Raw genomic sequence first — 144,179 nt, forward strand, 5'->3', positions numbered from 1 at the left:
AGAAATGTTTTTATATTTTAAATATAATATAACCAAAGTATTGGACAAATAAAAACTTTGACTTGTTAAAGGTGCTATAAGAAAAAGGGGATCACCAAAGTCATCAGGATTTATCTTCTGGGGACCATGACAAACCATCCAATAATAGAGACATTGCCATCCCTACAGATATGCCTCATTCACACATATCGTTCAATATTGCTTGGTAAGTTATAGCATCAAGTACAGTTTAAAGGTAAAGATTCTTTAGAGACATCCTCATCCTGAAGTACAGCATTGTACCCAACAACAGCTAAGAATAAACAGCTGTGGTTAACACACCAACAACTAGGGCTGTGCGATTATGGCAAAAATCATAATCACGATTATTTTGGTCAATAATTGATATCACGATTATTAAATACGATTATTCATTGACTTTGAAAACATCCATTTATTGAACTTTAAAACAAATACAAATAATAATTTGAACAGTACTTTTTAACTGTTGATTACCCTGAACGTATAATTCAACTGAAAAACCAATACAAAAATGATTAAATAAATGATAAATATATATTTACATTTAAATAAATAATATCAAAAATAATAAATACCAATAAACAAGATCAACAAATATTTTGGAGCGCACTTCCACAAGCTACTAAACATATAAATATGATAAATAAAAATAAATTAGACAAAAATGAATTAGATCAAATATGTTGCAGTGCACTGTCACAACCTAGCAAAGCAAAATAATTGTTTTTTTCGATTATGTTGTTTTCGTAATTGTGGCAGGCCAAAATCGTAATTGCGATTAAAATACAATTAATTGCACAGCCCTACCAACAACATTCTAACAACTACTAAAAGGAAGTCAGTAGCCTACTAGGTGTGGGATGCCTCATGCCGGGCTGCTGAGCCATCATGCCCCCCGCTGAGGGGGCAGCAGCGGGGGTCTGGCCTGGGCGGGAAATACTGCGCTGGTATCTCGGCAACTGAGCCCGCAACTCCTCCTACCAGACACACAGAGCAAAAGAGAACAAGTTATTAGAGACTGAGGCCCCACTCACACGGGAACGTTTGCGTTTATGCACAGTATGCGTATTCAAAAAAGTCTTCCGTTCACATGCATTCGTTTCATTTAACGTGTCTGTTCAAACGAGGCCGCTGGAAACGCTGTAGTACATATGCCGGGACTGTAAGTGGCGCTGTAACTTCCGCCAAAATACACCAAAAGCAGCGAAGAAGAGCAGCCCAAGCAGCCCCGCCGCAATGTTGCCATGGCTACCCTTCTGTTTAAGCCCCGCGGTGTATTTAGCAACATGTAGTTCATGTAATTCTCCATGTCTACTTGTTGCTGATGGTTGTGGTAGAGGAGCTGTAGATTTTGCACTAATATCTGTAGCATGGTCAGTAGCAGTAGCACTAGCAGTAGCTACTGACAGGTGTGTGTGGCGATTGCTGGTATTCAGCGGGATATAGTCATTTCCTCAGCATATGGATAAATGCTACGGGGAAGTGAACTGAAAGAAACCGAATCTGTGGATATTGCATCGACCGACCAAGAAGCACGTCTCCGTGGAGAGGACGGCTCAGAAAGAGAGATATTCTCTACAAACACCGGGTGAGATCGCACCTTTGTCAATATAATGGATCAATGCATGAAATCTGACTCTGTTTATTTTGTTTAAGGAGTATATTGGGCGTTAACAATTCTGGTTTGCCTTTTATAATATTATTTCATTCAAGAACCCCTTGTGCGTTTAATTAACACAGCTATTTTTGATAGTTGCTACAGCAGTGAGCAGGAGAGGCGGGGCTATCGCTATTTTTTCAGGAAATATTCGTATAGAGGTGATTACACGGACTCGGTTGACCCCCCAGAGCGTTTCGTTTGCAAATCTATCCACCTTGGGACCCGTTATCGTTTGTGGGGTCAGTTTCTATCGGCCTCATGTAAATAATAGGGCTATACGCACGCGAAACTATGCAGATACAAGCAGTTTTCTCCTCGTGTAAACGGAGCCTGAATCTCTGAAGATCAGCCAGGAGAAATAAACAAGGAAAGACTTTGGCTGTGTGAAAGACTTTCTCCTCACAATGTCTACTTACTTTGGAAAAATAAACGTATCAATGTCAAGCCTCAAATAAATGAACCGTCCCTTAAAGAATGACTGTAGGTGTGTTGATGTGTTAAAATAACAAAATGCCAACAAAAACATTTGTCAAAACCAGGTAAGAGAGAGCGTTGAAGGTGGAGCACTCACCAGTGAGACGTCCTCATCAGGGTGGATCAACTTACTGGTTGCAGTGGAGGTGGTGAGGGTGGCAGGCTTACTGGTCACAGTGGAGGGGGGTTTGGAGAGCGTGCTGCTGCCGGGGCTGAGCGCGGCTACAGGGGTCTGAGAGTAGGCCGGGAAGGTGGGCTTCGAGGGATCAGAGGAGGAGGAGGAGGAGGAGGAGGAGGAGGAGGAGGAGGAGGAGGAGGGAGGGTGGGGAGACCCTGACTGCTGAGGGAGGAGAGAAGAAAACAGAGAAGCTGGAAAGCATTTCATTTTCATAAAAATATAAACTGTAGTCATACTTTGTGGTTACTCCCATTAATGAGTGTCTATGTAGTGTATAGACCTGCTCTTTATGAAAAGGGTCATGAAATAACTTCTGTTGTGATTTTTCACTACTTTAATTCGGCCCGGTTTAAACTTTGGTTCAGCAAGAAGGGAAGAAAAGACAGTCAAGGTGGTTTTTGCACTTTTCATTTTTCTAATACGAGCATAATTGACACAAAATATTGATTTCAAATTGTTTTAGATTAATAAAATGTTGATATAATTGCATCCATAGCAATGTTATGTTATTAAGAAGCAGAATGCAGTAGTTGACCAATCAGAAAGTATTTAAGATGTATGCCTGTCATATATTGCCATAAAGTGGCCGAGAAGAACATTTTGATTTTGACAACTGGACATTACAAAGATTGTGTTTTGAGAGATTTAAGTGGGTAAATCAAACCTAAACTAATTTAAGTCTCCAGAAGAACACAGATTATCAGGCTTTGATTGTGCAAATGTGTATGTTCACTTCATAATGGCATGTAAACGCAAGTTTATAATTCGGGTCTAAGTAATCTCTATAAAACTGATGTAATAAAAATGGAGAGTAACCCTTTAAAGTATGACTAAATTCAATCTATTTTGTAGCCTGCAAGAAAACAAATCCAAAAGAGCCCGCTGTGCCCTAAAGCAGTTCAGAATAAAGAAGCTTCATTTACAAATCTGCATTACTCTCGATTGTCTCATGTTGTTACGGTGCTTAATCAAACCTTTCAGATGTATTCTATATATGCAGATTTGTAGCAAAACAAAACGCAAACAATGGCATTTTGCTAGACATTACACAAAGTATTTTCTAGCCCCATAATTGGTTAGAATGTATCATTTCTTACAATAACAGCTCAGGCAAATAAAACAGAATGAATTCCCAGGTATACCACAGCAGGCAAACTATTCAAAGTGATGTGCATGCCAGGTGTAAAGCTGCAGGGTGTCACAGTGGAGCAGGCAGACAGCAGCATACTTGTGACAGAGCTTTAGGGGAGGCAGACTGAGAATCTGCACTTGTACTTGCAACGCGACTGACCATCTGCAGCACAGGAGAGAGTCGAGATAACACACAGACACTCAAATCCAGCAACAGACACTTTTCTTTTACGCTGCTATGGACAGTCTTGCACTAATGTACATTCTCAAAGATATTGAAGTGACTGTTATTTTTGGATATATTGATTGTTGTGCTTTTATTTAGGTCTTAATGTGTGCATATATATAAATGTGTCTTTGATTGTGTGTATATAGGTATATATATGCATACATATTTTTATATATATTTGTTTTTGTATTTCGGGATTGTGGGAAACGATCTCTCTGTCTGTACACACAAACTGAAAGATTGACAATAAAGTTGACTTTGAGATGAGAAACATACAGATCATTTCTACATCCAGTAGAAGGATTGCTGTAAAAGTCTCCTTTATAGCAGCATGTTGGGCACAGAGAGCTACTCAAACATCCCTTATTCAAAAGGATAAGTGTAGCCCTATCAGACAACTGAGGGTGATGAGAAGTAATAAATGGTGTCATGAAGGTCTTACCTGTCCAGCAATGGGGAAAAGAGGCTTTGAGAGACCAGGCTGGGCGGGGGGGGCAGCAGGAACAGCAGGTCGATTCAGGACGTTATCAGCAGGGGGAACCTGAGACATGTGTGTGTGATGCCAGGGCGGTGGCCCACGGGAGGCATGCCTGATAACAGCAAGACACATTCATAACATGAGGGAACAAGTGAAGCCTCACTGCAGCAGTGTCACATTATATATTTACAAACTCCCATTGGAAAAATTGACATTTCAAATTAATAATTGACATCAAGGGCCTGACAAAGCTTTCTTCTAAGTGATGATAGATAACATGATAACAGAAGACATTTTTACAATTTTTTCAAAATAAATAACGGTCCTAAAAGAAGATGATTAGTTTATTAACCATCCTAATAGTTGAGGCTCTAAATAGAATATTTAGTATTAAATGATGATTTGCTTTGTTATAGTATCTTTATATGCTGATATTTGTTTTCTTTTTATGCTACTTTATTTATTATAGTTGTAAAACATGTTTATATTAAAGTGTTATCTTCTTTATTTCACATTTGACTTATTCAACATTTTAAAACATTGGAAAATACGTATTGTACATAAAAGTGATGATAAAAACATGCTATAAAAAAATATGAGATGCTAATCCTTAATGTATGTCATGTAAGAAAAAAAGGTTAACTGTGACTCTTGACCCTTTGATGATTCTCCCCTGGCACATGAAAACACACCAGAGACAGAACCTACAACATAAAAATAAAGAAATGGTATTTCTAGATTGTATGTGCATGATTGCATCAACAACTGGAGGATGGTAAGGCATAGAAATGGCAGGGTACTTCAAACATTGCTTCTGATGGTTTCTGATACATTTTAAGAATGGCGTTTATCTTTTTGGAGAATGAGTTCTTATTTTATTTTATTTATTTGGGTCTACAACAGATGATACAAATGTTTATGTCAGTAAATGTGTACTAACAGAGGCGGGGGTTTTTGTGAAAAAAACGGGGACAGAGCTGGCTGCTGTCAGACGATCAGCTGTGCGCAGTGGCGGTTCTAGATCAATTTGACTTGGGGGGCCAGGCTGGGGCCAGTTATTTTCTGAGGGGGGCACAATAAATGCAGGTCGAAAAAGACAAAGACAGTATGAAGTAATGCGCATAAGAAAACAATGCAATACAGTTATTGGTATTTGTTTCAGTACACATATTTATTTCAGATACTTATAGTTACAGTTTTTACGCTCTATGGGTCCGACTAGAATGACAAATAGCGTTACTTCCGCCTATTCCGTCAGCCATGAAATCGTTAAATCATAAAGCTTTTTTCTTTTTCTTTTTTTTCAGGCGTGCCACAGGGGGGTCAAAAGGTCAGTGTTAGGGGGGCACTGCCCCCCCCCCCCCCTAGAACCGCCCCTGGCTGTGCGGCGTCATCACAAACGGACGTCGCTTCACGTGATGCTCCGGAGGAAAGGACGTCCCATTACTCTTAAAACTCATTTCCCTGCTTCTTCTCCCTTCTCGTGGTTTCCTTGCGTCTCTCGATGCTTCCCTGGTGGGAGGGACTAAGACGCAAGGAAAAGATGCAAGTGAGGGACGCAAGGATTGAATTTTAGGTTGCAGTCGAATAGTCCAAAAATCAGCTCCTAACGTCTATCCCTATCGTCTATCCCTTGACCTCTGTGTGAAACGTCACGGGGTTAAGGAATAGTGGATAGGAGAATTCAAAAGGATTTAGGAGAAGAGACTGCGGTGCTTTGAGAATCCGACTGCACTTTCACTATCCGACATATATATGATGCGCCACTGCGCCAGCGGACGTCATGAATGTGCGTCTGCTGCTGTGGGGAAACTACAGTTTTCTATACAGCGGACTACATGATGTATAATAAGAACGACGGACTACTGTAAACTCATCTAGAGACTCTGCACCGTGCTCTGATGCTGTTGTTTTATGCTTTATGAACGTGGACAACAGAGAAACATATTCTTCGTGACCAAAGTTGGAATTGAAATAAAAAAGGAAAGTGAAACTTATGTCGCCCTCTCCCTCCGGTCCACATTAATACAAATGATCCCAATACGTATTATTGTATGAAAATATCTTAAAATAAATACAAATGTATTTATTATAAACGTTAGTCCTTAACATCTATCACTGTGTATATAACCATTCAAACGTCTTTTAAAAGTTGAACAAACCCCACACAGCTCAGTAAAGACTGTGAAATGTTGACTTTATTTGATCATTTCAGTAAAAACTAACGTTCATATTTCTCTTTTTGATTATAATACTGATGAACGTTCAAAACAAAGCACTTTGGCAAATTACCACATACGTTTTAAAAAGCTTAATAAGCACCTTGACTTTCATGATATCATTTCTCGGTCATAATCGGTTGTTTCCGTGAACGGCCGACTGTTGTGTGACGGCAAATGCTGAGGCCGCAAGACATTGTGGTGCAGCATTTTCTCCTTTTCTTTCATAAAGGAAGGTCCAGTGGTTCCTAAGCTAAAGGAGGTTATAAAGGAAGTTTGAAACCTCCTTTCCTATCATCTAGAGAATTCGAACGGCTCTTATCATGGCTGCCACTGAGGTACTTCCGGGTCATTTCACTCCGTTAGGAAGGTTCCTAAGCAAAACGGACTATTCGACTGCAGCCCAAGAGAAGTGAGATGCAGCCTCTGCACATACGGGTTCTTCTGCTCTGACAGCCAGGCATGACGTCTGTGACGTTTCGCTCTCTCAAAAGTTGGGCCATTTTGCCTTCATGCGCCAATGAGCAGCTCTCATAGGAAAGAACGAGACTCCGCCTCCGACGCTGTATCCAGTTCTTATTATACATCCATGCTCTTCCCTCACACTGAAGTGAGCACTGCTGAGGGTGAGTTGTGCTAGTAATTGTGTTGCAGTTTATTGCAATTTTGTGTGGTAAACCGGCTATTTAAGTTGATGAAAGTGATGTATGTTGTTTAGTGTCAATTTGGGTACATTATTAACCAGTTTTTCTTTAAGTTTCCACCATAAGAAATAGCATTTTGGGTAGGGTGACCAGGTGTCCAGCTTTTGTGTGATTATTTAAAAATAAGAGCTGGGAGGGAAAAAACATTTTTGACGGTTATACAATATTCATAATTAAGTAAATGTAACACCCTTTTCACCCCGGTTACACTTTTCATTTGCCCTGTACGATGGGCGCTGTAAGTGATGAAAGTGGGGGGTGTTGGCTTATCAGGCGTCCGCAGCTCACAGCCAAAGTGGGCGTGGGAGCGAGCGAGAGAGAGAGATAAATGCAATTTATGTAAACAACTTATTTCCAATGCACACCTTTATAATTATTGGGATAAACAGGTTTGAAATCATTTCAATGTATACTATAGGACAGTAAACCAAAAATATCGTTTAAAATGGGAGGGATAAAAAAATATGCATAAATAAATGTTAACTAGGTAGAATAAGATATGAATGAACAACAAAAATAAAATAAATTGTTATTGGCTGTGGTAGGTTATTGGTTATGTTCACATATTCATTTGGTTATTAAAATGTAAACCGATCTTTTTCATATGGGTGTTTAGAGTTGTACCCCCTAGATCTAATCAATAGTAATTGTGTGCTCAAAGTGCACCAGATTGAAGCATTTTACTTTACATTTTCAAACATTTCATACCCCCGGACCCCCCTAGAGGATGCGACGTCCACACCCCAATTAAAACATGTTCATACAATACTGAATACATTTGAAGCCTTTTTTATCTATATCACCTATGTCAATAAGTTTCTGTTTTTGTAGTGTATTGGTCTTTTGTAGAGATTTTTCATTTATTCTTTATATATTCTATTGTGTATTCCTTGGATACTTTTATATTTAGCTACTGTACGATTTTCTGGCAGGGGGGGGGGGGGCGCCAGCTAAAATCTCGCCTAGGGCAGCAAATTGGTTAGAACCGGCCCTGATGAAAAAACTGCAGCCTGGGGGCGGCTTGGATGATCAATAACATGGTAAAGATGTTGTATTGTTTTGTATCTGCTGGCTCTCAAGAACAAACCAAATACATATCCGTAGCCCGAGCTATCCATGCTTGGGCAATATTTACCATTGAGGATTTCTTTATTAGATTCAATAAAATCTCTGATTTATGCTTTTAGGAAAAGCCATTTAAATAAGTCCCTTTATACAGTATTAGGACGATATTAGACGAATAAATATACAGTACAGTATATGATGATTCAAATGCAGATATTTTGATATTGTTCCTCTGTTTTCATACCTTGTCAAAGCTTGTGTAAATACGTACATATAAAAATTTGTATATTATATTGTAGTTTTGGGTGAATTGAAGGAAACTTGGAGAAAAATAGACTAATCTAACAAATATTTAATATTTTGCAACTGGCTTTAATGACTGATTTAGGATTTTCTTTAAAAAAAATTACAGCAAACCATTATTATTACATCACCAATTATTTGGCTGGTTGGTTTGTCCTTGCTTAGATTCTTGGTAAATGAATTCCTATAGCCAACATTTATCATAATTTGCAAGCACATCTCTGTGTTTTAAGTAATAAGATTATGAAAACACTGTTGCTGGAATCATACAAATTAAACCCTGAAAATAAACCTACTTAAATTATACAGCAACTACTACTGCAGTTCTAAAAATGTAAAAAGTAATGATAAAACATATTTTAAGGCAGTCAGAATTATATTTTTAAAATATTGTACCAAATTTAAATGACGGTGTGTGAATATAAAATAGGCCTACTCATCCTACAGAGAATAATTGCCTGAATCTGCTGCACTTCACAGCCCCAGTGTGGCTAAAACATCATACTTAAGTTCTAAATCTGCAATACCTTGTCTATTAAAATATACGCTGTCCTAATGGTCAAATAAGTAGAATGTCAGGTAGGTGTTAAGGGTAAATGTGTATGGCTGGTGAGCATGAAATAGTCATTTGCAACAACAAAATGGACACAAACCAACTGAATTAATATCTTAACGGTAATAATATGACAAAAATAAATGTCTTTGTTTAATTTTGTGCAAAAACAACCTGTGCAATGACATGTGACATTTCCTTCTGCTTACTTAAAAAAAGTAATATTATATAGACTTATGGAAAATAAAAGTAACTTTACACATTTAAAACGGACCAAAATGCATACTACATTTAATTACAATTGTTGGACACTAATGCTTCTTTGTCACCAACAGACTCACCAAAAGAATGTTACATGATCAACAATGAGTGCTCTAGTCTTGTGGTAAGAGTGTTCTTTTGTATAGCATGTGCATGTGCATGTCAATGATTCAATACACAAATTATGATATGACAATCTTAAACCTTCTTTCACTGTCTTTAGAAACCACCCAAAAATGGAAGGCAGTTCTTCAGAGATTGGTGAGTGTTAAATGTTGTATATTATTAGAGTTAAGCAAAATGGAGTCATTGATATTGGTAATGAGTATAGACGTCTTTCATCCAGTAAGTCTAGTGCAATATGAACCAGTGACTTTTCAAGGAGTAATAAGTCCAAGAGCTGTCAATTAATGTTCATTAAAAACATTTACCCCTGCTATTGGGTCATTCCAGAATTGGAGGAACATTCAGACAACAACATTTTAGAAAAACGTAACCCTTTCTTTTATAATTTTCTGTTATGGATTTAAGAAAAACAGGTAGTAAACTTTTTCTAATATGTTTTTTTAGTTTCTTTTCAGAAGCGCTCAATGGTGGGCTAGAACTGTAGAAATACATTTTTAGAAAGTGATATTAACCTTTTTATCATCCTTTAATTCAAACACAGTTGTGTTCATTTTGTTATAACAACATTGTTAGTTGTTGCAACCTCAATATGCTTAGGCTACCTGGTGTAGCAATACAAAAAAGGCAATTCATATTCTGGGAAAATACAGTAATAGATTTAAAACATGTAGATTATGCCAAATTATGCATAAACATTTAATTTAACGAAAGACAATAAATTGAACCGCAGCAAATGCAACCCTGTAACTGTAGTGCAACCATATTACTCCTATGATAGTAACAGGGTTGCAAATCAATGCTTGTTAGCGTTTACCTCAAGAATGAATTATAGCTGCAGAATTATATGCTACTTTCAAGGCAAGGACAAACTTAGATATTTAACTAAATAAAGATAACTTTGAAAATATTAAAGTGGACCTATCATGCTATATTTGAATAATATAGTGTAGGACCATACCTATATAAGGCATATTTATACTTTTTTTTTTTCAAAATACCAAACAGATCATGCATTTTAGCCATGCCTCATTTTGCTCAATTTGACCATTTCTAGCTCTGGGCAGATTCTGTGAGAACAGCACCATCTACTGGCCTGGCATATGTACTACAGCGTCTCCAGTGCTTTCGAACGGCAATGGCCGTGGCTATCTCCTCCTGATTGGTGGAGTTGGCCCAATAGCCGTAGCGCCACCGTCCTGACGTCAGGACAGTGTTCAAATCTGGATCAGTTTTTATCAGATCCGTTGCAGCCCCTTTTTTAGAGATTTGGGTATGGAGGAAAATAGAGAGGGTTGTGTTTTCTGACACTTGGTGAGTTCCCTGGAACACCGGGGACACATATTCATGTATAAAAGACGTACAAAAGTGCATTTTGCATGATAGGTCCCCTTTAAGTCTTATTCTGATAATATGAGTAACAGGGTTGCGTTGGGAAAACACTGCACTCACATGGGCAATATTTTAATACAACTTAAAAGATCAGAATCCTGAAGACGTGTCACGCTGTAAAAAAACGCTTATGTGCACGGCCCCTCAAGTAGCTACTCTGCCATGGAAATAAGCAGTTCTTCTTTTCAGTCTTTATTGGTACGCCAAACTGGCTGAATATGTGACCCGCTCTATCGAAATCAGTCGGAAGTCGCAACGGCTCATTTCAAAATAAACGTGGATTTGCGGAAAAAACTATTTTTTCGGGGTTCGGGTGTTTTGTTTGATTTTAAATAAACAAAGTCTTGGCTTTCAGAATATGAAACTTTTATTTCCAAAATCACACGATAAATACATTTGTGAAGCTTGTAAAGGGAAGATGACAGGCACCTCTCAATCGCAATCTGCTGTTCCGTAGCGCAGCTCCCCCTCCCTCCGGCTGAAATTATGAATGTAAGGTATAGTAATCATAGATAACACGGCAGGGTCCGTTACAGTTTGTTTTCATCTGATTTCAATTAAACAAAGTCTTGGCTTTCAGAATATTAAACTTGTTTCGGCAAATTTAGATGATAAATACAACTATGAAGCTTGTAACGGCATATTTACAAGCGGAGAACGGAGTAACTTAACGTCACAGCAAGCATAACAACAGCCGGTGTTTCTCGTGAGTGTTTTCCCCGGGAAACAAACACAATATACACAAATGCAAAAATACACAAACACACACACACACATACACTCTCACCAGGGGCGGACTGGGACTAAAATTCAGCCCTGGAAACTGACCCAGTCCGGCCACATGAAATGTCAAATGTTAGAAATCCGCTGTTTATTATTTAAAGTTTTACGTCCGATTCGCTCCTTTTTTCCTCTCTGTACACAGCTCCAGTTTGGGCATTGGCCTGTCATCAGATTTCATTTTGAGTTGCTGCTGTAGTAGCGGAAGTTTAGTAAAATTATTTTTTATGAAATAATCCAAATCTCCACCCTCCATAATTGCACTTGCTTCAGTTGCTTGCTACTTTTTAAGGGCGGTGATGACAGTTACAGTACGAACTGAAGTTGATGCGATTTGATTTGATTGTGAGGCATGACGTGAGCCTCATCTGATTGGTCAATCCCTCAATTTCTTTTCACCAAGGGAAGCCAATTTCGGCTAGCCTCCTCTCGCAACAGAGTGCAATCTACTGTTTCACCATAACATCTAGAGGGGCGCTGTTTCACTCTTTGTAAAATACTCAATGAGAATGGGGGAGAGATGGACCGGCAGAATATTTACCGAAACTAAACGAAGTGTTTTTATTTATTTATTAAAATTATAACTACAATCCAAAAAAACAGGGGAAGCCTGGCTTCCCTTGGCCTCCAGGAGAAAACGCCACTGAGTTCAAGGGATAATTCTCACCCACCTCTTGCCCTGCACTTGTATGTGCCAGTTGAGCTGGTTCTTCCACCAGCTCAACTCTGTCCCTCATCATGAACGCAGGAGGCTGGCTGTATATCTGAACTCGCGCCCTCATCATTCTCTTCATCATCTTGCACTTGTTCTAAGCTGCTGCTGATAGTGCTTGTAGCAGCGCTGCTGCCAAAAAGGTCTGTCAATTTGCGACATTTATATGCATCATTTATATGCATCACCTGCGAGTTTATCAGTGGATGTTTGCTGGAACTGTTTGTAAACAGCGTGTTACCTGACGGACACACACAGCGTGACTCCGGTCAGGTAGAGACCGGTCTCCAGTCAGCACCGCTGCAGACTCGCTGTTTGAGGGCTTGATAACCCACTCCCCCTCCACACCGCTCCACACTAGTTGGTTTGGAACAGCACTTAAATGTGGCGGACCCTCCGCGAGGGCCTTCGTGTGGCCGGTCTTTTTTCTTCTTCGTGTGTGATTATTTGACAAATAAGAACCACACAACTGCATTAGCGGCCGCTGTCGCCCTCTGTCGGCCGTAAGCGCAACTTAAATGATGACTTGAAACAAAAAAAAATGTAAAGGGCCGGCCGGCCGTCAACAGCCCTTGACGACCGGCCGTTCTGTGGTTCTCCAGATTCTACAGATGGCCAGTCCGCCCCTGACTCTCACACTCGCGAGCTTCCCCCAGACCAGTAATCCAAACGGAAATATTTTCCCTCCGGACTATTTTGATCATTTGCTCCGCTAATAATCAATCAGATCGATGGATTCCAGAGAAGAGGAAACTTTGAAGGCCTTTTTCTCAAAATGATGACTCGGTGACAGTCATTATATAATGTGACGTATTTTGCTTAATATTTGGAGTACAACAAAAATCTTGATATCATTAGAAAGCTAGGAATCTCCTCTTTCCAACAATGTATACAACTCAAAATGTGTCTTCGGGTCAATGCGACTGATTTCGATAGAGCAGGTCACATATATTAAACTTTTTTATGACACTAGAAATGTACAATTTCTTTTACAGGATGGCGTGATCTGTCCTGTGAAAAGTGGACAGAATCTCATGTGAACTCCTGGTTGAAATGCATTGGAATAAAAGAAAATTACATAATTAAAATGCAAGAGGAGGATGTAACAGGACCAGTTCTCACAACTCTACAGAGGGAGTTCCTCAGCACCACAATTGAAATGAAAAGTGGCCAAATTGAACTCCTACTGAACAAACGAGATGAACTTTTAAAATCTAAACCAAACAAACTAAAAAAAGGAAGTGATTTAGGTGAAAAGGAGAGGGACATTGTAAAAGGAAAACTATTCAACCCTGGCCAAGAACCAAACCCCCTTTCACAAAAACCTTGTGAAGGAGCAGAAGGGGACAGTAGCCCTACGGAGCTGGATGCTAACTTAACTTCTACAGAAGGATCGTTCTGTGCCTTTCGTAACTTTGACCAGCATGAAGAAAACTGCAGATATATCAAACACAATGTGCTACCTCCAGAAACAGGAATTGAAAACATGATTGATCCATGTCATGAATATAAGTCCCTGGAGATTGCACACAAACTAGACCCAGAAAGACTCAAATCAAAGGTAGCAAGTGAGGTGTTAAGATTTGCATGTGCGTGCATGAATATGCGAAGCAATGGGACCATTCATTTTGGGATTATGGATAAAATAAGAGGTAAACATCAGCATGGTGAAATCATTGGGGTTCCTGTCAGGAGTCAAGTGGATTTTGTTGATGCACTAGACTACATTGAAAGATGCTTTAGAGGGTCAAATCAACAATGCGACACCAGGAGTTGCATAAGGAACCCCCGGTTCATTGAGGTCCTTGACAAGGAAACTAGTGAGAAAACATGGGTCATTGAGTATGATGTTGTCCCAAAGGCAAGCATTGTGAAAGACAAGCTTTTCTCTGTTGGTCTCCCAAAATTCTCTGAGAAGGACAAAAAAATCAAACTTGAAGAGATAGTTCCTTATCAGAGAGTCGGAGCTAACACACCACGCATACCAGATGATGACCTTGTTCTTTTCATTCAAAGACTCAAGGAGAAAGACCAACAGAGAAAAGAGGCAGAATCTTCAAGCAATCAAACAACTGTTGAATGTGAAGAAGATCAAAAGAGGAAACTCTCCATCCTCTTAACATGTGGGAACATGCATATGGACAACTCCATGTTCTACATCATAGTGACCAACACATTTCACACCGAGCATCTCAGCCACATTAGCTTCTTGCTAAACATGAATATCTTCTGTGTGTTTGATTTTGACCCTGATTCCAAAGAATCTGGTCTTTGTGGTAGATACAAGGAGCAGAAGGCTGTAAACCTTCACTTTCTTGATGACTACGCAAATAATGATCGATTAAAACATTCTGACTTTGTTGATTCGTTGCAGCTTTTTGAGAGACCAAGCTGGATGTTTTGCAATGGAAGAAATAACTTTCCCGGAGGAGAGAAACCCTGTGATGAAAAGGTGTGGATCAAAACAAGAAAGAAGAAACTGATAAAGGCAGTATCTCTCATCTGCAATGACATCCTTCCCAGGCAGTCATTTGTAGTCCTCTTCCTGCTCATGTCTGATATTGAGCAACCACTTGTTGAGACTTTCCATCAATTCTTTGCAGAGATGAATGGAAAGGATAATTTTACAGTAATATCTGAGTCAAAGAAAAATTACGAAAAATGGACAAGTCTTGCGCAGGTGTCTTGTGACATGTCTTCACTCAAAGAAATCAGCATTGTTGAAATGCCACTGAGTCATGTGGACGCCACAGTTCAAAGCATTCAGCTCTCAAAGAATCAACCCACCAGGACATTACCTGTCTCTAACGGAGCACTTTGCTTCTTAAAGTCAGTTGAAGAGGCTATGTTAGATTCTTTGGAAATCATCAGTGTTGACCAGTGTGATGATACAAATGTGGATATCATGAGTGAGGAAGAAATCCGACAAATTGAGAGAAACTTCTATCATGGTGGAAAGATAAAGTGGATCAATTTCTGGCTGTCTGACAAACAAAAGTGTGGAAATATCATAAAGAGGGATGCCTATAATGAAACAAGCACAATACTGGACAGGATTAAACAGCGTCACAAGGCCGAACGTCCCATTGAGAGTGTGAACATATATCATCAACCTGGCAGTGGTGGAAGTACAGTGGCAAGACAGATCCTCTGGAGTTGGAGAAAGAAAGTGCGATGTGCAGTGGTTAAACAGAGTAAGGACATCACAACTGTGTGTGAACATGCTGTGAGACTGAGAGAACATGACGAGAGAGACAAAGACAACTGTTTGCCAGTGCTCTTGCTCTTGGAGGACCGCAATGCAGATTATATGCATGATCTCAGGCGGGAACTTGGACATGTCATTGCAACCCAAAAAATAAATCCTTCTGTGTTGTGCTTTATCCTCCTTATTTGCAACAGGTCAAACAGACCAAAAAAGATTTGCACAGAATCATCATCACAAACAGTGGCAGTCAGACATCAGCTTACAAAAGCAGAGAAGCCTTTGTTCTCAGAAAAACTTAAGCAGCTGGACTTTGAACCAAACTTCATCCTCACATTTGTGCTGTGGAACGAAGGGTTCAATAAAAGTTACATAAAAGATTGTGTGGAAAACATTTTACTTAAAGTTGATCATTCATCACTCACCACTCGCCTCATCAGATTTGTGGCTCTCTTGAACTACTATGTTGAAGACTCTTACCTATCTGTATCACACTGCGAGGCATCTCTTGGCAGAGCTACCCATGTTGAGAGAGATCAGTGCCATGCCTTTGTGGATCAGCTCAGTGATGAAGCTCGGATTATTTTCATCCACCTTAATGATGAATCATCAACACACATCTCATCAATAAGGATTATTCATCCAAAGTTGGCGGAGGAAATTCTGACTCAGCTGTCTGCAATTGTTCCTCAGAGTGATATTGCCATGGATCTCATCACTGACAAAGTACTTATCAATCATAGGTTTGCCAGAGACGAGTTGCTGAAGTTCATCAGAGATCTTTTCATCAAACGCAGTAAAAAGAGCAGAGGTGATTCTGTAGACACAACTTTTTCACCCCTTATTGAGCATATCAGCAACGAAGAGGGTGGTGTACAGAAAGCTGTTGATCTCATGAAAGCTGCTTACCTAGCTTTGGGTAAAGATCCATACGTTGCACAACAGCTTGCCCGGCTGCTTTACACAGAGTTCAGATTTGAAGAGGCCCTTAAATGGGCAGAGGAAGCTAAATCTCTTCTTCCACTTGATCCATTTGTCCTTGATACTTTAGGACAAGTTTACAAGAGGTGGTTTTACCACTTGGTTGACACTAGGACACCATCCCCTGAAAGTGACATTAAAATCATAAGCACTGCCCTCAAAGGAATCTCTGCCTTCCGGGCCTCCGAGAAATCCTTAACGAAAGAGGATGTCAACTGTTGTTCGTACTACGGGGAAGTAGATGTTGGCTGCAGGCTGCTAAAATTCCTGTCAGAAGTCAATGTTTTTTCAAACAATACTGGAAAATCAGAGTTGATGCAGTACTTGTTAACAGACTACATACCAGAAGATGTAAAAAGACCCTGGCAGGGGTTTCATCCTCAGTTGAAAGGATTACAAAAGAGCTTATGCAATGCACTTGAGTGCATTTCAGAAGACCTCAGCTACTTTCAACCCGACATTAGCGAAGAGGATGAAGAGCTTGATGCGAGGGATCCAGAACAAGTGTACAATCCAAAAAAATGGCTGAGAAGGAAGAGTGCTGTATATGCTGAATTATTTTGCATTATAGCAGATGAGAGTGACCAAGCAGCTGAACGTGACAGTACTGACATTGCCAGTCAAGCTGAAGGGCTTTCTCCATTCCAAAGACAGATTAGGACCTACAAGCTTGGTGGAGGAAACTTTACATCCATCCTCTCATTTCTTTTTGACAAGCACCCACAGAGGGCAGGAAAAAAACTTGAGACAATTATTGAAATGTACCCAGAAAACCTGACAAGTTATAGCTTGGAACCAACAGAACTTGCAAACTATATTGTTTGCCAGATAGCTCTTAACTGTACTCTACCTGGGTCCTCAAAGCTCCTGTCCCTTGACAGACTTCAAAATCTCAGCAAGAGATTTATTACCAAGGGGAAAAACATGTCAGGTCCAAGTGCCCTCTTCCTTCTCTCCCTTCTGTTTTGGCCTGAATCTGGCAATGAACTCAGTTCTGCTCATGCTCAGCTCCTTTTATCAGCCATTAATGCACTGCAGAGACTCTTTGAGCAAAAAAGCCTTAATACTCGTCGGAGGAAACTGTTGACCCACTTCTTTCTGGCAAAGCCAAAAGGTCTTAACAAGTTTGTACACAAAACGGCTATCGAAGCACTGGTCAAAGGCACTCCAAGTGAACGAAACCTGAAATGGCTTGGAGGAGAAGTATGGAAAAACGAGGAAGTTATGAAGCTACTGCAACGTGTTGAAGGATGGACAGAAAATGGAAGGTTGTTTGTGAAAGGTGGAACCAGAGACGGCAAAATCAGGGTCTATCCTCGACATTCTGCTTCCTTGCCAAATGGAAATGAACAAGTTACCTTTTTCTTGGGCTTTTCATTCGATGGAGTTGTTGCCTGTGACATCCAAGTAATGGAATAATGCTCACAATGTTAATCTGTAAATATCGGTCCGGTCTTGTGACACATTGTTCTCTATGGGGTATGATTCTCCAAAAAAAGAAGCTAGTTCTGAAAACAGCTGTCAAAGGAAAAATGAAAATATAAAAGATTTTCTTTTTCCAATACGGAATACAAGTGAAAGGTTGAGTCTCAAACCGATTTAATGGGAGTATTAAGTAGTATTTAGGGTATTTGTATATATTTTTTTCCTTTAGTAATTATTTTGAACATTATTATGTTTTGATTTTAATACTTTTTGTTTTTTTAATGATCTAAAAAGAGCAAATGATTGTCCCATAAAGTCTGCCTTGTGTCTCTGTACAATCAAAAGCAGACAATCCCACGAGGAGATGGTTTGCAAATGTGAGATTTTAAGATGAAGGCAATACAGTTGTACATAACATGTAAACATATTTCATACTCAGAATTTATCAAGCATTTTTGTTTTCTAATACATTTTTTTATTTTAGCACTTGCCCTTAATGTGTTGTCTTTCTGTTCATTATGTAATTTCATCTTGAAATGTAAAAGTGCTTTTTACTTTTTATGTCATGTTAAAGCATGAAAACACAGCCTTCTTATGTTCTCTGTATCTAATAATGGAAGGATACAGGTTAAAAAGCAAATAAGAGATCAATAGGATGTATGATATATCTGTTCTTGACATGCCGGAAGATGTGTAACAAAAACCAAACCATAGTCTTTACTAATTGTTCTGCAAGTTGCTGGACACTGAGATCCAACAAGTAAGCTGTAAGGGTATTTTTATATATATATTTTCATTTGTAATTATTTTTAACATTCTTATGTTTTGATTTTAATACTTTTTTGTTTTTTTAATGATCTAAAAAGAGCAAATGATTGTACCGTAAAGTCTGCCTTGTGTCTCTGTACAATAAAAAGCAGACAATCCCACGAGGAGATGGCTTGCAAATGTGAGATTTTAAGATCAGGGCAATACAGTTGTACATAACATGTAAACATATTTCATACTCAGAATTTATCAAGCATTTTTGTTTTCTAATACATTATTTTATTTTAGCACTTGCCCTTAATATATTGTCTTTCTGTTCATTATGTAATTTCATCTTGAAATGTAGAAGTGCTCTTTACTTTTTATGTCATGTTAAAACATGAAAAAACATCCTTATGTTCTCTGTATCTAATAATGGAAGGATACAGGTCAAAAAGCAAATAAGAGATCAATGGGATGTATGATGCATCTTTTCTTGACCTGCCTGAAGGTGTGTAACACGAACCAAACCATAGCCTTTACTCATTGTTCTGCAAGTTGCTGGACACTGAGATCCAACAAGTAAACTGTACACGCCCTTATGAATGAGAAGACTTCTTCAAGGCTGAAAAGGGGCTACAATATGAGAGTTATTTCACTTTTCACTGAAAATAAGGTTTTTGCTTTTGCATTGACAATTGATAGATTGTAAATACTATATGCACATACCTATAGGCAATGTTTCATATGCAATAATGCTTCCTGTGTCACGGCTAGTGTCTGATTGTCAAAATGTGACTTCAGACAGCGATTGAGCTCATCAGTTACTGCATGAATCAAGAAATAAAGTTGTTGTTCAAAAACATGATACTTCAGTCTTGATTTAAATTCTACTTCATCTATAGTTTTACAAACATTTCCTCGTTGAATCAATACTCTTATGATCAAAAGATGAAATGCTTTACTACGGAAATATACATTCCACTAATATGCACCTTTATATTATTGCAAAAGTGATCTCTATCTTAGTCAAAATTCACAAAAATGCCCTAAATGAACAAAGGTAATTTCCAGGAAGTTCCTTTCAAGGAGTCCCATTAAGTGTTTTCACATACATAAAATAATATTAATAATAATAAAGGGGAGACAATAGAAAGCCACATTATAGTTATGAAACTGTTTATTTAAAGAACAACAATTACTATTCAGACATTGGTGCAAATATAACAAATAATATTCAGTAGTGTTTTTTTAAAGAGCATCCTAAAACAAATATTGCTGGGAAAGCTTCAGTTTTTGAATTAAAGAAACACATCTGCTGCACTATTAATAACAATGTATTCAATATTTCCTTAAGACTTTTTCATTGAGTAATGTTCGTACCTGGATTAGTATAAGGTTGTTTGTCCAGACATGTTGGACTGGGGCAGTGGTTCTCAAACATTTTCTGTCATTCCCCACTTTGAACAGGTGGGCCTTTTCAAGCCCCACCTGTTCCTCATCGCTCCAACCTTTTTTAGGATGAGAGCTACTTAAAAAAAATAAAACAAGTCGTGAGCTACTTTTACTCCTCTTTTTTTTGTTTTTTGCTGTGTATATATTTAGCACATTTTAACATTATGATATGCTTACCTTTAACCTTCGTTTGCTATTTGGGTCTGTGGGACCCCTTTTCAGTGTTTACTAAAAGAAAATGTATGCAATTAAATTATTTTAACCTGTTTTATTTGGGGGTGGACCTCACCTCCCCTAGGGGGGTCCGGGGGCATGCACCCCCGGGAAGATGTTTTTTTAAATGTTGAAGTGAAATGCATCAATCTGGTGCACTTTGAGCACAGCATGAATTGATGGATACAGCTCTCAACACTCATATGAAAGGGAGCTGTATACTTTTCAATGATCCAAACATCTTTAGAATATGATCACAACCAATAACAAATCATTTAAACTGGTTTATTCTTATCTTATGTTACCTAGTTAGCATTCTTTCATTTTATTTATGCATATTTTACTAATCACTCCCCTTTTAAACTGTTCTTTTTTTTTTTTTACTGTCCTACAGTACACATTGGAATGATTTCTTACTTTATTTTTTACAACTAGGCTATATTAAATAGATAAACACATTGCTTTTCTTCCCGACTGCAACGCTGTTGTGTGTGTGTGTGAGAGATTTTTACACATGTCTGTAAATGATTTTGGTTTCAGATGTGTGTGTGAGAGCAGGCTCGGATTGGCCATCGGGAGATTCGGGACATTTCCCGGTGGCCCGCTGCCGTTGGTGGGCTGCTGCCGTTGGCATAGGCGTGGACTTTCACAGCGCCGCTGCGCTGGTACCGCATCCGCCGCTGCAAACACCCGCCGTTGCGAGGCTCCGGCGCTGTGAAAGTCCACCGCCGTTGCGAGTCTCCGGCTGTAACAGTCCACTACCGCCCGCAAGGACCCAGGTTCGATTCTGGCCTGAGGTCCAAAAAACTTTGAGAAACACTGGACTGGGGTGTCATTTATTTACTATTAGCATTTATTTACCATTTCTGTCTTCATGAATCACAACAATTTAAAATCCTAATAAATCTTAAAAACATCAATCATTAATTCCTAAAAAAGAAACTGTACCTCAAAAGTAGGATACATAAGAAAACAACAATGCACATTGAAAAATAGTCACAGTATAAAGAAACAGCAAAATGCTAATGAATAAATCTGTGGGAACAAAATACTGTATTGAAATTGTACAAAACTTCAAATCTACAATACAAGAGCAAACACAGTTCCCACCTGAGTGGGCAGATAACCACTTCATGTAAACAACACTATAAGCATATTAAACAGAGTGATGCATCCATACTTACCAGGGAAGACTCTGTATTGCTCATGTAGAGCATTTCATCCTTAATTGAAATGGTGGTTATACCCATCAAACCTTATATGGAAATGGTAATCATATTAATCCCAAACTAGAACAAAATACATATGTTTGACACTCAAGTATCAACTTGACAATACTGCCCCGAGTTGTTTCTCGAGATCATAGTGAATGTTTGGCTCTCATCATGTCAAACACTTTGGAATTGTTGTGGGCTCATCTTATGTTTTTCAATAAGATGAGGCATTAAGATCTCATATGTGTGTACAAAACTCAGGTCGATGGAAGTCAAAATGATAGCAGTGGTACTTACAGCTTTAACTAACCTGGTACTCGTAGGGTTCTCCTTCATGTAAGTAGTTAAATTCAAATTATCAAGTGAGGACAGCTGATGAAACAAACAGGATTAAGTGGAAAAGCCATTTTACAAGCATATTTGCATCCTAAACCTCCCAACAAACATTCATTTATATATGGCTGTATGTGATTAGACATTTGACCAAGCTAAAGTTCTTTAGCTTTTAAAAAAGAAAACTGTTTTAATTGAATAACTCCACACTTTCAGTATGAAGTTATTAAATGAAAACCAAGCTTCCTGGTGCTCCCACCAATCAAGAATGGAGAATACAGATTCAATGACACACACTGTACAATCTCAGCAGTATACAACAGTATTCACATAAACTGACATGCCTGAATAAAATGATGCCTCAACGCAAAAACACAAACAAGGGCCTTCACCAAACTTGCTGCAAGTTTGGGGACCTTGAGATCTAACAGCGTTTAAGCTGTGAGGGCCCCTGGCAATGAATGAGAAGACAGAAAATGGTGGGACTTGCCTCCGGCTGAAACAGGGCTACACTGAGACTCGGCCTCAGCCGGTCCCCCATGGCATCGCTACAGGGAGAAGAGAAATCTGGGTTTAAGCACCGCAGCGACCCGGAGCTTATGCAGCTGTAAAATGCACTCGGCACGTACAGACTACCAATCATTTATTTATTTTGAACGGTAAATACTCAATTCAAAAGTGAAACATTTACTAGCATTTTTCAAATAAAAGCAGAGATGTACATTTCTGTTGATTCACCTTAAAGACAACACTGACCATGTTTATAACTGGAGTACAAACCTGCTGTGACGTCTCATAACTGAAGGCCTCACTGTTAGCTCAGAACAGAAATGTATTTACAGACAACTTGCCTTGATAAAGGGTGGGTACTGCCCATGTAACTCCAGCGCCTTCACAACACTACGAACCATATCTACTACACTTCTACACACCTGAATGAAACATGAGAAGGAAAAGAAGCCACAGAACAGAGATGGTTTCAAACAACACTTCATAGTCTTGGTTAGGTACAATGTGAATATTTCCCAATGCGCTCTGTGATGCTGTTATAACTAGACCCTCCAGAAAAACGCGATTATGCGATCGCATAATTTACCGCATAATCAGCAAAATGGCGCAGAATTTTAAAAGGGGCGCATATTTATTAAAAGGTCGCATAATCCCCGCATTTTTCCACACAAAGTTGAGGGAAAAAAAAGTTAACGTGAAGTAGTGATGTCATCAGCTCGCGCAGGTAAACAACACCGTAGAGTGAATGTGTGGAACTCACACGAGAGAGAAAACAACAAGATCAGCGCCATATAGATTATTATATACTATTATACTATTATTATTATATACTATTATACGGCTCTGACCAAGATGAACAAATCGGATCCATCTCATTTGCCTACGAACATTTCTGCTAAAGACCGGGCAAAGCAGTACCCCGATGTCTTGAACGAAAGTGGGGGGAAACTATTCTGCACCCCGTGCAACTGTGTGTTGGAGCATAAGAGAAAATCGACGGTGACGACCCACTTTGATTCATTCAAACATTCGAAAATGCTTTCTGCTGCTGCGGACAAGAAAGTCAAACAACTCGCGTTCACCGAGGCATCAACCTCCAAAACCCTTTCGAGGGCTACAAAAACGAGGTGAGTAGCCTACAAGATTGAAGCTGGTCAGATAACGAACGAGTAAATGAAAACAGAATGAGGCGGAGAAGAGTGTGTGTGTGTGTGTGTGTGTGTGTGTGAGAGAGAGTGATTAAAATAGCCCATATATAAATACATAAATAACACTTTGTGATGTAGCTTGCTTCTAGTATGCTTGTTTATCATAGGAACTCTTTAAAAGGGCTCACTTTCATTCAGTAGTAGCCTAGTAACAGGGTGTGGGAGAAGAATCACCTTTTTTCCGCCTCCCGCATATTTCGCAACTTTTCGCATATTTAGCATATTTCGGCATATTTCGCAACTTCACTGCATAAAATCACATAAAAACCCCGCATGTTTAATCGCATAATCAAGGATTTTAGCCCGCATAATCAAGGATTTTAGCCCGCATAATCAAGGATTTTAGCCCGCGTTTTTCTGGAGGGTCTATATAACTCTTTTGTTTGTTGTGTATTCAGTGTCTCTTCCTCATAGCTCAGTAGTAGAATAAACTGTACGTGGTGGTAATATAATACCAATACTGATTTCTACTAGCAGTTGAGGACATTAGAAAAGGGTTGAGTGTCCAAACCTATTGAAGAGAGGATGGCAGGCTTCAGTAGCGGGCTCCAGGAGACATGACAGAGGGCCTCAGACCCATGGGCCGGAGAGGGGCTCCCTGGTACCCGGGGGGACCCACAGGAGGGGCCTGTCCGTATGGAGGCATCCCCCCTGGCATGTAGCCTGGCATCCCCTGGGGAGGACACCCGTACTGTCCTGGGGAAATTAATATAAAAAATCCTATGTGTTTTACCTTATGACAAGAGTCCATAATGCTGTAATTATGTCTGATTCAGGTCATACGGAACGACAAGAAATGTTTTTATATTTTAAATATAATATAACCAAAGTATTGGACAAATAAAAACTTTGACTTGTTAAAGCTGCTATAAGAAAAAGGGGATCACCAAAGTCATCAGGATGTATCTTCTGGGGACCATGACAAACCATCCAATAATAGAGACATTGCCATCCCTACAGATATGCCTCATATCACACATATCGTTCAATATTGCTGGTAAGTTATAGCATCAAGTACAGTTTAAAGGTAAAGATTCTTTAGAGACATCCTCATCCTGAAGTACAGCGTTGTACCCCACAACAGCTAAGAATAAACAGCTGTGGTTAACACACCAACAACATTCTAACAACTAATAAAGGGAAGTCAGTAGTCTACCAGGTATGGGATGCCTCATGCCCGGCTGCTGAGCCATCATGCCCCCCTCTGAGGGGGCAGCAGCGGGGGTCTGGCCTGGGCGGGAAATACTGCGCTGGTATCTCGGCAACTGAGCCCGCAACTCCTCCTACCAGACACACAGAGCAAAAGAGAACAAGTTATTAGAGACTGAATCTCTGAAGATCAGCCAGGAGAAATAAACAAGGAAAGACTTTGGCTGTGTGAAAGACTTTCTCCTCAAAATGTCTACTTACTTTGGAAAAATAAACGTATCAATGTCAAGCCTCAAATAAATGAACCGTCCCTTAAAGAATGACTGTAGGTGTGTTGATGTGTTAAAATAACAAAATGCTAACAAAAACATTTGTCAAAACCAGGTAAGAGAGAGCGTTGAAGGTGGAGCACTCACCAGTGAGACGTCCTCATCAGGGTGGATCAACTTACTGGTTGCACTGGAGGTGGTGAGGGTGGCAGGCTTACTGGTCACAGTGGAGGGGGGTTTGGAGAGCGTGCTGCTGCCGGGGCTGAGCGCGGCTACGGGGGTCTGAGAGTAGGCCGGGAAGGTGGGCTTCGAGGGATCAGAGGAGGAGGAGGAGGAGGAGGGAGGGTGGGGAGACCCTGACTGCTGAGGGAGGAGAGAAGAAAACAGAGAAGCTGGAAAGCATTTAATTTTCATAAAAATATAAACTGTAGTCATACTTTGTGGTTACTCCCATTAATGAGTGTCTATGTACTGTCTAGACCTGCTCTTTATGAAAAGGGTCATGAAATAACTCATGAAATTCGGCCTGGTTTAAACTTTGGTTCAGCAAGAAGGGAAGAAAAGACAGTCAAGGTGGTTTTTGCACTTTTCATTTTTCTAATACGAGCATAATTGACACAAAATATTGATTTCAAATTGTTTTAGATTAATAAAATGTTGATATAATTGCATCCATAGCAATGTTATGTTATTAAGAAGCAGAATGCAGTAGTTGACCAATCAGAAAGTATTTAAGATGTATGCCTGTCATATATTGCCATAAAGTGGCCGAGAAGAACATTTTGATTTTGACAACTGGACATTACAAAGATTGTGTTTTGAGAGATTTAAGTGGGTAAATCAAACTTCAACTAATTTAAGTCTCCAGAAGAACACAGATTATCAGGCTTTGATTGTGCAAATGTGTATTTTCACTTCATAATGGCATGTAAACGCAAGTTTATAATTCGGGTCTAAGTAATCTCTATAAAACTGATGTAATAAAAATGGGAGAGTAACCCTTTAAAGTATGACTAAGTTCAATCTATTTTGTAGCCTGCAAGAAAACAAATCCAAAAGAGCCCGCTGTGCCCTAAAGCAGTTCAGAATAAAGAAGCTTCATTTACAAATCTGCATTACTCTCGATTGTCTCATGTTGTTACGGTGCTTAATCAAACCTTTCAGATGTATTCTATATATGCAGATTTGTAGCAAAACAAAACGCAAACAATGGCATTTTGCTAGACATTACACAAAGTATTTTCTAGCCCCATAATTGGTTAGAATTTATCATTTCTTACAATAACAGCTCAGGCAAATAAAACAGAATGAATTCCCAGGTATACCACAGCAGGCAAACTATTCAAAGTGATGTGCATGCCAGGTGTAAAGCTGCAGGGTGTCACAGTGGAGCAGGCAGACAGCAGCATACTTGTGACAGAGCTTTAGGGGAGGCAGACTGAGAATCTGCACTTGTACTTGCAACGCGACTGACCATCTGCAGCACAGGAGAGAGTCGAGATAACACACAGACACTCAAATCCAGCAACAGACACTTTTTTTTTTACGCTGCTATGGACAGTCTTGCACTAATGTACATTCTCAAAGATATTGAAGTGACTGTTATTTTTGGATATAGTGATTGTTGTGCTTTTATTTAGGTCTTAATGTGTGCATATATATAAATGTGTCTTTGATTGTGTGTATATAGGTATATATTTGCATACATATTTTTATATATATTTGTTTTTGTATTCGGGATTGTGGGAAACGGTATATCGATCTCTTTGTCTGTACACACAAACTGAAAGATTGACAATAAAGTTGGCTTTGAGATAAGAAACATACAGATCATTTCTACATCCAGTAGAAGGATTGCTGTAAAAGTCTCCTTTATAGCAGCATGTTGGGAACAGAGAGCTACTCAAACATCCCTTATTCAAAAGGATAAGTGTAGCCCTATCAGACAACTGAGGGAGATGAGAAGTGATAAATGGTGTCATGAAGGTCTTACCTGTCCAGCAATGGGGAAAAGAGGCTTTGAGAGACCAGGCTGGGCGGGGGGGGCAGCAGGAACAGCAGGTCGATTCAGGACGTTATCAGCAGGGGGAACCTGAGACATGTGTGTGATGCCAGGGCGGTGGCCCACAGGAGGCATGCCTGATAACAGCAAGACACATTCATAACATGAGGGAACAAGTGAAGCCTCACTGCAGCAGTGTCACATTATATATTTACAAACTCCCATTGGAAAAATTGACATTTCAAATTAATAATTGACATCAAGGGCCTGACAAAGCTTTCTTCTAAGTGATGATAGATAACATGATAACAGAAGACATTTTTACAATTTTTTCAAAATAAATAACGGTCCTAAAAGAAGATGATTAGTTTATTAACCATCCTAATAGTTGAGGCTCTAAATAGAATATTTAGCATTCAATGATGATTTGCTTTGTTATAGTATCTTTATATGCTGATATTTGTTTTCTTTTTATGCTACTTTATTTATTATAGTTGTAAAACATGTTTATATTAAAGTGTTATCTTCTTTATTTCACATTTGACTTATTCAACATTTTAAAACATTGGAAAATACGTATTGTACATAAAAGTGATGATAAAAACATGCTATAAAAAAATATGAGATGCTAATCCTTAATGTATGTCATGTAAGAAAAAAAGGTTAACTGTGACTCTTGACCCTTTGATGATTCTCCCCTGGCACATGAAAACACACCAGAGACAGAACCTACAACATAAAAATAAAGAAATGGTATTTCTAGATTGTATGTGCATGATTGCATCAACAACTGGAGGATGGTAAGGCATAGAAATGGCAGGGTACTTCAAACGTTGCTTCTGATGGTTTGAAGATCATAAAATGTCCATCACACCTCCTGGTTTTGTTGATCTGAAAACACGCCCATGTCGGTTACAAAATAGGTCACTTTCCTGTTCCGCACACACAACTGAAGCAACAGGTGAAGGCCGTGTGTACGCTGATGACAGCTTATGAAACTATAATATTTGTAAGTGCAATTAGTCTGAAATGTCAATATAAGATGTAAGACCAATACCTTAATATTTGTATTATTATTATTTGATTCTAGGTTCTGTTAAATTGAAAATGTAATTAAATAATTATCGAGAAACCATACTTTCAGATTAAATTGTTTCGTTTTAGAGTTTTAGATTGAATGGTAGAGCCTCTACCTGTCTCTACCATATAGTAGTCGAAACAAAGAAACAAATATAGCCATCTAGCTGAACAATGGCAAATAAATAAGTGTATCTTGTCTTGTAGATGTAATTATAACTCTAGTTCTAACTAGGGCTGTCAAGTTAACGCGTTAATAACGCGTTAACGCAAAAAAAAATTAACGCCACTAATTATTTTTAACGCGATTAACGCATGTGTATTTTTTGTCCTCGGCCGCCGTAGTTTCAGAGCGCATCGAGTGTAAAATACCATCGACAAGCTGATGCTGACAGCCCCGCTCCTGCCGCCCGCTTGTGGCAGACCACACTTCCACGCTCACTGGCAGGCCCGGACTGGCCATCGGGAGGATCGGGAGGACCGGGAGGGAGTGTGTATGTGTGGCGCGACTCGCGCGAGCGAGGCACACCTTACGTGTTGTTGTTGTTAGCATCTGGTGCTAGCTAGCTGCGCTAACGGATATAAGGAGCTGTTTCAATGACATTTCGCCGACAACTGCGCAGAGCACTTGACTTTATGCAGGTAGCCAGACAGTGTGACATTGTACGAAAAGTCAGCACACTCAGCACGGATAGTACGCGCAACATTATTGCAGCGTCCAGGCAGCTCCCATTCGAGCATATATGCCTTGAGCTGCACATAGCTCAACGATCCATCACAGTGTCTCCACACACACACACACGCACACACACACACACACACACACACACACACACACACACACACACACACACACACACACACACACACACACACACACACACACACACACACACACAGTATTATTGTATGAGAGAGGTTCCAGGTTGAATTGAGGCGAATATTTGTAATGTTCAGAGGTTGTTGTGTTTAATATTCATGAGAATATTTGTCATTGTTCAAATGATAATAAACAAACATATAAAGCATATTTGTCCACTCATATGTTGATAAGAGTATTAAAAACTTGAAAGATATCCCTCTAAGGTACATTTAGAACAGATAAAAAATGTGCGATTAATTTGCGATTAATCGCGATTAACTATGGACAATCATGCGATTAATCGCGATTAAATATTTTAATCGACTGACAGCCCTAGTTCTAACATGTTAGGTTCTAGGCATTATGAAATAATAAATAATCTTAATATACATGTTTTATAGATTACAATGAGCATTTTCCCCACTTCTCTCATAATATAGTTCTCCAATGAATAAGGAAGAGACACACCCTGCAAAAGTGAGTCTGAGGCCCAATTCCAAACTACCCCCTACACCCTACCCCTACACACAGGGGTTAAATTGGGCCGGGGCTGTCCGGGGCTCAGCCCCGGCACATAGGACGTTGCTCTGAGGTCATCACCCTCGCTCATTTGTCATTTGTTCAAGCCATATGTTAAAACATCTCTCGTTCTTAATATAGACTTTATTTAGGGTCGATATGTGTTGACTTTACTTTAAAATAGCAGATCTCTGTGACAGGATATATGACCCGTCTTGTAACACGGAGCCCGTTTCCTACACCATCAGGGCCGGTTCTAACCAATTTGCTGCCCTAGGCGAGATTTTAGCTGGCAGAAAATCGTTCAGTAGAAAAGTTTAAGTATCCAAGGAATACACAATAGAATATATAAAGAATAAATGAAAAATCTCTACAAAAGACCAATACACTACAAAAACTTATTGACATTGGTAATACATTACATGGTCTTGTTAGACGCTTTTATCCAAAGCGACTTACATACTCAATACCGTGGGCAATCCCCACAGGAGCAATTTGGGGTGAAGTGTCTTGCCCAGAGACACAACGACATGCTGACTGCAGTGGGGTTTGAACCTGTGACCCCCTGATCCCAACACCAACGTGCAATCCACTGCACCACACGCCTCCATATTATACATCCTCCTAATATACATCAAAAAGGCTTCAAATGTATTCAGTATTGTATGAACAAGTTTTTATTGGGGTGTGGACATCACATCCTCTAGGGGAGTCCGGGGGTATGCCCCCCCGGGAAGAAATGTTTGAACATTTTAAAGTAAAATGCTTCAATCTGGTGCACTTTAAGGACACATTACTAGAGACTAGATCTAGGGGGTACAACTCTAAACACCGATATGAAAAAGATCGGTTTACATTTTAATAACCAAATATGTGAACACAGCCAATAACAAATACATGTAACTTATTTTATTTTTGTTGTTCATTCATATCTTAATTTATCTAGTTAACATTTATTTATGCATATTTTTTTATCTCTCAAGTTTTAAACGATATTTTTGGTTTACTGTCGTCCTATAGTATACATTGAAATGATTTCAAACCTGTTTATCCAAATAATTATAAAGGAGTGCCTTGGAAATATTTGTTTACATAAATTGCATTTATCTCTCTTGCTCGCTCCCACGCCCACTTTAGCTGTGAGCTGCGGACGCCTGATAAGCCAACACCCCCCACTTTCATCACTTACAGCGCCCATCGTACAGGGCAAATGAAAAGTGTAACCGGGGTGAAAAGGGTGTTACATTTACTTAATTATGAATGTTGTTACATCAAGGCCGAAAATCAAGCGCAAACAGTCAAAAATGTTTTTTTCCCTCCCAGAGCTGCCAGCGCAGCGCCCCCCCAGATCTGGCGCCCTAGGCAACCGCCTATATCGCCTATGCCAAAAACCGGCCCTGTACACCATGCTAAATGTATGTCTGCATAAAGCTGAGTTTTGATCGGTCATAATAACACACAGAATTTGGTGATGATTAATTAGTTTACAGTGAGATTTACTCCCATACTTTTGGCCATACTCATGCAGCCCTACAAATGAATTGAGATTTCCACACAAATGTTCTTTAGCAAGTGTGCAGAGCAGTGTTGATTTAAAAAAGCAATTTGAAGGTTGGATATTTGTAAATCTTTTTTTGTATATATAAATCATTTAAGATGTAAATGAATTCCAGTTTATTTGTAGTACTTTCTATTTTTATTGTGACATTTGGTGGCATCAATGTGTGCATTTGATACAGATAATGGAGCAGTTGCTTTAGTTGCTTTACCCCTCCGTTTGCGCGTTCGGTGCTGTTCCAAACCAACAAGTGTGGAGGGGGAGTGGGTTATCAAGCCCTCCAACAGCGAGTCTGCATTGCACCTAACTTCACCTGCTGCACTACCTGACCGGACTCAACGCTGGGTCTGTCCGTCATGAAACACGCTGTTTACAAATGTTTCATCTCAAAATAAGTAATCTCACTTCTCTTATTTTTCATTTCCTCGCTCCTCGTCCTCGGTATCACCGGAAGTTGATTTGTCTGCGCCATCTTGAGTAGCGTCCCATTGTCCTTATTTGTGCCGGAGGACCGAGGAGCGAGGAGCGAAGAGCGATAACTGAGGAGCGATAATCGAGGAACCACCAGACCATCCTCCGGTGAAATCCTCGGCCACTCGCCCCGCCCCCTTGCTGTGTATCGCTCACTGATTGGACGATGTGATATTTCTGAACAACAAAGTGGACAATCAAATGAATGTTAATCTAAGGTTTTGATAGAAAACATATCTCTTTTTCTTCTCTCAATTATTTTATTTCTTTCGTGCACTCAAATCAATATTAATCAAACTATTGTTCGCCCCCCCCCCCCCCCCCCCCCCCTAGAACCGCCCCTGGCTGTGCGGCGTCATCACAAACGGACGTCGCTTCACGTGATGCTCCGGAGGAAAGGACGTCCCATTGCTCTTAAAACTCATTTCCCTGCTTCTTCTCCCTTCTCGTGGTTTCCTTGCGTCTCTCGATGCTTCCCTGGTGGGAGGGACTAAGACGCAAGGAAAAGATGCAAGTGAGGGACGCAAGGATTGAATTTTAGGTTGCAGTCGAATAGTCCAAAAATCAGCTCCTAACGTCTATCCCTATCGTCTATCCCTTGACCTCTGTGTGAAACGTCACGGGGTTAAGGAATAGTGGATAGGAGAATTCAAAAGGATTTAGGAGAAGAGACTGCGGTGCTTTGAGAATCCGACTGCACTTTCACTATCCGACATATATATGATGCGCCACTGCGCCAGCGGACGTCATGAATGTGCGTCTGCTGCTGTGGGGAAACTACAGTTTTCTATACAGCGGACTACATGATGTATAATAAGAACGACGGACTACTGTAAACTCATCTAGAGACTCTGCACCGTGCTCTGATGCTGTTGTTTTATGCTTTATGAACGTGGACAACAGAGAAACATATTCTTCGTGACCAAAGTTGGAATTGAAATAAAAAAGGAAAGTGAAACTTATGTCGCCCTCTCCCTCCGGTCCACATTAATACAAATGATCCCAATACGTATTATTGTATGAAAATATCTTAAAATAAATACAAATGTATTTATTATAAACGTTAGTCCTTAACATCTATCACTGTGTATATAACCATTCAAACGTCTTTTAAAAGTTGAACAAACCCCACACAGCTCAGTAAAGACTGTGAAATGTTGACTTTATTTGATCATTTCAGTAAAAACTAACGTTCATATTTCTCTTTTTGATTATAATACTGATGAACGTTCAAAACAAAGCACTTTGGCAACTTACCACATACATTTTAAAATGCTTAATAAGCACCTTGACTTTCATGATATCATTTCTCGGTCATAATCGGTTGTTTCCGTGAACGGCCGACTGTTGTGTGACGGCAAATGCTGAGGCCGCAAGACATGGTGGTGCAGCATTTTCTCCTTTTCTTTCATAAAGGAAGGTCCAGTGGTTCCTAAGCTAAAGGAGGTTATAAAGGAAGTTTGAAACCTCCTTTCCTATCATCTAGAGAATTCGAACGGCTCTTATCATGGCTGCCACTGAGGTACTTCCGGGTCATTTCACTCCGTTAGGAAGGTTCCTAAGCAAAACGGACTATTCGACTGCAGCCCAAGAGAAGTGAGATGCAGCCTCTGCACATACGGGTTCTTCTGCTCTGACAGCCAGGCATGACGTCTGTGACGTTTCGCTCTCTCAAAAGTTGGGCCATTTTGCCTTCATGCGCCAATGAGCAGCTCTCATAGGAAAGAACGAGACTCCGCCTCCGACGCTGTATCCAGTTCTTATTATACATCCATGCTCTTCCCTCACACTGAAGTGAGCACTGCTGAGGGTGAGTTGTGCTAGTAATTGTGTTGCAGTTTATTGCAATTTTGTGTGGTAAACCGGCTATTTAAGTTGATGAAAGTGATGTATGTTGTTTAGTGTCAATTTGGGTACATTATTAACCAGTTTTTCTTTAAGTTTCCACCATAAGAAATAGCATTTTGGGTAGGGTGACCAGGTGTCCAGCTTTTGTGTGATTATTTAAAAATAAGAGCTGGGAGGGAAAAAAACATTTTTGACGGTTATACAATATTCATAATTAAGTAAATGTAACACCCTTTTCACCCCGGTTACACTTTTCATTTGCCCTGTACGATGGGCGCTGTAAGTGATGAAAGTGGGGGTTGTTGGCTTATCAGGCGTCCGCAGCTCACAGCCAAAGTGGGCGTGGGAGCGAGCGAGAGAGAGAGATAAATGCAATTTATGTAAACAACTTATTTCCAATGCACACCTTTATAATTATTGGGATAAACAGGTTTGAAATCATTTCAATGTATACTATAGGACAGTAAACCAAAAATATCGTTTAAAATGGGAGGGATAAAAAAATATGCATAAATAAATGTTAACTAGGTAGAATAAGATATGAATGAACAACAAAAATAAAATAAATTGTTATTGGCTGTGGTAGGTTATTGGTTATGTTCACATATTCATTTGGTTATTAAAATGTAAACCGATCTTTTTCATATGGGTGTTTAGAGTTGTACCCCCTAGATCTAATCAATAGTAATTGTGTGCTCAAAGTGCACCAGATTGAAGCATTTTACTTTACATTTTCAAACATTTCATACCCCCGGACCCCCCTAGAGGATGCGACGTCCACACCCCAATTAAAACATGTTCATACAATACTGAATACATTTGAAGCCTTTTTTATCTATATCACCTATGTCAATAAGTTTCTGTTTTTGTAGTGTATTGGTCTTTTGTAGAGATTTTTCATTTATTCTTTATATATTCTATTGTGTATTCCTTGGATACTTTTATATTTTTCTACTGTACGATTTTCTGGCAGGGGGGGGGGGGCGCCAGCTAAAATCTCGCCTAGGGCAGCAAATTGGTTAGAACCGGCCCTGATGAAAAAACTGCAGCCTGGTGGCGGCTTGGATGATCAATAACATGGTAAAGATGTTGTATTGTTTTGTATCTGCTGGCTCTCAAGAACAAACCAAATACATATCCGTAGCCCGAGCTATCCATGCTTGGGCAATATTTACCATTGAGGATTTCTTTATTAGATTCAATAAAATCTCTGATTTATGCTTTTAGGAAAAGCCATTTAAATAAGTCCCTTTATACAGTATTAGGACGATATTAGACGAATAAATATACAGTACAGTATATGATGATTCAAATGCAGATATATTGATATTGTTCCTCTGTTTTCATACCTTGTCAAAGCTTGTGTAAATACGTACATATAAAAATTTGTATATTATATTGTAGTTTTGGGTGAATTGAAGGAAACTTGGAGAAAAATAGACTAATCTAACAAATATTTAATATTTTGCAACTGGCTTTAATGACTGATTTAGGATTTTCTTTAAAAAAAATTACAGCAAACCATTATTATTACATCACCAATTATTTGGCTGGTTGGTTTGTCCTTGCTTAGATTCTTGGTAAATGAATTCCTATAGCCAACATTTATCATAATTTGCAAGCACATCTCTGTGTTTTAAGTAATAAGATTATGAAAACACTGTTGCTGGAATCATACAAATTAAACCCTGAAAATAAACCTACTTAAATTATACAGCAACTACTACTGCAGTTCTAAAAATGTAAAAAGTAATGATAAAACATATTTTAAGGCAGTCAGAATTATATTTTTAAAATATTGTACCAAATTTAAATGACGGTGTGTGAATGTAAAATAGGCCTACTCATCCTACAGAGAATAATTGCCTGAATCTGCTGCACTTCACAGCCCCAGTGTGGCTAAAACATCATACTTAAGTTCTAAATCTGCAATACCTTGTCTATTAAAATATACGCTGTCCTAATGGTCAAATAAGTAGAATGTCAGGTAGGTGTTAAGGGTAAATGTGTATGGCTGGTGAGCATGAAATAGTCATTTGCAACAACAAAATGGACACAAACCAACTGAATTAATATCTTAACGGTAATAATATGACAAAAATAAATGTCTTTGTTTAATTTTGTGCAAAAACAACCTGTGCAATGACATGTGACATTTCCTTCTGCTTACTTAAAAAAAGTAATATTATATAAGTGCATAAAAAACCCAACATAGAATTATGGAAAATAAAAGTAACTTTACACATATAAAACGGACCAAAATGCATACTACATTTAATTACAATTGTTGGACACTAATGCTTCTTTGTCACCAACAGACTCACCAAAAGAATGTTACATGATCAACAATGAGTGCTCTAGTCTTGTGGTAAGAGTGTTCTTTTGTATAGCATGTGCATGTGCATGTCAATGATTCAATACACAAATTATGATATGACAATCTTAAACCTTCTTTCACTGTCTTTAGAAACCACCCAAAAATGGAAGGCAGTTCTTCAGAGATTGGTGAGTGTTAAATGTTGTATATTATTAGAGTTAAGCAAAATGGAGTCATTGATATTGGTAATGAGTATAGACGTCTTTCATCCAGTAAGTCTAGTGCAATATGAACCAGTGACTTTTCAAGGAGTAATAAGTCCAAGAGCTGTCAATTAATGTTCATTAAAAACATTTACCCCTGCTATTGGGTCATTCCAGAATTGGAGGAACATTCAGACAACAACATTTTAGAAAAACGTAACCCTTTCTTTTATAATTTTCTGTTATGGATTTAAGAAAAACAGGTAGTAAACTTTTTCTAATATGTTTTTTTAGTTTCTTTTCAGAAGCGCTCAATGGTGGGCTAGAACTGTAGAAATACATTTTTAGAAAGTGATATTAACCTTTTTATCATCCTTTAATTCAAACACAGTTGTGTTCATTTTGTTATAACAACATTGTTAGTTGTTGCAACCTCAATATGCTTAGGCTACCTGGTGTAGCAATACAAAAAAGGCAATTCATATTCTGGGAAAATACAGTAATAGATTTAAAACATGTAGATTATGCCAAATTATGCATAAACATTTAATTTAACGAAAGACAATAAATTGAACCGCAGCAAATGCAACCCTGTAACTGTAGTGCAACCATATTACTCCTATGATAGTAACAGGGTTGCAAATCAATGCTTGTTAGCGTTTACCTCAAGAATGAATTATAGCTGCAGAATTATATGCTACTTTCAAGGCAAGGACAAACTTAGATATTTAACTAAATAAAGATAACTTTGAAAATATTAAAGTGGACCTATCATGCTATATTTGAATAATATAGTGTAGGACCATACCTATATAAGGCATATTTATACTTTTTCTTTTTCAAAATACCAAACAGATCATGCATTTTAGCCATGCCTCATTTTGCTCAATTTGACAATTTCTAGCTCTGGGCAGATTCTGTGAGAACAGCACCATCTACTGGCCTGGCATATGTACTACAGCGTCTCCAGCGCTTTCGAACGACAATGGCCGTGGCTGTCTCCTCCTGATTGGTGGAGTTGGCCCAATAGCCGTAGCGCCACCGTCCTGACGTCAGGACAGTGTTCAAATCTGGATCAGTTTTGATCAGATCCGTTGCAGCCCCTTTTTTAGAGATTTGGGTATGGAGGAAAATAGAGAGGGTTGTGTTTTCTGACACTTGGTGAGTTCCCTGGAACACCGGGGACACATATTCATGTATAAAAGACGTACAAAAGTGCATTTTGCATGATAGGTCCCCTTTAAGTCTTATTCTGATAATATGAGTAACAGGGTTGCGTTGGGAAAACACTGCACTCACATGGGCAATATTTTAATACAACTTAAAAGATCAGAATCCTGAAGACGTGTCACGCTGTAAAAAAACGCTTATGTGCACGGCCCCTCAAGTAGCTACTCTGCCATGGAAATAAGCAGTTCTTCTGTTCAGTCTTTATTGGTACGTCAAACTGGCTGAATATATTAAACTTTTTTATGACACTAGAAATGTACAATTTCTTTTACAGGATGGCGTGATCTGTCCTGTGAAAAGTGGACAGAATCTCATGTGAACTCCTGGTTGAAATGCATTGGAATAAAAGAAAATTACATAATTAAAATGCAAGAGGAGGAGGTAACAGGACCAGTTCTCACAACTCTACAGAGGGAGTTCCTCAGCACCACAATTGAAATGAAAAGTGGCCAAATTGAACTCCTACTGAACAAACGAGATGAACTTTTAAAATCTAAACCAAACAAACTAAAAAAAGGAAGTGATTTAGGTGAAAAGGAGAGGGACATTGTAAAAGGAAAACTATTCAACCCTGGCCAAGAACCAAACCCCCTTTCACAAAAACCTTGTGAAGGAGCAGAAGGGGACAGTAGCCCTACGGAGCTGGATGATAACTTAACTTCTACAGAAGGATCGTTCTGTGCCTTTCGTAACTTTGACCAGCATGAAGAAAACTGCAGATATATCAAACACAATGTCCTACCTCCAGAAACAGGAATTGAAAACATGATTGATCCATGTCATGAATATAAGTCCCTGGAGATTGCACACAAACTAGACCCAGAAAGACTCAAATCAAAGGTAGCAAGTGAGGTGTTAAGATTTGCATGTGCGTGCATGAATATGCGAAGCAATGGGACCATTCATTTTGGGATTATGGATAAAATAAGAGGTAAACATCGGCATGGTGAAATCATAGGGGTTCCTGTCAGTCGAGAGGATTTTGTCAATGCACTAGACTACATTGAAAGATGCTTTAAAGGGTCAGATCAACAATGCGACGCCAGGAGTTGCATAAGTGACCCCCGATTCATTGAGGTCCTTGACAAGGAAACTAGTGAGAAAACATGGGTCATTGAGTATGATGTTGTCCCAAAGGCAAGCATTGTGAAAGACAAGCTTTTCTCTGTTGGTCTCCCAAAATTCTCTGAGAAGGCCAAAAAAATCAAACTTGAAGAGAAAGTTCCTTATCAGAGAGTCGGAGCTAACACACCACGCATACTAGATGATGACCTTGTTCTTTTCATTCAAAGACTCAAGGAGAAAGACCAACAGAGAGAAGAGGCAGAATCTTCAAGCAATCAAACAACTGTTGAATGTGAAGAAGATCAAAAGAGGAAACTCTCCATCCTCTTAACATGTGGGAACATGCATATGGACGACTCCATGTTCTACATCATAGTGACCAACAAATTTCACACCGAGCATCTCAGCCACATGAGCTTCTTGCTAAACATGAATATCTTCTGTGTGTTTGATTTTGACCCTGATTCCAAAGAATCTGGTCTTTGTGGTAGATACAAGGAGCAGAAGGCTGTAAACCTTCACTTTCTTGATGACTACGCAAATAATGATCGATTAAAACATTCTGACTTTGTTGATTCGTTGCAGCTTTTTGAGAGACCAAGCTGGATGTTTTGCAATGGAAGAAATAACTTTCCCGGAGGAGAGAAACCCTGTGATGAAAAGGTGTGGATCAAAACAAGAAAGAAGAAACTGATAAAGGCAGTATCTCTCATCTGCAATGACATCCTTCCCAGGCAGTCATTTGTAGTCCTCTTCCTGCTCATGTCTGATATTGAGCAGCCACTTGTTGAGACTTTCCATCAATTCTTTGCAGAGATGGAGGGAAAGGATAATTTGACAGTAATATCTGAGTCAAAGAAAAACTATGAAAAATGGGCAAGTCTTGTGCAGGTGTCTTGTGACATGTCTTCACTCAAAGAAATCAGCATTGTTGAAATGCCACTGAGTCATGTGGACGCCACAGTTCAAAGCATTCAGCTCTCAAAGAATCAACCCACCAGGACATTACCTGTCTTTAACGGAGCACTTTGCTTCTTAAAGTCAGTTGAAGAGGCTATGTTAGATTCTTTGGAAATCATCAGTGTTGACCAATGTGATGATACAAATGTGGATATCATGAGTGAGGAAGAAATCCAACAAATTGAGAGAAACTTCTATCATGGTGGAAAGATAAAGTGGAAGAATTTCTGGCTGTCTGACAAACAAAAGTGTGGAAATATCATAAAGAGGGATGCCTACAGTGAAACAAGCACAATACTGGACAGGATTAAACAGCGTCACAAGGCCGAACGTCCCATTGAGAGTGTGAACATATATCATCAACCTGGCAGTGGTGGAAGTACAGTGGCAAGACAGATCCTCTGGAGTTGGAGAAAGAAAGTGCGATGTGCAGTGGTTAAACAGAGTAAGGACATCACAACTGTGTGTAAACATGCAGTGAAACTGAGAGAACATGACAAGGGAGACAAAGACAACTGTTTGCCAGTGCTCTTGCTCTGCGAGGACCGCAATGCAGATTACATAGATGATCTCAGGCGGGAACTTGGAAATGTCATTGCACCCCAAAAAAAAAATCCTTCTGTGTTGTGCTTTATCCTCCTTATTTGCAACAGGTCAAACCAACCAGAAAAAATGTGCAGAAAATCATCATCACAAACAGTGGCAGTCAGACATCAGTTTACAAATAGAGAGAAGCCTTTGTTCTCAGATAAACTTGAGCACCTCAAGCTGGAGTTTGAACCAAACTTCATCCTCACATTTGTGCTGTGGAACGAAGGGTTCAATAAAAGTTACATTGAAGATTTTGTGAAAAACCTTCTACTTAAAATTGATCATTCATCACTCACCACTCGCCTCATCAGATTTGTGGCTCTCTTGAACTACTATGTTGAAGACTCTTACCTATCTGTATCACACTGCGAGGCATCTCTTGGCATAGCTATCCATGTTGAGAGAGCTAAGTACCATGCCTTTGTGGATCAGCTCAGTGATGAAGCTCGGATTATTTTCATCCACCTTAATGATGAATCATCAACACACATCTCATCAATAAGGATTATTCATCGAAAGTTGGCGGAGGAACTTCTGACTCAGCTGTCTGCAAATGTTCCTCAGAGTGATATTGCCATGGATCTCATCACTGACAAAGTACTTATGAATCATACGATTGCCAGAGACGAGTTGCTGAAGTTCATCAGAGATCTTTTAATCAAACGCAGTAAAAAGAGCAGAGGTGATTCTGTAGACACAGCTTTGTCACCCCTTATTGAGCATATCAGCAACGAAGAGGGTGGTGTACAGAAAGCTGTTGATCTCATGAAAGCTGCTTACCTCGCTTTGGGTCAAGATGCATATGTTGCACATCAGCTTGCCCGGCTGCTTTACACAAAGTTCAGATTTGAAGAGGCCCTTGAATGGGCAGAGGAAGCAAAATCTCTTCTTCCACTTGATCCAGTTATCCTTGATACTTTAGGACAAGTTTACAAGAGGTGGTTTTACCACTTGGTTGACACTTGTAGGACACCATCCCCTGAAAGCGACATTAAAATCATAAGCACTGCCCTCAAAGGAATCTCTGCCTTCCGGGCCTCCGAGAAATCATTAACGAAAGAGGCTGTCAACCGTTGTTCGTACTACGGGGAAGTAGATGTTGGCTGCAGGCTGCTAAAATTCCTGTCAGAAGTCAATGTTTTTTCAAACAATACTGGAAAATCAGAGTTGATGCAGTACTTGTTAACAGACTACATACCAGAAGATGTAAAAAAAACCTGGCAGGGGTTTCATCCTCAGTTGAAAGGATTACAAAAGAGCTTATGCAATACACTTGAGTGCATTTCAGAAGACCTCAGCTACTTTCAATCCGACATTAGCGAAGAGGATGAAGAGCTTGATGCGAGGGATCCAGAACAAGTGCACAATCCAAAAAAATGGCTGAGAAGGAAGAGTGCTGTTTATGCTGAATTCTTTTCAGACATTGGCTGTCAAGCTGAAGGGCTTTCTCCATTACAAAGACAGATGAGGATCTACCAGCTTGGTGGAGGACATTTTACATCCATCCTCTCATTGCTTTTTGACAAGGACCCACAGAGGACAGGAAAAACACTTGAGACAATTATTGAAATGTACCCAGAAAACCTGACAAGTTATAGCTTGGAACCAACAGAACTTGCAAACTATATTGTTTGCCAGATAGCTCTTAAATGTACTCTACCTGGGTCCTCAAAGCTCCTGTCCCTTGACAAACTTCAAAATCTCAGCAAGAGATTTAATACCAAGGGGAAAAACATGTCAGGTCCAAGTGCCCTCTTCCTTCTCTCCCTTCTGTTTTGGCCTGAATCTGGCAATGAACTCAGTTCTGCTGATGCTCAGCTCCTTTTATCATCCATTAATGCACTGCAGAGACTCTTTGAGCAAAAAAGCCTTAATACTCGTCGGAGGAAACCGTTGACCCACTTCTTTCTGGCAAAGCCAAAAGGTCTTAACAAGTTTGTACACAAAACGGCTATCGAAGCACTGGTCAAAGGCACTCAAAGTGAACGAAACCGGAAATGGCTTGGAGGAGAAGTATGGAAAAACAAGGAAGTTATGAAACTACTGCAACGTGTTGAAGGATGGACAGAAAATGGAAGGTTGTTTGTGAAAGGTGGAACCAGAGACAGCAAAATCAGGGTCCATCCTCAACATTCTGCTTCCTTGCCAAAGGGAAATGAACAAGTTACCTTCTACTTGGGCTTTTCATTCGATGGAGTTGTTGCCAGTGACATCCAATAAATGGAATAATGCTCACAATGTTAATCTGTAAATATCGGTCCAGTCTTGTGACACATTGTTGTGTGGGGGAAATGTCTGAAGCAATTGGAAACAGGACTCAGAGAGACACAAGGAGAGCTGGAGCTTTGATGGCAAACACTGACGGTTTATTTGGAGCTTCGGCCGGAGAATTCACAAGACATGTCACGAGCCACAAGTTGACACAGGTTGAGATGCCAAACCAATTCTGAAGAACTCTTCTTTAGTTCGAGCTTTTAACTAGTTCGGAGTGTAATAATCAACATTCTTCAATAGATAGACTAAACAGCTGAGGACACTGAATCATTTTAGTTGTTGGTTATGGCTCGGGGTCATCTACACCCCGAGAAGGATGTGTTCCAGGTGTCCCACAACAATAACTATCTCTGACCGAGAGTTGCCCGGTCATAAACTGGCAACATCAACAATATGCTAGGGCAGCCCCTCCTTAAGGGAGATAGTGGCTATCCAAGGTTGGGCATCTGCGTCAGAGGGCGAAGGAGGACAATGCAGGGCAAATTATTCCCTGACACTCTGGGGTATGATTCTCAAGAAAAATAAGCTAGTTCTGAATACAGCTGTCAAAGGAAGAATGAAAATATAAAAGATTTTATTTTTCAAATTCGGAAAACAAGAGAAAGGTTGAGTCTTAAACCGATTTAAGTAGTATTTAGGGGATTTTTATATATTTTTTTTCCATTTCATTATTTTAAACATTATTATGTTTTGATTTTAATACTTTTTTGTTTTTTTAATGATCTAAAAAGAGCAAATGAATTGTACCATAAGGTCTGCCTTGTGTCTTTGTACAATAAAAAGCAGACAATCCCACGAGGAGATGGCTTGCAAATGTGAGATTTTAAGATTAAGGCAATACAGTTGTACATAACATGTAAACATATTTCATACTCAGAATTTATCAAGCATTTTTGTTTTCTAATACATTTTTTCATTTTAGCACTTGCCCTTAATGTATTGTCTTTCTGTTCATTATGTAATTTCATCTTGAAATGTAGAAGTGCTTTTTACTTTTTATGTCATGTTAAAACATGAAAACAAAGCCTTATGTTCTCTGTATCTAATAATGGAAGGATACAGGTTAAAAAGCAAATAAGAGATCAATGGGATGTATGATATATCTGTTCTTGACATGCCGGAAGATGTGTAACACGAACCAAACCATAGCCTTTACTCATTGTTCTGCAAGTTGCTGGACACTGAGATCCAACAAGAAAGCTGTACGGGTATTTCTATATATATTTTTTCCATTTCATTATTTTGAACATTTTTTGTTTTTTTAATGATCTAAAAAGAGCAAATTACTCGTACCACAAAGTCTGCCTTGTGTCTCTGTACAATAAAAAGCAGACAATCCCACGAGGAGATGGCTTGCAAATGTGAGATTTTAAGATCAGGGCAATACAGTTGTACATAACATGTAAACATATTTCATACTCAGAATTTATCAAGCATTTTTGTTTTCTAATACATTTTTTCATTTTAGCACTTGCCCTTAATGTATTGTCTTTCTGTTCATTATGTAATTTCATCTTGAAATGTAGAAGTGCTCTTTACTTTTTATGTCATGTTAAAACATGAAAAAACATCCTTATGTTCTCTGTATCTAATAATGGAAGGATACAGGTCAAAAAGCAAATAAGAGATCAATGGGATGTATGATACATCTTTTCTTGACCTGCCTGAAGGTGTGTAACACGAACCAAACCATAGCCTTTACTCATTGTTCTGCAAGTTGCTGGACACTGAGATCCAACAAGTAAGCTGTACACGCCCTTATGAATGAGAAGACTGAAAAGGGTTGAAAAAGGGCTACAATATGAGAGTTATTTAACTTTTCACTGAAAATAACGTTTTTGTTTTTGCATTGGCAATTGATAGATTGTTAATACTGTATGCATATACCTATAGGCAATGTTTCATATGCAATAATGCTTCCTGTGTCATGGCTAGGGTCTGATTGTCAAAATGTGACTTCAGACAATTATTGAGCTCATCAGTTACTGCATGAAACAAGAAATAAAGTTGTTGTTCAAAAACATGATACTTCAGTCTTGATTTAAATTCTACTTCATCTATAGTTTTACAAACATTTCCTCGTTGAATCAATACTCTGATGATCAAAAGATGAAATGCTTTACTACGGAAATATACATTCCACTAATATGCACCTTTATATTATTGCAAAAGTGATCTCTATCTTAGTCAAAATTCACAAAAATGCACTAAATGAACAAAGGTAATTTACAGGAAGTTCCTATCAAGGAGTCCCATTAAGTGTTTTCACATACATAAAATAATATTAATAATAATAAAGGGGAGACAATAGAAAGACACATTATAGTTATGAAACTGTTTATTTCAAGAACAACAATTACTATTCAGACATTGGTGCAAATATAACAAATAATATGCAGTAGTGTTTTTTAAAGAGCATCCTAAAACAAATATTGCTGGGGAAGCTTCAGTTTTTGACTTAAAGAAAAACATCTGCTGCACTACTATTAATAATGTATTCAATATTTCCTTGAGAGTTTTTCAGTGAGTAATGTTCAGTAGTACCTGGATTAGTATAAGGTTGTTTGTCCAGACATGTTGGACTGGGGTGTCATTTATTTACTATTAGCATTTATTTACCATTTCTGTCTTCATGAATCACAACAATTTAAAATCCTAATAAATCTTAAAAACATCAATCATTAATTCCTAAAAAAGAAACTGTACCTCAAAAGTAGGATACATAAGAAAACAACAATGCACATTGAAAAATAGTCACAGTATAAAGAAACAGCAAAATTCTAATGAATACATCTGTGGGAACAAAATACTGTATTGAAATTGTACAAAACTTCAAATCTACAATACAAGAGCAAACACAGTTCCCACCTGAGTGGGCAGATAGCCACTTCATGTAAACAACACTATAAGCATATTAAACAGAGTGATGCATCCATACTTACCAGGGAAGACTCTGTATTGCTCATGTAGAGCATTTCATTTCATTGTGAACTACCTCTCTGAAAGGTCCCAATGTGTTCATTTTGATGGGCTGTCTTCTGAGTGGTTAAACATTACTAATGGTGTTCCTCAAGGTTCTGTTTTAGGTCCACTTTTATTCTCCATCTATATCAATAGTTTAGGTGAAAATGTCAATGGAGCAACCTTACATTTTTATGCGGACGATACCGTTATGTACTGTGCATGTCCCTCCATTAAGGAGGCTGTTGTTGAATTGCAAGCTGCTTTTAACATTATTCAGACTCAGCTCTCTGAACTAAAGCTTCTTTTAAATGTTGATAAAACCAAGGTAATGCTCTTTTCAAAAGCCAAAAAGACACCAGAGCCTGTTTTAGATATTTTAACTACGCAAGGAATAAAACTTGAAGTGGTTGCCTGTTACAAATACCTTGGTATCTGGCTTGATGATTGTCTCACTTTTAAACGTCATGTCAATAACCTGCTTAAAAAACTGAGGGTTAGACTAGGTTTCTTCTACAGGAACAAGTCCTGTTTCTCGCTCGAGGCCAGAAAAAGGCTAGTCACTGTGACCTTTTTACCTGTGCTGGACTATGGTGATCTGATTTATATGAATGCACCTGCCAATTGCCTGGTCAAGTTAGATGCTGCGTATCACAGTACACTGAGATTTGTGACAAACTGTAAAGCATTAACTCATCACTGTACCCTGTATGCAAGGGCTGGTCTGCCTTCACTAACTGTACGGAGGCTCAGTCACTGGTACATTTTTATATATAAAGCCATGTTAGGGAAACTTCCATCCTACATCTGCTCCCTGATCTCACGGCGAATTGTAAGTGGCTACTGCCTGAGATCGCATGCTGTGGTTTTATTAAATGTGCCAACTGCTAGGACTGTCTTAGGGAAAATAGCATTTAGATGCGCCGCTCCACTGTCCTGGAATAGTCTGCAATTAAAATGGAAACTGAGCAATCTGGTGCCACTAAATGTTTTTAAAGCTCGGTTGGATGCTACTGAATCGGAAGCTGTTGGTACCTGTGCATGTGGATAGTATGTAAATTGTAATCCCTGTAATGCTACTGTATGATGTCCTTTTGTTGTTCTGTTTATGTTTTTAATGTTTCATGTGGAACCTACTTGAGCAGGTCTCCCTTGAAAAAGAGATCAATTATCTCAATGGGATACAACCTGAATAAATAAAGGTGTGAAATGAAAATGAAATGAAATTCATCCTTAATTGAAATGGTGGTTATACCCAGGGGTGCACATAACTGGTACGCAGGTACGCATGCGCGGCAACAATCTGAAATGCGTAACGTCACTTGTGTCACAACGCGCCTTTGCGTACCTGATAGGTCATCAAAACAAAACACATATTTCGCCTACACATGTTTCTTGTCAATACTCAGTGGAGTAAATTATTAGACATGTCCAAAAAAAACAAAGACATTAAGCAGCCACTTTGCCGTTTCGCTCCCTGCTAAAATCTTCAGACTTTCTATGACTGATTGAACTGGGTGCTGGCCGTGCCGCGCAGGACATAACCGACGGACCTGTGAAGCTTCACAGGAGGCAGAGGCTTAGATCACTGGACGACAGAGTTGGTCGCCGTGTGCACAGACGGAGCTGCTGTTAACGTCGGTGTGTACAACAGAATTGTACCAAAACTACGTCAACTGGCTGCGGTGGGAGACTCCCCTGTGCACATTCTGTGCCCCGCGCACACACTGGAGAACTGCGCAAAATCAGCTGATCACAACGTTCACGCTCTGTGGTCAAGCTGCTGCAGTTTTATTTACAACAAAGTGGAGTAAAACACACAGCTGCAAACTTACTCAGGCTGTTAATGGAAGAGTTTGAAATCAGACAGAGGTGGAAGAAGTGTTACTCAAGTAAAATTAGAAAAGTATTATCATCAAAGTCTAGTTAAAGTAGCGACAGTAAAAGTAGTCATTTTGCAGATTGGTCCATTTCATAATAATGTATATGATATGTTTTATAATTATTGATCATTAAAGTGTTTAAAAATTAGTTTGAATGACTTTGTATACTGCAGGGTAGCTTGTGGATTTACTCCAGGTGGAACTAAAGTCTGATTTAACACTTGATTATATTTTCACATCATTCATCCACATCTGTAAAGTAACTAAAGGTATTAAATACATGTAGTGGAAGAAAAGTACATGATTTACCTCTGAACTGTAGTGGAGTAGAAGTACAAAGTAGCATAAAATAGAAATACTCAAGTAAACTACAAGTATCTTAAATTGTACCTAAGTACAGTACTTGAATAAGTGTACTTTGTTACTTCCCACCTCTGAAATCAGATATGACTTCAAGTCATGTGATAATTTCTTAGTATTTGATCCTTCAACTTGGCCTCAGGAAATGCAAGGACTTCACAGTTTTGGCAACAAGTTTTGGAGAAAGCAAATCGGAGGCTTACAAAGAGACAGGGAGGTGCATCTTCATCATCTTCATCATCTAGCATGCAAGAAGTGTAAATAGAGGACAGTGAAGGAGACACTGAGGAGGACAGTGAGGAAGACTGCACTTAACACCACGCTTCATGTGGGGTGAGTACCAAACGCTGTCTCCTGGTACTCATCTGAGTAACTCACTCAAAAAGTTATGTGCACACCTGGTTATACCCATCAAACCTTATATGGAAATGGTAATCATATTAATCCCAAACTAGAACAAAATACATATGTTTGTCACTCAAGTATCAACTTGACAATACTGCCCCGAGTTGTTTCTCGAGATCATAGTGAATGTTTGGCTCTCATCATGTCAAACACTTTGGAATTGTTGTGGGCTCATCTTATGTTTTTCAATAAGATGAGGCATTAAGATCTCATATGTGTGTACAAAACTCAGGTCGATGGAAGTCAAAATGATAGCAGTGGTACTTACAGCTTTAACTAACCTGGTACTCGTAGGGTTCTCCTTCATGTAAGTAGTTAAATTCAAATGATCAAGTGAGGACAGCTGATGAAACAAACAGGATTAAGTGGAAAAGCCATTTTACAAGCATATTTGCATCCTAAACCTCCCAACAAACATTTATTTATATATGGCTGTATGTGATTAGACATTTGACCAAGCCATACTCACTTACTAGTTCTTTAGCTTTTAAAAAAGAAAACTGTTTTAATTGAATAACTCCACACTTTCAGTATGAAGTTATTAAATGAAAACCAAGCTTCCTGGTGCTCCCACCAATCAAAAAGGGAGAATACAGATTCAATGACACATACTGTACAATCTCAGCAGTATACAACAGTATTCACATAAACTGACATGCCTGAATAAAATGATGCCTCAACGCAAAAACACAAACAAGGGCCTTCACCAAACTTGCTGCAAGTTTGGGGACCTTGAGATCCAACAGCGTTTAAGCTGTGAGGGCCCCTGGCAATGAATGAGAAGACAGAAAATGGTGGGACTTGCCTCCGGCTGAAACAGGGCTACACTGAGACTCGGCCTCAGCCGGTCCCCCATGGCATCACTACAGGGAGAAGAGAAATCTGGGTTTAAGCACCGCAGCGACCCGGAGGTTATGCAGCTGTAAAATGCACTCGGCACGTACATACTACCAATCATTTATTTATTTTGAACGGTAAATACTCAATTCAAAAGTGAAACATTTACTAGCATTTTTCAAATAAAAGCAGAGATGTACATTTCTGTTGATTCACCTTAAAGACAACATTGACCATGTTTATAACTGGAGTACAAACCTGCTGTGATGTCTCATAACTGTGAAGGCCTCACTGTTAGCTCAGAACAGAAATGTATTTACAGACAACTTGCCTTGATAAAGGGTGGGTACTGCCCATGTAACTCCAGCGCCTTCACAACACTACGAACCACATCTACTACACTTCTACACACCTGAATGAAACATGAGAAGGAAAAGAAGCCACAGAACAGAGATGGTTTCAAACAACACTTCATAGTCTTGGTTAGGTACAATGTGAATATTTCCCAATGCGCTCTGTGATGCTGTTATAACTCTTTTGTTTGTTGTGTATTCAGTGTCTCTTCCTCATAGCTCAGTAGTAGAATAAACAGTATGTGGTGGTAATATAATACCAATACTGATTTCTACTAGCAGTTGAGGACATTAGAAAAGGGTTGAGTGTCCAAACCTATTGAAGAGAGGATGGCAGGCTTCAGTAGCGGGCTCCAGGAGACATGACAGGGGGCCTCAGACCCATGGGCCGGAGAGGGGCTCCCTGGTACCCGGAGGGACCCACAGGAGGGGCCTGTCCGTATGGAGGCATCCCCCCTGGCATGTAGCCTGGCATCCCCTGGGGAGGACACCCGTACTGTCCTGGGGAAATTAATATAAAAAATCCTATGTGTTTTACCTTATAACAAGAGTCCATAATGCTGTAATTATGTCTGATTCAGGTCATACGGAACGACAAGAAATGTTTTTATATTTTAAATATAATATAACCAAAGTATTGGACAAATAAAAACTTTGACTTATTAAAGGTGCTATAAGAAAAAGGGGATCACCAAAGTCATCAGGATTTATCTTCTGGGGACCATGACAAACCATCCAATAATAGAGACATTGCCATCCCTACAGATATGCCTCATATCACACATATCGTTCAATATTGCTGGTAAGTTATAGCATCAGGAACAGTTTAAAGGTAAAGATTCTTTAGAGACATCCTCATCCTGAAGTACAGCGTTGTACCCAACAACAGCTAAGAATAAACAGCTGTGGTTAACACACCAACAACATGCTAACAACTACTAAAAGGAAGTCAGTAGCCTACTAGGTATGGGATGCCTCATGCCGGGCTGCTGAGCCATCATGCCCCCCGCTGAGGGGGCAGCAGCGGGGGTCTGGCCTGGGCAGGAAATACTGTGCTGGTATCTCGGCAACTGAGCCCGCAACTCCTCCTACCAGACACACAGAGCAAAAGAGAACAAGTTATTAGAGACTGAATCTCTGAAGATCAGCCAGGAGAAATAAACAAGGAAAGACTTTGGCTGTGTGAAAGACTTTCTCCTCAAAATGTCTACTTACTTTGGAAAAATAAACGTCAATCAATGTCAAGCCTCAAATAAATGAACCGTCCCTTAAAGAATGACTGTAGGTGTGTTGATGTGTTAAAATAACAAAATGCTAACAAAAACATTTGTCAAAACCAGGTAAGAGAGAGCGTTGAAGGTGGAGCACTCACCAGTGAGACGTCCTCATCAGGGTGGATCAACTTACTGGTTGCACTGGAGGTGGTGAGGGTGGCAGGCTTACTGGTCACAGTGGAGGGGGGTTTGGAGAGCGTGCTGCTGCCGGGGCTGAGCGGGGGTCTGAGAGTAGGCCGGGAAGGTGGGCTTCGAGGGGTCAGAGGAGGAGGAGGAGGAGGAGGAGGGAGGGGGGGGAGACCCTGACTGCTGAGGGAGGAGAGAAGAAAACACGTAGAGAAGCTGGAAAGCATTTCATTTTCATAAAAAGATAAACTGTAGTCATACTTTGTGGTTACTCCCATTAATGAGTGTCTATGTGACCTGCTCTTCATGAAAAGGGTTATGAAATAACTTCTGTTGTGATTTTTCGCTACTTTAATTCGGCCTGGTTTAAACTTTGGTTCAGCAAGAAGGGAAGAAAAGACAGCTAAGGTGGTTTTTGCACTTTTCATTTTTCTAATACGAGCATAATTGACACAAAATATTGATTTCAAATTGTTTTAGATTAATAAAATGTTGATACAATTGCATCCATAGCAATGTTCTGTTATTAAGAAGCAGAATGCAGTAGTTGACCAATCAGAATCAAGTATTTAAGATGTATGCCTGTCATATATTGCCATAAAGTGGCCGAGAAGAACATTTTGATTTTGACAACTGGACATTACAAAGATTGTGTTTTGAGAGATTTAAGTGGGTAAATCAAACTTCAACTCATTTAAGTCTCCAGAAGAACACAGATTATCAGGCTTTGATTGTGCAAATGTATATTTTCACTTCATAATGGCATGTAAACGCAAGTTTATAATTCGGGTCTAAGTAATCTCTATAAAACTGATGTAATAAAAATGGGAGAGTAACCCTTTAAAGTATGACTAAGTTCAATCTATTTTGTAGCCTGCAAGAAAACAAATCCAAAAGAGCCCGCTGTGCTGTGTTACCCTAAAGCAGTTCAGAATAAAGAAGCTTCATTTACAAATCTGCATTATTCTCGATTGTCTCATGTTGTTACGGTGCTTAATCAAACCTTTCAGATGTATTCTATATATGCAGATTTGTAGCAAAACAAAATGCAAACAATGGCATTTTGCTAGACATTACACAAAGTATTTTCTAGCCCCATAATTGGTTAGAATTGATAATTTCTTACAATAACAGCTCAGGCAAATAAAACAGAATGAATTCCCAGGTATACCACAGCAGGCAAACTATTCAAAGTGATGTGCATGCCAGGTGTAAAGCTGCAGGGTGTCACAGTGGAGCAGGCAGACAGCAGCATACTTGTGACAGAGCTTTAGGGGAGGCAGACTGAGAATCTGCACTTGTACTTGCAACGCGACTGACCATCTGCAGCACAGGAGAGAGTCGAGATAACACACAGACACTCAAATCCAGCAACAGACACTTTTTTTTTTATGCTGCTATGGACAGTCTTGCACTAATGTACATTCTCAAAGATATTGAAGTGACTGTTATTTTTGGATATATTAATTGTTGTGCTTTTATTTAGGTTGTTGAGATCTCCATATTAGGTTGAATACTTAAAACGAAAGTTAATTATAATCAAATATAATCAATTATATTCTTGTATAACCCACAATGAAAATGCTTCATATTTTATGATTTTCTATATTTACAGTATAAACAAAACACAAGTGGTTTGTTACATTGAGTGTGTAAGGCCTATTATGGTTTATGGGTGTCACTGATAAGAGAGGAGAGACAGTTTCTTCTCTCTCCCCTCACAGGCAGTACACAGGGAGGGGGGCTCCTGACTTAAGGAGAAATAGACTGAGGCCCCAAAAAGGTGTTTGTGCCATAGCCGAGAATAATATTTTGCAAGTCCTGCAGAGTAGGGGTCATGACCTTTTTACACAAACATGGTTTCACAAATATGGGTATGGAGGAGGTGTCTTTAGGTTTTTCTGTCCTGTTTTTGAGCATAAAGACACTGGCGGAGAGGGAGCAAACGAGAGAGAGAGAGAGAGAGAGAGAGAGAGAGAGAGAGAGAGAGAGAGAGAGAGAGAGAGAGAGAGAGAGAGAGAGAGAGAGAGGGGGGGGGGGGTTCCCCTGGTAGCTCTCTCCCGGTGAGAGCTGGGTTTTTGCTCTCGGTAAGGTTCTCTCAAACTTGGTAAATATCTCTCGAATTTCTTTGTATTTGTTTTTGTATTCGGGATGGTGGGAAACGGTATATCGATCTCTTTGTCTGTACACACAAACTGAAAGATTGACAATAAAGTTGACTTTGAGATGAGAAACATACAGATCATTTCTACATCCAGTAGAAGGATTGCTGTAAAAGTCTCCTTTATAGCAGCATGTTGGGAACAGAGAGCTACTCAAACATCCCTTATTCAAAAGGATAAGTGTAGCCCTATCAGACAACTGAGGGAGATGAGAAGTGATAAATGGTGTCATGAAGGTCTTACCTGTCCAGCAATGGGGAAAAGAGGCTTTGAGAGACCAGGCTGGGCGGGGGGGGCAGCAGGAACAGCAGGTCGAGTCAGGACGTTTGCAGCAGGGGGAACCTGAGACATGTGTGTGATGCCAGGGCGGTGGCCCACGGGAGGCATGCCTGACAACAGCAAGACACATTCATAACATGAGGGAACAAGTGAAGCCTCACTGCAGCAGTGTCACAATATACATTGACAAACTTTCATTGGAAAAATGTATTTTATTCTTGTAAGTGATGATGGATTACATTTTCAAAATATATAAAGTTCCTAAAAGAGGATTAGTTTATTAACCATAGGGTATTAAGTATTAAATGATGATATGCTTTGTTATAGTATCTTTATATGCTGATATTTGTTTTCTTTTTATGCTACTTTATTTATTATAGTTGTAAAATATGTTTATATTAAAGTGTTATCTTCTTTATTTCACATTTGACTTATTCAACATTTTAAAACTAATTTAAATGACAAAAAAAACACATGTTACGGCAATGTTGTGGAGGTTAGTATTAGTTAGTATAAGCAGACGAGGCATTACCTGGTGGCACCCCGGCCATCATTGGTGGCATCCCAGCACCTGGAGGCATCATCCCTCCCATTGGTATCATGCTAAACACACGAGGAAACATGTTCATGTTTAAAATACCAACATATCATGAGGATGGGATTAAATAGGAATGACAGTTATTATTAAAAATCCCAAAATGTCACCCTGGAGGCATTCCTGGCATTACGGGGGGCATTCCGTGCATCATTGGTGGCACACCTGGCATCATTGGGGGAATTCCTTAAACAGAAAGATTATGTTAAACTCAAATCACAAGTTATTTATGTGGATTATAAATGGAATGATGCTTCTGTTTTCATTAATATTCCTATTTTAACATCATAATTATTGTTTTTATTTCATTTTATCAAGTGCCATGTACAATACAGTCATCTATTTAGTGACAAAACACAGGGATACATGTTCATAGGTTTTGCCATCTTACTTTGCAAACAGCACCAATACAGTGTTGTTTAGGGTCTTACCCGAGTAGCTCCCTGGTGGTATCCCTGGAGCTCCAGAGCCAGGGGGCATGCCGGGCTGCGTCATGGGGGGGATGGACGCGGCCTGCGGCTGTCCCGCAGCGGGCTGCTGAAAGGAGGGTCCGGGTTCGTCATCTTCATCGTACTCATCAGAGTCATCCTGGTTCTGCTTTTTCTTTTGAGTCTCTGAACAATAGGCAAGGGCACAATACATCTCTAGAATACACCGTAATATGTCTCTGCTCCTGTACATCTATATTGCTGTTGCTGCAGTATATTGGTATTTTAAAGAACATTTGAATTTGTCTAGAACAATATATAATGTGTATTATTTGTGATAAATGTATTTTCTACTGTGGATGTGTTTATATTTTCCTACGATACTGTAATGATTGGCTGTGAATAAGAAAATATGAAGGACAGACCAACACACTGCTGCTGTAAGAAAATTATTTCCCAACTTGGGATCAATAAAGTCTACATTTGTGTATTTTTATGCACATACCTTGGTTATTTTGTTCCAGGACTCTTCTTCTCTCTTCCATGTCTTTTTCAGGAATACCCTCCATGCCGTATATTTCCAGCTCAATATCTGTTCTTCCAGGTATTGCATTAGGGACTCCATCAATGGTCTCTTTATGCACCTATGATACAAGTGTGAGTGAAGTGTATAAACAAAGGACTTTTTTGATTTGACAGAGATGGTTTCTATTATACATTTCCTCACCTGCATACAGTGGATTGCAAACCCAGGGCCAGTGTATAGCTTTTTGTGACAGATGTGACATTTGAAGTGTTTAGCCTTCTGATGCTGAATGAGAATCTTTTCATCATCAAAATCTCTGTTACAGTACCTGTCATTAACATTTAGGAAACCCCTCTGAAAAAAATCATTGTAATGCTATTTTACATCATAAAGACGTTTGGTGCATTTGTTTACTCAAACCCCTAAGCAGACACAAATCACAGGGTATCAAAATCAGGCATCTCCTCACATTATAATATCCTGTGATATTTCATTAAACTAAAGCAACACGGACAACACGTAAACATATGGATGCATAATGTTAGTCTGCTAACCATGCTGCTAACGCTACACATGTGTTGTTGTGATTACAGTGACGTTAGATGAGTAACATTACATGATAATAAGGATATCTCTCTCAAACAGATACAGGTCTTGATAAGAGCAGGATAACGTAGTAACACTGCATGTAAGCATTGGAAAAGGATACCAGCACCAAGGCTTCATTTGCTTTTTCTTCTTCCTTCCCATGGTTTCTGTACTGTCGGTTCACTGTCTGTAAAATAAAGCAGCTGACGGTAACACACAAACACACAAACACACACACACAAACACACGCCTACCAAATGTCAACAGGAAGTTCAATATGGCGACGTGTCTTCAGCTGTGGTCTACAGCGAGCTCTGCTGGTACAAACCATAGGTACAAACATGTTATTTGTTTAATAACAAATTAAAATAAGTTATTCTAGAAATACAATTTACATTATGTAAACACTATTTAATATACATCCACATCTCCCGGTTCAATTTAATATTGAATATAGATTACATATATTCTCAATGAATATAGAGTATATTCACAGAGCAGAGTTTTACCTATGTTATTTTTGTTATTTCCATTACTTAGTGTAAGTGTATTCTTATTTAATTTGTAATTTGTACTTTTATCATTTTATTTGTGTTCTACGAGGGGCTCCGTAGTATTCTTATTATACCTGTGTATATTATCATGTGTACTATCTGGGTTTCTCTCTTATTCTGTTGCTGCTATAACACCTGACTTTTCCCTTCGGGGATCACTAAAGGTCCATCTTATCTTATCTTAATTCACACCTAGAAGCAGGTTTCTAGATGTCTTTCATTGACAATTGTTTACTTCTCCAACCCATTTCGGACAGTTGTTGAGTCTAATTTTTAAAGAAAATAATAATTCCTTCTCCTCTTTCCATTTTTGAAGATATAACCTATACTATGATCCATGAATCCAGATGATTTGGCCTCACAATACATTCTATAATTGTACATGCAAAATGTTTTATTCACAAACAGAACATTTTTTTCCCATTTCAACAAGTTAAACCACTGTTATAAAACCGACATCAATAACAACATCATTTTAAAATGAACAGATGTTTATTTTGTAAATCCAGAGATGAAACAGGAACAGAGAAACATTTTTTAAATTCCAGTCGGACATTATTGAGAACGTACCGAGTTGACGCATGCGCACAAGCCACATTAACGATAACACAACCTTTAACACAGCTGTTTCATATGCGCTGTTACTATTTTAATACAATTATCCCACATCAATAATACTCGTCTACACACACATTGAATACTAGAAACACGTGCTTGTTTGCTGCAGTTTTATCCGGCTGATAGTTATCTCCCTGCAGGAGAGGGATCATGTTTACCTCCCAAACCTCGTCCTTCCAGGATTCAATTGACGTGGAAGAGAGGGATGACTTTGACAGCGAAGAAATTACTGGATACATCCAGAAAACTCAGCTGAACAGCTACTACACCATCTATCTCTATCAAGGCACAAGGTAAATGTCCGGGCTATTCCTCACATGTTATGACAGCTGTTATCATTTTCTCTCCCTTAACTATTGGGAATCTGCAGGAATCTTTACGTCTGTAATTTAACGCGTTAGGAACAATGATATTGTGTACAAAAAAATCATTTTATTTATTAATTTATATTGTTGGATTGTTATTATTGTGCACAGCAGTGGTTGAAAAAAGTGCTAGTGCCACACTGTAAACATTTCAAGTAAAAGTAGGCTACTGCATTGAGAATGGTACTTAAGTAAAAGTATTTAAGTACGATTAGGAAAATGTCCTTAAAGTATTTGGAGTTAAAGTCCTCATTGCAGTAAAAACTAAATAATTTCAAATATTTTAAGGCAAAAGCAGCAAATCTTCAAATTTCCGAAGGTGGAACTGGGAAATATTTTTAGTCATGGTTTTAGTGACTTAAGTATAATGTTGGATGGTTTAATCTATACCAAATTATCATATTATAAAAGCTTTTCCTAAATAAAATCTGAATTTATAAAGTTACTTGTAAATACATCTGTAAAATAATGTATTTTGTTTGTAGCCTTTATTTAACCAGGTGAAATCCCATTGAGATCAACGATCTCTTTTTCAAGGGAGACCTGCAGTACAAAATTGGCTTTCAAAATATAGGAGGTTAGAAGTATTAAGTAGTATAAAATACAAGTACCTCAAATGTGTTTAAGTACAGTACTTGAGTAAATGTACCTAGTTACTTTTCTCCACTGGTGCTCAGTAACTACCTTAATATTAATATTTTGAATCCTACAAGACATCATTTAATTACTGTCCTTTTTTTCCTGAATACAACCAGCTCCCTGGTGTGTATTGAGTGTGTCTGTATCACTGTTTGTCATACAGTCAATGATTCTTACCTCCTCTAAAGCACTCTTATGTTTCTGTTGTCCTTTGTTACTGAAACTGCTGACACTGACACTCACAGGTCAAACCAGATGTGTGCGTTAAACACTAACAGGGTGATGAGTAAACTGTCAATTGTCTTAGATCTGAAGCTGCTGCGGAAAATGCGGCATGGAACCAGAGACGAGCAGACTCCACAACCAGTCTAGATGACTTTAGGTAACAAAGGAGACACCCACCCATCTTCTCGTTGCTTTCAGTGGTCGTTTCTCTCTTTGACCTTCACTGTTGTGCATTGGTGTATCCACGGGCTCCCACGGGACATCCAATCAACATGGAGTCAATGCTGCTTTCATTCGTGACTTTGTTCTGAATGGTCATTGCTATGTTGCTGAGTTACATATCTTAACTTCAATGTGTCAAGTGGAGTGTGCAAAATGTGAATGACTTTCATTTAAATAATGGTACAATGTCCACGGCACAGTTCTAGCCATGTGACTCAGTTGTGTGTTGTGTTGGTTTGTGTGGCTAATGCTCATCAGCTTTCTCCATCCGTCGTCCATTTGACTTGAGTGGCTTCCAAATTCCTCATAACCTTCCTCTTGTTGCTGTGTCCATGCTGACTCTCTGTCCCGCCTACAGCCTCACACTGATTGACAGCAGCCTGCCATCAGAGGCGGAGCCTGAGCTGCGGACTTACATTTCAAGGAGGCTGAGCAAAGGGGCCCTGCTGGGAGGCATGGGCAACATCGCCACTGTGGAACTCAGGTAACAATAAACATGTTTCAACACAACTGTTCTGCTTCGGTAATACTACAACAAAAATAAAAAGATCATGTTCACTCTTCTTTGAATGTTTCTCGGATGCATCACGTTCTATAATATTATATTATAAATAGCCATTGTGGAAGAAGTCTGTTTGATACTGTCGTGGCTTCCTTCCTAGTTTTTGTATTAAAAGCCTTAAACAGACATTTTTAACTAGTTTTCTTTCCTTTAAATTACTTACACTTGAATACTTGCTTGGCCTCCGATGGTTTGGATGATATTATGCGATATTTGCTCAAAATAAAATAACAAACTTTTACACACGCAACAAAGAAAAGAAGCCTTTACAATATTCAAAACAAATAGGCAAAACTCAAATAAAATAACAAACAACTTAAGTATTTTTTCTTTCTTGATAATGCTTATATCACTTCATAACTTAAAGGTTAATTGGACGGTTAAAAACTGTTCCTCGAGGCGTCTTTCTAGCAGGTTGCCCATCACTGTCACTTTAGCGTAGGCGCCGTGGGAATTGTAGTCTTTTATAGTGTGTTGACTACAGACGTCACAATTAGGTGGCCTTTCTTATAAAAAGAAAAATACTGGCTCTAACAGATACCATCACATAAATAAAATACATTCACTTGGAAATGAAGGTTCAGAGGTGGACAGAATATGTTGGTTAACAGAAATGTGTTGATTATTTACCCTCCCCCAGTATCCCAGAGCAGGCGGTGGGCTGCTACTGCTGCCTCGTGGAGCAGGAGAGGTCTCCGGAACAGCCCGATGCGGATGGAAACGGATATGTCATCTGCTTTATGGGCGGCTCTGAAAAATGGCTGAATTTATATCCTTTGCACACAGTCATCATGAAATCAACCTTAATCATATGCATCCTCCAGCTTGAATAATCTTTGTGCTTTCCTACATTGTTGTATTTCTTCCACATTGTTGTAACTTTTTACAGAGAAACTGCCAATAGTTCCTCTTCCTTAACCCAATACACATTTAGATTAGAGCTTGATAAATACGTCCAAGGCCTGCATAGCAGCCTGCAAACCCCAGAGGTATGAGAATATGATAACAGCGTAAGGAAGTCATATATTTGCCGGTACATTATTAATGAACTGCTGACTTATCGCTATGTGTTTATGTCTGTGTCAGCTGCTGAACCTTGAGTCGGAGGTGCGCCCCTATCTGAGCCGGTGGTACGAGGAGTCTGTGATGCACATCCATCGGGTGGTGCAGCTCGTTCAGAACAACATCAGCTTCCTGCTGCATGCTGTGAGTCATTTTTACCTCTAGAGAACGTCCAATAGAGTGAGCAGTTTCTCTCTTTTAATGAAACAATAGAATGTCGACAAACTTAACAATGAGGTCTGATGAGTACTGGTTTAACCATAGCAAATAGGGTCTAAGCCTCAGTAAAAAGCACCACAATTATCTGGATGAATAGAGGAACAAGTAAGAGTGTGTAGTGTGTTACCGGGCAGATGTTCCTTAAAATACATATTTACTATAGACTCTGTAAATATAAAGGTATTTACCCTTTTCATAAAAAAATTCCAGTTGATTCATTTCACTATTCAAATCCTGCATGTTTTCATATATTATTTGTTTTATTATATATCCTTATTCTATTATCAACCTTATTGTTAATACTCTATTTAGCTTTATTTACATTATACTGTTGATCATTATAAATGAATTGTATTGTAGTTTATTTGTTATCAACTTCTTAATAGGTTTAACAATCTTTTAAGTTTCGGAAATCGCTTGTAAGGCACTTGTAGGTGCATTTGATTTGATCGGTGCTATATGAATCAAATATGATTGATTGGTTTAAGACGTGCATTTCCTTTACAACAATTCTTCTCACTCATTATTGTTCTGTTTGCAGGCTCTGAGTCACACACTTGTGGAGGTCAATAATTCAGATGAGAGGACAAAGACTGATGTGTCCAGGTGAGTAAGACGACAGTTCTTGTTACACATCTTTATGAATGATTAATGTATGCTAAAAAGTAGCAGGCCTTTTGTTGATTTCCATGTAGTACAGATTAATAGCCGTCTATATCCATGTCTGTTAAAAATCTGCTGTATTCTGTACCAGGTTCATCAAAGCAGCCGGTTTGCCGGGTCTGTCTCAACAAGACACCACAACAGCTTCTCTGTGTAAGGCTATCTCAGAGGACACACAATCTGACCTGATCATCGACTGCTCCACCAGCCCCCCCCACTCTCTCTAACGCTGGTAAGTCATGACACAAACCTCATGAGGAAACAATTATTGTTTTATCTTTGTACTGTCTAAGAGTTGTATTCTATGTTTTCTCCCCCAGTGAGTAATCGTTTCTGTGACGACTGGAGTCAGGCATTTCTAAACGCTGCAGAGCGTTGTAATCCTTTCCTGCTCAGACAGATTCTGGAGAACTTCAAACTTAAGGTGAGAAAACATTCAAAAAGACAGACCTTAATAGTGTGTTTTGCTTCTGGATCCTGGTTTCAGTTTCCTAAAACTCATTACCCTAGCATCAAGTTCTCATGTGAATTTGGGTATAACACATTTTGTATTTTGTGTATACATTTTGGGACTAAAGCTCTTTTAAAATACTGATGGAACTGTCTTTTGTTGAAATAAAAAGTCCGGATGATAATAAGTAAAGTGTAAAATGCTTCTATATGCTTCAAGTTATTTGTATTTATTTTGTATTGCAAACATATCAATAAAATAAACATAACATTTCCCATGTCAACAAGATTGAGAAACAGCTCTCAGTTCCTCTTGGCCGATACTTAGTTTAATATCTCATTTACACGGCTGCCAGTTTTTCATCCAGATTGCTTCCCTTTTCATTCAACTTGTTTCCTCCTCTCTATTAACCACAACTCGCACATCGCAGGCCATCCAGGACATGAACAGCCTGAAGCGTTTAGTGCGACAGGCAGAGATGAGTCACTACGCCCTGTTTCGTAGCTGCCGGTTCCTACAGGGCTGCGGAAATGGGGATGTGTTGCTGCAGAACGCCAGGGCGGAGCACAGCGACATGCCTGAAGCCTGCAGCATCATCACCGTCCTGGAGGAGTTCCTCAAGGATCAATCCCAGGCCCACGCATGATTACATCACTACATTTAACTTCAAGTTGTTGGGCCGGTTGCTGGCGAGACAGTCTGTACAATAACCTGTACAGTTCTAAACCTAGAACCACGTCAAATGTCAAACATCGGTTTGCTAGATAAATATGTTCCACAGCTAGAAAAGTAGTGGTGAGATCCATACCATGTACTGTAAAACACTGACAAGCGACACCCAGCTTCCCTCTTTCTTTGGGGCTAATTATGGTTTATCGAGTGTGTTAACTTTGGTGCAAAAGAGGTTCATTTCTAATTGGAGATGATAGTAAAAAAATAAATGACAATGACCTCAGGGTGCAGCGAAGTTTAGTTGTAAGCGTAGAGTGGCACTTTCCCAATCTTTATCCTTTTGCAATTATTAGTGTGTGTAACAATACTTTGAACCAAATATTAATACTACTCTGTTTTGCTAACTGACAATGATCACAACACAACTGATCCAAACTAAAGCTTCTACTTATTCAAGTGGAATTATATATATGCATTACTTGTCCAAATATCATTTTGTATTTTTGTTAATTGTACCTGTTTCCTTTGGAGAAGAAACACATTGAGAATGCACAAATCACTTTTATGCATTGCTTGTTACAAAGGCTTTATTTGTGCTTACATTCAAACCTAATACCTGCACTACAATATTGTTCTTGTTGGATAAGTACTGCTATTGTATGTGTGTGTGTGTCTATCAAGTGATATTAGATGTTTAATCATACGCTGAGAAAATAAGTGTTGTTGATACAGTGTACATTTTCACTTTCTTTTGAGATAAATCTTAAAGTTTGTGTAAGTTATATTGGAGAAGCCAGCAAGAGTAAGCCAGATTTGTATACATTTAAAACAATTATCATTATGAATATAAACATATCTTAATGAATATAAATAGCAATCATGGCTAATGTTAGTCCTTACAGCTGTCAAGCTTATTACCTTACATTTAATTATTATAGTCCTGCCACAGATAGCAGATATTCTTTTTTTGTCAGAGCAGTAGATTTATAACAAAGATAATACATGTTTCCTAAATACATTACCCACTGTAGCTGTTATAGTATTCACCAGCTGTAGAATGAATGAGATTAAACTGGCACTATGTGACCAGTCAATCACTTCATTTCAAAGCTTCTCCAATATTACCCGTAAAAAAGAATCAGAACACATAAATTAAAATGTAAAAGAAGATAATACAATTGCTTGCAGTAAATGTTGGCATGTTTAAGTTGTATTGTTCACTTCCTCATGTACCTCCAACATGTGTTTTTTTGTATATTGCATTAAACCCATAAAGGGGTTTTGGAACCATTCCCATTCAAACCAGTCCAAAGTGTGTAAAACAGCAATACAGCTGGTGGTGTATACTTTAAAACTGTGAAAGTGGTGACATGTAAATGAGTAACTTCACTATTGTGAACCATGGTGTGACTGACCCACCGTGTGTGTTGACATTTCTGTACAGTGTGTTAATTATAGTTATAGATAATCTCTGTATTGTATAGAAAGAGATGAAATAAATACCACAGCTGAACCCGACTTGTGGTTGTGCATTTTGTCTAGCATCCCAAAGTGTAACTAAGGTGACAAACATGTTGCATAAATACAGTGTGTGTGCGTGTGTGTGCGTGTGTGTGTGTGTGTGTGTTGTGTAAATGCGTCGCTACAGATATTAGGCAGCTTGGTATTCTGTGTCTGGTCCACAGGTTTGGAGAGAGTGCTCCAGACTATCGTGTCCTCCAGCTGGACCTCATATCCTCCAGTAGTCTCCGTCCTCCGGCTGCACCTCTGCAACTACAAAAAAAAACAACGGAAACTTTGAAACATAGAGAGGAGGACATTTGTGTTGCACCTGTTGTTCTGTTACATATATATTTCTGTGTATATTTTGGAAGCTGGTTTATTTTTATATAATAATAATAATATAATAATAAACTTTATTTGTATAGCACCTTTCATGCACAAAGCAGCCCAAAGTGCTTTACAGAAAACACAACAATATTAAGATAATATTAAAATGATAACAAGATAAAACATCTACAGTGATATGTTAAAATAAAACAATTTTAAAAATAAAAAATGTCAGATAAAAGCAAAACAGAAAAATAATACAGTAAAACATGGACAATGATACTAGTGACAATTGAAAGTTAACCCAAATTAAAAGCCATATTAAAAAGATATATATGATAAGTGAGAGAACAAAACACAGGCTGATTTACCTAAAGTGTGATCAGGCCTCCTCCTCAACAGAGAGCTGGGTACGTCATAGATGCTCTCTGCAGGGTCTGAAATGGATGGGGGGAAACACCAACACACAAACAAATATATAATTATATATCTTAGCTAGCCGCTGGGGGGAAGAAACAGACATTTAAAAAGTAATGTACTCACTCGGATGTTCAGCAGCCCTCCTGTAAGACATAGGAAAGTCATACACACCCTCTTCCATCGCGTTCCCACACGGTCCTAGGAAGACACATGATAGGGTCTGTCGTTTAAACATCAGCATACTGTATATCATTTTATAATAAATAAAGTATAAGAACCTACTGTTTCCAAGCGGTAAAATGTCATAGTCTCCTTCTTGTCTTCCCTCTGTGTGGCTCACCCCACTGGTAACTGAAAACAGACAAGAGGAGTTAGAATCACATGGTTGAAAGCACAACTCATTTGGAAGTGACGGTAGGCACCTTTTTTTTTATGTAATTTGACAAAAAAATCCATTATAACCTTTCAGCATGTTGTAATGTTTTAAAAAAATGTTTTCAGGCTATAGAAAGTCTAGCCTTTTATGGGAATCTGAGGCCAATCACAGGCCATTTCAGAAGGAGGGCATTGTTATTGGCTGTTCTACAAATACCAAAGGCAGCTTAATGTGCAGGACAAGTTTCTACTCCTTACAACATTGGCAACAACTTCCTACACTGCAAAACAACCAAAAAAGGGAAGACAGGCTTAAAAATGTGTCTGACAATATAAGCAATATGTATATAAGAGGAGAGAAGGGCAAGGTTTTTTCTCCATATCTGAAATGCTTTTCCAAAAGTGTAGCTAGCTAGAGAATCAGATCATAGTATGTCATTCCAAAGGGCTTTACAGGCCTACATGTCTACAGAGAAAACATGATGGTAATTCCCATAGAGTTGCGGCTACATAACATCCTCAGGATGAATGACGGGGATGAAAATAAATGACTAGCAATCTTCAAGGGTATTGTGCTAAGCCTATACTCCTCTGGTGGGAGGGGTCAAGGACAGAGGATGAAGCTGCAGGATGAAGGCTATAATTCAAATACCTGACCTGGGATACATTACATTGCATTTAGCTGACGCTTTTATCCAAAGCGACTTACAATAAGTGCATTCGATACCACTTGTTAAAAGGTTATTATGGAATTTATGCCAAGTGAAGCAAAGAAAAGCCTGGCTTTAAGACTAGAACTGATAAAGGACATCTTGGAAGGTGCAAATGAAAGTTAACCATTGTGTTGCTGGTAGCCACAGGCTGGAGGTGTGTTTTGTTGCGTGGCCTCCTCATGGTTCAGCTCCTCTAATGGGCAGATTGGGGTGGCGATGCTCCAGATGTCATGGTGGATGTGGCCCGTCGGGGGGGGGGCAGAGAAGGGCCGAGCAGGCAGCGACTCCATCACACTGTCAATGTTTGAGTAGATAGGTGCGCTGGTGTTTAATCTTTCTCGCTGCTCACACACTTCCAGGCTGAGGAGAGGTGAGAAGGCCAGTAGTTGGAACATTTATTACTTTGGTTCAAGTGTAGAAAGGACTTCTGACTTACTTTGGGCTTCTGGAGTCTGAGAGACCAGAGGTAGAAAGATGCATAGCCTGCCAGAGGCATCTCACCCACTCCTTTCTGAGGGCTGCTGTCTCTGCTGCCTACACACACACACACACGCGCACGCACACACACACGCGCGCACGCACACACACACGCGCACACACACACACACACCACACACACACACACACACACACACACACACACACACACACACACACACACACACACACACACACACCACACACACACACACACACACACACCACACACACACACACTGAAACATCCTACCACACTTCTGGTCTGCACATTTATGAGATTGTGTTCAGACCACAGTGGTGACTCACCAACACTTTCCTCTTTCCATTGGTCATGATGATCTCAAAAATGATGCGATTACCGGCAACTCTCGGGACTTCTCGCACCGACTGCACCTGACAGAGATGTGGACAGAGAGAGACTTAGGCAAGTCAAATTCACATGTATATCATATTTCAGCAACAAGGCAATTCAAAACACTTTAGGTAAAATAATTAAAGCATCAAGATACAATGCAAAATAAGCTAATTATAAAGGACATTTAAATCAAAATCATCACAGACATTAAATAAATAAATACCTCTATGGACAACTCAATACAAATAAAGCAACAGCGGTGGTTGAAGAATTGAATCTTTTACTTAAATCTAGAGTAAATCTTTTAAAACACTTTTTATATTTGTTGAAATGATCTCCATATCCTTACAACAATCGATGAATCAAATATTCTGACAAAGAGTTAGGGTATATTATAAGTAACATTTTTCTCAAGTTAAAAAAACCCATAAATATTAGCAGCAACATCTACTCAAAGCACTAAAACTGTTTTTGGAATAATATACATTTTTGGATTATTATTAAGTACCTAACGACTAAAGTTGTCAAGTATATCAAATGGATCTATACAGCATAAAGTAGCTTTAAATGATACGACTCAAATTCAAGTAACTTAAATTGTTCAGTACTTGACTAAACACATTTAGGTAGAGATTAAAGTGGTTACTTATATTATAATCGTATCATATTATTACAGTGGTAAGATGTAGAAGACTTACTGTGTAAATGTAGTAATAGCCTCTCAAATGGGACTGTGAAGAGAGCAATGCAAAAATTACTTTTAAAACAGGGTGATCGTTTACAGAAAAGATAGAAAAACTACTGGTGCTGGAACTATCCTTCACTTGAGTATGTTTTGGCATTATGAATAGAAGGTGCTCATCATGAAATGTATAAGAAATGTAGTAGTGTGAATATTATTCACCAGTGTGATATTTACAGCAGGTAAATGTGTACTTACAGCGCTGCCATTCTTCTGTGTATAAAAGAACAGGGTTGTGTTTTGAAGCCTGAACCAATATGTCACCCATCTTAGTTTCTAGAGAAAAAAGTGAATCTGTAGCAATTTTTTTACATCTTTACGATAAACATATAATCATATTTAATTACAAGATAGTTTTCAACTTACCATAGTATCTTTTCTTTTCTGCAGGAAGCCTTCTAACAATAATTTAGTCTGATCTACTGACATGTTAACCCTCGGTAGATTGACTTTAAACTACTTTAGCCAGTGAAATGACTGTCTACCTGCGTGTGTGTGTGGTGTGTGTGACTTCCTCCTCACGCATGCTGAGAGCAGTATTGTTCACAGCGCCATCACATACTCACTTCTCTATTCTGCTTCATAAAAGTCGTATCTGTCTCCAAAACACAGCTGATCTTACATTCATTTCACAAATCTAGTTTGGAAATAACCACTTATTCTCTCAGGAAGAACACACAAGCACAACATGGCTTCAGTGGGTGTAAATGTCATTTATTACAGATATTTAAAACCAATTTATTTTCCTCATTGCTCTTAAATGTTGCTGTCATTTAACCCTTACAACACGCCTACATGGCTGGGCCAGATCATACCATTTTTTTATTGTAAATGCTGGAAAAGAGAAGAATGAGAATAAACACTTTTTAATAGTTTAAAGGTGGGAGAGGTGCACTGAATGGCTGTTGTTAATAGCATAATCTGTTGATATATGGTGCTTCTAACTTCATAAAAATATACCATGAGGGACGAAGCTCTATTTGAAAACCAGAAAAATAAAATCAGAAAAAAACAATACATCATAAGGACTGCTTTGATAAAACTAAATACAAAAATACAAGGAAAATGTAAATCCCTCTGTTTCATGCGGTGCACTCAAAACAGACAAGAAAAACAAAGAAACAGGTTAATAAATAAACACACAAAATAAACAAGTGCATGCCAATCATGACCTCTCTAGTGTTAGATGCATCGCTAACACCTGTAGGAGCTTGTTGTGCGGTCTATGGGTCCAATTCTAAAAGTCCTACATGCATAAAATGCTGCATATACACTATATTTATTAACAGATTCAAGTCCCTTTGTGGTGTTGCTGTATATGGCTGCCTCTCTCTGGTCTCCAACCATCTAACTAATGAATAATACTGACCTGAGAAATAAAAAGAGGACTGGATCAGCTGAAAACATCCAGTGATTAGTAGAGTCGGACTATACTAGGCAACATGTCAGCATTTACAAATTGAATGATTTCAAAAGTACGCCTGCTCCTTTTCCCACAACTTTAAAACAGAAAAACTACACCACACTTCATTTTTTTTAATGCATATAAAATGTAACTATGATTTCGCTCATTTGTTTCTTGCTTGTGTTGCATTGTGGGAAGGGGATGAGGCGGAGTTGAGGGTGGGTTAGTCAGCCAGTGTTTTTGAGTCTTTCAGGTAGGAGGGGAGGGGGCAGAGTCACCAGAAGGGGCCGGGGGGAGGAAGTGTCACGCTGTCCCATCACCGCTGTTTGAGCAGTGCTCTGTACATGGCGAAGCCCAGCACCGCGAACACCGTGGCCCCCACACTCGCTCTCAGCCAGAAGGTGGAGTTCTTCAGATCGGCCTGAGCCATGTGCCTGTGAGAGAGAGAGAGAGGGACAGGTCATGTGAGGGGGGGAAAGCAACAAGGAAAAGAGGGAGCAGCATCTAAAACAGGGGTGTCCAAACTAGGTCCATTTTGAATCGGCCCTCACCTATTTAAAAAAGTATAATGAAATATGGCCCACAGATGAACTTGTGCTTATTAATATTGATATTGTACTTCTTAAAATACAAATGTAAAAATATATTACATAGCCCACTTTTCATATAAATTCTGTCAATTAAAGTTGGAAAAAATGTCACACAAATCGTAGTTGATTAAAAAAAGCCCAACTTAATTAATTACATAACAAGCTTGAAATCTACCCTTCATATTTCCTCTTTTTATAAGCAATCTGAAGCTTCTGTTTTAAGGAATGAGCTGCCAACACAATAAATGAAACCCTATGGAGAGCTGTGATGTAGGCTGTTGTGTTTCTTAAAGCATTTTCCAGTATCAAGAATAATTTACCTACATTGGATTGATTTTGCTGACTTATAACTTGCTGACGAGCCCTTCGTATATTTTTCTGTATGTGGCCCTCAGTGAAAAAGGTTTGGACACCCCTGATCTAAAACAATACGACGCCATTGTTAAAACAGCAGAGGGAAGAGTTGCCAACTGACTAGAGAAAGTCATGTGCCCTCTTCCCGTCTCTACAGTGGGGATTTTCTTAAATCAGGTAAATGAGGAATATCAGTGCCATGTGATACCAGCTTAAAACAGGAACACATGCTTTCTCTTGACAGTTGGTTTAGTTTTGAGGAAGAAGACAAAGGAAAGGTGTTGCTCTATGAGAAGCAGCAGCTCTGGTTCACACTCACAGAAAACCAGAAAATAATATATATAACACCAGCTGATCTGGCAAGAAACACAAGCACTGGAGAACTAGAGTATGCAAGATAAAAAGCAATCACTACTATGAGGCAATGGAGACAGCAACAAAGTACCACTGGTCTACAGCTACTGCACACTCAGGAGATAAACCAGCATAAAACATGTCACCTGTGCTCCCTCTGTTGTGAAGGGAAAAAAACTTCAATTTAGCCCAGCCTTAAACCTTAACTTAAAGGGATAGTTGGACATTCAGAAAATAATTCTTCTGGCACAGAGTTGGATAATAGTTTACCTCTAATATCTATGAAACCCCAGAGACGCAAGTCGGATCTTAACTTTTTTCTGTTCTTTGTTTACAACAGGATTTATACCATTTTTGCCACGGTCATTTTGCGAAAAAAATGTATTTAGTTGCGGTAGGTAAAACAAAAAGGTTTGGGCAGATTCATTTGTCAAGATCATTTTTCTTCGTGTTTGTTGTTGTAATGCTCATGTCGGCCACAAGAGGCTGAACCACTTCATGAAACAGGAATGCTTAAGTCCTATTTAGAAAATTAGGTTTAAATATCACAACTTTGAATATCAACATTTGTATTTTCTCACTTGTCTCCCAGGGCTTCAGTACGTATCTTCCGGTAAAATATTATGTATGCTAAGCCTGTTAACAGATGCCTGTTAGCTTAGCATAGCCTCCAGGAAATGAGTAAGCTAACCAGCCGCAGAAGTAGCTTCATATTCAACACCAAAAATAAAAGTGATAGGTTATTGATCCTCACTGGAACTGTTCCTCTGAAGTCAATAAGATAATTCCCAAGATGTAAAACTATTCATATAAAGACTCCATTATGTCTCTTTTTGCTACAGGACATGAACATTGGCAATAATGTTAAAATAGTGACCTTGTTGATAAATAGTTAAACTTATCCACGAGGACACATCAAAATCTAACTGTGGAAGTGATTTCTGCTTTTACCTTTCTGGGGGATTTAGTTGTTCAGCAGAGGCCTCCATAAAGATGGACCCTCCATGTTGGAGATGGTTGAAACCTGCTGCATCTGAATTAAATCCTCCTTTGAGCAGGAAGCCCCCGCAGCCTCCACCCAGCCCAGCAGCCACCCACACACACAAAGTCACACCATGGCCGGGGTCGTGCACACACACACACACACACACACACGCTCCAACGAAGTGGGTAGAGTGGGGCGACAATTCAAAAATAATATTGACTTGGGCTGAAACTAACAAATATTTCATTAGCAATAATTTACTTTTGTGATCAATTCATTATTCATTTAGTCTATAAAATGTAATAAATTGTGTTTAGAGCTTATTTCAGAAATAAAAAATAAAGTTTAAATTCACATTTAAACTGGAACCAGAGAACCCATTACGTCTAAAATACTAAAACCATTGTCGATTATTTTCTAACATTTAATGATTAAATTAGCTTGAATAGACACAATACTGTCATGTGATACTTGATGTCATGTGGGATTTAATTATCATATATATTATAAGTAAGCCGAAAAGTTGGTCAAGCCTTTTCACATTGAAATTATCTGACTTATCTACTTTTGTATGAAAGTGCATAATTTATTATTTACATGTTCTGTATTGTTAAAATAGAGAACAAATCAAATGAACACATCTAAAGTGATATCCGATCCATATCACCCAGCTCTACCCCGCCTGAAAATAAAGGAACTGTGATCCCCGCCCACAAGCTCAACTATGATATACCGCGTCATATGTCACCGCGGCGCACACCACGCACACAACGCACACAAAGGCACAAAATAAAGCTACCAACACATCACATTTACAAACCACATGGCGGCCATTAATCTAATTGTCATCGGGTAAGATAAATAACATTTAAAAAAGTAATTTAATGTCTTTTAAATAAAGAACATGTGGATTGGTGTTTTTTCTGACTCTTTTGCTCGCCCCTAAATATTTTACAAACATTGTATGCCACTTTAGCAAAGCAAAATTAAGTTGTATTTTAAATACAAAATCACCTTTCTTAAGCTGCCTGACATTGCTTGTTATTTTGTAGACCTTAGAATCTTTTTTTTTTTTTAAATCGAGATTACAATGTCAGGATATGTAAAATCAAAGCATAATTTATCCCAGTCGACCAATGCACTTTTTAGAAAAACACCTCAGGCATTCAATGTGCTCGTGGCACTGTGCACTGCCAGGCCCATTAAGTGTCATGCTATTAATAGTTTAACAACCCCCAGAGATTAAAAAGACAAAGGTTAGTGCTGGGTGCAACGTTACAGTATGCAGTTCCATGAACGCCCAACCACAAGCTCTGCATTCTATGCCATAATTGGCTGAAAAAAATACCGATTACCCCAAAAATCTGCAAACACACCTCTGCCGTAAACAAACATACAAACTCTGCAGTGCCCCCCCCCCTTTCTTATAGTAAACACCAAGCTCTCTCTGATGTAGAGATTGATAGATGTGAGACATATTGCCAAGGACCGAGGCATGCCTTTGGTTATCCACAGAGGTAGAGAACAGGTGAGCCATGCAACTTAGCAGCAGACTGATTAGCAGAGGGTGAACACATGCAAGAGGAAGAGGAAGAAGGGCAGCCAAAAACATGTTTGTGAACTCCTATAGAGGGGAAGGACAAACACACAGACAGAATAGACAAGACAGGAAAAAACAGGATGAAATGACACGGTGGTGATTGGTACAACAGATTCTATTTAAACATCAAAGGAACACATTTAGATTTTAAACACTGAGTCTGTTACATTTATGAAGTCTAAACCCACAGGAAACAAGTACAGCTGTTTATATTTTAAGTACATATGTGTGTATATGTCAAATTACAGTTTTGCTTTTCAAAATAAAATGTCTCCTGTTGGAGTAGACTTCAGTGTTAATGATGGAAATATAGACAAAGGGAGACTGAATACATACTAGGTAATGAATCAAGCACTCAATGGTTAACGATAAGGGTTGGTTCCAAAGAGAAATTAATACACAGGAAGAACTGTATGTGATTGAAAATGAATCACATATAATCATGCAGACATCAATGAGGTTTTTAGTTTTAATGAAGTGAATGGCTGGTTTTTCTTCATCCTTTGTGCAAAGAATATGCTTGTTAGTCAAGATTCACAGTTTGCATATCCACTGCAGGAGGAAGTAGTAAAACGATTTAAAAAATGTGGCTTCATATCAGTTTTTAACCCTTCAATGTTAAGAGTTGATATTTTGTATGAATGATTGGCTGAACAACATATGATGTATTGCAGTTGTTTGTAGCATTATATATACTCAGAACTATCCAGAGATATGAAAACATTGAAATGGTTTATTCCTCTGAATGAAATCAAAATGATTAGTGTCATGTATGTGGGTTAGTAAGAGGGGTTGAGCATGCACTGCACTTCATGCATTTTCCACACGGATTCCAACACACGTCACCTCCCTGGCTAGCAGCCCGTGTGTTAGCTGGCACAGCGCGGTCACACTTCGCTTTGTCAAACTGTACAGAGGGGGGGGGGCGCTGGCTGGAGCTGCAGCAGAGACCAAAACACCTCACATGACCATCGGGTTTGAAGAATATAACCAAAAAAGTCAATAAAAACGTAGCTCACTTTTGATTTGTCTGAAAAGCATCTAATATACAACTCCTGTAGGAAGAGGAGTCCTACTTGATTTAGAAGGTTGAACACACATATACAACTTTTTTTAATTGATATTAAATTAATGAATCAATAAATTGATTAAAAACTTTGTTCACATTTGTTTTGCTCATCAGTTTGTAAAAAAAAAAGCAAAAAAAAGCAGACTAATGCAAACGAGCGGCAGCTTTTTGGCAACCCAGCGTAAAGCAAAAGGAGTATTTCCCAAAAAGAAATCACCAGAGTATCAAAAGATTCACAAAAGGAAAGGAAGAGTACACTATTGATCTAAACCACATGCTTTTGGTATCAGTAAGATCACATTCAATCCCATTAATATTCCCTTGTCCCTGAAGTGGATATGCAGTGTAAACCTGACCACAGAGGATCTGTCCCCATCACCATTGTTAGAGAGCTTGGGTGGAAAAGGAGCCACCCTGTGATCGACCCGGGGGGTCAGACTCGAGGGTGGGGCACACAGAGAGGAGGAATGAGGCTATGCTAGAATACAAAAGCTTATCCCATGTATGAACCTGTTGAACACGACCCTGCAGAGCTGGGCCTTTATACTGCGCAGCAGCTCCAACTTGAGGAGGTTCTGACACAGGCAATAGGAGCACCTGTTGCAGGCACACATGCAGCGCAGACGGGCGTGGCTGTGGAGAGACACACAAAGATGCGTGTATTCACCACAACAGAAAGACAACACGTACCAGACAACATACACAGAGGAGGGGGAGGCCAAGGTAGATAACCACTAGTATTTAACCACTTAACTAAATGAAAGAACCAGATTCAAGAGAATACTTACTTCTGGGCTGCAGCCTGCACTGCTGCCATTGAACTTCTATTGCTCAACTCATAGACAGTCAGACGTATTGACAGGAAAACATTTATAATGAACTTGCCATGTCTAAACTTAAAAGGAGAATAAACTCAAGAGACACAAGGAGAGGAAATCCACAAAGAAAGGAAGGGAACATGGTCTCATAACTTCATAAACAGTTGGTAGGATGAATATTATGATTCTAGTTAGAAGTGGTAATTATAAATGCTTTTTATATATATATATATATATATGGCAAACCATTGATTCATTGCATATAATACAATGAAACGTAATATATACTATTTAGTAAGCACCTTAGCCTGGCCTGGGTTGACATTTTAAGTAGTTTCTTTCTGAACAATCTGTTCACTGTCTGATCCAGAATTTACCTTCTATCATTAGATCGCATTACTACTCAAACTAATGGCCATGCTTTCATTCAAGTGTAGACAATAGGATTAATGGCTTGATCAAATGAGATTAAGTAGCCAGGTCTCATTATGTTCCAATTATCTCCTCTGAAATCTCTTCTGATCAGGAAGCTTTAAAAGTTTAGATACTGGTTCTGTAAAGTCAAAGGATTGACCTCAAAGAGTTTCAGGCAGGGACTTACAGGCCTTCACACACACATGCAGCCATCTCACAAGGCAGCATGAGAGACCCAGAATATGCATCTAATTTGCGGTGTTTGGTGCTTTTTAACTTCTCCGGAAGGTTTAGCAAGTTTACACTTAACACAGCAAATACATGTCAACTTTCAATAATATTCCCATGATGTAACCTTTGAATATCTCAGGCACTTTATAATCCAAACAACCAGGAGAGAGGTCAAAGTGGAAAAATAATAGCCATGGTGGATAAGGCTTAAATAGTTAACTAAGTGAGATCACAAAGGGTTTAATACTCACGGATACATGGCCATGGTGGTGAGTCTGGTGTAGATGTCTTTGCTGGGGGCCTCGATGGTGCTGCATGTGAACGGCTGGGGGGGGTGGAGCTTGTGCTTGCGGCAGAACTCGTGCGGTGAGAGGCTGTAGTGCTGCCGTACTTCGTGCAGGTCAGACTTAGCGGCGAGCATCACACAGGGCGTCTTACTATCTATGAAGTATTGCTGCCAAACAGAATAGTTAAATGTTACTCGCTGGACCGTGTGCAGCCGGCCTTTACGAGCCTCAGTGCATCATTTCATCTTCTAGAACATACCTTGTACACTTTGGCGCAGTATTCAAAAGAGCCTGGGTTGTTGACGTCATACACCAGGCAGACTACATCACAAGCAAGGTCCGCCTCTGACAGGAAGTCGAAGTCTGGCATCACCTCATGGAGCTAGTAGAGCAGACAGAGAGAGAGACTGAGTGTGCAGGTAGAGGGATTAAGGTGCTAACACTAACGCACAGTCAGGCGCGATACAGATTATATCACAGTAATCCAAACAACAGATGATGAGTCGGTAGTTCTTACCAGCAGGTATTTTTCCTGACCATAAACGTAGGTCGTGCTGATGGCGTATAAGGATTTGTGGTCTTCTCTAATCCGCCTCTGTGTCTGTGGTGGGGAACAAACACATTAATAGCAGGAACCCATCAACACTGTTTATAAGAGGGCTCCCTGCGATCTGGCCCGTTTGCTCCAACTCTGTGATTTGAAAACTTAAAATGTACCATAATACTATTTTAGCATTCTCTTAATTTTTTATAATAAATCAATTCTACCCGTTTTGGAATTTTCTATGAATTATGTAATATGAGTAAATAATACTGTAACATTGGCTCACATTTCACTTTACTGACACTTTACCTCAGCCACAACGCAGACTCTATGCATTACATTAATGCACAACAATACCTTTTATTACTGACGATTTTTATTCCTTCTTATTCCATTGCAATGTAAATACTGTTATATTTGACTATATTTTTTATTATTTTTAATATTTTTCTAGTTCTCTAACTGTGTTTTTAATTCTTGTTTTACTTTTATGTATCCACCACGACACCAAGTCGAATTCCTCGCACGTGTAAACCTACCTGGTAATAAACCTGTTTCTGATGAACAATGTCTTCTTTCATCTTCTACAAGCTTGATCAAGTTTCATATATTGCACATTGTTTGTTTTACCGAGGACGGACATGATTTTACTCAGTGTGCTTCCAGCAAGACACACTGGGAAAAATATCCCTTTAAAAAGAGAGTTTGAAATAATCTGAAGCTATGATTTCCCCTCACCTGCAGGTTCTTGCCCAGGAAAGCTTGCAGGAAGCCGCTCTTCCCGCTGCCTCGGGCGCCCAAGACGTTGCAACGGAAGACGCTGCGCTGAGTCTGTTTCTTCTGCAGATCGATGCGCTTGTTACGTGTTACTGAAAGAACAGGAAATGCACATTTTTCACAAGTGAGAACATGCATGATCAGTGGCAACCTACATTAAAAGTAATACATTTATTTTGTAGGCATAAACGCAAACATATCTGTTACCTGTAATGGCAGCAGCTTGGGACTCCTGTTCATAGATGATAGAGTAGCCAAGGTACCCCAAGTACTCCAAACTACGCTGTACATCGAGATATGTTGTCAACCTAACACAGAAACACAAAGAGCATGAGAGATTTATACATGCATTATGTTGTACTTTTATCTGTAATAATACATAATTAAGTATATCATACCGTACTGTGAATACTTTCGGGATTATAACACTAAAATAGGCACGTGTGTGTGTGTATGTATGTATGTATGTATGCATGTATGTATGTATGCATGTATGTATGCATGTATGTATGTGTGTTAATAGCTATGTTCCACACTCACGTCCACTGGGAGAGGTATCCCTGGTATGTGATCCATCCCTGTTCGTTAGTGCCCACCGTGTGGTTGACATCCGGGCCCCAGGGCATGTAGGGAAACACTTTGAACAAGTCCTTCACCTCCTCTGGTGACAGCGCACAATCTCTGTCCTGGGTCGTACCAAGCGCACATAGTTACATACATTTGAACATAACAAAACAAAATAAGCGGTATCATGCATTTAACTATTTAAAAATAACAGTAATAGGTATGTAGATTCATTGCTAATCACTCACTTTGTCATGTTTGTCGAAGACACTCTGGAGGAAGAGGTAAGCGTTGTGATTGAGCTCTGTGGTGCAGTCCGGGGGGATCTTTACCCTGCGATACAGGGACACACAGAAACAATCACTTTCAAAAGTGACAAAGGAAGAAAGAATCTGACTATATCACTTTAAATACCAGGCACTCAACCAGAACAAATCTGTTAACAAGAGGAAATGACTGATAGAAATTACGTCATTTCAACAGAGGAACACGACATCCATAAAATGATGAATGATAACATAAAAAGGCTTTCATGTATCATTTCGTAAAATTATAAATGAAACAGGGCTGCAATAATGTGACCCTGATCAATCTGGAGCTATTAGGCATGGAAGGATTTTGTAAAATTATATTTTGTTACGGCATCTTTGGAGCTGCAACCATTACAATTATTCTGCAACTATTTATTTTTTTATTTACCGTTTGCAAGTCAAATTTCAAGCAAAAATTACAAATAGTCTTTGGTTCAAAATGTTTGAATGGGAAACTTGAATATTGTCTTTGATGTTGTACACTAAATATATTTAGACTGTGAACGTTTTAAAAATAAAAATAAACCACATCTCCTTGGTCTGTGGGGGATGATCCCAAAACAAAGACTACCAAGCTACCAATAACCCTTGTGTCTTTAAATCAAGGTTCAAGGTTCCTTATGTGCCCTTACATGGGGAACAGGTATTCCTGTGTGAGCTCCAGGTCGTCGTCATATCCAAACCGCCTCAGCACCGTCCAGGTGGTCTCGTGTCGGCCTCGCTGGATGAAGAGGGTGTGGAGGAACAGGAAGCCTGATATAGAAGACAGAAAAAAGTAATAAGCAAATGTCATAAGCAAACATCTACAAATATAATCAGAAAAGGAGAAGGGATTTTGAGGGGATATAAAGGAGAATAGGTAATACATTGGACGATGGAGGAAATAGGAGGAAACAAAAACCATAGAGGTGTTTCTGACCTTTGAGTGTAAGTCCGTCGTCGTTGACTCCATCCGTCATGTTTCTCCTGACAACATTCTTCACATCCTCTAAAGCCTGAGGCGCCAGCGGTGTATTGAAACACGTTCTCTGAACAAAAACAAGCACAGTGTGCCGTGAGAAAGCTGATGGTGTTTTTATGTTTGGTTCATTTTTAAATCTGCCACATTTTGTATCTATTCAAGAACAATTGGTCGACAGTGCCACTATTAAAGTGGAAACCCTTACCTGGAAGAAGTTGAGCTCATTGTCATTGAGGATGCCGTCGTTGTCCAGGTCAGACACTTTAAAGATTCTAGTTAAAGACTTGATGCAGGAAGGCTTCAACTGTAATAAAGAAGAAATATAATTATGAAGGTGGTTATATGTACTTATACAGAAAGACTTAAATCAACAGTAAGCATAGTGGCAGCTAACGCTAGGGGATGCACCAATACAACTTTTTTTACCAACAAACACTCATCTCAGGGTATCTGCCATACTGTAGACACATCAAATATTAAGGCTCTTTTGAGCCCTAGTTTAAAATCTCATGGAGGTGTATCATTGTTATGTAATGTAATATTAAGCCAGGGTTTTCCGTGAGTCAAGTCACACGTTTACATTTCCATTTTCCTTCATTCTTTTGGCTTGCTGGGGTTTATAGATTAACTCAGAAACGTTGGTGTATTATGGGATTCATGTTGAGCACATTGAGCTACTATTGGACTGAAAGACAGTCGCAACCTATTTACATGTTTGTCCTTTGCTGGATGTTAATCTCAGAAAGTCTTTAAGGCTCTCACCTCCTTCTCCTCCGGGCAGTACAGGGGTCCCGTCGGGTGGAGCACAGCCTTCTGGGCGTAGTAGAACAGCTCGGAAATGTTCTTCAGGTTTTTAGCAGAGCACTGAGGGAAAAGAGGGCAGATGTGTGGGAATGGAGGACAATTATCAGGCAATGCATCTCCATATAATTTAAAAGTTCACTTAGAAAAAAAAGTCTATTACTATAACCTCCACAACAATCAAAGTCAATTGAGTTAGTTGAATACACACTTTAACGATGTCAATAGAGGCTTCAAGGTCAGAAATAAGAGTTAGTCTAAATGTATGTTGGAAAGTAACTAAGTACATTTACTCAAGTTGAGTACAACTCAAGAGTTATTTTCTTTATCTTTGCTACTTTGTATTTCTACTCCACTATATTTCAGATAAGAATATTTGATATACTAACATTACTTCATTTATTTGGCAGGTGTAGTCAACATATAAATATTGAGAGCATATCAAATACAAAAATATATATTTTTAAATCTGTAAAATGGTCTATACCAGAAATAAGTGCAGCCTACACGCATTCAAGAAAATAATCTAATAGTGGAATAAATCATAACACTGACAAACAAATGTGGGCTTAAGAATGAGTACAGACATTTTTTTCATTATTTGTGAAGTTCAACTTAAGAAGAATTTTGAATCCAGAACTTTCAATTGTAACTGCAGTACTGCAATTTTACCTAAATAAAACATTATAAAATTGTTGACACTGACAAAGAAACACAGAGATATAAATAACTTGGAGAATCAGGAGTTACAGCCAATCACGGCCTGGTTGAACACTGAGCCAGCAGTAAAACATTAGTGCGTGTGTGTGTCCAGGTGAGTGTGAGTGTCCCCTAACTGAATCACTATGCATGTGCCTTCTCTCACGTCCTCCTCCTCTCCCTCTGTAACCTTGTTACTGATCCAGCTGAGACAGGCATGACTGAGCTGCCTCGTGTGACGGAGGGAAATCTGAATTAAAGGGTAACGCAGACAGAGGCCAGCTTCCTCTCAACACACTCACAGTCCATCAGTCAGCTGACGATGGCCTTAGAGAGCGGGGTTCAGAGAAATAAATCTATCAACCACTCAGTCAGAGTGTAAGTGGAGTCAGGAGCTGGAGCGCAGCGGGGGGACGATCTGTCCTGCACAGAGCCAGCCTCTCTGACAGTCACTGCTTATATTGGATTTCATTGGATGCCAATTAATCGCTCTTAAGTGCTTCATCAAAGTACTTTCTTTGATATTTAACTGAGTGGGACATCCACACAGCCCTACCCCAATGAACCCAAAAGGTTTTTATCTGTGTGTGTGTATTGATGTCTTACCTCTACACATGTCTCGATGTCCTGGTATTGATTCATGATTGGCAGGATGGTCTCCATGCTGCTGTGTTCCACCAGGTCTGACTTGTTCCCCACTAGGATCAGTGGTACTCTGCAGAGAAAGTATTTATAACTACATTATACAGCCAGCACCATAGGTCGATTAAACAATTAGTTAATTGACAGAATAAATTATAGGCAGCTTTTTTAATGCCAAGAATTGTCTGGCTCGCCTCTCCAGAGTGAGGATTTGCTGATTTTCCCTTTTTTATATGAATGAGAATGGTTTTTGGGGGATTTTGAACTGTTGGTTTGACAAAATGTACTTATGGAATTGTATAGAAAAATCATTAATCAATTGAGAAAATGGTTAATAATTTATATTAAAAATAGTCATTAGCAGCCCTACTAGAATATGTTGTCATAATACCGCATATTAGCTTTAATTACCTTGAAATCATCAATAAAAAAACGTCATCTTTAAACAACACATCAAATTAATCTGTATTCATTAATTTAATTTATAATAATTAGCATTGGCAAAACAGAACTAATGATTCTATATTTTACAGGGCGGCATGCAGTTAAGTCAGTATTAGCTCAACAATGATAAACCCTCTTTTGGACAATAATCTCAAAATCCTTAGCTCCCAGCACTCTGATTTCAAGTCTGCAATGAAGTGAACCACAAGGAAGACAAACACACATCTATTAAAATGGCTGAACACACACCTGCTATCCTTGTCTGTTCTGTCATTTATAAGAGGGATCCAGTGGCTTGTCACCTAGAGGAGTAAAGCACAACATCAAACACTGCAGCGGCACAAACACATGTTTATTTTCTCAGACTACGATGATTAGAAAAAGCTTGTCTTGTTTAAAATTCCAGAAATACTTCAGTTATGTATTTGATTAACTCTACAGAGTTAAGAAAGACGCCATGCTCACCTTTTCAATGGACTTCTTGTTGTTAACTGCGTAAACTATGCAGATAACATTGGCCTGTAAAGACAAATATCAATATCAATAATGTGTTCAGGCATTACTAAACCAGATGAAAGTGAGAATTAGGTCAAACATACCTTTGATATTTCTTGGAACAACTGCTCTTCTGTCTGTTCTGCCTCTATAAGGTGTCAAAAAGGACACATCAGTACAGTACATAATATGTAATCAAGCTGTGCCGTTACCAAATTAATCTATTACTCAGATTATATTCGGTAGGGATTATTAAAAATATCAGACATGCAGCCCATGTGTGTGATAGGTGGGAGATGTACCTGAATAGTCCACAATGTGTGTGGGCACCCTCTCTGGGGTGACATCAGCTGGGATGGTGATCTCCTCAGCTCGAAGAGGAACCTGGGAGATAGAAAAACACGATTAATTCTTCTGACAACAAACACACATCTAAAAATATAACATATGTTGTTCTCCTTTTTACCCTCATGGTTCTGACATCACCAAATAACATTCAGTCAAATCTACAGTAGTAACCGTCCAGCCCAAATTATTTGATCAGGATGCAGCATAAATGATTTCAACGGTATCCATCCCCTGATTTCCTGTTGTTACATACCTCATCAGGAAACTCCTCACTGACCAGAGACATGATCAGCGATGTCTTCCCCACCTTGGCTGTACAGACGAAGGACAAAGAAATGTGTCGTTACAATCTGGAATTACATACATCTTTGACTTTATGAATGGGTCATGTGACCTCTCTTCCATTTGTATTGAGTGCTCTGGGTAATGTGTTAAGTAACAGAGCGCAGACCAGAGCAGCTGAAGCAGGGTCAGAGCTGAAGCCGAGTGCATCGGTTCCCAAAAAGCATTCACTGAATTCCAGCTCAGAGCAAGGAAACAACACATGGTGGAGAAATACAGTCTGAGAGTAAGCCTATGGTAGAAAGATTAGACTAAGAGTTGCACTAGTATTCTAAGTAACTCATTTGAATTGAATTTTTTAAGTGAATTCTCCACATTTACTCATAATTGTCATCAACACTTCACAACATTCTCTTTTAAATGACCTAGAATAAGCTTCTTTCTACACCAGAACAAATGCTAGTAAAAGAAAAGAAAAAAAGAGCAATCAAAACAACAAATCATCCAACTCTTTTACAATGTAATCACTATATAGATATATTAAAACATACATATTCTAACATAATAACATTCATAAGTTGCCATGTCTTGTATTTAATGATTGTATTTAAACTATTCATTGATTATCCAATTAGTCTATCACTCTAATTATCTTGATGATATCTGTTTTCTATATTATTATTGGAAATGTAATGTTTTGGAGTTATATTTTTGGACTGCTGGTTAGATAATAAACATCAGTTTGAAAACGTCTTGGTGCCTGGGAACTGAAAGGGTATTTTTATGATTTGATAACACAATAGAGAGCAAACAATGAATTGAACAAATGGTCGTCAGATTGATCAATTAGGAAATGGATCCCTTTAAGCCCCAGGTTGCAGCACCTCTGGTCCCTCAGTGTCTTCACAGATCTGTGACCCCACAGACTCTGATGAACTTTACAACTCTGGCGAAGGCACATATTATTTAGCGTTCCTTTTTTCAGGAACAGTCAGTACCAACTCGCCTTATGTGACAAAGTCAGGCATCAGGCATAGCCTTAACTTAAATATAAATAATACTGACAACACACGCTTTCAAGACAACAAACAGACCAGGTGATATGATATATTTAACGATGAGTGTATTGCCTTTATGGTTTTACTCTGCCCTCACACCGAGGTCCTGGGGAAAGTTAAGATCTTGTAATAACAAAAACCCAATATTCTGCATCCAGTATAATTTGGATGTTTGGACTACTGGATATGGATATGAAATGAATGAAATACAAATTGTGAAAACACTATGATTCTTAGTACATTTCTGACGTTTTAAAGACTGAAAACGGGATTAAATGTTAGCCCTGGTTCCAGTATTACTTTAATTTAATACTGCAGAAATTAACTTATTCTGATATCATATCTTATTCTCACTTGCCTTTCACTATATTTATGTTCTTGTTTATACAATCTAAATCAATTACACAGCAGGCTAGTAATAAATACCACCTGCATACTGCTTATCATATTAAGTGCCTTTGTAAAGCATTTACACCTGGGATAATTGTTATTTCCCACAGCCTGAACATGAGATAATGTCTGCTCATGAGAAGTAGCTTATTGAGATATGGCAGCACATGGAAACACTCGTGATAAGGTATGATGCACTGTGAGATACTAAACTGGAAACAGCAGACAGAAACCAAAGCTCACGATATGTATTCTTATCAAAGTCTTTGGAAAGGTTACAGTCACTAAATGTGTGATTTGAAGGCAGAACATCCACTCACTGCACATATACTCACATGTTTTAGTATATTGTACACAGTGTGTTTTCATGTATTTAGTACACTATGTTTAATATGTTCAGTAGATTGGCATATTATAGAGTATTCTCATGTATTCTGTATATTTTATAATGTTTAGATACTCCTCTGAATATAGGTATGTTTGACTGATAATGTGTATATATTGCTTTTACATTTTTAATGTCTATCCTTAAGATTTTTTTTCTGAATTCCTGAAGATTTGCTGTCAAAATGCTGCTGTGACAAAATAATAACCCATCACCATGTGTATTTCCTAAATATCTATCTATCTATTCACTGGGTGCATCTGCTAGCTGTAGCCTCTAGCTACCTCACTAGCATGTTAGCTAATAAAGCGTTCACCAGCTTCTGGATTAAAGACTACTTACGTTCCCCCACAAGCAGTATCCTCACGTCCTTCCTCATGTTTTCTCTTGCTTCCCTCAACAGAAAGGACAGTGTTTATTGTCTCATGAAGTCCTCTGGATAGCGTCCTCCTCTAGCAGCAGGCCCGCGCACTGAAGTCCTGTCAAACTCTCCTTTGTAGGACAAAACGGACGGACAGTTTTTGGAGGTCCTCCGTGTTTTCTACGCGCTTCTTATTAACGAACGACTGTTCAGCTCGGGAGTAAATGTCATTCAGAGACCAGTGTGTGCCACATGTCTCTGTAATTTCACGTTAATCACAGTCTTTTCGGCGCTTGTATAGCATTTCGCAGTGGATGTTACATGGGAATGTCCGACCTCCAACACCGGGCAACTACAGCAAGCCAGACAGGACAAACTTCAGCTGGATGAAAATCGCGTTATGCTGCTCTCTTGTGCCAAATAGAGGAGCTGCATCTGTTCGTGATTTCTTATGCAGTGGTGCATAGGCAAAGATGTCTCAAATCCCATACTTTACAATCCTGTTATTGAGTTTTAGGTAATAGCAAAACCTTTAATAGCAACACAATTTTTGACGCTCATAAACATTTATAACTGGCTCTGAAGATAAATTAAATATTATTATAGCAACTCAAAGATATTGTTAAAGATACGTGCACTTGTAACTTTCAGAGCATTGAAAGTACATTTGTTATAAATGTTGTCGTATCCACAGAATACAAGGCTACCAAGCAAAACAACAGAAATTAAAATATAAATGTAGAAATACATTAAGATATATAATAATGTGTGTTCTGTTTTATTCTCAACTTTTATTTTTTTATTTACACATTGATTTATTTATTTCCTTATTTATTTATTTTTTGTTGTATTTATTACATTTATTTATTTCAGTTTTTTTGCACATTTTTTTATTCTTGTATTTTTGTATTCCTGTATTTATTCATGTGTTTACGCATTTATTTATGTTTTACTTATGTCATGTTCTGTCTTCAATAAGTCTACAAAAGACTCAACATGGATATTCTCATCAGGGAGAGTAGTTGAGGTAATCCTTTTTTATATATATATATTAATGTTGGTATAATGAGTAATGTGCTAATTTTATAAACACACTTGTCTTGTCTTCTTGCATGTCTGGTTAAAACGGATTAAATCTTTTTGTTATTGTCTTGTTTTTCTCCATTTGTTGTGTATTATTGGACATTGGTATTAATGGACATGTGTGTTGTGTTTATGGATGCATCTAATCTAATTTAACTCTGAACATTTACTAAACATCAGAATAAATAGCAAATGTAAACAGATTCACTGAGCAGCTAACATTTATGTCAATAATAATAAACATGTTTCAATCATCATTGCACTAAAGTTCAAGACAAAGTATAGTAACATTATCATGATTTAATAAGTTCCATTTGCAATAATATAATATAATATATTATAATAATATAATACTATAAAAAAGTGTTGCTCAACTCATGGATGCTTCAATAAACATGTCTAACTGCTGTTTGTTAAAAAAGGTAAAACAAATCATGGAATTAGGTAATTGAATGTGTTTAATATGTAATGTTATATTACAGTATATGCTTGTAAGAAAATAAGAAACATAAAAACATCACATGGTAAAAATAGCATGATACAATAAATATGTGTTCATCTCATGTCAACGGTTTTTGATCATAAGTGTGGATTTTCACATAATGATACAGTATTTCCTGAAGTCTCAGATGAAGCATCAGATCTGGCGTCAGTTGAAGTGTGCTGCGCCCAGGTCTAGGGGAACCTAGGCGCAGCACAAAATGGCACTCTCCCCACTCTTCCCACTCCCAAGAAATGGACAATGAGACAGAAAAATGCCTTTGGTCATTTTAATTACCTGTTTGTTTTTAAAGGAGGCGAGACGACCCACATAAACAAATAACCCTGGGCATACATAAATCTTGCCTAACAAAATAAGTAAAATAAAATACAGGCTTCTTACCTAACCTAACGAAAAAACAGGAGAAAACAGGATTTGAACAAAAGAAAAGGGTTTCGCACTCCTGGGCAAAGCAAAGAGTGTCTTTCAAGACAGATTAAATTAGCTTATCTTTACAAAGATACCAAAATGTACAAAAGGACCGGTAATCATTCGATTTAACCACACAGAACAATAGATCAGGTTTTCTACAACAGACACGGAGTTGGGAGTAGGAGAGGTCGATGAGAGAGAGGGCAGAGGAACTGGTGGCTGCAGCTTAAATGCTCCTGTCTCTTCAGGTGGACCAATCAGCCTGTCGAAGGCAGCCAATCAGCTAACGGGCACCACCTGCTCACTCACACACACACACAGCCACACAGACTCTCACAGGAGGAGGGAAAAATATCCGCACACAAATGAAATAATGACCCAGGGTCATAACAAGTGACACTAGTTCTACAGAGCAATAAATCAGTGCTGATACGGCCCAGGTACAGCAGATCACTGCAGTATTTGAAAGTGATTTAAAACCCTGCAGTCTTCCTCCTGAGATTCTGTTCACATACATGTCTGTAGTTCATCTTTTATACTTGATGTTGGCTTCAACTGGAATGAGAAAAAAGGCAAAACATTAGAGCATAATCTAACTGCAGTGCACATGAATGATTAATGCAGTGGTTGACTAGAAAACCACCTGCAACAGGAACCACAACTACTGAGTAACTCTTTTATTTTTGTATTAAGCACATTAGTAGCATGGATTTGTGCATGGCAACGTCACTACACTGCACAACTGCACTGTAATTACACTGTTTTACTATGTTATTTTATTATATTACCAGTATTTTTACTTTTATTAACCATACTGACACTTGACCTCGTTACTTTAACTTGTCAGGACCTCAGTTTTTCAAAATGTTCCTTTAATTGCTAAAGTTTCAATTAAACCATTTGTATATTTTATGTATTCCTGTATTCTTTTCTCATTTACTGTACTTATTTCTGTCATTTTGGAGCTGTACAACCTGAAATGTTCCTCTAAGATCAATAAAGGCTTCTCTTAGCTTATTATTTTCTGGCCTTGCTTACTGGTGCAGTGGAGACATGGGTCTGGACAGGACCTGTTTGAGGGCGTCCAGCCACTCCTTCTGCTCCCTGTCCTGCTCGCACATGAAGACAAACTGTCGCTTGGGCGTCTCCACCATGACACCCCACTTCCACTTGTTTCCCTGAGCATGCTTTGGGACACACTCCTTCACAGCGTAACCTTTCTTCTCTGTGCCGATGAAAACCACCCCTAACTCCTCTGCATCCTACGTTCACAGTGATGAAAACAAGACACACATAAAGGTTGTTTCAAGTGCTTGACAAACATCATTAAAGAAAGTATTGGGTTATAAAGAGAGTTCCTCACCAGCTGGCCTTTGAAGTAGAAGAGCTTCCTGTTTTGAGAGTCCAAAACAAACCACCTCTTTTTGAATGGCTCATTTTGCTGTTAAAAAAAAACATGTAATGCTTCACAAGAAAATGTACTGGGTAAATTGTTACATTTTCTGCCCAAGCTTCAATTCCATAGCTCCTTATATCCATTCTTACAAAAGAGATAATTACATTTTCTGTGTGATTTGTGTGAGTATGTAAGAGGAACAAAAAACCCTCTCATTGTGTTTCTACTGTCACTAACAACACAACTAACTCTGCTAGTGAAGACTGTGCCTTGAGTGCTTTTCTCATTGCATGCGTAAGTCAAAGCTGCTTTCAAGTGCTGACAATATATATGTACAAATAAATCATATTTATATTTAATGTTTGGTTCTTTACCAACTTACCAATGGCCCTGTCTTTTCCATGTAGCCCTCTTTGAGGTAGTTTCTTGTTATCTTTGGTATCAGCTGACAGAGAGACAAAATGGTGTGTTAAGCTTTAAAACATAAAGCAAAAAGAGGCAAAAAGGTGTCTTTATTGCCATTGATTTCCACTGCATTTAGTGTGTTTTTTCATGCATGTTAATGTGAATCATCTTGTCAGTCATTATGGTTTTGAGAAGGTTTGATGCTTACTTCTGCATCCCTTCCAGTGGGGTACGCTGTCCTCAGGTATGCATAGCGAGCAGCACGAATAGCATTGTACCATGTCACTATTTCCTGGAGTAAAGGCACAGACACTAAGCTTTTAAAAATCAGTACAAACATTTCTGGCAACTGTTATTTATGCTTTAGATGATTATGCATTCCCACCTGAGGACTCTCGTGATAGACATAGAGGTTCCTGGTGTGATCGTCGTCTTGGTAGGTGATCTGCAGCCCATTGGGATGACCAATCTTCTCTGGTTGGAAAGTGGCATTTATGTCCTTGATGGAGATTAAAGCTTTAGGGCCTTTGGACTCCTGGATCACAAATAGATGTGCAGAGTTAGTAGTAAGGATAGAAAACCTTGATCAATAAAAACGCAACTCATTTGATAGAAATTGCGATATTAGTGATGGCAATGCTGTAGCCAGGCCAGTCCTACATTTTGGTCTGGACTGTAATAACGCAGCTGTACTTTGTTTTAGTGCAAATTAGCAAACCATAGCATGCTGAACACCAAACTGAGAAGTAAACATTTAACCTGCTAAAAATCTGCATGCTAACCATGCCTGAGAATGTTAGCATTTAGCCTGAAGCACTTCACTGCGGGTTAAAGGGATAGTTCCGATTTTTTGAAGTAGGGCGTTATGAGGAACTAAGGTTGTTTGTTTGTATTGTTAAGTGACTTGTTGTTTTAAAGGTTTAGTACGAATACACCAAAGTGCCGACTGCAATCTACTGTAGATATTACACTGCCTATAGATAACTCAAGCCCTCTTAAAAAAGAGCCAATCTATTCCTTTAAATTGGAAGAAATTATATCAATACAAATGCTTTTAGATTACACATGTAAGATATATTAAAATAGTGGTTTTATGTATGGCATACAGTGCAGATTAAATGTGTAAGAGCTGCAGGAAACACACATTTTCCTTGTTGTAGTAGGTCAGAGTAAATTCTCTCTCTGACAGTACGAACTTCCTCTTCAGAAACTGTGTGTTCCCTTTCCCTTTCTTCCAAAGCATCCCTTCATAGAAACCTGGTAATAAAACAAAAACAAAAAGTGTACAGGGTCAAAGATGAGGCAATACACCCGGGTCTTAAAATTATTAAAGTTTTGGTCAGGTAAACATATATAAAAAACTCTGTCCAGCTCTCACTTCCTGGCTGTTTTGTAATGCAAAGAACAGGTTTTTCTTGCACGGTTCTGCATGTGCATGAGGAACCATATTGTTCATTGTAGTGTAACGACAACAGGCTGATAAGGGCTTTTGTTCTGCAGTAGGCGTGTGTTTGAATCTGTGGAAACGTCACCTGTGGTGTAAGATAGTGGTGGATACTTGGTTTCTCCTGTGAATTCCATCCTTTCATATTTAGCCCGAATCCACTGCTCTTTTAAGACGCTGCGGTTCAAGAGACAGACATACAAATATTTTTAGACAGAGAAAACACACTTCTACAAACAGTGGCTATTATAAGCTGCAGTATCACTACAAGGAAATGAATCATTACGCTTTGAATTAGCAGCAGAAATGCATCTTCTACAGTGAGTTGCACTATTGTTATGGCATTGCATTGTCAGCACTTGGCACACATAATAAAATATTACATTTCTAAGACAGTTTTTGTAAAAAGTTACTTACACACAGTCACTTTCCTTGGGCTGATAGTAGTATGGTGGAACAGCTTTCTCGTACAAAGCTTGGTTTTTGGCATTGCCATTGGACTTCATGAACTTAATAAAAAAGACACACCTGAAGGTTACACTTGGATAGAGCCAGTTCACCTGAAGAATGAATATCTTATTGGAGCAATCATTTGAAAAGAAAGGCAGGGGGACATACCTCTACCATCTTATCATCCCAGAAGTCCAGCTTTATGGATTTGACCCGGCTGGACAGGCTGCGGTGGATGCCAGAGCAGTTCAGACACACAAACACACCCAGCGTGGAGGAAGCCCACTCTGGATCTGAGGTGTGCAGAAGAAGTGGGACTAACATTAAACACTCAAGGCCAGATTGTCCTGGCTTTTACGCTGTTTTTCTTTACTGGAATAGCCTATGTCTTTTAAATCTGTTCTTAATACTTCATCTTATTGTTTTCTTAACTGATGTAATCTATTTATCATGTTTTACATCTTGTACATGTGTTAAGCTGTATTGTGGTTTTATTGTTTTTTTTAAGATTCTGATGTTATGAAGATATTATTACTATCAAGTACTTGAATGAACAAAAGAAAGTGGTTTATGCACGACACTTTATTTTGTATGCTACACGTGGACTTACATCATGCATCAGTGTGCATTTTCCCATACAACATTAGAGTAAATCAAACTACCACAACAGTGGCTTTTGCCCACTTTCCCTGGTTGGTAAATCAGCCTTGTTTGCATTTACATAAATCAGTCACCTGACAATAACACAACTGTAGCTTTGAAATATCAGATTTAAGCTTACTTTTTTTCTTCTTATCTAAAGGGTGTTGGCTCTGTGCATCTTACATTTAAATATTTGAAATAAGCTTATAATATAGATAAAAAATCGTGTAATGTGTGTTAATATAACAGTGACATGTTGCTTACCAGGAGCCCCGCAGTCCGCGCACCGGCTGTTGTCCGGCAGCTTTATAAATTCCAGTAAAATATTTTTGTTCCGCTCATGGTTTGCCATTTTGGTATAAGGTCACGGTCTCGACTAAATTTCGACAAAGAATCGCGTTTTCTAAACTAAACATGTTGCTCACATGGTTTTACGCGCGGCAAAATGCATCTGAAAACTGGAACATGTGACAGATAAGAAACGTTTTGAATGTTAAAACACGAAGCAGGTGCAGACCTGTTTACCTTTCTGTCACTGGGGGTTGTCCTTTAATAGATTATCTCTCCGAGTCTTTGCGGAAACCGGTCAAACCACTGCAGTGAATTTACAGGCTTTGCGCATTTAGCGTAATAAACCATTTGAGCCTGCCTCCAAAATACCATCCACCGTTCAGTCTCACTGAATCATCCCAGGAGTCACTGCAGGACAATAGAGTAACACCTTTAACCGTAGACTGAGTGAAGTTTGTACGTGTAACTAAAGTACCATGAACTTTACCAACTTGATTTATTTTAGTTTAATCTGATATTTTCAACATGTAAATGAGAAATTGTTATCTTGTCAAACATCTTAACATTTGATGAAGATAGGTTAAACATTTTACTGTAGTTTGTTGAATTATTAGGACGTTTTTTTGCAGAAGGAATTTTTTTGTATACATAGATCAGAAAATACTATCAACAGCCATGTTTTTATGAAGCAAATGTTCAATAATTAAGGGTTTAAAAGATGTACTGTATGAACAAAACCTTCAGAATATAGATAGAAATGGAGCTGGAAAGTTTGTGCTATTTTGGTGGAGATTTCTTCCTCAAAAAGTATGAGAAAAAAACTAATTCGGAGAAATAAAGTTAAAAATACTCATCTTCTTGAAAGTCTTGCAGTTCATTAGTTGTATTAAGACAACAAATGTTTGCATTGCAAGCTTTCGGAAATGTTATATTTATATATGCAAATGCATGTCTAAAGCTGACTTTTGGCGATTTTAGGAAAGATTTAAAGACGCAAATAAACGAAGTTAGTAAAACAAAAATGTAATAATGTAATTGTAATGACTTTTCTCCACTTTTCTAACCCTAACAATTGACCAGTGCATGAAACATGTTGTTGACTGTATCATCTCACCTCAAGCACATACAGAGATCTATTTATTGAGTTGTTATAAACCTTTATTTGGTCACAACAAAAATCCACTGTGAATGTGTACATATTTAAGGTTAAAAAACAAGCAAAAAATAACAAATTAAAAAAAGTCACTGTGTGAAGGTGATGTAGGTGAACTTGTGTGGAGAATAACAATGTATACCATCCTTTACAACCTCTATTTTACATGTGAATCCAATACAAATCTTCAATGAAACATATTTGCGCCTCAAAAGCAATTTCCAAAAGAAAATTATAAATGAGGCTTCTACGAATAAAACACAACTGTACAAAAACACACCGCTTAATATTACAAACATTATATAAAGTAGAACTCTTTAGTGCATTCTAAAGATGTGACAACATTTGAGGTGATTTAGCTGTGCGCCCTTCAGGTGAGAATACATGTTCTGTATTCAGTGATTCAGTCATTTCCATCTTGGAATACATATGTGGAAACCTCACCCGGCATCCATTGTGCGCACACACCTCTGACCAGGTCCGAATCATAAGAGACAAAGGGGCAGACACAAAAAACAAAAGTGTTCCAATTAAATAGCCAATTCATATGGAGCTTTCCCCTCAGTGGTTCAGGGGAAGTCTTCAGCCAGGAGCTGCAGAGTTCTCTTGTCTAGACCGAGGTTGATCGCCTCCAGGTAGTGCAGGAACCTAGAGGAGGGAAAAAACTGCTTAGTCTTCTGTTTACACTTTAACACATGTATTTGTAGTCCGTCAGTTATATGCACTTTGTGTCAAAATCAAATCCTACATCATAACTTTAAACCAAGCCCCCAGGAAGTGTGCCGGACACCAAGGCAAATATTCGTAGTGGCCTAAACAGCAGTAACTTGTGTCAGTCCGTGACGTCACTGGGCCCAAAAACACTTTCTCCCGTTGAGTTACATTGGGAAATCAGTATAACGTTTTTTTTTAAACTAAATAAACGACCCAGTTAGAACACTTTTATAGCCCTTATTTATATCATTAGGTTTTAAAAGTTGTAAAATGCGCTAAAAGCTGAATCCAGATTTATTTTCTCTCTCCATTCATGCTACTAAGCCGAGAGCGGGAGATCAGAGGCGGGGCTTAATGGAAAACTCAACTGTGCATGCTCTATGAGCGCACATACGGGTATTTGTGCTCTCGACAGCCAGGCATGATGGGTAATTTGTGAGGTTTTGCTCTCAACAGCGTCAGGCCATTTTGTCTTCATGAGCCGGAGCAGTTCTCATAGGACTGAATGAGGCCCTACCTCCGTCGTATTCAGTTCTTAAAATACATCCATGCTTTAAACCCAGACCCTAGTGCTTTTGGCCAAGTACATAGCTTATTATTGTTTTTGCATGCTCACCTTCGTTTAACCTTGCCCTGCTCCTTCAGCTGCTCTGATCTGCAGACGGTGCGGAGGGCGGGTAAATAATCCAGAGCAGCGGCTGGTCTGTTTCCCAGAGTACCAGAAACTCCTCTGAACATCAGACTGTCCATCACTTCCCTCCTCCGCTGGGCCATCCTGGAACACATCGAAACACTTTATCAGCCTTTGAACTTCTTATGCATGAGTCTATGTTTGACGATCTATGGTTACATTGTGGCGTTGAAGCCCAAAACAATTAAGTATATCTTATCTTAACTGGTCCTTATGAGCCCCGCAACCCCTTCTGTAGCTTTGAAAATAATCTTTTATTTTTTCCCCACAAAAATAAGTTAAATAACACATCATATCAAGACATTTTAAAAACATCAACAGATGTCCCTGAACTAATCTTTGGAGACAAGCACTTCAGCAGGAGAAGTAACAACATATAAGATTACCCGGAGCAAAGACGAGAGGATGCAAGTATAGCTTTTACAAATATATATAGTTATACACTTTAGACATGGTGAGATCTCAATATTTGGGAAAGGCAAAGTGAAACATTTGTATTTATTATTTTTATGATTTATGGCATTACAACTATTATTCTAAAGACATTTTTGAGATATCCCCATTTCTAGCTGTTATTTAGCTGTTTCCTTAAGGAGTTGTATATTTTTGTGAAAAGGGTTCAGGGTTAGCTTTAGGGCTCAGAGGTTTAACTGGTTGGGGTTAGAATTTGTTCATTCAGTGACCAATGTCGACCTTGACCATGTTGACTACGCCACAGTGGGGCTGTGCGATTAAACAATTATCCATTTACTTTGAAAACATCCATTTATTGAAAAAGAAAAATTGAATAGTATGTTTTTAACAGTTGATTACCCTGGACTTTAAGTATAATTCAACTGAAAAACCAATAAAAAAAATAATTAAAAAAAATAAATAATTACATTTATTATTTTTTTTAATAAAAAGAATAATCGTTTTATTTCGATTACGTTGTTTTCGTAATCGTTGCAAGCCAAAATCGAGATTAAAATACGATTAATTGCACAGCCCTACACCACAGTGCATTAGTTTATAAAAAGTTGTGAAATGACAAGCATCACTCACTGTGGTTGACAGGGGCCGTCCTGGGTGAAGCTGTAACCCTCACAATGAGCAGCTACAGGCAGGGTGAGCTCTGCCGCCGCCTGCTCTCCCAGCTCCCCCTGCAGCTGCTGGGCTTTCCTCCAGGTCTCCACTGCTGCGGCCCGACACCTGTTGAAGCTCAGAGCCTCCACAGCGGCAGAGATCTCCATGATGCGCTCTGCTCTCATCCAGCTCTCTCTGTCAGACTCCAGCCGCGACTCCTCGGTCATCCCGTCTTTCAGCACCGCTCCCAGCGAGGACATATTTCTGCGCTCGTCACCCCCAACAAGCAAGGAGTCCATGTACGACATGTTGTCGAAAAAGTCAGCTATTGAGTCTAGACACTGCGAGACGGGGAGACTTTTTAGCCGCTCCTCAGGAGTCAGAGGCTTTCTCTTCACCTTCTGGGAAACCAAAGTCTCCTTGACTTCCTCCTTCGCTTGAGGAGCGCCCTGCGGCTTGCAGAGGGATAGAAAATCGTCTTCTGACTCCGAGTCGGAGTTCAGTCCGTCCCTTTCAGGTAGACAGTGCCGCTTCTTGTTCTTCTTCATTCTGTTGGACATCTTCACTGGACTGCTGTCTTCGGAGCAATCTGCAGACTCTGAGGTTTGTAGTAACCTGGTATGTGATGGCAGCTCTTTTGGATCAGCAGGATGTTCTTGTGCTGCAGAGACAGATGGCTCCGGTTTGTATGTGGAGGTAGTCAGCTGTGTGTGTGGTAGAGGTAAGAGAGTCTCCATGTTGGAATAGAGCAGGTCCACTCCTCGATGCTTGCAGTTAGTCAGAAGCTCCCAGCGTAACGTCTCCTCGCCCGGACCCTGTTGACAACACATACAGGGTGAATCAAGGACTCAACTTGGTACATGTTCTTCATCTAAGCAGTGTTTGTGGTAATGTAATGTTTTACCCTGAGCAGCTCCCACATGTCTCGCTCAGGCTCCACATTCAGAAGACCCAGCATGCTCTCTGTGCAGCCGCTTTCACAGGGAGGGAGAGTCACGCCTGCTGCCTCTTCATCAGCCTCTGGCTTTAGCTCTGCGAATGAAGCGGAAAAATAACATCAGGTTAAAAAAAGTCGTTTATAAAAATGATAACATATTCTATTGTATTGCACTTTTTCTACACAGCGGTTTACAAAATGACAAGAGAGATAGAAATCCAATTATGCTGTAAAAAAAATACTAAATATAAAACTGTCACGGAGAAACAATACAAGTCAGTTCAAATCTCAAAATCAATAAAAGACCTGTTGCTGTGCGGATTGGGACCTTCAACTCAGGCCATGGTAGCAAATGCTTGGTTGTAAGTCTAGACTTTGGTCAACAGAAAAAGCTCTTCTGTTCTATTTTACTTTGTGTTTGTAGCTAATCAGTTTATTGCTTTGCGAGTGATTTAAACGATTTTAGGCGGTGAGTGCAGAATAGGTAGTTATACAGAAGGGATGGAAAAGCCTATCTCCCTCCTGATCAAGAAGAAAGATTAATGATATTTTGACACACTCGAAAATAAATAGAGCTCACCACTTTTGCCAGTGTGTGTCAGTGGCCTGGTCAGGTGGCGGCCTCCTGCGCTGCGTGTCCAGAACTGCAGCTGCAGTAAACTCTGCCTGATGTCGCATCCGTTGAGTCTGAGCAGAGCGCTGATGTCCGGGACGTCTGTCCTCACGTCCTCCGTCAGACACAACAGCTGCAGGAAGCTGCTCACATCCAACTGCACCAGGGAGAGAAGGACCAATACATAACTGACTGGTGCACAAACACTACATACCTCTGACCTCTCATACTTTATTTGCATCAATCAAATCAAAAAAATTATATTTGCAGATTACTCCGGCTAACAAATATTGGGTATTCCCAGAATCAATTAATTTTTTTAGTAATAACTTCCCAGTTTGTTTATTTATTTAATATTGTTTACATTACTTTTTATCTTCTTATTTCTTTTCATCGTTATGCGGTTGAATTATTATTTCAGCCCTAGAAATTGCCTTGTAATATTTGTATTGGTGTATATGAGTGCATTTGTGTACTTATACACCTGAACATATGGTGCTTATGTATATTCTGTGTATGTGTGAACATATGAATGTAAAAAAAGTAACTTGAAAATAAGTGTTCACAATGTTTATATGCATATATTATTATTATTTATTTGCCAAGTACATGTGTACATATATATATTTTTATATATAGTATTTTCCTTTTCAAAAAAGATAGTCAACTGCTATGGACATGTGCAAAAAATGACCCTATATCTAGTTTTCATATATATATATATATATATATATATATATATGCATTTATTAATTTTTTCCCTAACCTCCATTAATTTTTTTCCCAGTTTTCTTTAATTCTTTGTACTCCTTAATTTCTATACGTTTTTTACGCAATAATGCCAATGTTATATTAGGATGATTCACGGGAGGGCTACTTCCCATAAGCTATGCTTCAGCCCTCCCGCTTCTACTAATTTTGTTTATCTTTGTGTGTATGAATTATATATTTTTCTTTTTTGGATGAATTATTAGAAAAAATATATATATATATAATAATATTTAAATAATTAAATACAAAAATTAAATCACCACATTCAGTGAATAAGCCAAAAAAAAAAAACACGGTTTAGAAATCATCCACTCACCATTGAGGGTGTTTTGAAAATAATCTCTTCAAAGTCGCCATCGAACATGGAGCTGAAAGCAGGATCTACAAAACAGGCAGGATTAGATTTGAACTCAGAGCGTAAATAAATAAACACAGAGCAAACTGCGAGTCATTTGACCTTTCTGCTTCTACTCACCGCTGGTGGTGAGGATAACTGGCCGCTTTGTAGTCGTCATAAAAGTCTTGATGGCAGCTAGAAACCCTGAGTCATCGTCAAAAATAACATCCACTTCTTCAAACAGGATCAGCGAGGTGGCCGTCTTCTTGCTCTGTTCTTCACTGTTCTTCTCTTTAGGGGTGGTAGCTGCTGGTGAATCCACCGCAGGGGCTTTGGGCTTGATGGCACATTCTTTTGCTTTGATGACTTTCTTGGAAGCAGCTATATGAAAAGATGGAGGAGACAGAGGAAGAAATGGCAAACATCTTATTATTAAAGTGCTGATAACTTTTCATGAAGGTTAAATCATCATATAAGTCAACAATTGACACATTGAAGGTGAAATGTACCCGTTTGTTCATTCTTCTTGGTGTTGGGTGTCTCCACATCGGTGGGTCGACCCATTTTGAAGAAGTTAGCTAAGGAGGTTGGAGCCAGGTTTCCTTTCCGAGCAACTCTTGGGGACTGTGGATGTTTCCTGGGAGAGGAAACCACCCTGCGAGGAGAGTTAAACTTTCCTGGAAGAAAAAAGAAAATAATCATTGATCAACTTCCAAAAGTTTGTATTCATTATATTACTTCAACAATCAATATAGTAACTAATATATCATTTTAGTTTTTTTCTGTAATGTATCACTACCGAAAAAGGAGATGAGAAGATTACCCGTTAACTCTTGTGACATTTAGGGACTTTTCGTTTATAGCTTCACAATGAATACCGACTGTTTGTCGCATACAGCCTATTGGTGTAAAGTTAAATAACAAATCCATAATATAAATATAGCATTAGATAAAATGCCATTCAACTAAGCTCTTCAGCTCCGGTCTGATGCTAACCAACTGGGTTGTTTTCTTCCGAGTTTTCTCTAAAAGTGCACTCAAGTTGATTCCCAAATCAAATCATTTTTAAACTGTATGGTCATTCTCAAAGTTTCCCAAAATGTGCATAAAACACAACCGCCCAAATCCTTTAGACCCGGTGCTATAAACGTGAGTGTCTGTACGTACTGGGCGAGGATCCAGGCTTGAGAGGGCCAGTGCTGCTGCTTGTGCTGTAGCTGTTGAAGTAGGTGGGCTTGTGTGCGTTGACCCCCTGACTGTCCACCTGGTGAGACTGAGTGGCTTCCTTCAGCTGGGACAGGATCAGACGGCCGCTGCGCTGAGACGAAGCATTCACCTCAAACACCTTGGAAGACCAGAGAGGACGTTAGGAAGTGAAGACAATTCTTTCACAGATGTTACAGTTGTGTACTTTGAAGCTTCTGTACCTTGAAGCCCAGCTCCTGGGCACAGGCGTAGACCGCTGCAGTCTTCCCTACTCCAGTGGGTCCGGTGATGATCATCGTATTACACAACGTGTCCTCTCCTTCCTGAGAGTCCTCCTCTCCGCAGTCCCACTCCGAGTCTGGACACAAAGAGCCATCATGCAGTCAGCACACCCATCCACCAGAGAGAAGTTAGGGGAACAAATGATCTAATCTCCTACCATTTCCGCTTTCCTCCCGTTTCTTCTCTTTCTGATTTTTTCTCTCTTCCCGATCTGCACGAAGTTTCCATCCCTTCAGCCAGCTGTACATAAGAAAAAAAAAACATGTAATATTAACCCAAAGTTCCTGAGACAATAACAAAAGTGGTCTCACACACATATAGTGCAAACTTGTGTAACTTGCAGTTACAATGAAAGAGCTACAGTTTAAAGTAGGGATGCTCCGATCGATACTTACTCTCTGCCGATCGATCGGTGCTCTCTAAAAATGCCGATCGCGAGAGCCGATCGCATAACGTAAAATGATGACGTAAAATACATGACACTTTTCTCTGTGCGCGGCAAAACAAGCTCGCCAAAATGGCTTCACCAGTCTGGCAGTATTTTAAGTGTCTGAAAATGACAATAAAATAGCGGTATGCAACGTGTGTGAAGCAGAAATCCTGCAGCTCCACCCGCTGTGACGGACCGGTGAGCGGAGCAGAACACACATTAAGAGTTAGACCTAACACACTTAGCTATTTGATCTACCTCTGGAACAAGCTAAACTAGTTATATATATATATATATATATATATATATATATATATGTATTCTTCACTGTTGGGTCACTCATTACTGGATCAGTGAGCTGCATGAGATACTGACAGGCTGTCAGGAGGGAGAGAGAAGGGGAGAGAGGAAAAGAGAGCGCTTCCGTTCATTTCTCCCGTGTTATTATCCAAAGTTAATGTAAACTTGAATAATGTACTTCATTTGAATGTAATAATTATGTTGGTTGTTGTTTGTGGAAGCACCAGTGAATGAGCCCCATTAACTGAGTTTTAAACATCACTTTAAATGGAAGATCCCCATAGGCCCCGCCCACTCAGGATCGGATCGGCGATCTGTATCGGCCGATACTGATTCCGGCGAACGGCCCCAAAATTGGCGATCGGAGCATCCCTAGTTTAAAGCAAATACAGTGTTTACTGTTCTTTAGGGCTGTTCAGCCTAGTTTGAAGCTTCATTCAAAACATGCGTTATCTGCACAGTCAACAAAAACTGCTCTCCCGCTTAACAAATACAAATAGAGACAGACAAGTTATATTCATAAATGTTCAAAGATCTTTAATTGTGAAAACGACGTAAATATGAAATTCAAAGTTCAATTTGAAATCATTAAAAGCTTAAAATGTAAAGATAATAGTTATTTAGTCAAATGAAAGCAGTTTTATCTCCTCACCTGTGCAGCCTCCTCACTGAGGCGGTGTTGCCGATGATGTCACTGGAGTGCTGGGGCTGATATTTGTCCGTCCAGAGCACGTCCTCCTTCATCACATCTGTTCAACGAATCATTGGTTAATTACTGACAACAGCCAATGAAGTGTACAGACAGCAACTGGATCAATTCAGCACCTATTTTAATAATGAGCACACAACTGATCTCCTTATATGTATGAAAGTTGTCATGTCAGTAACACATTTTAAACAAAAGTAACTATTTTCTATCTACTGAACTACACACGACAATAAATGAGCTCAGGCCTCTTCTTCCTTCCTAGGGTTCCAGGTGTTGTTTGGAAAAAGAAAATAGTTCTTATATGAAATAATTTAACCAAGGTTTCAAGGATTACTTTGAGTAACAGGGTCGTGATTTCTGGAAAGAGACACTGCTTTTCAAATGTGTGTGTGCCATTTTGTTCCATTAAAAAGTAGGCAGACATCTCAATGGCTGATATCTACCACATCTGGAAACTCGCACCAAAACAATCTAAACATAAAAATAGCAATACAGGTAAGAGAAGGATTTTTTCTTTCTCCCATGGATTGATTTTCTGTATTATGTAGATCCTAAGGTTTGCACACTGAGTAGATAGAGATATCATTCAATCAAATTGGGGAGACCATGAAATGTAGTAGCTCACCTTTTTTCCCAGCGCTCTCTCCGACAGGCGAGTCACCGACCTCAATCACAGAGTCATCTACAGACGGGGAGGCAGCACCTTTGGCTGAAGGCTTTGAGTTCTCATTCGCCGCGTCCTCTGTCCTCGATCTCTGAGCTCGTCTCGGGCGTCCTCGTCTTTTCGTTGGCTCGGGCTCCGAAACGTTTTCCTCGGCACAGTTGGCGCGCTGCTTCTTGGCCAGCTTGGCGGTCGTTTCCCCCTCATCATCCCTCCTCTTCCTCTTCCCTACTACTGGTTCAGCGGGCGGTGTGGTGCTGGAGACTCTGGTTTCAGCTTCAGGGTCTAGTTAGTGACATGCACAGGATGTTGAGAATCATTTAGATTGATGTACTTATTTTGGCTCATTTGTAAACATGAATTGAACTGATTTGAAAATGTTGATATATGTAACATTCATGAACTTTCAAGAAACTGTTCTTTCTGTGGATGCAGAAATACAGGGTCAATACTTAATGCAGTCAAGATGTTACGTGACGTCAAGCTTTAACCCAGCCTGAAATAAACTGTTACTGCAACCTGATGCTTTGAAACTCAACATTTAAACTCTCAAGTGAATGAACTTCCTGTCAGACTGACCTGAGGCCGTGCACTGCTGCTGGTGGTCAGCGCGTCTCTTTAGGAAGCGAGTGAGGAACATCTCAACATCGAAGGAAGGGTTAGCGGTGCTGATCTCCTCCGTTAGAAGCCGACGAACACTTTCAGAGATCTCAGGCCTCCAGCCAGAACCCTTCAAAGAACAAATGTACTTTTATTTAATACTGGGTCTGCTGGTTAACACCACTGTAGCTGGATGGATAAAAAGTTATAATCAAACAACACTACAAAGCACAAAACACACCCATTGTAGACAAATAAGCATTTAAGCCTTTTAAATTCTTTGTAAAAACAACACAGCTATACTTGCTGAGAGGTAGTAATTTTAAACCAGATATAAATACAAATAAATACAGCATACCCGTTGACAAAAGGCTCTTGGGTCTGGTTGTGTCTTCACACAGAGGGAGCCGCTCACAGGTGGAGGGTTTGATGTTTGGCTCCAAAGCTCTTTCAGGTGACACAGTAACGAAGACTCGGGCCATAGTAAACTCCAAAGAGGGCAGTCTGTCAAAACACAACAAAAACAGGTTTTAATCGTCCCTGTCTTGATTCATTATCAACTTACCAGTCATTATTAACAAAAATAATAATATATTAAGTCATATATGTAAGTAAAAGCAGCAATATTACAGTGTAGACATTTTCTGTTGCAGGTTAGAGTCCTGCATTAGAAAGTATTATCGTCAAAATGTATTTATAGCTACAAAAGTAAAAGTATTTGCACAAGCACTTGAGCTTTTGGATAAATGGCTCATTTCAGAATAATGTATATTATATAATTGAATTAAAGTCATCAATACTTTAATATGTTGCAGCTGGTGAAGGTAGGGATATTTCTTTAGGCTTGTGATGTCTACAAAGAGATCATTTGAATGCAATTGTAATCTGTACAAATAAATCATGATGTAAATTATGTTTTGCATTATTAATCTGAACACTCAACACATATAAGTTATCAAATAAATAATGTGAGGTGAGATTAAAATGTGTCTCTGAAATGCAGTGTAAGAAAAGTCAAATGGAGATGAAAACCTTTGTATGTCTGTGAAGGAACAGCTCACCTTGTGGTTGTTGCTGGATGTGAGTAACAGTCTGAAAGGAGGAGCAGGACAGCGAGTAGGCCTCTCTGGTTGACGTTGTCTTGGCGATCTGTTTCCTGAAGGTCTCGGGCAGACCGCTCTTTAAGAAATCTCTGCGCGCCCTGAACTGCTCGTCATCCTGGGAGTTTTCAGAGCCGCTCTCATCAAAGATGGAAATCACTGTGGGGACCTTCTTCTCTTGGCCCAGCGCGGCCCCTTTGGAGCCTTGGAGGAAGAAAATACCGCACCATTAGAAGACATTTCTATTGTTTGTGGTAAAGGTGATATCACAGAGAGCACAAAGTCAGATATTTGTAGGCTGCCATATTTGAGAGCTGTGACTCAGTATTTTTGTTTGATGATCTTCCCTTCCAGGAGTATATATGTATACCCTTCCTCATACAGGTGTAACACATCCACACTCACCTATACTACCCACTTATAAAACGGACAAGTCAAATCAAGCAATCTGATTGGTTCTTAGCCGTGATATAATGAGCGTACATCACAGGTAGAATTGTAGTTACTTTTCAGTATCCCTCCGCGTCTGAGAAAAGCTACAACCGTTACAACTGTTACATTAAGTCCGTTACGAAACTAACTAACTAACTAAGCTTAAGATGGAAACATTTAAGGTTAACTTCGACCTCCGGGGTGGCCTTACTATGGAGGAGTGGATTGAGGAGTGCCTATCTCCAGAAAGCACCTAAACGACGACATGCAGAGCTACGTGAAGAGCAGGTAGACCAACTGGAAAAGTATCACCATTCAAAAGCTTTCTGATGCGGGTCTTGAAACAAAGCAGAGAAATTATGACCGTTAGTGGCCACAGGTGCGAAAGCTCTCTCCAGAGCTACTGGAAGCCGAATCTCGGGGACCGGAGAAAGTGGAGCAATATTCTCGCCACGCCAAGCAACAGCCTAGAACAACCTCAGCCTATACAAGTAACCACGTAAGCTATTCTACTGATGCTGGATTTTTTCAGTGGGTGCACAATAAATGGCAACATACAAATGAATGTAAATAAATAGCCAAATAATGGATCAACGTTCTCTGTCTAATATGTTCGCTAGCTGTTAGTGTTGTAACCACGCCCCTTAGCTGTGATATAATGACCATATACCACGGCCAGTCGTGAGCTATTGCTTGTGCCACATGTGTACGGCCTACTTACCTACCAATGTGTCATCTTTCCTAGATTGTACTTGTTACATAAGGCCAGCCCAAGCTTTATGAAAACTCTAAACATAAGGATCAACTGAGTTTATATTTCTGCAATTCCAAACAAGAAAATAAAAGGACTATGAAAAGTCATTCGAGTAATACAAAGTGTGTTGCTTAAGGTTATACGTTTGGAACATGTTCTGATGCTCAAAGAATGAGTAAAGTTTTGGATGAAAATATGAATTAGATGATTACACACCAATGTTTCCAAGTCGGTGGTTATGGATTCAGCCACTTTCTGGTGGTTGATTTTGTATTCAGAGAGATTTAAAAAAGAAAAGCTGAACAGAAAATGGTGATTCAAATACGAAAGACTACCTGGGCTAGTCTTGGCAGATGAAGCTTTCCCCAGAACTTCATTCAGACTCCGTAAATGCTTCTTGCTTTTACTCTTTTCTTTTGGCGTCTGAGGAGTGACCGTCTGTTCGTTCTCCACGCAGATGACAGAGTTCTGAAACGACAAACATAAGAAAAACAAGTGAATACACAATTGTCTCATTGTGGAAGTCCCTAAATGGCCCAAGTGTTTATGTACAGCTCATGGGGCGACTGTTCAAATATGATCAAATGAGCTTATTACGTTTACAAATCCCAAATAAGAGTGAAACACTTATTCTACACCATGCCTTATTAAGCTGCTTTGCCATTGAGGGTTGTGTGATTGCACATGCTTCATATTGGGCTAAAATGCACTTTCTCAAAGGAAGGACAACCGATAGTGCTAAAAGATTTGATGGTGAATAATAAATTGTGCATGTTTCAACAGGGTCAATGTAACTGTAACAAGGTTGCTACCCTAATGTGTGCTAGTCTGTATTTATGCATTCATGTTAGGGCTGCTCGATTATGGCAAAAATCATAATCTCAATTATTTGGGTCAATAATTGATATCACGATTATTAAAAACGATTATTCATTTACTTTGAAAACATCCATTTATTGAAAAAAAAATGGAACAGTATGTTTTTAACAGTTGATTACCCTGAACTTTATTCAAGTATAATTCAACTGAAAAACCAATAAAAAAATAAATAATCGTTTTATTTCGATTATGTTGTTTTCATAATCGTTGCAAGCCAAAATCGTAATTGCCATTAAAATACGATTAATTGAGCAGCCCTAATTAATGTGCAATTGAAAAATGGAAAGATAATACACAATGTGAAATAATCAAAAGATGCTGTTTATCTGATCATCATCGTCATGGCGTCATTGACTCTTCATGTATATATTACATATGTTAGACGCTTTTATCCAAAGCGACTTACATACTCAATACTGTGGGCAATCCCCACAGGAGCAATTCGGGGTGAAGTGTCTTGCCCAGGGACACAACGACATGCTGACTGCAGTGGGACTCGAACTTGCTACCCGCTGATTCAAAGTTCGGCGCACTAAGTTCAGCGCACTATTCCACTGAGCCACAGCCTCCCACATATATAATGTAAACCATCCCCTTCACTACAGTGATTCATCCTGTGGCCTTTCACTGTACCTCGTCTTCACAGTAGATCTTCTTGTCGTAGGAGGCGGCCTCAGTTCGAGACGAACGCCTTAAGGTGACCTTCTCCTTGACGGCAGTTTTTTTACTCTGCTGAATCACTTTGGCTTTCTTCACCAACTTCTTTGCCTGCTTCCTTGTTTTAGAGTCCTTTGATGGCTGAAAGAAATAAAACCATTCCTTCATCATCTACAGCCCACATTAAAAAAATATTCAAATGTGTTTTTCCATTTGGTAATAAATTCATTAAGTTTATTGATCTGTTAAAAAAAACACAATTGTACTTACTTTAGTAGCTAAAGAGGTGTTGGTGCTACTTTCACTGTCAGCCTTGGACTTGGGAACATTTCTATGGACTCTGGTAAATCTAATCCTTTTGAAGAAAACAACATTGAATTAAAACGTAAAAAAACCAGCAATCTTTAAAAAAAACATTACCACACATATTAGGGCTGCTCGATTATGGCAAAAATCATAATCTCGATTATTTGGGTCAATAATTGATATCACGATTATTAAAAACGATTATTCATTTACTTTGAAAACATCCATTTATTGAAAAAAAAAATGTGAACAGTATGTTTTGAACAGTTGATTACCCTGAACTTTAAGTATAAATCAACTGAAAAACCAATACAAATTATTTATTTTTTTAAATAAATTTAAAAAAATTATCGTTTTATTTCGATTATGTTGTTTTCATAATCGTTGCAAGCCAAAATCGTAATTGCGATTAAAATACGATTAATTGAGCAGCCCTAACACATATGCATAAACACACCTGGAACAGAAAAACACAACAGTCTGTTGATAAATGCTATATTTATGAAGGTTATGATGTTCAGTGTTAGCACAAACTGTGTTTAAGAAAGATGTTTACGTTATGTCGTTTTTAGTGCTGCTCAATTGTATTTGAGTGATAAGTGTTTCTATAATTGTTCTATTCTGTCTATACAATGAGAGTACTCTAAACAACAGAAACACTTTCCTGTATGATCCAATATTATTCAACAGCACCACACACTCCATCCTTAAGTGATCATGCAGTTGAATCTAGACCTCTTTAAAACAGTTTCAATAAGAGACCAAACATGACAACCTTCGGTTACAGGTGTGTATAAATGCATGTGTAACAGTATATACAATCATAAATAAATCATCCTCATTCACCTTATTGGACTTTCTTGTGTGTCAGGTGAGCACACAACCTCCGATAAGAAGACTCCATGTTTGGACTTGCGTGTCTTTGAGGTGGAAATATGTGCAGGGCTGTCCGCAGGTAAAGCAGCAGCCGCATCCTTTGACTTGTTTCGTTTCTTGGTTTTCCTGATAGGGGATGTTGGGGGGGCTTCGGGAGTTTGCCTTACTGCCCCCTCTCTCCTGGATCTCCTCGCTTCTGGGACGGAGGGAGTTGAAGTGATGGGAGGCTCATCATCAACCTCAACAACTGTGGCCGCTGTTTCTTCAGCAGCAGGTGGAGCATCCTTTCCTTCTTTAGCTTTCTTTCTGCCTTTCCTTGCTTGTTTCTTTTTAGCCACTTTATTTTCTTGCATGGCAGCAGGCACTTGCTCAGCAGAGGGTGGAGTTACTTCTTCAGCAGCTTTGTCTGCATCATCCGCAGCTTTCTCTCCAGCTTGCTTCTGCTTGCCCTGGCTCTTTCCAGGCTTGCTTTTGGACCCATCCAGACCGGGCTGTTTGAAGGCAGCCATGAACTGCTTCTTCACTGCCTCGCTGCTCCGTGGTGTGGATTCACTCTCGATCACAGCCAGCTCCAAGTCTTCCTCTTGAAGAACCACGTTAGATTTACGCTTGACAGTCAAAGAGGCAAAAGGAAGTTGGTGTCCGGACTCTGTGTGAGGAGACGATACAACCTCTGCAGGGCTCATCTGACCTTTTCTCCTGTTGAAGATTGTAGCTAACTTTCCTCCTGCCTTGGCTACTTGGTGTTTAGGTGAGACTACATGCACCTCTGCCTGGATGGTGACAGTTCTGGGCGAGACATGGAAAGGTGACACTCCTGAAAGAACATTTTCCTCTGCTTTAAGGATCTCCATTTGGTCAGAGACTATTCCTTCTGCCTCAGGTGTGATTTTACTTGCATCTTCTTTGTCCTCTGCACCCTTCCTCTTGTCCTGGTTCCGCACAAATTCCTCAAAGGAGACCGTGACAGTGCTGTGGTTTAACTGAGAGGCCTCATCCAAATTGACCTCCATACTAACATCACACAAGGAGCTCTCGTTCTCCTCTGGTTCTGAGTGCTTTGCCTTCTTAGTATTCCGTGCCACAGTTTTGACTCGTTTTGCTTTATCTTTTGATGGTAAAATTGGAGATAATTCAATACCAATCAGTTCCAGATTAGGTTTGACACCGTTTCCACATTTGGAACCATCTTCTTCAGCCTGCTCAACACTGACAGTCTTAGTGGTATTACTCTCTGATTCCCCCCCAGTGATACAGGCCTCAGCACTAAGCTGGGCGATCAGGGCCGCTGTATCACTGCCAAGAACACCACAGCTGCTGATGGCTTCTGATGCCGAGTCTCTGATTTCATGTTGTTCTTCTACAATCAGGCAGCTTGGTTCCTCTGTAAAACTTATGGTTTCAGCCTCCACAAGTTTTCTTGCAACTTTGCTGGCCTTTCTAGTCCGTTTCTGTGATGGCTTTTTCACTGCTGCCTCTGGGCTGGTGTGTTTTTCAGCAGGTTGAGAAGTCCGACAGTTCTCTTTTGACAGTTCAGGTGAGCTGGTCTTTTCTTTCGAGGACGGAGCTTTACGGTTAAAGTAGTCCATGATGTTGTTGGAGCGCGGAGGTGAAAAGGGTTTCTCCTCAGGCTTGGGCACAGGAGAGAAGTAGTTTTTGATCGTCTTGACAACAGGACTGCCGCCATCTTTGTGAGATTTCTTGCAAGGCTGTAAAAGGAGTGACAAAATGATCAACTACATAATGCAAAAGGAAATAATAAGAACACTTCCCAAAAGCTGCTTTGCATTTTAGATATGGGACAGATCTGTGTCATAGACATACCTGGGTGTCAAAGTCCTCAATGACAGATGCCATAGCCACAACACCAGCCATCATTTGAAGAGACCTAAATCAAAAGGGAAATACTGTTATGTGCTTGGAGAATAAAGCAGAGAGGAACTCTAATTATATTCAAATTAGTACAGTGGTCTAAATCCCATGCCATTAAAACGAGTTGCCCTGAGAAGTTAGGAAGCTTTATCAAAAGTAACACGGCAATTATTATTATTATTATTATTATAGATTTCAATAATCTTTCTTGCTTCAACAGAAAAGTGAAAAAACACAACACTGTACAAAAATGTATTTGGATGTTTCAAATAAGAATATACAAATGATCAAATCAATACATTTTAGTGTTAGTCAATTTACCGCCATGGTATTCGACAGTGTAAACAGTCCTACACAAAACAGTACTGTAAAAAAGCAATAATACCAAACAATGCAGGAAGTTAGTATGAAGTGTTTATAACAGCATATTAGTATAAATCGTATAGGCGTCACGGACAGCCAGTAACAGCTGACAATAGCATCATCATTATTCCTGACATGGCGCCCTGTGCCTAACTGCTTCTTCCTCCAGTGTTTGTGACAAATGACGAGCAAGTATACAAATAAAGGAAAATACTTACCAATAAAAACAGAACCTTCTGCAACTTCGTCTTCTTCTTTCTCTTACTTATTCACCTCCCCGAGAATGTGAACAAACAATATAAATTCATTGTGTGAGACGGACAGCTGTGTGTGTTGCCACTAGACTTATAAATGTCTCTGTAAAACAACAAGCTAGCAGACTTCAATGGAAGCTACTTTCAAACACACTCCGCTCCTCACAGCTTCCAAAAGTGGTCCAAACATTTCCAACATGTCAGCGACGGACATATTAAAGCACCGAGGAAAGCGTTAAACGGTTATAATCCCCATTGTTTCCGAGTAAGGTTTCAAAAACATGTTTCTTCTTGACGTATTTTGCTCTTTCAAAAACGCGCCAGATTACTAGTGAATGAAGAGCGCCAAATATACGTGACCTTTGGCATGACCCATTTCCACCAATCACAAAAGAGAACATCTCTACGTCATCGCCGGACGTTGTTTGCCCATAACAAAGATGGCGGGTGGAGAAGAGGGAAAATAGAGAGGGAAAAGTGACAGTCCCCTCTGCTGGCTGCGACAATTTATTGATCACTCAAAATGATGATACGTTGTCATTATAAATAAATCCAAAGTACTGAGATTTTTCATTTAAAATGAGAAATTCCAAAGAAAAAAAGAATACTCTGTTACAAGTAAAAGTAATGCGTTCAAAAATATTGTTTAAGTAGGTCTTTGCCTTTGGGTGGTCTACATACAATAAGCAGCCTGTATGCATCTTAATATACGTATGGCAAAAGTAAATTAATCCTATTAATTATTCAAAATGTGTCCATTTAAGATAAAATAAATTATATGAGTGTATTTATAAGCAGCACTTGTTTTAATGATGATCTGAAACTACGCAAAACCATTTTGTGAAACAAAGTCTCCAAAAAAACACAGTGTCTGTAATGGTAAAAGGTAAATGCAGAGTCGAAGTCAATCTCGCATGTTCATGGATGTGAGGTTACTGTGAAATCAGATCTGTATTTAACTGACTAATTAAAACAATTTCCAGCACCAAATTCATAGCTTTAAAAGTAAAAAATGACGAGTCCAATGTAACAAACCACACCCATATTCTTGTTCAAGTAAAACAGAGTGGTGTGCAGAGGTTTAATAACATCATATACTAGGCAAACTTGACTTTCCTGTTTATCCGTATCTCCCGTATCCGTATACACGCATAAACAGTGAATCTGGCATTGGTGCTGGGGATTTAGCCGAGTTATTTTCAATAGAGTCACTCGATTGGAGCAGAAAAGTCAACAGTGGCAATGGAAACAAAAGGTAAAGTTTAAGCTCATATGACTTACTTAGGACAATAATGTTGTTCTGCAACCTTTTCTGCATTGTTTAGGACATTTATGTAATACAAGTGTTTATTTATTGATTTGTTAATCACATTGTTGTCATTGTATTTGTTTAATAGAGACAATTACACATTGTTAATAAAGAAAAAGTCAAGGTAATTATGTTTATTGAAACTAATTGCTGGCTTTTATCCCTGCTTAGGCTTTTCAAAATCACGAGGAATTGTTTTATTATTTGAATTGAATCTGAATTAAACTTTAATAATAAAACAATACTTTTCCTGAGTTATCAGCATTTGTTTGTTGCTGTAAATATGGGGAAAAGGTTATTAGGTGTGATTGAAATTTCCAGATCTGCAGGGGATTTTCCAGTTCCAGTTTCTGTGAGGAGGTTGTAATCATGCTAGTGTTTAAATGAATGTCGGTACACAATAAGGATAAGATGCCTTGAATTACTCAGCTGTATTTTAAAGATGCTGTTCTCGCTCATAGATGATTATTAATGCACTATATGTTTATTACCTTGCAAATGTAAGTTTGTGCATTCACTATTAATGTGTATAAAAACCCAACATCACTCGCTCATTTCACACATTTTACTGAGCTTGTCGGTAGATCTGCAGATATATGATTTAAACTCAAAGACAAAACAGTTTTTACTTCTCATTATGTACTGATATTGCCATCACACAAGCCATACTGCTTGTATAAGCTGGTATTTGACAGTCCTTCACAGCAGGATTTCCTGATGACAGATGTGTGTTTTAGTGAATTTAATGTTGCAATGACATTGTTGTCAAAGCTATACTTTTCATGCAAATAGACAGATCATGAAAATGTTCTAGATTTATATAATGCATGTATGTAAATGGGAAATGTGTTATATCTCTTACAGGGCAAACTAAGCACCCTCCAGAGTTGAGGATTGTGTTATTAGGTGGAAGAGTATTAACCAGTGACCCCAGTTTTAAAAGTACAGCTGGCAACATCATACTTGGCAAAAGTGTTTTTGAGACCAACAGAAGAACTGCCCAGAGTGTTGTGAGTCAGCGGGAGGTACATGGCAGACGGGTCACTGTGGTTGATACTCCAGGCTGGTGGTGCCACTACCCACGAGAAAACACCCCAGAGCTGGATCAGATAGAAATCAAGAACAGCGTCCATCTGTGTCCCCCAGGGCCTCACATATTTCTTCTAGTCATTCCTTTAGAAGAAGACTTTTCTGACATTTTCAAGGAATCCCTAGAAGAGCACATGCAACTCTTCAATAAAGGAGTCTTCGATCAAACCATTGTGCTGTTCACTGTAGATGATCCATGTAAAACAAGTTTAAAATACGACATCCCTTTCTGGCCAGCACTTCAGATGATTCTTCAACAATGTGGAAACCGAAAGCATGTTTTCAACATCAGCAACCACCAGGATAGGACTCAGGTCACAAGGCTTTTCGAGAAAATAGAGGCAATGATTGCACAAAATGCTGCTGGTCACTATTCTATTGATGCTGCTGATGGGAGTGCTCTGAGAGAGAAAATGGAAGCAATCGTTGAAAGAGCATCAAAGAGGTTTGCCGAAGTGCAGGCAAAAAGAAGGAAACTCAAAGCCCTGATTGAAGGTAAGTCAGAAATGTCTCTAAAATGCAGACAAATATGACGAAGATACCATTTATCAATAGCCTTTTGACATTACAACGCAAATGATACCTGCAAAGATACCTCACGTCCTCCTAGATTGATTTAAACTCTTTTTTTCCCTTTGAGAAGTTTCTGATTTTACTGACTTAGGTGTTTGAATAGTTAAAAAAGTCTTGATGGTCAACCTGACAATTACATAATGATGCACAAAACCTCAAGTCTGAATATCTTTTAATTCCACTTTGTCTCTAGGTGGCAAAACTCCCCCAACACATTTGAGGCTAGTGATGGTTGGTGCACAGTGGTCAGCCAAGAGCTCAGCAGGCAACACCATTCTAAGGAAATATGCATTTCCTGTTACTCACATGAGAACAACTGTGTGCTGCGAAATAAACCACAGCATGGTGGCAGATAGGCAGCTCACAGTGGTTGACTCTCCAGGCTGGTTATACAACGGCACCCTTCAGGAGCTCTCCGAGATTAATAAACTTGAAATAGAAAACAGCATGCATCTGTGCACTTCAGGACCCCACGCAGTGCTCCTTGTTGTCGGCCTGGCATCCGCGTTCAACGCAACATACCAGAAAGCGGTCCAGGAGCACATGAGTCTGTTCACGGATGAAGTCTGGAAGCACACAATTGTTCTGTTTACCAGAGGTGACTGGCTGGGAGTGAAGACTGTGGAAGAGCGCATTGAGAGTGAGAAGGGTCTGCAGTGGCTTGTGGAGAAGTGTGGGAACATGTATCATGTCTTGGATAACAAAAACCACAGTGACGAGACTCAGGTAACGGAGCTCCTTGAGAAGATTGAAGAGATGTGGGCAGGAAACAAAGATGGTCATTTTGAAGTCAACCTGGGCCGTGCTGAGCAGATGGAGGCAAGAAAAGAGGTTACAGACAAGAAGGCAAAAAGTATTCGTCAGACGGCCCAAAGACAAGCAAGAATACTCAAAGAGTTGTTTCGAGGTAATAAAAAAACTGAATGTATGATTAATTTAATTATTATTACTATTTCTAATTGAAAAAAAACTCACATTTCCCAAGGGGAGACGCAGACAATCACTGACCATAGGGTTGTACTTATCGGGCCGAAAGACTCTGGGAAGGGTATGGCAGGAAACATGATCCTTTTTGAAGAGCTGTTTGGCACAGCTTGGATGAAGAAGGTAACAAACCTCTACAGGTTTTTTCGGGGGAAACATCTGATTGTTGAAGTCTGTTTTGGTTGTCATATTATTTTGTTTGGTTACTTCTATGCAGGAATTCCAAGATCAGAGAAGAACCACAATGTGTGAGAAACATGAAAGAAATGTTGCTCGACGAAACATCACCGTGGTTGAGGCACCAGGCTGGTTTGCAGACGAGATCACACCTGACTGGCTCAAGACTGAAGTTCTGCGCAGCGTCTCAATGTGTGCTCCTGGTCCTAATGCTTTTCTCTTGGTTGTACCCATTTTCAAAACCTTTACAGAGAATGACTACAAAACAATGGTTGAGCTCTTGATGCCATTCGGTGACAGTGTCTGGAGGCACTGCATGGTGCTGTTTACCTGGGGAGACTGGCTCAAGGAAAGATCCATTGAGGAGCACATTGCCACAGAAGGCGAACACCTGGAACAGCTGGTGGAAAAGTGTGGGTACAGATATCATGCCATGAACTGCAATCCATATGGTTGTTTTGCTTTACCTATCATACAGCTGTTTGAGAAAATGTTTGACATGATAACACGAAACAAGGGCCAATACTTTGCCGCTGAAGACAAAATGGGGAACAAGCAGAAACCAACGCAGTGGCAAGAGGAGTGGAACAGGAGGGAGCAGGAGCTAATCGACAGGATGTTGAAAGCTGTTGCACAAGAACCAGAAGAACCGATCGTACCATCTATGAAGATGAACGCAAGCATGGATGGAGCCTTCACTCCGAGCATGAGTTTGTTATTACTCAGTTAATCTAGGACATGTTTTTAAATTGTTTTAAAATGTAAGATAGACCATATGGCCTGTCACGATAACAATGTTATCAAATTATCGTATTAAATGTGGTTATTGCCTCAATAACATTTATGTTACCAACTTAACGTGCAACATATTGACCAGACCTTTATAATCTGAACACTATTAGCCTGTCGTACTGTATGTGGACATGACTTCAATCAGATTTTATGTTACCGATTTATCATACCATCAATAGACATGACCTTGATTATATTAGTGCCATTGTCTCAACCTACGATGTATCGAAATGTCTTGTAATTTTTACATTAACAACTTATCATACACTTTATTTATTTTATTTTTGCTGACGTCAATATTGTTTTGTTTACATGAGAATGGAATCATCACACATTTTAGACAACATATTGAAGGATTTTCAATATTTTGGCATTGGTCATTTTTCGTTGACATCCAGACCATTTCCAACAAAAGTAGTTACACTATTCAAATTCTGTTTTCAGTGAGTGGAGATGTTCCCATAGAAGTTGGGGGCACATTTTGGAGTCAAAGAGAACGTGCCAAAGTGACTGAATGGCTGAGCGTTAGATTTGGGGGCTCTGATGTCACCTCTGGGGTCGACAGCATGAGTATTTCAGCCAGTGATGTGGAGATGTTGGACCAAAGCGTCCTGACAGACGACAATCATCAACGAATGACAAGGTTTTTGTCAGATAAACATCAACAAAGGAAGTTAGACTCTATTGTCCATGGCAGGGTCTTGACACACATTGAAGAAACAAAATGCAGGCAGTCTTTTTAGCACACACAAGCAGGCTGGTAACTATGGTAACAAAAGAGAAAACGTGCACAGAAAGCACAGTTTTCCAAACACTGTTGGACCCTGCCAGAAAATTGGTGATTATCTAGCTGTATTACTTTCTGATGCAGCCAATACTATGTATGTTATGTTTAATGTTCATTATTTAATGTGATTATGTAATGATGTCAATGCAGAGATTATATTTTCGGGTCTTCCCTGTAACAGTGTAAAAAAGCATGTTATAGCATATCATGAATAGAAAACGTTAATTGTATGCAGAACATTAAATCATTTAAAGATTCAGAATTTCCCCCACATATCAGTCTGGCAGGCGATACCGCAGCATCCGGACTAACCACCAGACTCAGGGACAGTTTCATCCCACAGGCCATAAGACTATTAAAAACCTGAACTTTTGAAACAACATCCATAACATTCATCTGGCTGCAACTTAGAAATGATTTATCTAATATATCATATTCCAATCACTTGTATATAGACTCTTATTGCTCTTATTCACAATTTTACTAATTTACTATTTTTACTTATTTACTTGCACTATTTTTGCATATAGGTAGACTACCATCTTAGTTGGCTAGATACTTGATTTATGATGCTAACACAGTTATTTTACTTTGATAACATTGAATAAAGGACCTTAACTTGTAATGAAGGATGTTTCAGTGTGGTATTGTCATTCTGTGGTATTAATTAAGCAACATATCTGAGTCCTTCTTTGGCCACTGTTTTTTTGTAAAGTCGTCTTTATATTAATGGACAATCATGTGTTTTGTTATGGAACTCATTTAAAAAATAAATTGTACTATTGTTGTACACTTGAATATCTGCTTGCATTTAATTCCCCTAGACTTCTGCTCTCAGAGGTGGTTTATTACTAAAACCAATAATAATTGAATGCAGAGGTAAGTATTTAATATTATAAAAAGTATATATATATAATATACTCTTAAAGTTACAACTAGCCAAATGAGGGCAACCATAATGCTGATGTGGCCTATGATGATCATTGGTGGAAAGTTACTAAGTACATTTACTCAAGTACTGTACTTAAGTACTTTTTTGACATTTTTGTACTTTATACTTCATCTCCACAACATTTCGGAGGTGAATATCATACTTTTTACTCCAGTACATTTATTTTAACGCTCACAGTTACTCGTTACTTTGTAAATATAAAAACACACATGCCGATATAGTATAATGCAGTAGTCCATTTAATATTAATCTCGACAGTATATTTAACATTTGGTCAAAATTGACCAGTTACAACACTGAAATGCTCTTAAATGTGTAAACATGATAGAATTAAAACCCTCATAACATACTGTGAAAAGATGCATAACGAGTACTTTCACTGTTGAAACTTGAAGTACATTTAGCTGATAATACTCCTGTAGCCTACTTTATATTATCCTGAATCAGGTCATTGAGCAGATGAGTACTTTTACTTTTTGTACTTGAATTACATTTTGATACAATTACTTTTATACTTTTACTGAAGTAGAACATTTAAATCAGGACTTTTACTTGTAGTGGAATATTTTAAGACCATACTATTTGTACTTGTATTTAAGCAAATTATGATGCAACACTGATGATGATAACAGAGTAATGCAAACGCGAAAACACCTTACAGGCCTCCGTCGTTTATCTCCGTTGCCTTCCTGTACCCGTTAGTTTTTTTACTTTTCGTCCCAGTGTTGCGCAACTCCTGCTTTTCTGCTTTCTTTCCAGCACCTGTCTTCTGGTCGACATGTCGGAGTGCAATACGGTGCCTGCAGCGGGACCCGGGGACCCTCTGGGAGGGCAGACAGCTCTCGGGAACGGGGCAGGAGGCATCCAGAAAGATGCGTTCGCGGACGCAGTGCAGCGGGCCCGGCTGGTGAGGAGGAGGGAGGTGACAGCTGAACTGGGGGAGGGCTAGCTTTCTGCTTAGCTTATGGGCTAATATTGTTTACACAGCCTGATATATACTATTGATATTCTGAATTATCATGTATTACTATTTACGAATTGTTAATAGTAGTAAAAGTAAGCTAGTAATGTATGGTCACTGCTTGTCGTACATTAGCTGAAACACTGTCTGTGTGTCCCAACAAACCCAGTATGTAAGTGACAGGGTGATAGGAAAATAAAACTTGCAAGATTAGCTTAACAATTACCTAAATTCGAGTCAATAAAAATACAACATTATGGGTTTGATGTTTATACTAACTGTTTGGGTGGTTTATATAAAACCCATGCAGGTATGATGGCAAACACCTGGTTGGCATAAAACAAGCCAAGAAAAAAAAGGCAACTTGTAAAATAACCAAAATCTAATCAACTAACTACTGTATATAGGCCTAGTCTTAATTATTTATTATGTTATTTTTGTTATGTTATTTTTAAGTGGATTTATATTTTTGTATTATTTGGGACTGTGAGAAGTGGCATTTCGATTTCCCTGTTTGTATCACACACACAAACACAGACACAGAAATTGACAATAAAGTGGATTTGACTTGACTTCATATTATTATCGTGGATGTCCCAGATCAGATAGATGGACAACTTCATTTATTTATTTACTTTTTACATGTTCACCTATTACTTTTGTACATTATAGTCCTGTCTATTCTTTACCTTCATATGTCTACTGAGAGCATTGCAAAAAGTCAATTCCTTGTTTGTGAAAAAATCCTTGGCATAAAAAAGGTTATTCTCTTCCAGACCTTAAGTCTGACATGCTCAGTCTCAAGTGTTGCTTATACTTGAGTTTTATCATGTTGGCACACTTGAAGGGGAGGGTAGGAAAATCTCTACGTCATCGACGGACGTTGTTTGCCCATTTTTTTAACGCTGCTGTGTGGACGCTCCGTAATAAAGATGGCGGGTTCGGAGGCAGAGCTGAAGCATGGGAAAAGTGACAGTCCCCTCTGCTGGCTGCGACAATTTAGTGATCACTTAAAAATGATGATACGTTGTCATTATATGGGATTAGTTTTGTATCATAAAGATAAAGCAACACTTTCTCAGAATAAAGCAAAACTATGAGTTTAAAAGAAGAAAAAAAACTGAGTCAAGCAAAATTAAATTAAATTTTAAAATTAAAATAAATTTCAAAAATAAAACTATAAGTTGCAAACAAATCATTTGTGTAATCATCAAATCAAATCAAATCAAATCAGGTTTTATTTATATAGCACATTTAAAAGCGATTTTTGGTCGAGCCAATTTGTGGAGGAAACTTCTGTGTAGTAATGCATGGAGTCACCGACTCAGGAAGGAGACACGGTGAGAGTTGGAGCTTTGATGTCAAACACTGATGGGTTTATTCAGAGTATTCGGCCGGAGGATTCACATCACAAATCAAAGAGTCAGAGGTTCTGACTACACGGTAGAGTTGCCACGTCAATTCTGAAGAACCTCTCTCTATGCTAGACCTTTTAACTGGTTCACAGAGAGAAATCAACATCTCTGAAGGAGTAGACTAAACACTGAGCCACCTGCGTCCGACGCTCATGGCCTCAAGGATTTCACATCCTAGAGCCCACAAACACCGATAAAGAAGTGCCTCAGTGTTCCCACAACAATTACCCTTCGTGCCAGTCAAGTTGACCGGTCACAGAGCAAAAGGTTAGATATCTAGAAGAATTATTCCTTAACAGTTCCTCTCTTTTTATCATTTTTGATAACCTTAAAACATTAGTCTAATAATAATTCTGGTCAATACTTAAATCAATAGGCAGTCTTCAGATTCGAGTGTGGTCTCACCTTACATTCAATTACATCACAAAGTAGAATAAGATTGAAACATTCAATCACAATGATTGATACAGGCAATCATAATAGGAAAAATTATCTCTCATCAGTGTTTGGAGCATCTTTTGTCAATAAGCACAATAATGAACACACATAAAACACAGATACATAATAGCAAAAATATTTGTTTTAAACTAATATCTTTTATCATTTAAACCATTAGTTAATGTCATTTATCAAACTATAAAATCAAAACCAGCAGCAGCTTAAAGATTTGCTTTAAGGCAATCACTAGTCAAAAGAATTTAAAACTTAGGATCATAAGAGATCCAGCTAAGGCATAAGATTCACAGTGGTGATTTGATCAATCTGTAATCGGCAAAGTTGCAGTGTCCTCAATTTTAGGATTACTTTACGTTTACTTAATTACGCTTTAGCCAAGAGTAAGGCACTTAGTCTTAGGCGCCGTTTACACGAGGAGAAAACTGCTTGTATCTGCATAGTTTTGCGTGCGTATAGCCCTATTATTTACACGAGGCCAATAGAAACTGACCCCACAAACGATAACGGGTCCCAAGGTGGATAGATTTGCAAACGAAACGCTCTGGGGGGTCAACCGAGTCCGTGTAATCACCTCGATACGAATATTTCCTGAAAAAATAGCGAAAAAAAAAAAAAAATAGCACCTCTCCTGCTCATTGCTGTAGCAACTATCAAAAATAGCTGTGTTAATTAAACGCACAAGGGGTTCTTGAATGAAATAATATTATAAAAGGCAAACCAGAATAGTTAACGCCCAATATACTCCTTAAACAAAATAAACAGAGTCAGATTTCATGCATTGATCCATTATATTGACAAAGGAGGATCTCACCCGGTGTTTGTAGAGAATATCTCTCTTTTCTGAGCGGGTCCTCTCCACGGAGACGTCGGTCGATGCAATATCCACAGATTCGGTTTCTTTCAGTTAACTTCCCCGTAGCATTTATCCATATGCTGAGGAAATTACTATATCCCGCTGAATACCAGCAATCACCACACACACTTCCTCCTGTCAGTAGCTACTGCTAGTGCTACTGCTACTGACCATGCTACAGATATTAGTGCAAAAATATACAGCTCCTCTACCACAACCATCAGCAACAAGTGGACATGGAGAATTACATGAACTACATGTTGCTAAATACACGGCGGGGCATGAACAGAAGGGTAGCCATGGCAACATTGCGGCGGGGGCTGCTGGGGCTGCTCTTCTTCGCTGCTTTTGGTGTATGTTGGCGGAAGTTACAGCGCCACTTACAGTCCCGGCATATGTACTACAGCGTTTCCAGCGGCCTCGTTTGAACAGACACGTTAAATGAAACAAATGCATGTGAACGGAAGACTTTTTTGAATACGCATACTGTGCATAAACGCAAACGGTCCCGTGTGAGCGGGGCCTTAGTAAAATCAATACATTCATTTTAACCTGTTAAGCACCAAGCCTGTTTTTCATGTTTCAGGCTCAAAAATGACATGCCCAAAACAAATTACTACAACTTAACTTCTAAAAGGGTTATATGAATAATTTATTTTATCAAAGCAAGGTTACATCTGTGAGTTGGATGTAGAAGTGTCAGAATCAATATAGTTGTTTTTTATTTTAAAGAAAATTCAGAATTTACATAGTAAAAAACTGTAAATTATAGTGTCCGTCCAAAAATTATTTTTTACAGATAGTGAAAACTACCCTTGGATGATGGGTTAGTAGACTAAAAGCTTTAGGAATCCAAAGTACAACATATAATAAGTACCCTGTATCAAGATTGATGCAAAACAAGTGACATTTGACCTTTTTAGAGAGGTTTAGCCAAAACCACCCCACCTCTGAGGTGATTTGGGTGAAAATGGTTTTTTTTCCATATCTCTGGCCCCCCTTGGTCGATTTGGATGGTTGACACCTCTTTCTGACCGTTAGAGCCAATAGAATCGAAGGGGGAGTCCCCCACACACACACCCATTGTGAAGAGAAAAGGTGGGGGCTGCGCGCATGTAAATGTAAAGCAGAGTGGAGCTACATTCTAGCTCTGGCATTTGGAAACGAAAAAGCAGTTTTATTGCTTATGGATTATCAGAAATCATTTCAAAGAGGACACAGACACATTGGATTAACCTATGGATTAACTGCAGCATTGTTTTTTTTATCGTTTTAATGCCATTGATGACCAGTTTTGACCAAGGTAAGCCATGTTAGCGTTTCTAGCTACCTAGCTCCACATGTTATGATGTACACTTTCGTTTATAGCGTCGCAAATGTTTATCACTGAGTGTTGAGGTGGGCACCCCCAGATTCTGTGTCTCCAGGAGATGCAAAACGAGGGGTTGGCTGTACATCTAGGATAAGTAATAAGGGAGTTATGAGTGAGTTTAGGTGCAGTGATAGGTTACATTTTTTCGCACGTGGCTAATTCAGAGGCTGAGTGTTAGCATTGTGGTTTTTTTTGGGATTTAAAAAAAAAAGATCAGTTAGCTGAGTTTCTTCCCGTTACTTGGATATAAAACATTCATAGTTTATTAAATATTAAGATTCCTTAGACGTTGTTTGCTGCAAATTACGCGTTTATCCGCCCGGTACCGGGGGGGGCGGTGCGTAACAGGTTAAGTACATTGTTCAAAATCTGAAAAGGAAAAGTTAGGCAAATATTCAAAGACTTTTGTAAAAACCTGGAAAGGAAAGATTAAACATTCTTAAAACTTTAATTCATGCATTTGTAAATGCTACAACTGATCTGTACCAAATTAAGTCTATCAATTATTCTTATTAGCCATACTTACCTGAACATCTACTGATGGTACTTGGAAAGGGTTCTTCTGTGTTTATCTAATGTTGAATATAGAATATCAATTTCTTTAAACTATACTTCTCTAATTTGAGGATCAAATATGCTACCTAATTGTTATATGAACTATTATAAATATTTGTTTTGGGCCAAAACTGAAATTAATCCAGTACTTGAAACATCATTTTAGGTCTGTCTGTTCATGGACAATACATTAAAGAGTAGTGTTGTTAAGCCTGATTGCTGGATGATTAAGGATATTAACATTATCTGTTATAATATTAGAAATACCTTATTATTCAATACCTTATAATCTGAAAATATTTATTTATTTTGTTTAGTGTGAAAGTGTAATCTGATCTGACAAAATATATTTATCACCACTATTTAACACATGTCTGGTCATTGGAAATATAAAAACCAATCATTAATTGTACACCTTTAAACATCTGGTCATTCAATTCAAAGTTCATCTTTGTACGAGAGCTGGAAGAACATGTCCGTCAGTCTTCCTGACTCCTCCTCCCTTTATGACACCGAGTGTCTGGTGTGTAAAGGCATCCTGATACTGTAGATTAGCACTAAGGTGCTGATTGGCTCAAACTCTTCTTCATCAGAGCGCCATATTTCAACCCCCCAATTGCTCTGCTTTTGTGTGGCTCATTCAGTGAGCCCTGTAGCTGACCCCCCCAGTGAGACGGAGGCTCATCTGCAGGTATTCCTTCTGCTATCTGCTTGAGTGCAACTGCGTATACCTGATGCATCCTGGTGTCCCCCCCGTGATGGGAGAGGTTAGGAAGACATCAAACTCCTCCAAGAAACATGGAACCTTGTATTATAGAAACCTCTGAAGCCCTCACTCGTCCTGCAGACGAGTCTGCTAGAGCCCACCGAGCAGAAAGATGAAGAGAAGAACCCCATCTTATCAGAAAGGTGAAGAGAAGCATCCCATCTCGAACGACCTCGTGCTTCCTTGCACGTGGCTGGGGGTGCTCTCTGCACCCGGAGAGTGTGACCCTCTCTCTCTGACCCTTGGCCTTGAGAGCTGTCCTAGTTATTGGGTTAACACCTGATCGGGATGTTTTTCTGAGTGAAGACAACTCAAAGTAATGGATTAGCACATTATCATTTAATTACAAAAATAGGCCCCTCAGAATTATTTGGGAGCCTTCCTGACACATGCACATTATCATTTTGAAGGTTTGTGTTAGTCATTTAACATGCAAGAATCATATACTCATCAGTCCATAGCAGAGACATGTTATTGTAAGTTAAAGGTGAGCTTGTCCCTGTGGATATAACCCCTTCTCAATGATTCTAAATGTATATTAATTCACCATTTACCTTTTGATAACATATTAGTTTATCAGAAATATTTTGTCTCTTCCATAAAACATAGGTTTGAGAAATAAATTACCCAATATAAAATAACTTACTCAATATAATTGACTCTTCCCTCCCTTTTCTTACATATGGTACATATGAAATAATAACTTAGGAGTCTATTTAAGCATGGTATAGTTTATAATCTATTAATCGAGAAGACTCAGTATCACCTGTGTGCAGCTTACAAAAACCATTGTGAGAAACATATATTATGCAGGAAATTGATACATTTGTTGAAAAACAAAGCATATCTAATTTGGGAGGAAAAGTTTCATCCCTTTAACATCTGAGTTATTACTGAAGGCATAGCATGAATGATATTGGGTGTCTGAGGGTGTCATTACTGAGAAATGTCAAACAAAATCAAAACCTTACATTTGAAAACAGGTTTGCATTCCTCCACTGAAGGTGACGTTATCATTGGAAACAATAAAAGCTAATTGTTTAGATGTAGAATCTATATATTGAATCGTTAGAGCAGAACAGAATGGTTGTATTGTAGCCTGAGTTTTGTGCAGCCTTTAGTTTTACCAGGTGGAAACATTGTCTATATTCATTTCATTTCAAACCTTTATTTATTCAGGTTGTATCCCATTGAGATCATTGACCTCTTTTTCAAGGGAGACCTGCTCAAGTAGGTTCCACATGAAACATTAAAAACATAAACAGAACAACAAAAGGACATCATACAGTAGCATTACAGGGATTACAAATTACATACTATCCACATGCACAGGTACCAACAGCTTCCGATTCAGTAGCATCCAACCGAGCTTTAAAAACATTTAGTGGCACCAGATTGCTCAGTTTCCATTTTAATTGCAGACTATTCCAGGACAGTGGAGCTGCGCATCTAAATGCTATTTTCCCTAAGACAGTCCTAGCAGTTGGCACATTTAATAAAGCCACAGCATGCGATCTCAGGCAGTAGCCACTTACAATTCGCCGTGAGATCAGGGAGCAGATGTAGGATGGAAGTTTCCCTAACATGGCTTTATATATAAAAATATACCAGTGACTGAGCCTCCGTACAGTTAGTGAAGGCAGACCTGCCCTTGCATACAGGGTACAGTGATGAGTTAATGCTTTACAGTTTGTCACAAATCTCAGTGCACTGTGATACGCAGCATCTAACTTGACCAGGCAATTGGCAGGTGCATTCATATAAATCAGATCACCATAGTCCAGCACAGGTAAAAAGGTCACAGTGACTAGCCTTTTTCTGGCCTCGAGCGAGAAACAGGACTTGTTCCTGTAGAAGAAACCTAGTCTAACCCTCAGTTTTTTAAGCAGGTTATTGACATGACGTTTAAAAGTGAGACAATCATCAAGCCAGATACCAAGGTATTTGTAACAGGCAACCACTTCAAGTTTTATTCCTTGCGTAGTTAAGATATCTAAAACAGGCTCTGGTGTCTTTTTGGCTTTTGAAAAGAGCATTACCTTGGTTTTATCAACATTAAAAAGAAGCTTTAGTTCAGAGAGCTGAGTCTGAATAATGTCAAAAGCAGCTTGCAATTCAACAACAGCCTCCTTAATGGAGGGACATGCACAGTACATAACGGTGTCGTCCGCATAAAAATGTAATGTTGCTCCATCGACATTTTCACCTAAACTATTGATGTAGATGGAGAATAAAAGTGGACCTAAAACAGAACCTTGAGGAACACCATTAGTAATGTTTAACCACTCAGAAGATAGCCCATCAAAATGAACACATTGGAACCTTTCAGAGAGGTAGTTCACAAACCACCCCACTGCATGGCTGGATAAGCCAATACTGAGTAGCCTCTGCTTTAAGATGCGATGATCGACGGTATCAAACGCTTTGGAAAGGTCAATAAATAGAGCTGCACAGCTCTGCTTATTATCTAAAATACTCGCCACATCATTCACCACTTTCATTGTGGCAGTGATGGTGCTATGTTGCTTTTCTGAAGCCTGACTGATGTTTTAGACAGGATGTCATTTGTACATAAAAACACCTTTACCTGTTCACTCACTAGGCGTTCAAGAACCTTAGCCAGAACTGACAATTTAGAGATGGGCCTATAATTATTTAAAACAGTTGCCTCCCCTCCTTTCAGCAAAGGCAGGACATATGCTGACTTCCACAGTTTAGGAATTGTGTTTGTGCTGAGGGAGAGGTTAAAAAGAGTAGTGAGAGGTGGAGCAATAAAATCTGCAGCTATCTTTAAAAAGAAAGGTTCCACGTTGTCCGGGCCGGCCGGTTTCTTAGGATCTAACTTAGATTAAAGCTTCACTGAACAACATTCAACAGTAAAAGGAGTAAAACTGAAAGGGTTTTCCAGACCACATTGTTCAGAGTCACCGACTGTAGTGTTCACAGAAGCAGAGTTTGTCACAGAATCAAACATAGAACCGCAGGACACAAAATGCTCATTAAAACAATTTAGCATAGTAGCCCTGTCCGATATAGAGCCAGATGTTGTGGTAATGCACGGAGGTAGCTCATTTCGGATCTCACCGGTGGATAGCGATTTTATGGCTTTCCAAAATTTCCTAGGATTATTTAGGTTTTCTGTAGTAACTGACAAATAGTACTTCGACTTAGCACTTTTGACCTGTGAAGTGAAGCTATTTCTTAGTTGCCTAAAACGCAGCCATTCAACCTCTGAGCCTGATTTCCTAGCCTTTGCCCAGGCCTTGTTTCTCTCATGTAGGAGACTGGACAGTTCAGCAGAAAACCAAGGATTGTCTCGTCCCTTTACTCTAAAAGTACGTAGGGGTGCATGTCTATCTATAATTTCCATAAAACCAAGATAAAAATAAGACCATGCAGTTTCAACATCAGCACACAGATCGATTTTTCCCCAATCAAACCCAAACAGATCATGAACAAAACCCTGCTCCACAAAATGTTTTATGTGTCTCTTAATAATAATACGGGGTTTAACCTTTTGGACCTTAGTGTCCCTAATTGTGGCTACAACACAGTGGTCACTCACATCATTTGCAAATACTCCCACAGATGGGTATTTATAGGGAACATTAGTTAGAATGAGATCAATTAGGGATGATTTATTAGGGGACTTAACGTTAGGGCGAGTAGGACTATCTACAATCTGAGTAACATTCAGAGAGATACAAAGGTTTTTAAAATCCTCTGATACTGCAGTTAACCAGTCCCAGTTAAAATCTCCAAGTAGCACTATTTCCTTGTAGTCTAGTTGTGATAAAAGTTTTGCTAGTGAAGACAAGGAGTCCTTGACAGCTGAGGGGGGTCTGTAACACCCCACCACCATGACTTGTTGCCCCTTTGCCACTTCTATATTTAAGGCTAAAAATTCGAATTGCTTACTGACAGATTTGGAGATCAATGTGGTTACACTGAACTTATTCTTAACATAAATGGCAACTCCACCACCTTTATTAGGCCGGTCGGTACGATACACATTATAGCCATTTAAGGATATGTCAGAGGCCAAAATAGTTTTATTTAGCCATGTTTCTGATAACACAATGACGTCAGCGTCAGTCGAGCTTGCCCAAATGCGGACAAAATCTAGTTTACCTAACAGACTGCGCACATTCAAGTGGATGAAACCCAACCCAGATCTAGCTTTAAAATCAGCAGGAGTAGCGATCTGACTACTACTACTGGGCGGACCAGGGCTAGGTTGAACATTTCCTGACAGTAATAACAACAACAAAAACAGGCATCTTTTCCTCTTAATCGACACACACACATTGTCATCTACTTTAGAATCACCGGAAAAGTCTGCGAGAGTGTGATTTGAGCTTAAGAAGCAGTCCTGAAGTATCATCATCGCAGGCAAACAAAAAAGACAAACATATTTTGTCGAGCAGATTGTCTGCGACAAGGTGACCGGTAACTGTTTGTGAAACACATCCGACCCTTTGCAGGGGATGCCTACTGCGGGTGGCAGAACAGACCTGAATCCAGTAGGCTTCTCAGGATGACTAGAGATCTTCTCATAGTCCAGAACAGTTAACAGGCACAGCAGAATCACGATATGGGCCATCCTCCCAGACCAGCACACAATATCCGCGATGTTCCCGGGGCAAAAATCCTCCTCCTCACAGCAGCAACGGACAGGCGAAAGCAGCAGCGAGGAAGCGCACCGGTCTCTCTGTGGTATCCCCGGGGTAAGAGGTCTCCTCAGCAAGCAGCACACGACGCTGGAACACACGACAGGTGGGAGCAGGCCTCCTTAACAGCAGAACCAGGACAGGTGGAGAGCAGGCCCCAGCCGCGGCAATTCCTCCTCCGCACAGCAGCACACGCCCGGTGAAAGCAGGCCCCTAGCCCGAGGCGTGGAGCCACTCTACAGGTGGGAGCGGGCCTCCGTAGATTGTAGATGACCTAATTGTGGTTTCAGTAGTGTGTAGGGTGTGAGAGTAATTCACAGATATTGCCCTAATGCTGCCGCTTATTCATGCGACGAACATCGTCGAGAAAGTCTAAAGACAACGTCGTGGCAAATACTACTGTATAGAAAAAGGCACCTAAATCACATCAAAACGTTTTAAAGTAACGAGCATATGGATGCACGGACAAGCGCTGAAAACTTGCATCCGAATCTTCCGGGTGCGCGTGAATAATATATATTATATATATATATAATGTGAATACATGTAGAACTAGACATTAAGAGACCCCTGACATTAGGCCTATTTGAAACAATAGTAGGGGCTTTTACCAGCTCGCCAACTTGCAGGCATCCTCTGCATAGCAGTATGAATAGCCTTAAAAACAACCCACTCTGCGGTAACGAGAGTCATGTATCCGAACCAAATTGCCTAAGTGAAGCCGTTAGTCTCATCTGACTGACCCAAGGGTTGGTGCTGGTGTGACAGGGAGGCTTCCAAGTGTTTATAGCAGATGTCATGCTTTCAGTTCATGGCTCGGTGGGGGGGAGCAGACCCATGTGAGACAGTATCAACGGCTGTAATGTTCAGTTTGAGGAGTGTCATTCTCTCTGGGAGCAGGAAATGGTGGCCATTCTCGGACCAGACCATTAATGTCATGTATTAGCATCTCTATGACTGCACTCAGCCGGACTGCAGCAGGGCAGAACTGGGTGACTTTTAGTGAAGCCGTCCAAGGCCATAGACAAAATGGAACCACGCACTAACAAAAGGGACACAAGGTCATCAATGTCTCTCTTTACCTTTGGCCTAATTGTAAAACAAATTAGTGGAAGAAATGTGGAACAGTAATCCATCATCATGTGAAATTTAGAGTTAATTTAAATAATTACTTATGGGTTGAAGTCAAATTAACATTAACATTAGAACTAAAGTCAGTCAAAATTGGACTTGCACGGATCAGAATCTAATCAATACACCATTTTCCAAGCTCTGTAATGAAAAAGATATCAAGATTAGGTACATTACAGGAGTGTTAAAACATCCAAACATGCACACTTATCTTATTCTAGTAGAGATTAGAGGACAGGTCTAATGTTGTGAACAAAATGATCAAGTCAAGTTATTTTATTTATTTTATCTTATGTACCACATTTAATTTAATAATTAATCTTAAATTACTAATAACTTTAAAGAAGGCAACAATTTACAATGTGGATAAGGTGACTACTTATCCAAAGTGTGTGGGTGTGTGTGGGTGTGTGAACAGCTTGTCTGCCCAAGGTTAAAACATTTGGGACAGCAGTGAGAATGTTATGAGAAACAATTTGTTTCTTAGACTGAACTCGAAAGAAGCTGAGATTAGAACATTTTAAATAAATCAAAACACTTGCACCTTAATTAAATACATTTGACATTTAGCTTGAGCTGGGTTCAATACTTTCTTTATAGTATTTAAATTGGGCTCAAGTAGAACCTTTACATGGATTTGGCTTGCAACACAAAGTGATACCGATCTCTGTCTGTTATGATTTGAAAGTCTCATGATTTAAAGTGTAGGCCTGTGAAGGAGAGGCCCTTGGAAAACAACATCTATTTTTTTTTAACTGTAATTACTTATTGTAAACATTATACTTTTTAAAGAATTGCTCAATTCATTTAACACATTTATTATGCACACTGTAATGAAAACGTCAACAAATATATTGATCCTGGCTTAACCAGCGACCTTTACTCTTTTGTTCATAAGCTCGGTTTCAGAAAACTTGTCAGTAGTTTAACAACTATTATAATTTTAGTAATGTCTATGGAGACCAATTGGTTGATACGAGAAATCATTTGAAGCAGTTTAATAAAGAATGTTAAACTATATTTAAAACTGTAATTAAAACTTCAACTTATATTAATTATCTGAATCCAGTGGCCAGTTGGAATAGATAATAAACAAAGTTTCCATTTTGCAGCAACAGCGCAAAATGTTTCAACAATAATTTGTATTATGTCTCAGTCTAGTTCTGTCTTATCAGCTTTGTTTCGGAATGTGTTCCATACATAACGTTTTTTTTTCATTATTACCATACAATACATAGATTTAAGAATAAATGAAACAATAATACAACATTGACCTAAAACAGCAGACAGATTTTGCCACCCTGACCTCCTCAGGCAGGTTGTTTACGACCAGCAGTGATGCCTCTGAGGGTCTCAGGGTGCAGGACGGGGCATAGGGTTTATAAAAGGTCACAAACATATCTTAACATACCAGCAATACAATTTAAGAATGTATTCTTAAAGTAATATAATCTTCTCTTCTTCTTACACCTACAGCGCACACCCTGAACAGTGTGCTCCTTGTTTACATGTTCCTCTGGACACTCAGATGCAGGACATAAAAACACTCTTTTGCTATTTATTTTCATTTTGCAGCACATCTATACTACCAGAATTTTGCAAAACACTATATATTATTTATTTTTCTCAAGTCATTTACTTTTGGTGAGTTAACTAAAGCTTAGTTTATTTTACCCTGGCTATGGACTGATTCATTATTAGTTGTTACAAAACATGCACAAGACGGCGGTTAGTACAGAAAAACCACACTGCAATTAGACGAACCAAACATGAACTCATAATAAACACCAGCGTGACAGCAAAGTTCATCCAGCTCAATTTAGTCCGGATTAAAGAGGTTTCAGAGGGGGTAGGGATATGATCTCTCCCCAATGGGGAACCCAGTGGGGCACCATGACTCGCGCACCCACCCTTGTATACAAGTCCTAGATCGGTGCCTGAAGACCGTCAAGAGCAATAACTAGCTTATCCTCTTGCGACCCCAACTATCCCTGTTCTAGTGGTGCTATGCCCCCCCGATCAGGAGCACATAGAACTTTTTTCTCCTCTACCCTTTCTATCCGGAAACTACACAGTTAACTGTAGTCCTACTCGACCAGCCTATACACCTGCCATCATGTTCATCACACAACGATGAAACACAGTTTTGTTCTACACTTGCATGCCACTGCCCACCACCCATGATCAATTAGCCTATAATTTTATGTATGCACCCCGGACCGGCACCAGCTCCTCCAGCAAGTAGGGAGCCTGTCGCATCAGGTAATGCACGCACCTCGCACCTGCCAGCAACGTCGTAAACGGCCACAAGCCACGAGAGTGCTTTTAAAACCGTCTCGTTTTTAATAGAGACGGCGGTGGTGTGAGTTATAAAGTTATAGACAAAAGCTGTGATTTTCTCCCCTCTGAGTTCACTTCACCAGCTCATGCAGATACGGGGAGGTATTTTACACAACATTCCCCGGAAGCCGCAGCTGGAGCCGTGTTTTTTTTTAGAGGCGCTGGGGGTAATATCTCTGGCTGCTTGAGTTAACTGCTAGTGTTGGCCGCTGAAACCCCCGGAAATCTCGGCGATTTGTTCATTACAAATCTCTATTTTGATTTCACACAGAAGTTCCACTTTACTGCTGCCCTCATTAAGGTCTTTTTAAACATCTCCGTGTATGCCTGCAAGGCACATACGTCCCGAGCAGCACACACAGAGGGAACCAGCCAAGACAGAGTCCCTGGATGATCCCCCTGGGGTTACTAGGCCCCAAATGTTCACTAACCAAACGAAACGCAGCACCGCTTAGCTTCACAGATAATTTTAGGATTACCGTCAATCACAGGATTCTGGTAAGGCAATGTCCAAATGTAGATTTGAAATCACACTTACCAGTCTCTGAAGATCTGTTGGTATCCTGCCGACAACGCCAATTTGTGGAGGAGGAAACTTCTGTGTAGTAATGCATGGAGTCACCGACTCAGGAAGGAGACACAGGTTAGAGTTGGAGCTTTGATGTCAAACACTGATGGGTTATTCAGAGTATTCAGCCGGAGGATTCACATCACCAAATCAAAGAGTCAGAGGTTCTGACTACACGGTAGTAGTTGCCACGTCAATTCTGAAGAACCCTCTCTCTATGCTAGACTTTTAACTGGTTCACAGAGAAGAAATCCACATCTCTGAAGGAGTAGACTAAAACACTGAGCCACCCTGCGTCCGACGCTCATGGCCTCAAGGGATTTCACATCCTAGAGCCCCACAAACACCAATAAAGAAGTGGCCTCAGTGTCCCACAACAATACCCTTCGTTTGCCAGACCAAGTTGACCGGTCACAGAGCAAAAGGTTAGAATCTAGAATAATATATATTATTATTATTATTATTTCCTTAACAAAGTACTGTACATGTAATAAAAACCACATTACTACAATCCCACACTAAAAGGACAAATAATTCCAACAGATATATATATATATAAAATAAAATAAAAAAAAACACAAGGAAAAGTCAGGAGTCGTGCTCCGCTCTAACTAGAAAGCCAGAGAGAAGAAGTAAGTGTGTTTTTAGTGTAGATTTAAAAAACCCTAGGGTCTGGGCCGACCTCACATGGGGGGCAGAGTGTTCCAGAGCCTAGGGCCAGCTGCTGCGAAGGCTCGGTGCCCTCGGGTTTTAAGCCTGGCTTGGGCACTACCAGCAGCAGCTGGTCAGAGACCTTAAAGCTCTGGCTGGGGTGTAGCGCTGGAGGAGTTCAGCTATATAGGCCGGAGCCAGCCCATTTAGTGCTTTAAAAACAAATAAAAGGATTTTAAAATCAATTCTGAACGAACTGGAAGCCAGTGTAGGGAGTGAGGCAAGAATAGGGGTGATGTGGTCACGCTTTTTGTGGCCAGTCAGCAAACGTGCACTGCGTATTGGACTAGCTGCAGGCGTTTAATTGAGGCCTGGTCCATACCCACATACAGAGCGTTGCAATAGTCCAGTCTTGAGGTAACAAAGGCATTAATACCCCTTCTAAGTCATTAAAAGATAAATACGACTTGGCCAATAGTCTTATTTTAAAAAAGCAGGATTTGACTACGGTGCTGACCTGCTTGTCGAATTTAAAAGTGCTAGTGAAGTCACTCCAAGGTTCATGACCGAGGGGAGGATGTTTTTTTGAGAGAGCCCAGAATATCAACCGGAGAGGCTGGAGGTTGGGGTCCAAAAAAGATGACCTCAGTCTTGCTCTCGTTGAGGTTGAGAAAGTTTTTGCTCAGCCAGGATTTTATCTCTGTTAAGCAGTCCATCAACTGCTGTAGTGAGTGTTTGACATTTGCTTGAGAGGCAGATAGATCTGTACATCGTCGGCGCGTACAGTGGAAGGGAATTATGTTTTGTGAGAATTGAACGAGGGGCAGTATGTACAGTAGAAAAAGGATGGGGCCCAGAATCGAGCCTTGGGGAACCCCACAGGTAAGAGGGGCTTTGGCAGAGGAGAAGGCACCTAGCTGTACCGAGAAGCTACGGTCTGTCAGGTAGGACCTGAACCATGCAAGGGCAGAGCCTGTGATGCCAGTGGACTGTTCAAGCCGTTTGACAGCAGGATGCTATGGTCCACAGTGTCAAAGGCAGCTGTCAGGTCTAACAGCACCAAGACAGCTGGGCTACCTGAGGTCGGCGGCTAGGAGCAAGATCCCTCACATGGCGTGCAGCAGGGAGGGCCATGACATCCGAGGCGTGGATAAGTCCCAGAAGAAGCCGTCAGGTATGCCTTAAGATGGACCAGTGCACCACCACGCTTTCCTCGTCGTCTAAAGCGCTTTCGGCGAGGCGGATGCAGGGCAACACGGCGCAGGTAGGTGGGAATATTCAACAGTAGAGGGGGGGGGGGGACGATTTATGGTTGCCAGATGTTAGGTTTGGGCAGCAATATCAACTCCAGTGAGGGTCTGAGGTGGAGGAGAGCTTGGCGATCATAAACGAGCAGAGCAGAGACATTCTGACAAACATAAAACAAAACAGGATAGCTAAAGGTAGAGAGCTGAGGGAGCGGCGAGCCGACACAGGCGCCATCTTGAATCACGTCACGTCACTCAGCGTGATGTAAACTATAAGTATTTTTTCTTTGTTTAACATAGGTTTTTGTTTGCAGTCTTGTTTCTTCTTTCTCAATGATCAGGACTTTTGCTCTCGCTGCAGGTTTGTGCTCCCTCATTTTTTGTTTTCGATTTTGACGATTTTGACACAAACATCCCAGGTGGGCGGGACTTTCAGGGGTGTGTCCCCATTGGCTACTCAGTTTTTGAGTGACAGCCCACTACACCACAGATCATACAGTTGCAACTCATGCAGCAAACTCCGGAGTCCACTCGGCCACGTTTGTGTTGGACTTATCTTATGGATTGCTGTGCATTATACTTGTGTTGTGTATTTATACTTTATTCCAACTTTAAATATTTTAATACCTGAACACACTGCTGCTGTAAAGGTGGGGTAGGTAAGTTTGAGAAACCGGCTCGAGATACACTTTTTGTTATATTCCATGAATGCTCTTAACATCCCGATAGCAATGAATATCTTAAGTGCTTTGACAAAAAATCCATAATAAAAATGTCATCTGTGCAAGCCGTGGCGCTGTAGTAAAAAGCACGACCAATCATTTTAGCCAGCCCGGCTAAAATAACTGGATAGCCTACCTGCCTGTCAGCCTTCCATCTGTGCACAAATTTTTCTCGTACCCTGAAAAATGCTTGAGGTGGGATTAATACAACATCTTTTGGGGTGGGGTGCATTTTATGACAGGCCTGGTTATCACAATATTGCCCCCCCCTTGCTATCTTACAAAATAAAAAGTGTCACTTCATGAAACTTGCTCCATTCATTGGTACTAGTCCTACAACTATACCCTAAAAAATGCTTAGGGTGGGATTAATAGAAACATATTTTTGGGTGGGGTGCATTTTATGACAGAATACAGACAAATTACCCAACAGATTTAAAGAATTACATGTTGTATATGTGTAGTTTTACACAATTCAATACATCTTTGATCAAGATGTATAAAAGCAAGTCAAGATATTCAGTCTAATTGCTACTGAATTTGAATTTGAGAGTAATGTTTGGGTAAATGCATTTCAACACTCACTTTTAAGGCCAGGACACCACAGGATGTGCTGTCTTGTTGACGATTATGGGGGAGGGTACTGCATGTCCACCTTGACACCTTGCAGCCTTTCATCCTCATAAAGGCTCTACAGTATGTAGATACAGTAGTACATGTGTCAAGATGCAGCACATCATTGTCAAAAACTCATACAACACCGGAACTAGTACACTATATCAAATTTACCTTGTAGACTGCAGGCACACCTTCATTTTGCCTTTCCCTCTCCAAGTGGATCCAAGAAGAGGGTTTTCTTCACATGGAAACACAACATGCATTAGCAGGAACCCTACATTAGGCAGGTACGATGTAGGGTATTGTTTATATGTTATTAATAATAAGTGACAGCATGTATGTGTGGCCAGGTTATCTTGCAAATGGCTAATTATATATGGTGTATACAGTACTATAGATACAGATTGGAGCTTAAAATATGCTCCTATTCTCACCACCAACATCCAGTGATGGTTCTCATTCACAATTCCCATGATGACTGTGTGTGCCATTGGATCAACCTGAGAGTAGTTGCAAAAGTATTACATTTCTGTTGAAAAATGCACATTTGCAACATTTACAAATGCAAAGTCATTCCAATCATGGACAATCATCTTCCAAATTTGTGTTTCCAGATGGCGGTCATAGCGTAGCTGTCAATAACAGCTGCTTGACCGTCATTGCACTGGTTGAATCTTCTTACAATGAGTGTCAGGTAGGCATTGATCACCGATGAGAAAAATGATCACAATGTATTAAAAGAGGCATGTTTACTGTAATACTATCAACTACATTGTTGTAACGTCACTGAATTTCCTTTTATGATTTAAAGGGGACCCTATCATGCAAAATGCACTTTTGTACGTCTTTTATACATGAATATGTGTCCCCGGTTGTTAGAAAAGTGCCGGTCAAAGGTCTTTCTTTGTTATTTATTGAGCTTTAAACAAATTAATAACGAATCTATATAATAATAGGCATAGATCTATTTTTCTCCCCCTCTTCTGACTTGATCAGAGCACGCTACCCTCTCCTGCAGGGGGGGCGTGGTCAGCTGCAGCTCACAGAATCAGCCCCCTGCAAGAGCAGGGCTGGAGAACAGCAAATAGAGCGAAATGAGGCATGGCTAAAATGCATGATCTGTTTGGTATTGTGAAAACAGAAACGTATAAATATACCTTATATAGGTATTGTCACAGTCTGCTTTCTCACTCACCTATTTTCTGCATTAACATTCCTTAGTCACCTGGTAGTCACACCCTGTCTCTCTCTCTCACTCTGTAATGGCGCATTTCCACTACACGGCCTCGCTCGGCCTCGCTCGGTATGGCTAGGCCTCGTTAGGACTGGCTCCCTTTATGGCGCATTTCCATTACAGTTTAGGAACTGGGGGTAGTATCTATAGTAACGCATGTGTAGGCGGAGCCGTGACGTCATCTTCAATGAGAACCCCAGAAAAACAACACAGCCGTTAGCTGTTAGCACTCAGAGCTCACAGCTCCTCATATATGTTCAGAAACTAGACAAAAGTTAAACAAGTACAAACCACAGACTGCCTGTGTCATGGCGAATACAGTCGCTGCTTTATTTATGTCTGTATAGGCCGTTGTTGTGAGTGTGGACGGTCGGAGCATATACTGCGTTAGCTTAGCCAATCTCCATTTAGAAAACACGCATTTTAAAAGGTTTTTCGCCTGCCGTCTGTCTGCAGACTTGTCAAAGCATTAATTCATGGTTTTACTAACCGGTATCAGTATGTTGTTACTTCGTCATCATTTTGAAACGTGTATTACAATTAAATCACGGTCAAATATGTCCATCTTGTTGTAGTTGTAGCCCCCTTGCCAGCGATTCTCTCTAGTTTAGCATACTCAGCCCGACTCAGCCTCGTTGTCTCTAGCCCTAGACCCACGATTTTCTGAGGCCAGAAAAACTGTGAATTAGGACCCGCCGGCCGGGTACTAGGCCAAGTGGAAACGCAACCAAAAACGGGCCGCTGACGTCACAGCCCTCTTAAAACCGTGCTCCGCGCTGTAGTGGAAACGCGCCATTACACCCATCAGCTCCTTTAGTATATAGGCCCACTTCACTTTCACCTCAGTGCCAGATCGTACTTTGCAGCATGCCAGTCTTTCCCGCCTTATCTTCCAGATTGCTCTCCCGGTTTCGACCCTGCCTGTCCCTGACCAGCCTGCCTCGCCTGTTTCCTGACCCTGCCTGTACCCGGACTATTCTGCCTCGCCTGCTCCCTGACCCGGCCTGTACCTGCGACTCCCGTCTTGCTTTCTCCTGGAACCCTCGCCTGTCCCCGACCAGCCCCTTTGCCTACTATCTGCCGTTTCGTCTCTTACCGACTATCCCTGGTTTCCCGTGTGTTGCATTTTGGTTCTCAGCTCGTTTGTGACAGAACGATCTGGCCAGAAATGGACCAAGCAAACACCGGGTCTCCTAGAAACCGCTTTGAGAGGGTTGAGGAAGCCATCCAAAGACAGGAGGTCACGATAGCTACCTTAGCTACCGAGACCCACCAGGCAACCTCAACCCAGGGACAAACGCTGGCTTACCTGACCTCCCAGATGCAGCAGATGGCCGCCACCGTACGACAGCTAGCCACTACCATGGCTGCTACCGTCCCTCCGCCCGCAGCTCCGATGTTCACTCCAGCCTCTGGACCGACTGGATACGCTCCGGAGCCTCGTGTGGGAACTCCGGAACGCTACGCTGGTGAGCCTGAGGGATGCAGTCCTTTTCTCACAAACTGTTCCATATTGTTTTCACTGCAGCCACACACCTTTGCCCCTGAGGCGGCTCGCGTAGCTTTCACCGTTAATCATCTGACGGGGAAAGCCCGTTTATGGGGTACTGCAGAGTGGGAGCAGCAGACTCCAGCCTGCGCCTCTTTTGCTGCATTTTCCACGGAGATGCGGAAGGTGTTCGGTTCCGTTCATCTGGGTCCCGACGCTGCCGGAGGTCTGCTGAGTTTGAGCCAGGGTTCCGGCACGGTGGTAGATTACGCTATTGACTTCCGCACCAGCAGCCGCCGCAGCAGCTGGAACGAGCCGGCGCAGTGTGACGCATATCTGAGAGGATTAGCGGATTATATGAGAGATGAGCTGGTTTCCTATGATCTCCCTGCTTCCTTGGATGGGTTGATCGAGCTCACCTCTCGGATTGACAGACGAATCCAGACCCGGAGAGGAGAGCAACAGACGTGAGCGGCGGGCCGCTGCTCGCGACAACAACTTCCGGTTTGCGGGAGATTTCGACTTCCGGTTTCGGCGGAGAATTCCCACCCCTACTCTGACTCACGGTACGGGGAGGTCGAGCCCATGCAAGTGGGTTGTACCAGTCTTACCTCTGAGGAGAAGGAATTACGTCGAAGAGGTAATCTATGCCTTTACTGTGGTCAGACTGGACATTTTGTTTCCCGTTGTCCGGTAAAAGGCAGAGCTCATCAGTAATGGGGAGTATACTGGTGGGCCAAACCTCTGAGCTGATCCCCAATGTAAGACCCTTGTGCCATGCTCGACTCCTCCTGACAGGCAAATCTCAGGCTCTGGCTGTTTTTTATCGACTCCGGATCAGATGTCAGCATCATTGACGAGGAGCTCGCACTACAGCTGGGCATCCAACAGGTTCAGCTGCCCCAGCCGGGTACCGGCTAATGCTTTGGATGGTCACCTGCTGGGAACGGTGACACACCAGACGACACCGGTCCATATGCTCATGTCGGGGAACCACCATGAGACAATCCAGTTTCATGTGCTACGGTCCCCCCAAATTCCTCTGATTTTGGGTTATCCATGGCTCCGCCGCCACAACCTGAACATTGACTGGGCAACTGGGTCCATCCTAGGTTGGAGTTCCTCCTGTCATCAGGTTTGCCTCAAGCAGGCCGCCGCACCTCAACTATCTGTGGATATGAACCTGGTTCCGGATGTCACAGGGGTTCCGGCAGAATATTTGGACTTTAAGGAGGTTTTTAGCAAGACTAAGGCGACATCTCTCCCCACCTCATCGGCCCTATGACTGCGCCATTGAGCTACATCCAGGCGCAGTCCCACCCTTGCTATGCCGTTGCCATGCAGATTGTTACAATAGTACATGTTGCACAACAGAGTGGGTCAGTTCACTCAGTTGCCGGTTCTTCTTGGTGAAACAGGAACTGTGCACTGCTCTTTTTAGAAACAGGAACTGTGCAAGTGTGATAGTGACAGGAAACGTCTGGGTGCGGTGGTGTCTGACACCCAGACACAGTTAAAGGTTAAACGAGTGATTCTATAATTTAGGGTGCATTTCACATCAACAAAACAGTACAAAGAAAGTGTTCTTTCTCAATAGAACAATCAGTGGTTCAAGTTAGTTTAAGGGAAAGGATGTTTTCACTACTCAGTTTGTCAACTATGTTACGGACAAACTTGATGCCATTACAATCATTTGATTAAGTCCTGCACTTCAAGTAAAATCAAATTTGAAAGGCTCTTGAGTCTATTCTACCATATATCCAAAGATTTTTTAAAGTTTAAAAAATAATTGTATTAAAGTTTTGTTTTTTCATGTGATATGTTCAGCACTGTCATTAAGTTTAGGGCTATTTTGTATTATAAAACTACCATACAGGTCATTTTGATAGTTTTAAGAGATGTCATGTAAAACTCCAACCTGTGTAGATATACATTATACTATAAAGGATATCAGAAGCACTATTTTAGATATTTTAAATTTGAAAAAATGAGGTGCAACATAGTTGACAATGAAAGTCAAACATTTGACGCAAATAACATAGTTGACTGGACACATTATTAACCATCAGCACTATGTTCATTTCAAGGCAGAAGTGCAAAATTCCATTGATAATGATGTGTAATGACGTCTACATGTCATACAAATTGTCAACTAGGTTACCTGTCAACTAAGTTACTACAGTTATTACAGTACTGGGTAACTTAGTTGACAGGTAACCTAGTTGACAATTTCCCTATTTTGACCCATCATTTCAATGGTAGGCCTTGCTTGGATGACCACATGTCATTTTCTTGAACAGGTTAACATCACATTTGAACATATAATTGAATTAAAGTCATTAAACAATTGTAAACCATAACAATGTACGTAACATTGTTGATGGTCAATTAATATACTCATTGACAATGTGCTATTATACATAAAATATTGTAAAAATTAGAGGACAATCACCACAGTGTGTTCAAAATGTCTGCCAAAGAGGAACATGGCATCATGTGATGCTGGTGACATGGTATTGGGACAAACCATTTTTGAGTTAAAGGGGGAGTTCTGTTAGTAACATAGTTGACAGAACTTTTGCGGACATTCATATATTAAGATATTTAAATTATTTAAAGGAGGAAATCAATTAAAAATATGTTATTATTCTTTAGTATTTAGACTTTTGAAATAAATGAATACTTTTTTTATTTACTTTAATGGTTTTTATTCATTATTTTGAAACCAAGACACCCTCAACTGAAAAACGGACAGAGCAAAAAACTGACAATTTAAGAACATCATGACACATTTCAAGCTAAATAAAGCATAGGATACACATAATGTTTGTGTGATATTATAACATGCTTTCCAATAATAGGCAAAATATGATATTTTTGAAGAAAATAGTTAGAATAATTATAATTATCATCAATGGACATCAATGGACATGGAATGTACCCTAAATTGTAGAATCACTCAAACAATGGTCAAGCAAGGACATGTACTGAATACACGTGTCATCATAGAACTGTTGCATTTGGTTTTACCCTTCTCTGCAACTCTGCAGAATCCTATGGGTGACATCACGGACACTACGTCCATTTATATATACAGTCTATGGTTTTACCATATAAGGTAAAATAAGAAATTGCCACTACAAGTCCAATGTAACAAACCACACCCTATTCTTGTACAAATAAAACAGAGTGGTGTGCAGAGGTGTGTAACATTATACTAGGCAAATTTGACTTCCCTGTTTATCCGTATCTCAGTCCCCATACACGCAATAACAGTGAATCTGGCATTGGTGCTGGGGATTTAGCCGAGTTATCTTCAATAGAGTCACTCGATTGGAGAAGAAAAGTCAACAGTGGCAATGGAAACAAAAGGTAAAGTTTAAGCTCATATGACTATTGTTAATAAACTTAGGACAATAATGTTGTTCTGCGACCTTTTCTGCATTGTTTAGGACATTTATGTAATACAAGTGTTTATTTATTGATTTGTTAATCACATTGTTGTCATTGTATTTGTTCAATAGAGACAATTACACATTGTTAATAAAGAAAAAGTTATTGTATGTCAAGGTAATTATGTTTATTGAAACTAATTGCTGGCTTTTATCCCTGCTTAGGCTTTTCAAAATCATGATGAATTGTTTTATTATTAGAATTGAATCTGAATTCAACTTTAATAATTAAAACAATACTTTTCCTGAGTTATCAGCATTTGTTTGTTGCTGTAAATATGGGGAAAAGGTTATTAGGTGTGATGGAAATGTCCAGATCTGCAGGGGATTTTCCAGTTCCAGTTTCTGTGAGGAGATTGTAATCATGCTAGTGTTTCACTGAATGTCGGTACACAATAAGGATAAGATGCCTTGAATTACTCAGCTGTATTTTAAAGATGCCTTTCTCGCTCATAGATGATTATTAATGCCACTATATGTTTATTACCTTGCAAATGTAAGTTTGTGCATTCACTATTAATGTGTATAAAAAAAACATCACTCGCCTCATTTCACAAATTTTACTGAGCTTGTCGGTAGATCTGCAGATATATGATTTAAACTCAAAGACAGAACAGTTTTTACTTTTCATTATGTACTGATATTGCCACCACACAAGCCATACCGCTTGTATAAGCTGGTATGTGACAGTCCTTCACAGCAGGATTTCCTGATGACAGATGTGTGTTTTAGTATAAGTGAATTTAATGTTGCAATGACATTGTTGTCAAAGCTATACTTTTCATGCAAATAGACAGATCATGAAAATGTTCTAGATTTATATAATGCATGTGTGTAAACGGGAAATTTGTTATATCTCTTACAGGGCAAACTAAGCACCCTCCAGAGTTGAGGATTGTGTTATTAGGTGGAAGAGTATTAACCAGTGACCCCAGTTTTTAAAAGTACAGCTGGCAACATCATACTTGGCAAAAGTGTTTTTGAGACCAACAGAAGAACTGCCCAGAGTGTTGTGAGTCAGCGGGAGGTACATGGCAGACGGGTCACTGTGGTTGATACTCCAGGCTGGTGGTGCCACTACCCACAAGAAAACACCCCAGAGCTGGATCAGATAGAAATCAAGAACAGCGTCCATCTGTGTCCCCCAGGGCCTCACATATTTCTTCTAGTCATTCCTTTAGAAGAAGACTTTTCTGACATTTTCAAGGAATCCCTAGAAGAGCACATGCAACTCTTCAATAAAGGAGTCTTTGATCAAACCATTGTGCTGTTCACTGTAGATGATCCATGTAAAACAAGTTTAAAATACGACATCCCTTTCTGGCCAGCACTTCAGATGATTCTTCAACAATGTGGAAACCGAAAGCATGTTTTCAACATCAGCAACCACCAGGATAGGACTCAGGTCACAAGGCTTTTCGAGAAAATAGAGGCAATGATTGCACAAAATGCTGCTGGTCACTATTCTATTGATGCTGCTGATGGGAGTGCTCTGAGAGAAGAAATGGAAGCAATCGTTGAAAGAGCATCAAAGAGGTTTGCCGAAGTGCAGGCAAAAAGAAGGAAACTCAAAGCCCTGATTGAAGGTAAGTCAGAAATGTCTCTAAAATGCAGACAAATATGACGAAGATACCATTTATCAATAGCCTTTTGACATTACAATGCAAATGATACCTGCAAAGATACCTCACGTCCTCCTAGATTGATTTAAACTCTTTTTTTTCCCTTTGAGAAGTTTCTGATTTTACTGACTTAGGTGTTTGAATAGTTAAAAAAGTCTTGATGGTCAACCTGACAATTACATAATGATGCACAAAACCTCAAGTCTGAATATCTTTTAATTCCACTTTGTCTCTAGGTGGCAAAACTCCCCCAACACATTTGAGGCTAGTGATGGTTGGTGCACAGTGGTCAGCCAAGAGCTCAGCAGGCAACACCATTCTAAGGAAATATGCATTTCCTGTTACTCACATGAGAACAACTGTGTGCTGCGAAATAAACCACAGCATGGTGGCAGATAGGCAGCTCACAGTGGTTGACTCTCCAGGCTGGTTATACAACGGCACCCTTCAGGAGCTCTCTGAGATTAATAAACTTGAAATAGAAAACAGCATGCATCTGTGCACTTCAGGACCCCACGCAGTGCTCCTTGTTGTCGGCCTGGCATCCGCGTTCAACGCAACATACCAGAAAGCGGTCCAGGAGCACATGAGTCTGTTCACGGATGAAGTCTGGAAGCACACAATTGTTCTGTTTACCAGAGGTGACTGGCTGGGAGTGAAGACTGTGGAAGAGCGCATTGAGAGTGAGAAGGGTCTGCAATGGCTTGTGGAGAAGTGTGGGAACATGTATCATGTCTTGGACAACACAAACCACAGTGACGAGACTCAGGTAACGGAGCTCCTTGAGAAGATTGAAGAGATGTGGGCAGGAAACAAAGATGGTCATTTTGAAGTCAACCTGGGCCGTGCTGAGCTGATGGAGGCAAGAAAAGAGGTTGCAGACAAGAAGGCAAAAAGGATTCGTCAGACGGCCCAAAGACAAGCAAGAATACTCAAAGAGTTGTTTCGAGGTAATCAAAAAACTGAATGTATGATTAATTTAGTTATTATTACTATTTCTAATTGAAAAAAACCTCTCATTTCCCAAGGGGAGACGCAGACAATCACTGACCATAGGGTTGTACTTATCGGGCCGAAAGACTCTGGGAAGGGTATGGCAGGAAACATGATCCTTTTTGAAGAGCTGTTTGGCACAGCTCGGATGAAGAAGGTAACCAACCTCTACAGGTTTTTTGGGGGGAAACATCTGATTGTTGAAGTCTGTTTTGGTTGTTATATTATTTTGTTTGGTTACATCTATGCAGGAATTCCAAGATCAGAGAAGAACCACAATGTGTGAGAAACATGAAAGAAATGTTGCTCGACGAAACATCTCCGTGGTTGAGGCACCAGGCTGGTTTGCAGACGAGATCACACCTGACTGGCTCAAGACTGAAGTTCTGCGCAGCGTCTCAATGTGTGCTCCTTGGGTCCTAATGCTTTTCTCTGGTTGTACCCATTTTCAAAACCTTTACAGAGAATGACTACAAAACAATGGTTGAGCTCTTGATGCCATTCGGTGACAGTGTCTGGAGGCACTGCATGGTGCTGTTTACCTGGGGAAGACTGGCTCAAGGAAAGATCCATTGAGGAGCACATTGCCACAGAAGGCAACACCTGGAACAGCTGGTGGAAAAGTGTGGGTACAGATATCATGCCATGAACTGCAATCCATATGGTTGTTTGCTTTACTATCATAGAGCTGTTTGAGAAAATGTTTGACATGATAACACGAAACAAGGGCCAATACTTTGCCGCTGAAGACAAAATGGGGAACAAGCGGAGGAAACCAACGCAGTGGCAAGAGGAGTGGAACAGGAGGGAGCAGGAGCTAATCGACAGGATGTTGAAAGCTGTTGCACAAGAACCAGAAGAAACCGATCGTACCATCTATGAAGATGAACGCAAGCATGGATGGAGCCTTCACTCCGAGCAGTGAGTTTGATATTACTCAGTTAATCTAGGACATGTTTTTTAAATTGTTTTAAAATGTAAGATAGACCATATGGCCTGTTACGATAATAATGTTATCGAATTATCGTATTAAATGTGGTTATTGCCTCAATAACATTTATGTTACCAACTTAACGTGCAACATATTGACCAGACCTTTATAATCTGAACACTATTAGCCTGTCGTACTGTATGTGGACATGACTTCAATCAGATTTTATGTTACCGATTTATCATACCATCAATAGACATGACCTTGATTATATTAGTGCCATTGTCTCAACCTACGATGTATCGAAATGTCTTGTAATTTTTACATTAACAACTTATCATACACTTTATTTATTTTATTTTTGCTGACGTCAATATTGTTTTGTTTACATGAGAATGGAATCATCACACAATTTTAGACAACATATTGAAGGATTTTCAATATTTTGGCATTGGTCATTTTTCGTTGACATCCAGACCATTTCCAACAAAAGTAGTTACACTATTCAAATTCTGTTTTCAGTGAGTGGAGATGTTCCCATAGAAGTTGGGGGCACATTTTTGGAGTCAAAGAGAATGTGCCAAGTGACTGAATGGCTGAGCGTTAGATTTGGGGGCTCTGATGTCACCTCTGGGGTCGAGACAGCATGAGTATTTTCAGCCAGTGATGTGGAGATGTTGGACCAAGCCTCCTGACAGACGACAATCATCAACGAATGACAAGGTTTTTGTCAGATAAACATCAACACAAGGAAGTTAGAGTCTATTGTCCATGGCAGGGTCTTGACACACATTGAAGAAGAACAAAACGCAGGCACTCTTTTAGCACACACAAGCAGGCTGGTAACTATGGTAACAAAAGAGAAAACGTGCACAGAAAGCACAGTTTTCCAAACACTGTTGGACCCTGCCAGAAACTTGGTGATTATCTAGCTGTATACTTTTCTGATGCAGCCAATACTATGTATGTTATGTTCAATGTTCATTATTTAATGTGATTATGTAATCATGTCAATGCAGAGATTATATTTTCGGGTCTTCCCTGTAACAGTGTAAAAAAGCATGTTATAGCATATCATGAATAGAAATTTTAATTGTATGCAGAACATTAAATCATTTAAAGATTCAGAATTTCCCCCAAATATCAGTCTGGCAGGCGATACCGCAGCATCCGATTCCGGACTAACCACCAGACTCAGGGACAGTTTCATCCCACAGGCCATAAGACTATTAAAAACCTGAACTTTTGAAACAACATCCATAACATTCATCTGGCTGCAACTTAGAAATGATTTATCTAATATATCATATTCCAATCACTTGTATATAGACTCTTATTGCACTTTTTCACAATTTTACTAATTTACTATTTTTACTTATTTACTTGCACTATCTTTTCGGTTTTTCGGTTTTATTGTGTTACACTGTTGGAGGAGCCTGTGACCTAAGATTTTCATCGTCATAACTACACTATAGCTATGTACGTATGACTAATAAAAGCCTTGAACCTTAAACCTTGAACTAATTAATGGTGATATATTATTGATGGTAAAGCAATCCAGCAGAAGGCCTATCTGTTTGTTAGAAATACCCCCACCTTTGTCAGTTGCATACAATTATGTATAAAGTAATTCATCAATTTATCATACATTATTCTGAAATGGGCCATTCTATATAGGTAGGCTACTTTTTAGTTGGCTAGATACTTGATTTATGATGCTAAACAGTTATTTTACTTTGATAACATTGAATAAAGGACCTTAACTTGTAATGAAGGATGTTTCAGTGTATTGTCATTCTGTG

General features: G+C 39.4%; 8 protein-coding genes and 2 pseudogenes across 16 annotated transcripts; 5 read left to right on the forward strand and 5 right to left on the reverse strand.

Annotated features, from left to right (window-relative positions):
* Nucleotides 1-6,994: 6,994 nt before the first annotated feature.
* Nucleotides 6,995-19,509, forward strand: LOC117493137 (sterile alpha motif domain-containing protein 9-like). 3 transcript variants are annotated; one of them, XR_004556938.1, is made up of 5 exons: nt 6,995-7,016; nt 9,351-9,400; nt 9,500-9,537; nt 13,279-18,521; nt 19,091-19,509. XR_004556938.1 is itself a non-coding variant. In XM_034143569.1 (4 exons), exons 3-4 carry the CDS (start codon nt 9,513-9,515, stop codon nt 17,886-17,888), a joined length of 4,635 nt encoding a protein of 1,544 aa, XP_033999460.1. In that variant the 5' UTR covers nt 6,995-7,016; nt 9,351-9,400; nt 9,500-9,512; the 3' UTR covers nt 17,889-19,509. The 3 variants fall into 3 exon arrangements, 2 of the variants coding, with proteins under 2 accessions (XP_033999460.1, XP_033999461.1); XM_034143569.1 differs by having other exon boundaries at nt 13,279-19,509; XM_034143570.1 differs by lacking the exon at nt 6,995-7,016 and adding an exon at nt 8,117-8,134 and having other exon boundaries at nt 13,279-19,509.
* Nucleotides 19,510-33,269: 13,760 nt separating this feature from the next.
* Nucleotides 33,270-43,995, forward strand: LOC117493138 (sterile alpha motif domain-containing protein 9-like). Its single transcript, XM_034143572.1, has 5 exons — nt 33,270-33,291; nt 35,648-35,697; nt 35,797-35,834; nt 37,354-42,165; nt 42,534-43,995. The coding sequence occupies exons 3-4, from the start codon at nt 35,810-35,812 to the stop codon at nt 41,913-41,915; spliced, it is 4,587 nt and encodes a 1,528-aa protein (XP_033999463.1). The 5' UTR covers nt 33,270-33,291; nt 35,648-35,697; nt 35,797-35,809; the 3' UTR covers nt 41,916-42,165; nt 42,534-43,995.
* Nucleotides 43,996-48,710: 4,715 nt separating this feature from the next.
* Nucleotides 48,711-54,946, reverse strand: LOC117493147 (annotated as a pseudogene).
* Nucleotides 54,947-55,897: 951 nt separating this feature from the next.
* Nucleotides 55,898-62,516, forward strand: LOC117493149 (protein Njmu-R1-like). Its single transcript, XM_034143583.1, is given in 11 exon segments — nt 55,898-56,211; nt 57,230-57,304; nt 57,728-57,853; nt 58,572-58,700; nt 58,860-58,920; nt 59,018-59,137; nt 59,754-59,818; nt 59,967-60,084; nt 60,086-60,107; nt 60,196-60,299; nt 60,757-62,516. Coding segments are annotated over 11 exon segments (1,179 nt in total). The 5' UTR covers nt 55,898-56,068; the 3' UTR covers nt 60,973-62,516.
* Nucleotides 62,517-62,544: 28 nt separating this feature from the next.
* LOC117493153 lies at nt 62,545-66,395 on the reverse strand. Of its 3 annotated transcripts, none has more exons than XM_034143588.1 (10): nt 66,280-66,395; nt 66,112-66,189; nt 65,870-65,902; nt 65,123-65,209; nt 64,773-64,870; nt 64,461-64,630; nt 63,531-63,599; nt 63,372-63,446; nt 63,200-63,265; nt 62,545-62,771 (listed from the first exon to the last, which is right to left on the reverse strand). In XM_034143588.1, exons 1-10 carry the CDS (start codon nt 66,340-66,342, stop codon nt 62,728-62,730), a joined length of 783 nt encoding a protein of 260 aa, XP_033999479.1. In that variant the 5' UTR covers nt 66,343-66,395; the 3' UTR covers nt 62,545-62,727. The 3 variants fall into 3 exon arrangements, with proteins under 3 accessions (XP_033999479.1, XP_033999477.1, XP_033999478.1); XM_034143586.1 differs by having other exon boundaries at nt 64,461-64,696; XM_034143587.1 differs by having other exon boundaries at nt 64,461-64,696; nt 65,123-65,235; nt 66,280-66,371.
* A 211-nt stretch (nt 66,396-66,606) lies between these two features.
* LOC117493140 (mitochondrial Rho GTPase 1-A) lies at nt 66,607-83,426 on the reverse strand. Of its 4 annotated transcripts, none has more exons than XR_004556940.1 (21): nt 83,064-83,426; nt 80,860-80,918; nt 80,561-80,642; nt 80,363-80,406; nt 80,229-80,282; nt 80,013-80,065; nt 79,284-79,392; nt 77,940-78,041; nt 77,383-77,481; nt 77,136-77,244; nt 76,849-76,969; nt 76,154-76,238; nt 75,882-76,027; nt 75,549-75,649; nt 75,303-75,433; nt 74,538-74,621; nt 74,280-74,402; nt 73,985-74,187; nt 72,781-72,903; nt 69,568-71,225; nt 66,607-67,752 (listed from the first exon to the last, which is right to left on the reverse strand). XR_004556940.1 is itself a non-coding variant. In XM_034143574.1 (20 exons), the coding sequence occupies exons 1-20, from the start codon at nt 83,098-83,100 to the stop codon at nt 67,635-67,637; spliced, it is 1,983 nt and encodes a 660-aa protein (XP_033999465.1). In that variant the 5' UTR covers nt 83,101-83,426; the 3' UTR covers nt 66,607-67,634. The 4 variants fall into 4 exon arrangements, 2 of the variants coding, with proteins under 2 accessions (XP_033999465.1, XP_033999466.1); XR_004556939.1 differs by having other exon boundaries at nt 69,568-72,139; XM_034143574.1 differs by lacking the exon at nt 69,568-71,225.
* A 1,495-nt stretch (nt 83,427-84,921) lies between these two features.
* Nucleotides 84,922-89,974, reverse strand: LOC117493152 (arf-GAP with dual PH domain-containing protein 2-like). The gene is made up of 11 exons (XM_034143585.1): nt 89,680-89,974; nt 88,942-89,066; nt 88,741-88,832; nt 88,412-88,500; nt 88,024-88,136; nt 87,265-87,414; nt 87,088-87,171; nt 86,857-86,919; nt 86,442-86,519; nt 86,117-86,340; nt 84,922-85,633 (listed from the first exon to the last, which is right to left on the reverse strand). Exons 1-11 carry the CDS (start codon nt 89,765-89,767, stop codon nt 85,630-85,632), a joined length of 1,110 nt encoding a protein of 369 aa, XP_033999476.1. The 5' UTR covers nt 89,768-89,974; the 3' UTR covers nt 84,922-85,629.
* A 917-nt stretch (nt 89,975-90,891) lies between these two features.
* Nucleotides 90,892-107,998, reverse strand: atad5a (ATPase family AAA domain containing 5a). 2 transcript variants are annotated; one of them, XM_034143850.1, is made up of 22 exons: nt 107,633-107,998; nt 107,004-107,067; nt 105,150-106,888; nt 104,268-104,346; nt 103,974-104,138; nt 102,797-102,929; nt 101,237-101,479; nt 100,534-100,679; nt 100,155-100,305; nt 99,540-99,860; nt 98,858-98,954; nt 97,633-97,715; nt 97,415-97,551; nt 97,155-97,332; nt 96,497-96,664; nt 96,126-96,368; nt 95,967-96,031; nt 94,847-95,036; nt 94,234-94,361; nt 93,309-94,144; nt 92,190-92,348; nt 90,892-91,507 (listed from the first exon to the last, which is right to left on the reverse strand). In XM_034143850.1, the coding sequence occupies exons 2-22, from the start codon at nt 107,055-107,057 to the stop codon at nt 91,429-91,431; spliced, it is 5,394 nt and encodes a 1,797-aa protein (XP_033999741.1). In that variant the 5' UTR covers nt 107,058-107,067; nt 107,633-107,998; the 3' UTR covers nt 90,892-91,428. The 2 variants fall into 2 exon arrangements, with proteins under 2 accessions (XP_033999741.1, XP_033999740.1); XM_034143849.1 differs by having other exon boundaries at nt 104,268-104,352.
* An 811-nt stretch (nt 107,999-108,809) lies between these two features.
* LOC117492205 (GTPase IMAP family member 8-like) lies at nt 108,810-114,134 on the forward strand. The gene is made up of 6 exons (XM_034142322.1): nt 108,810-108,923; nt 109,842-110,561; nt 110,833-111,546; nt 111,625-111,746; nt 111,841-112,511; nt 113,041-114,134. Exons 1-6 carry the CDS (start codon nt 108,911-108,913, stop codon nt 113,333-113,335), a joined length of 2,535 nt encoding a protein of 844 aa, XP_033998213.1. The 5' UTR covers nt 108,810-108,910; the 3' UTR covers nt 113,336-114,134.
* Nucleotides 114,135-136,095: 21,961 nt separating this feature from the next.
* LOC117493455 lies at nt 136,096-143,072 on the forward strand (annotated as a pseudogene).
* The last annotated feature ends 1,107 nt before the right edge of the window (nt 143,073-144,179 follow it).

Source organism: Trematomus bernacchii, unplaced genomic scaffold (genome assembly GCF_902827165.1).
Source record: "Trematomus bernacchii unplaced genomic scaffold, fTreBer1.1, whole genome shotgun sequence".
NCBI lineage: Eukaryota > Metazoa > Chordata > Actinopteri > Perciformes > Nototheniidae > Trematomus > Trematomus bernacchii.

Excerpts from the sequence above, each read along its gene's own strand:
- LOC117493152 (XM_034143585.1), bottom strand. The coding sequence starts at position 89,767 with ATGGCAAACCATGAGCGGAACAAAAATATTTTACTGGAATTTATAAAG. Across the intron at positions 88,833-88,941 it reads GGGATGATAAGATGGTAGAG|TTCATGAAGTCCAATGGCAA; the intron begins GTATGTCCCCCT and ends TTTTTTATTAAG. Across the intron at positions 87,415-88,023 it reads CCTACTACAACAAGGAAAAT|GAGTCCAAAGGCCCTAAAGC; the intron begins GTGTGTTTCCTG and ends TTTGTGATCCAG.
- LOC117493153 (XM_034143586.1), bottom strand. The coding sequence starts at position 66,342 with ATGTCAGTAGATCAGACTAAATTATTGTTAGAAGGCTTCCTGCAGAAA. Across the intron at positions 65,903-66,111 it reads CACAGAAGAATGGCAGCGCT|TCCCATTTGAGAGGCTATTA; the intron begins GTAAGTACACAT and ends CTCTCTTCACAG. Across the intron at positions 65,210-65,869 it reads GCTATTACTACATTTACACA|GTGCAGTCGGTGCGAGAAGT; the intron begins GTAAGTCTTCTA and ends CATCTCTGTCAG.
- LOC117493140 (XM_034143574.1), bottom strand. The coding sequence starts at position 83,100 with ATGAGGAAGGACGTGAGGATACTGCTTGTGGGGGAAC. Across the intron at positions 75,434-75,548 it reads CCAAGCTGCTGCCATTACAG|TAACACGTAACAAGCGCATC; the intron begins GTAACAGATATG and ends CTGTTCTTTCAG. Across the intron at positions 72,904-73,984 it reads ACCACCATGGCCATGTATCC|CCACGCCCGTCTGCGCTGCA; the intron begins GTGAGTATTAAA and ends GTCTCTCCACAG.
- LOC117493137 (XM_034143569.1), top strand. The coding sequence starts at position 9,513 with ATGGAAGGCAGTTCTTCAGAGATTG. Across the intron at positions 9,538-13,278 it reads AGGCAGTTCTTCAGAGATTG|GATGGCGTGATCTGTCCTGT; the intron begins GTGAGTGTTAAA and ends TTTCTTTTACAG.
- LOC117492205 (XM_034142322.1), top strand. Across the intron at positions 110,562-110,832 it reads ACTCAAAGCCCTGATTGAAG|GTGGCAAAACTCCCCCAACA; the intron begins GTAAGTCAGAAA and ends CTTTGTCTCTAG. Across the intron at positions 111,547-111,624 it reads ACTCAAAGAGTTGTTTCGAG|GGGAGACGCAGACAATCACT; the intron begins GTAATAAAAAAA and ends ACATTTCCCAAG.
- atad5a (XM_034143849.1), bottom strand. The coding sequence starts at position 107,057 with ATGATGGCTGGTGTTGTGGCTATGGCATCTGTCATTGAGGACTTTGAC. Across the intron at positions 96,032-96,125 it reads AGTTATCCTCACCACCAGCG|ATCCTGCTTTCAGCTCCATG; the intron begins GTGAGTAGAAGC and ends CCTGTTTTGTAG. Across the intron at positions 91,508-92,189 it reads CAGGGCAAGGTTAAACGAAG|GTTCCTGCACTACCTGGAGG; the intron begins GTGAGCATGCAA and ends TCCCTCCTCTAG.
- LOC117493138 (XM_034143572.1), top strand. The coding sequence starts at position 35,810 with ATGGAAGGCAGTTCTTCAGAGATTG. Across the intron at positions 35,835-37,353 it reads AGGCAGTTCTTCAGAGATTG|GATGGCGTGATCTGTCCTGT; the intron begins GTGAGTGTTAAA and ends TTTCTTTTACAG.